At 41.2% G+C, this 144,179-nt stretch overlaps 1 protein-coding gene and 1 long non-coding RNA gene across 4 annotated transcripts; one reads left to right on the top strand and one right to left on the bottom strand.

The window, feature by feature from the left end:
- Nucleotides 1-4,938: 4,938 nt before the first annotated feature.
- Nucleotides 4,939-6,777, top strand: LOC105947696. Its single transcript, XR_001171145.2, has 2 exons — nt 4,939-6,085; nt 6,509-6,777. It is a non-coding gene; the product is annotated as an uncharacterized LOC105947696 (long non-coding RNA).
- Nucleotides 6,778-49,291: 42,514 nt separating this feature from the next.
- Nucleotides 49,292-131,700, bottom strand: mkx (mohawk homeobox). 3 transcript variants are annotated; one of them, XM_031904523.1, is made up of 7 exons: nt 131,422-131,700; nt 119,233-119,479; nt 112,194-112,356; nt 95,041-95,194; nt 88,849-89,184; nt 51,522-51,555; nt 49,292-50,179 (listed from the first exon to the last, which is right to left on the bottom strand). In XM_031904523.1, the coding sequence occupies exons 2-7, from the start codon at nt 119,409-119,411 to the stop codon at nt 49,993-49,995; spliced, it is 1,053 nt and encodes a 350-aa protein (XP_031760383.1). In that variant the 5' UTR covers nt 119,412-119,479; nt 131,422-131,700; the 3' UTR covers nt 49,292-49,992. The 3 variants fall into 3 exon arrangements, with proteins under 3 accessions (XP_031760383.1, XP_031760384.1, XP_031760385.1); XM_031904524.1 differs by lacking the exon at nt 131,422-131,700 and adding an exon at nt 131,329-131,413; XM_031904525.1 differs by having other exon boundaries at nt 50,088-50,174.
- Nucleotides 131,701-144,179: the final 12,479 nt, after the last annotated feature.

Genomic DNA, 144,179 nt, shown 5'->3' with positions numbered 1-144,179 from the left:
TTATTATTACAGAGAAAAGAGAATCATTTAACCATTAAATAAACCCAATAGGGCTGTTCTGCCCCCAATAAGGGGTAATTATATCTTAGTTGGGATCAAGTACAGGTACTGTTTTATTATTACAGAGAAAAGGGAATCATTTAACCATTAAATAAACCCAATAGGGCTGTTCTGCCCCCAATAAGGGGTAATTATATCTTAGTTGGGATCAAGTACAGGTACTGTTTTATTATTACAGAGAAAAGGGAATCATTTAACCATTAAATAAACCCAATAGGGCTGTTCTGCCCCCAATAAGGGGTAATTATATCTTAGTTGGGATCAAGTACAGGTACTGTTTTATTATTACAGAGAAAAGGGAATCATTTAACCATTAAATAAACCCAATAGGGCTGTTCTGCCCCCAATAAGGGGTAATTATATCTTAGTTGGGATCAAGTACAGGTACTGTTTTATTATTACAGAGAAAAGGGAATCATTTAACCATTAAATAAACCCAATAGGGCTGTTCTGCCCCCAATAAGGGGTAATTATATCTTAGTTGGGATCAAGTACAGGTACTGTTTTATTATTACAGAGAAAAGGGAATCATTTAACCATTAAATAAACCCAATAGGGCTGTTCTGCCCCCAATAAGGGGTAATTATATCTTAGTTGGGATCAAGTACAGGTACTGTTTTATTATTACAGAGAAAAAGGAATCATTTTTTATACATGAATTATTTGATTAAAATGGAGTCTATGGGAGACGGCCTTCCTGTAATTTAGAGCGTTCTGGATAATGGGTTTCCAGATAACAGTAACTGTAATAATTAACATTGTTAATAGCTGTATATACAGATATTCCAGCACACATCTCCAGCTCATTCCCAGCTAGACAGGCACCGTTGCTATTATACTTTCAGGATGAAAGAGAAATGGATCCAGTTATAGGTACAATTTCACATCTGAGAATGTATTCAATTATTTGCACTTTAAAATAGCAGGCTTTTGTACAACCCTGGGTGTTTTACGTATAAATATGACAGCTATTATGTCTTTCAAAGTTATATATACGCATTCCTACCGAGCATACCTTTTCATTTAACGCTGGTCACATTAAACATGCTCATCTTTCTAAAGAAACAGATGGCTGTGTTCAACTCTCTTCAGTCTGAAGAAATCTGTTTTACTGTTGGTTCTTTTTACATTTTGCGCCTTTTATCAGGAATTGCCATTAGTTTCAGGTTTAATGCTGCAATAACATTGTGGCTTCTCACCTGGGACCTTATTATTTCAAATGGTTTTTTAAAAAACTATATATGTAATTCTTCCCCTTGTGCCAACAATGTCTTTGACTGTAGAACATTATGAAAATCCCCAGCAGCCACAGGCTTACAGCCTTATGAATTGCTATAGTCTTTAACTCATTTGTGGGTCAGAGCCTCGCAAAGGAAAAGAATCAGTGTTTGTGTTTAATTCACCTTCAGGGACCTTATTTATTTAAGAAGATATAAATGCTTAATTTCAGGTCCGTTTTAATATTAATACGATATTCCATAGTTACAGGCCTGTGAATTTCCTTCCTGTTAATATAAGCAGCAAGAAATGCCAGCAAACTTGCAAATTGGTAAGGCCAAGTTAACTTTTAATGTGACGTAGTGACAGTGATATTCTGAGACAATTTGCAATTGGTTTTCACTTTTTATCATTTGTTTTTTTTAGTTATTTAGCTTTTTGTTTAGTAGCTGTCCAGTTTGGAAGTTCAGCAGCTGGTTGCTAGGGTCTTGTTTACCTTAGCAACCAGGCAGTGGTTTGAATGAAAGACCGGAATATAATTAGGACTGAATATAAAGATCAACAATAATAATTAACAATAACAAAAGTGTTCCCTCAGAGAGCAATAGGGTTTGGCTGCAGGGGTCTGGCCTGTAAAAATAATGCTTCATGCCACTTTTATTAGTAGTAAATAAATATAAAAATAAAGGAAGGCTGGTATTTTTTCCCAAAGGTGGCAACCCAAACCAGAGATGACTTAGTTGGCCAGCTTAAATATATGGCAATATACTGATAATGGGAGAGGATCTCTTGTCATATATGTATATGTATATATAAGACCTGTGATGTGCAGATTACTTTGGTGTTTATTTCTCCTCTTGGTGAACTGCACCCAGGCACATTTATCTTTTATATGCGAGTGCCGGCAATTTTTATGTGTTTTCTATACAGTATATACAAACTCATATTTTCTACTTTTGGTGCAAAAGCAACACGCTCCATTTTCTGCTTCAAAACATGTGTTAAAGGAACAGTTCAGTGTAAAAGTGAAACTGGGTAGAATTTGTGATATAGTTGATAGGCAAAAATGTAAGCTATAAAGGCTGGAATGAGTAGATGCCTAACATAATGGCCAGAACACTACTTCCTGCTTTCAGCTCTCTAATCTTTTAGTCGGTGACTTTACAGGGGCCACATGGGACGTAACTGTTCAGTTAGTTTGTGAGCACGTGGGTCAGATTCAAATGCAACTAACTGAACAGTTATGTCCCATATCGCCCCCCTCCAGTCACTGATTGGCTACTGACTGCTAACAGCCTGAAGGCAGGAAGTAGAGTTCAGGCCATCATGTTAGACATTCACTCACTCCAGCCTTTATAGATTAGCAGAAGAGCTGTGAGGGCCATGGGAGAGCCTCCTGTAGAGCAGTGATGGGTCCCATGTTCCCTCCTTCATTATTTTCCATGAGCATCATCACTGGAATTTTCCTAATGTGTTTCCACACAACATCAGGTAAAGAGAAGATGTTTTTTCTTTGAACCCCTGAAAGTTACTCCCGCATACTTGGAATCTTTTGCAAGCCTATAGAATGTCTGAATTGGGTTGTGTGTGCTGGGTTTACTTAGATGGGTTGAACTTGATGGACACTGGTCATTTTTCAACCCTATGTAACTATGTAACTATGAATGATGTGCAAGTTAAGGGGTGGTTAGGGAATGCCACAGTGGACACCTAGGTGCCTCCCATCATGAGTACAGAGCTGCTGAATGCAGGCAGTGTTGTTTATACAACGTATATATGGGCAGCCACAGGTCTATGTGCTCAGATACAGAGGGTAGGGACCTGGGGCAACTCATCAAGGGAGAAAGGCAGTGCACAAAGTGCAAAAAACTGGCAAATGTGCTCTTTATTTGCTCCTTGCACACAGCCTTTGTAGTCATAAACGACCCTTATTGTTGCATTAGTTTGCAAGCTACGTGAGTGCCTCCTAAGTACTTGGTTACAAAGCTTTCGAACTCTTTCATCCCTTATGGATGAAAAAAGGCTTGTTGGCAGTATATGGTTTGGTCTGTCTAAAACAATAGCACTCATGTGTCGCTACATGGGCTGTAACTTGATGTACAAGTTCCTCCTTGCATGGTAAGTTGGTTTGCTTAAGGGCCCTGGCACACGGGGAGATTAGTCGCCTGCGACCAGAGCCTTGAGAGGTGATTTAAATTTTCGCCGGTGGGATGGCATTTCGGGGAGATTAGTCGCCCGTGAACAGGGAGATTTGTCGCGGCGCTACTAATCTCCCCGTGTGCCAGAGCCCTAAGAGCAGCTTTACCAAATGTAGGGACCCATAGGGTTAAGTGCCCTATGGCTTCATATCCCTACTTTTGATATCTGTACTGTTATAGGGCAGAGCCCTCTGTACTCAGGTTACAGCTGAAACACTATCCCTCATAGGTTTAGTGCAGGTTGACCACTCCCCTTGGCAGACTATATAGTGTCTTGCACAAGGGAGTGGCTTCCTCTTTTGGCCGCATGCTGTGTTCTGGACAGATCCCAACTGAGCCTGGACCAGAACATAGGCCCAGAAGCCATTTGTACCCTTGGGGACCTCATACCCTAGTGATAAGTCGGGGACAGGGCCCCGTGAACGAGGTAAAGCCAGCACAGTCAGTTTATTAATAGCACCCTCTAGGAGTGGTGAGCATAGATAGCTTATTTAGTAAGGGCAGCATTAACCCCATCAAAGGAGACTGTAAGGGTTTAGTCTAACCCAGGCTTTGTATGCCTTGCTGTAGGGACCACAGTTAAGACGCAGGATTCAGGCAGTACCTTACCCTGAACCAGGGGTAGGGAACCTATGGCTCGGGAGCCAGATGTGGCTCTTTTGATGGCTGCATCTGGCTCTTTGCCAAATCTTTAATAAAAAAAATAACAGGGGGAGTGGCCTGTGCTCGACAGATAGAAGACGTGTTCTAAGCCTTAGAACACATCTTCTATCCGCCAAGCGCAGGCCACGCCCTCCTCCGCATCGCAGCCGGCATCCTTGGGACCCACCCTACATTGCCCCTGTGCTCGGCGGATAGAAAACGTGTTCTAAAACTTAGAACACGTCTTCTATCCGCCGAGCGCAGGCCACGCCCTCCTCTGCATTGCATCCGGCATCCTTCTGACCCACCCTACCTTGCCCCGCAGCATCCGCGGCCAAACATATTGTATGGCTCTCACGGAATTACATTTTGAAATATGTGGTGTTTATGGCTCTCTCAGCCAAAAAGGTTCCTGACCCCTGCCCTGAACCATAGTTGGCTGGAGGGGATCCGTTCCAGTAAAGGGCATCCATTCCTGGTATACAGCTAATACTCTGCATATCCTTTCAAGTGGGTTATACTGTTCCTTAAGGGTCACATCTGCTGTTATCCTCTGTGACCATTTACTGCTGTGAGTATATACCCTGCTGCACTACTACATTGTGCCTTTGTCCAATAAACTTGTACTATAGTTAACTATAAAGAATCCTCTGGCGTCCATCTTTTACTATTTGCACTACACACCTCAGCTAGTTGTAGTTCAACTACACCCTCGCTCCATCCTAATTCTCCCATATAGCGGAGGCTCACTCCTTTGTATTAAGTGTCGCATGTAACCCATGCTCTCCATCATACTACTAGTCTGGATTTGTCCTTAAATAGGCCAAATAGGTGTTACACATATTATAGTCTGTACAACTTTCTACAGGTTCTCTCAACTAGTGTATCCCATGCCATGAAATATCTAAGCACAACTAAACTTGCTCTTACTGCTCTATGTGTAGGATTTAATTCCTGTACTAAAATTAATATTATTTTAGTTTCTTTGTATAAAGCTTGAAAGAACTAATAAATTACTTTATTTGCAGGATTTTGTGTTGCTGACATAGGAAGGAAACCCACGCTAGGGATGGAGGAGAGGAGGAAACTTCATCTGAGGAAGATGAGAATGAAGAGACAGAGAAGTCATCTAATTAAACAGAACAGGCATTTTAGATGATGAGGGAGAGGAGGAGGGCACCGCATTTGATAAGGAAGAAGATTATATAGAAGCAATATCAGATGTGGAAGACCAATAAGTAGGGCCAACATAAAAAGGGCCAACCATAGCATTAACTAAATAAAACTGTAAACATTGCTACAGCGTCTGCGTGAGTTAAATCTAAATCTGTAGACCGTTATTGTATGAATAGTGATGAGCAAATCTGTCCCATTTCCGAAAATTGCCATGACTGTGACATTTGATGTGACCGGAGTTTTTTTTTTGACCCACCTACGTCACATGCATGCTGATAATGACATATCTCCCAACATTTGAAAAATGAAAAGAGGGACAAAAAAGCAAAAAAGTCAAGTTAATATAATCTAAACTTTGTAAATTGGGTTTTACACAGGTCTTGCACCTCTTTTCACTGTTGCTGATGCTGAGTCATTGTGTTTGGGCTATGAAGGAGTTTGATTGTTCATAACTGTCTTATTAGAGTTACAGAATTTTCTATTGCCTTTTTATACTAATCTTTCCTAGTTAATGGGACACAATTGTTTTAAATTTTTACTTTTATTTATTTTTTGTCAGTGCATTCACGTGCATCCGTACCCCAGAAAGGTGGCAAAAATGCTGGGAAAAAGAAAGAAAAAGAAATAGAAAATAAAATGCCATTAACAACAACAACTCATATCACTTCGACAGTGGCAACAACAGCAGTAAATGAAAGGGATTTTATCATCTTATACATCCTCCTAAAACTTCAAGGGAATATGAAGACTTTTATTATAGTGATATCTGTTGGAGTTTTCCTCCTTGCATGGTAAGTTGGTTTGCTTAAGGGCCCTGGCACACGGGGAGATTAGTCGCCTGCGACCAGAGCCTTGAGAGGAAACTTCCGCGATTTCAGGGAAATCGCAGCGCCGCGTATGCCATCCCACCGGTGATTTACATTTTCGCCGGTGGGATGGCATTTCGGGGAGATTAGTCGCCCGTGAACAGGGAGATTTGTCGCTGCGCTACTAATCTCCCCGCGTGCCAGAGCCCTAAGAGCGGCTTTACCATATTATAGTCTGTACAACTTTCTACAGGTTCTCCCAACTAGTGTATCCCATGCCATGAAATATCTAAGCACAACTAAACTTGCTCTTACTGCTCTATGTGTAGGATTTAATTCCTGTACTAAAATTAATATTATTTTAGTTGTATAAAGCTTGAAAGAACTAATAAATTACTTTATTTACAGGATTTTGTGTTGCTGACATAGGAAGGAAACCCACGCTAGGGATGGAGGAGAGGAGGAAACTTCATCTGAGGAAGATGAGAATGAAGAGACAGAGAAGTCATCTAATTAAACAGAACAGACATTTTAGATGATGAGGGAGAGGAGGAGGGCACCGCATTTGATAAGGAAGAAGATTATATAGAAGCAATATCAGATGTGGAAGACCAATAAGTAGGGCCGACATAAAAAGGGCCAACCATAGCATTAACTAAATAAAACTGTAAACATTGCTACAGCGTCTGCGTGAGTTAAATCTAAATCTGTAGACCGTTATTGTATGAATAGTGATGAGCAAATCTGTCCCATTTCCGAAAATTGCCATGACTGTGACATTTGATGTGACCGGAGTTTTTTTTTTTGACCCACCTACATCACATGCATGGTCATAATGTGCCAGCAAGGAGTCTCACTCATTATGTGCATGCACACTAATAAACATGGCCGCCCACCCGGGAGCTCCCTCCTATGCAGGCAGCCTGGCACTGGCACGGACTGTTTTTTTTTTTAAACTATTGTTTCCTCTAACCGGAGTGTGGCTCTACTAGCCTGCACCTCTGGTGGGGTAAGCAATTTTAGGGTAAAAGTTGCCCTGCAGTCATATAATAAAAAACACTGTGCAAAGTTTGGGGACTCTGGTTTTAATAGTGTAAGAATGGCAGCAATTTAAATTTCCCCACTCAAAGTCAATGAGTGACATCTGATTGGCAGTAGATGTCTCTGCCCACTTTTTGAACCACAGTTGCCCAGTGACTAACTCAGTTTGGGGACCCTGTGATAAATATTTAGAGAATGGAAGCAGCTTACATTTAAACTAATAAAATTCAGTTGATGAAATCTAATTGGCTATTGGTGGCTCCCCCCACTTTTTCTAAAGTCACCCCGTGACAAACTGTACAAAGACTGGGAACCCTGGTGTAAATAGTGTGAGAATGGCAGCATTAAATTTTAAATGACAAATTTCAATGGGTAAAATTGGATTGGCTGTTGATGGCTCCACCCACTTTTACAAACCTTGAATTGCAAACCACCAGTGACTAACTCTTCAAAATGTGGGGACCCTGGCATTAATGCTGTGAGAAATGCATGGTCCCCATACCACACAGTTAGTCACTGGTGGACTGCAGTTCAAGGTTAAAAGTAAAAAGTGGGCGGAGCCAATCAAATTTCCCCCATTGAAAGTTATTGTTTTAAATTTAAAATGCTGCCATTCTTACTTTATTTAGGCCAGGGTTCCTAAATTTTGCAGAGTTAGTCACCGGGTTTAAGGTTAGCAAAAGTGGGTGGAGCCACCAACCACCAATCAGATGTCACTCACTGACATTAATGTGGGGAAATTGCTGCCATTCAGACACTATTTAAACCAGGGTCCCCCAAACTTTGCACAGTGTTTTTTACTATATGGCCCAAGGTTAGAACAAACTGGGTGGAGCCAACATCAGCCAATCAGAATTAATTCACATGTTTCTCAAACCAACATGAAGTTTGTTTTCAAACTTCCCTTTCCAGTTTTCATTTAATCTGGTTTTCTATGGTGTGTGTGCCACCATTACGGGAGGGCCATATTAATCCTTGGCAGTAAGGAACTATTGCAGCCACTTGGAAGATGAAGAGAACGAAGCATTTTCTCCACCGATGAACCACAAAACTTCACATTCACCTTACAGCAACACAGATGTCACGAAACTCTTATACCTCTACGCAGGGTTCATTGAATTTTTTATATTAATTTTACAGTCCATATATTTGCAAAGCTCAATTGCGTTTCTTTGCTGGAAAAATAAAACCAGGGCTTTGGCACCACTGATTTAAAGTTCTTCAGAGCCAAATACATTTTTAAAAATATGTGTAAAATAGGAGCCAGGACTTTTTAGGCAGCGGGAAATTGGCTGGAGTTGCTGACACAGGCACCGCTGACCTACCACAAGGATTATGGTTGAAAATATTAAACACATTTTATTACTACTCAGCCATTGTCTGGGCTTTTTCTCAGCATTTTGCCTCTTTAGCTGAGTCCAGGTTACTTAGGCTGGAACACTGTATCACGGAGTCAGTTTTAATATATACATATTGTATATATACCTATCCAGCTCACGAGTTATGAAAAATGAAAATGAGATTCTGAAGTTTTCAATAAATTGTTTAAAGGGGAACTATTGCGAAAGTGAACATTTAATATGAGTTTCACCTCATGGAAATAAGAAACTTTTTATATATTATCCATTATAAAATTCTGGGCCATTTTTTGAAATAATAACATTTCTCTTCCCTTCCTTTCTCCCAGCAATCTATTTCTAAATGCAGGGTTTGTGCCAAAGTCAGGTTTTTGGACAGACTCTCATAAGAACACATAGATAGCATCCCAGGCTATAAATGAGTGTAGGGTCCTGTATGCTAGTCATACCTGGTGTTTGGCCAATCCCTTGTGAGCCCTACTAGTGGCTACACTGACAGACAATAAATGCACATTTTTATGTCTGGGATGATCCATAAACATGACATGCTATTTGCCTATGAGGTTAAATGGCACAACCACCAATCATGGAAGGCAAAGGAGAGATGACCTAGTAAACAATAATTTACTTGTATTATTATATCTGTTGTTTATAAAAAAAAAATCTAAATCTATAGCATTTTTTCAGTTCAAGCCCAATTTGAAGGTCCACCCTTTGACCAGGCCCCTACTTGAAGGTCCAACCTTTGGCCAGGGCCCAACTTGAAGGTCTAACTTTTGGCCAGGGCCTTCCTTGAAGGTCTAACCTTTGGCCAGGCCCCAACTTGAAGGTCTAACTTTTGGCCAGGCCCCAACTTGAAGGTCTAACCTTTGGCCAGGCCCCAACTTGAAGGTCTAACCTTTGGCCAGGGCCTCCCTTGAAGGTCTAACCTTTGGCCAGGCCCCCACTTGAAGGTGCAACCTTCATGGCCAGGCCAGGGCACTCATTAAAGGTCCAACATTTGGCCAGTGCCCCCTCTTTTAGGTCCAACCTGGCCAGGGCCTCCCTTAAAAGTCCAACCTTCAACCAAGGCCCCCACTTGAAGGTCCAGTCTTTGGTCAGGACTGGAAATTAGTATAGATAAGGAAAGATAGGAAAATATTGGTGTATTAGTCATATAAAGTTCAAAAAATATCTTGGACAAATGCATATTTACCCCAATGTTCACCATGCTGGGCTTATAAATACTACTGCCATATACAGGGCCTGTACAGAAAAAGGTATAAGCAAAGCAATTAGAATGTTGTGTCCAATTAGCACTCTAATTTGGATGCTTTAAAAAATAATTACAACTCCCTTTGAACTATAATGATGCCTTTATCTATTTTAGGACTGATATTTTATTTATCTTTTGGCGGCTGGTAATGACTTCTGCAGTCATGTAGCCAATGTAGTGTAGAGCAATGAGACACAATGCCATAGCGCATCCAGTACTGGATAAGTGGGGAGCAAGTTCATAACACTTCATAACTATATCCCTAATGAAAATTCAGTTACTACCTTTGTAGAGCAATAAACCTTCCCCTGGCACTGCTGTCGGCTGTACAATGATTTATATTATTTCCATATTCCAGCACTTTTGGCGTGTGAATTTTTACAAAATAATTACTGTATTATTATAACATTGTGTAATTAACTACAAGGAAAACACTAGTTCATGCCAGTTACTAAGGATTTTTACCTGTATCACCCAAAATATTTAATATGCAGTTACTAATATTTAATATGCAGTTACTAGAAATTGTGGAGGACATCATTATAATGTTCTGGAACACAATTAAAGACTATTTATATGTTCCAATACGCGTTTACCCACTGCTCTCTTAGTCCTACCCACATACAATTTTTTTGATATCCATTCATATTTTTACTATTTCACTGAGATAAAACTTATAGGGTTGTCTACAGTGCCCAGTGTAAATTCCTTGGGGGTCAAATTGTTTGGGGGCTACACACTTTAGCAGGAGCTGCTAATTTCTATTCTTCAGGCACAACAGCCAGAACAACATGAACTGCAGGGAGTAAAAATTAGCCACAGCTCATTGGCCAATGATGCATTGACAAATTACATTTTTAAAGATGTAGATCATCAGGATAGACCTGGAATTCATGCCCAGCCAAGGGTCGGGTCTGGGCCGCCGGGGCCCACTGGGTGTCCCGGAGGCCCAGACCCGACCCTTGGCGGTGCTCCCCTAGCCTACGGTGTTCTTCCCCCGGTGTGTTAAACTTAGGCGAGCCCAGGGGAGGACGTCGAGCGGGGTCCCATGTGGGGGGTTAGAGAGGCTCAGCCGGTGCCCCTGTGGGGGGTTAGGGGGTACAGTGGGGGTCCCTAGGGGGTGCAGGGGATGCGGCCAGCGGGGGCACCTATAGGACTCCTGGGTCAGCAGCCCCGGTGGGCCATGCACCCCCCCAGTCCGACCCTGTGCTCAGAGGGACAAACCTGACCAAGCTGTCTGACAAAATCTGGGCTGGTGCATTATAAATACTTCTTCCTGACTAATTTCTTCTTCCTTCAGATCCGGGTCAGAAAAGCAATGGAATGCAGATAGAGAATGCACCCTACTCCCAAATCCTGCTTCGGAGTTAGAGTAACCAGACTGGACAGTTGCCGGCCCACCATCACCCCACTTTGAATTGTTATTGTACGTATATAGTTTCTCTCTCCTTTGACCCTTAATGAGATACTGACACCGGAAATGTAACCTTTATTTCCATGCTATTTATAATTTTGTCTCAAATTTTTTGCCCAAATCTTTTACATTACCTATCTGATCCCCTGTGTTCTTTAATGAGGGGGCGGCCATATTTGTCCGTTAGCATTAGAAGCTATAACTGACAGGCTGAGAAGGGACAGTCAGGTTTGGGAGCTTCAAGTAACAATTACAGGTATGGGACCTGTTATCCAGAATGCTCGGGACCTGGGGCCTTCCAGATAGGGGATCTTTCTGTAATTTGGATCTCCAAGCCTTATGTTTACTAAAAAATAATTCAAACATCATTTGAACCCAATAGAATTGTTTTGCTTCCAATAAGGGGTAATTATATCTTAGTTGGGATCAAGTACAGGTACTGTTTTATTATTACAGAGAAAAGGGAATCATTTAACCATTAAATAAACCCAATAGGACTGTTCTGCCCCCAATAAGGGGTAATTATATCTTAGTTGGGATCAAGTACAGGTACTGTTTTATTATTACAGAGAAAAGGGAATCATTTAACCATTAAATAAACCCAATAGGGCTGTTCTGCCTCCAATAAGGGGTAATTATATCTTAGTTGGGATCAAGTACAGGTACTGTTTTATTATTACAGAGAAAAGGGAATCATTTAACCATGAAATAAACCCAATAGGGCTGTTCTGCCCCAATAAGGGGTAATTATATCTTAGTTGGGATCAAGTACAGGTACTGTTTTATTATTACAGAGAAAAGGGAATCATTTAACCATTAAATAAACCCAATAGGGCTGTTCTGCCCCCAATAAGGGGTAATTATATCTTAGTTGGGATCAAGTACAGGTACTGTTTTATTATTACAGAGAAAAGGAAATCATTTAAACATTAAATAAACCCAATAGGGCTGTTCTGCCCCCAATAAGGGGTAATTATATCTTAGTTGGGATCAAGTACAGGTACTGTTTTATTATTACAGAGAAAAGGGAATCATTTAACCATTAAATAAACCCAATAGGACTGTTCTGCCCCCAATAAGGGGTAATTATATCTTAGTTGGGATCAAGTACAGGTACTGTTTTATTATTACAGGGAAAAGGGAAATCAGTTTTAAAAATTAGAATTATTTAATTATAATGGAGTCTATGGGAGATGGCCTTTCCATAATTTGGAACTTTCTGGATAATGGGTTTTCGGATATGGGATCCCATACCTGTACTTACAAAAGCAGCCATATCAGCGAGAAACGATCAACATGACCTATAGGGAACGTTTAACATTAATATTTTGAAGAGTCATTTTTTGGTGTCAGCATCACTTTAAGCAACAATCTGACTGATCCAAGAGCCGACATTGTCAGTTCATTATTACCTAAAAACCCAGTTTTTCTCACAAGTCTAACTGTAACAATGTAGGCCTTTTATTCTATACTCTAAATGCCTGCATGTTATGCTCTTCCAGGATACAAGCCATTTCTATAAATAATGTCGGTATATTCAGCAATATCTGCTTTCCATAACCAGAATGTGTTTAACGGCAGCAATGTGTTTTCCTTCACTATAGAAGCAAATGGCCATATAGTGTGGAAGCACATCTGCACTTACCCTTTGATGACTAGACTCAGTAGAATTTTGGCCTCCATCCACAGCTGGAAAAAGCAGAAAGACACACCTCAATGGTATGGAGTGGAAATGTATAATCATTGTGCATGCCGGCTGATTGCAGCACCAGACTATTGTTTTCTGACAAGTGGAGCTGCTTTATTTCGGCAAAAAGTACATTTTGCACCATTTTTATCATCTTTCATCGCAATATTTTTACATTTCCATCTTTTTTATTTGTTACAAAAGAAACTAGATTTTCATCACAGACTATTAGAATTATTTCAAAGGAGAAGAAAAGCCTGCTGACAACCCAAACCCCTTCCTAAGTCTCCTTCCCCCCTCCGAACCGCACCCTGGGGATCTTACCAAGCACCCTCAATCACTTTTCCCCACTTTGAGTTATCTATTAGTATGATGTAGAGAGTAAAATTCAGAGATAATTTGCAGTTGGTTTTCATTTTTCTTTATTATTTGTGGATTTTTAATTCTCTTTGGTCCAGTTTGGAACCAGTTATCTGGTTACTAGGGTTCAATTTACCTTAGCAACCAGGGAGGAGTTTGAATAAAAGACAGATATATTTATAGGTGAGGACCTGAATAGAAAAATAAGTAATTAAAAGTAACAATAAAATGGTAGCCTCACAGAGCAATAGTTTTTCGGTGGGGGAGATGTGCATAACTTTTATACATGGTAGGCATATGTAGGGTTAACATGCCCTTTAAACACAGATACCAAGTTATACAGGTCACATGAGGGAAAATAGCCCCACCCAGAAGTTCCGGTGGGAGGAGATAGGAGGTTGTAGATAAGGCTCTAAAATTGTGTATCTGTGTTTCAACAAAATGAATAACATGTCTGGATTGAGTGCTGATGATGGGTATGTAGCCCACTTTAGCAGATTCTGTGGCACTACCTATTGGAGCACTATAATTGGCGCTACAGGAGTCCTGAGCCCCCGCTTACTATGGGGGTTTACAGGGATTTCTCCCCTAAATGGCGTGCCTCCACCCAGGGATGGTGTTGTGGAACTATAATCCACCCCCTGGGAACTTAACAGTCACTAGTACCTCTGCCTGGGATCCACACACAGCCCCCGGTACCTTGCCCCTCCCTGGGGTAGTTGCTTACCGGCAGGTAGGTGATCCTTGGTGCAGGAAAGAGTCAGATACACAGGTAATATGATGAATCAGATGAATCGGTTTATTAGGGCAGGACCTCTCCAGGAGTGGCACATATAATTTCATACAGCATGCAGGGCTTTATCTCCTTGCTACTCATTGAGAGCCTTTTCCTGTTGGGCAACTCACGGTACTCGCGCCAAGTGTCCCCTTCTAGGTGATCTCCCCGGTACTCACACCAGAAGGCACCCCTTCTTGAGGTCCTCCCCGGTACTCACGCTAGGCAGCCTCACCACAGGCAGCCCACTCCGGTACTCACGCCTAAGCCCCCTCAGATCCAGCTTCCTGGGCTAGCGGTGACCTTGTCCACCTACCTAGCCACTTGTGGCCCTGCACTCCAGCAGATGCAATGCTGGGAGGTCTTAACCTCACTACCACTCCTGGAGGGGCAATGTCCACCCATTCTAAACTCCTGGTGTCCTACATGTCACTCCTAGAGCGACCTATTACCAAACTTCTATTACTAAACTGTACCTGGGGTACTCCTTACTGGAGCAGTCCCCAAAATGTCTGACCCACAGCACATGGCTGCATCCCCTTATATGGGCCTATGCACCACCCTGTGGCCATAACCCGAACTACAGGTATACTCCCTGTTAACTGTTTAACAACCCAGTCATCCCAGTGTCCCTGTTACCCAGCACCACCCTGTGGCCTGTCCTAGGGGTTTCTGTCCTAAGGGCCCATTTTTGGTAAACCCCTACAGGTACACTGGGGACATTTAGCTGGATGTGTAAGTGTGTAAGTTATCTCCTGCTCTGCATTAAATGGGAGCCCTCTTAAACAATGTTAAAACCTGCATATCTATATAACATGTTGTTCCAGTTAGCTGATGTATTTTACACAATACTGTAATATAAATGACATGAAGACGCTCTCAGTAACAGGACGGAAGAACCTTGGCCCAAACACTTTCCTTTCATAAGCTGCAGATATAGACTTTTTTATATTTGTCATTTTGGGGGCTTTATGTGTGGGTAAGCTGATATGTGTCTGGAGAAAGGGTAATGGATACCTGAAATGAACTGCTAAAGAGGTGCTTTTAACTCTGGTTCCTCTGTCAAAGCCTAACCATCTGGATAGGAAGATCCAGGAACATTTGGAATGGGAAACACTGGGCCCAGAGATATCTGCGCATATTCATGTTGGGCCAAGCTCTTCCCTTAAATGTTCTGATGTTGAAGAAAGTTTAAATCCTTTTCATATAAAAATAGATGCATTGGGTAGCGCAGAGCTCAACGCATTTCCAACTGACCCTCTACTTTAATCTCTTGCTTTTTTATGTTATGTAAGGTCATTGGTAGGTCAAAAAGAAGGAAAGGCAGGTGCGACAAATAAAATATGCTTAAACGAGCAGTTTACCTTGAAATACACTTTTATGGCTTAATATAAAGAAGTAGCTCAAAGCACTAAATAGCAACAAAAACTGTCGTTTTTTTACCCAGAGTGCAGTGTTTTCCCTGTGTAATTGTACAAAAACTGTGTGGGCCATCATTGATATGGGTGTACCAGAGTGACGGTGTTGATAACGGAGACCATGCAATTCACTTGGAGTGTATAGATAGGTCAGTGTGGGTCTGTATGTGAGTGTATAGATAGGTCAGTATGGGTCTGTATGTGAGTGGATAGATAGGTCAGTATGGGTCTGTATGTGAGTGGATAGATAGGTCAGTATGGGTCTGTATGTGAGTGTATAGATAGGTCAGTATGGGTCTGTATGTGAGTGGATAGATAGGTCAGTGTGGGTCTGTATGTGAGTGTATAGATAGGTCAGTGTGGGTCTGTATGTGAGTGGATAGATAGGTCAGTATGGGTCTGTATGTGAGTGGATAGATAGGTCAGTATGGGTCTGTATGTGAGTGGATAGATAGGTCAGTATGGGTCTGTATGTGAGTGGATAGATAGGTCAGTATGGGTCTGTATGTGAGTGGATAGATAGGTCAGTATGGGTCTGTATGTGAGTGGATAGATAGGTCAGTATGGGTCTGTATGTGAGTGGATAGATAGGTCAGTATGGGTCTGTATGTGAGTGGATAGATAGGTCAGTATGGGTCTGTATGTGAGTGTATAGATAGGTCAGTATGGGTCTGTATGTGAGTGGATAGGTCAGTATGGGTCTGTATGTGAGTGGATAGATAGGTCAGTATGGGTCTGTATGTGAGTGTATAGATAGGTCAGTATGGGTCTGTATGTGAGTGTATAGATAGGTCAGTATGGGTCTGTATGTGAGTGGATAGGTCAGTATGGGTCTGTATGTGAGTGGATAGATAGGTCAGTATGGGTCTGTATGTGAGTGGATAGGTCAGTATGGGTCTGTATGTGAGTGGATAGGTCAGTATGGGTCTGTATGTGAGTGGGTAGATAGGTCAGTATGGGTCTGTATGGGAGTGGATAGATAGGTCAATGTGGGTCTGTATAGGAGTGTATAGATAGGTCAGTGTGGGTCTGTATGTGAGTGGATAGATAGGTCAGTATGGGTCTGTATGTGAGTGTATAGATAGGTCAGTGTGGGTCTGTATGTGAGTGGATAGATAGATCAGTATGGGTCTGTATGTGAGTGGATAGATAGATCAGTATGGGTCTGTATGTGAGTGTATAGATAGGTCAGTATGGGTCTGTATGTGAGTGTATAGATAGGTCAGTATGGGTCTGTATGTGAGTGGATAGATAGGTCAGTATGGGTCTGTATGTGAGTGGATAGATAGGTCAGTATGGGTCTGTATGTGAGTGGATAGATAGGTCAGTATGGGTCTGTATGTGAGTGGATAGATAGGTCAGTATGGGTCTGTATGTGAGTGGATAGATAGGTCAGTATGGGTCTGTATGTGAGTGGATAGGTCAGTATGGGTCTGTATGTGAGTGGATAGGTCAGTGTGGGTCTGTATGTGAGTGGATAGGTCAGTATGGGTCTGTATGTGAGTGGATAGATAGGTCAGTATGGGTCTGTATGTGAGTGGATAGATAGGTCAGTGTGGGTCTGTATGTGAGTGGATAGATAGGTCAGTATGGGTCTGTATGTGAGTGGATAGATAGGTCAGTGTGGGTCTGTATGTGAGTGGATAGATAGGTCAGTGTGGGTCTGTATGTGAGTGGATAGATAGGTCAGTATGGGTCTGTATGTGAGTGGATAGATAGGTCAGTGTGGGTCTGTATGTGAGTGGATAGATAGGTCAGTGTGGGTCTGTATGTGAGTGTATAGATAGGTCAGTATGGGTCTGTATGTGAGTGGATAGATAGGTCAGTGTGGGTCTGTATGTGAGTGGATAGATAGGTCAGTGTGGGTCTGTATGTGAGTGGATAGATAGGTCAGTGTGGGTCTGTATGTGAGTGGATAGATAGGTCAGTATGGGTCTGTATGTGAGTGGATAGGTCAGTATGGGTCTGTATGTGAGTGGATAGATAGGTCAGTATGGGTCTGTATGTGAGTGGATAGATAGGTCAGTGTGGGTCTGTATGTGAGTGGATAGATAGGTCAGTATGGGTCTGTATGTGAGTGGATAGATAGGTCAGTATGGGTCTGTATGTGAGTGGATAGATAGGTCAGTATGGGTCTGTATGTGAGTGGATAGATAGGTCAGTATGGGTCTGTATGTGAGTGGATAGATAGGTCAGTGTGGGTCTGTATGTGAGTGGATAGGTCAGTATGGGTCTGTATGTGGGTTTGTGGGTGCTGGGTTCACTTGGAAGGGTTGAACTTGATGGTCTCTGGTCATTTTTTAACCCTATGTAACTATAGCTATGTGCCAATTTGTGTGTCTAGTCCTGGGTTACACTGGTTTTTAAAGACAATTCTTAACTGGAATTTATTTTTAATTACGCTATATTAGAATTTGATAGTGGTTCCAATGACAAACTGGAAGAACAGCAGGAGAGGGCCTAAACAGAAAGTTAAATCATACACAATAATAATGGAAATACAAAGCCCTATATTTGGTTTAGTGTAACAGATAGTACGACCTGCATAGCTTGTAGGGTTAGGATTAGACAGAATAGGTGCAATAATATAATGTATGCACAGAAAAACAAAGTGTTTATCGTGGGGCTAATTCACATACACTTAGCGCTTAGTTAGGTGCAATAATCATAGCAGTGTGCCATTACAAACAGTTTTGCTTGAAAAGAACGGGTACAAATACATTTGTTTTCTATTTGCAGTTAAAGTGTCCCAGTAGCAGAACATTTCACTATTTTTCCCACTTAGTAAATAATGCGGTTCTTATTATTAAGCCATTTTGTAGATGAAGGAGTTGGGTTTGCTCATTCACATGCAAAAGCAGCTTTCCAGTTCCAAAACCAAAGTGAACTAAAACCATATTTCATTTTATTTCTTGCAGTGTTTATGCTAGAGGATAAAGTTGCTCCTGACAGTGCAGCTGATTTACTTACATTGCACAAGTCTGGTGCCCATAGCAACCAATCAGATGTTTGTTTTCATTCTCTGCTTTATAATAGTGTGATCAAAACCATACTTACAGTTGTTTCTCTTGTTTCGGGGTACAGTGCCAAATAGTGAATTTAAAAGGGACAAGGAAATTGTTTGAGTATTGGGCACATTAGCATTATGTTTGGGCTTAACTGGTTGTGACCAGGGTGTATCAGGAGTGATTTTGCAACACTGAGGTATGCAAAATCAATTTATTTCAGATGCTATGAAATAAATTCCGTGGAACCCATTAGATGATGTGTCATGTTCATGCACTGCATACTATTGGCCATATAAATAATTGTCATTAAAATTGCCATTACGGGCCAACACTTTGGTAAGTGGGAAATGGAAAAAGCAAGAACAGCCTTGTGATTCATTGGGTGGTATTAGTGTGCCAAGTGTAGAATTAGTGACATGAGAGATGTTGAAGTGGTAAAAGAGCTCAAATACTATGTCAATGAAGATCACTAGGCACATAAATCAGCTCAAGGAAACAAAAAGACCATTTGCTTACATGCTGTTGCATACTCATGCTCATGTATTGAACTATGGCTGCGCCATGCTTCAAAGTGGTCCAAAAGGCCCGGTTGTACCGGTATAGGAGACAAGCCTGATTAAGGTGCATGGCATTATGCAGACCCGTGGTGAATACTCTAATAGAAATGTATATAGCATTTGCCTAAAATATTGGGCAAAACACACTTAATAAAAATAGTGACTGCTGCCAATAATCTGCTTCTAAAATCTTCTCCTTCTAGTTTGCCAGAAATATGTTCATTATTACCCACATTTGGTTATCTTCCTGATCTGCTATCTCTGCTTCTAGAACTTTCTAAAGCCCATGTCCCCCATCATGCACTAGTCTCACTATTTTTGCTTCTACTGCCTGAAATAATTCTCAACTTCTTTTTGGCAGCTCCTTGTTTCTTTGGATGTGTTTCTTGAATGTACTCGGTTATATATAATAAATATATATTAATGACACAGGTAAGAAATGAAACCTGAAGGATGTAGGATGCTCTCGGCATAAGATCACCAGTAGATGCGATGCAGAATAACTGCTTTATCAATTATATTTACATCGCATTAAAACGCAGAGCAAAGGAGGCATCTAGCAACCCTAGATTTACTAAGGTGTAGGGTTTTTTTATGAATACATATTGGAGTCAGACAAGGAGGTGTGCTAACAATGTTCCAAGCAGCTAAAATTAAACTTTTTCCAGACATTGCTCCAAAAAAACTTAAGGGCTGATAATGCAGCGATTTTACCTTCCTTTGCCAAAGAGTTTAGGAGGCACTGTAACCTAATACCAAAATGGAAACTTAAATGCGTCACGGCATTTTGGGGATACGAAAAGTGGGCTTGGAATTAGTAGAAATAGTAGCAGGCGAAAGGTTTTTTATTGCTTAAATCTGTTGGTTATTCAAATTAAAATGTTAATATGGCACAGTTGGGAGGCAATTTATTGTACTCAGAGTTATAATCATGTGAGCCTGATATATGGGGAACAGATTTGTTCAAGCTATTAATTTCCAAATAGACTTTTGGCTACTTAATATAAATTGTTCTTAGCAGCAAGGGCTCATTACCCTCCTGTTCACAGAATGGTTTTCACAGCACTCGCAATATCTTCGGAGAAAAATGATTGTAAATCCCGTAAAAGCATATCTTGAAATCCAATTATACCTCAAGGCAAACTCCATCCTACCTGAGAACAACTGCACCTCTTCATATTAAGAAAGAAATTTTGCTGGTGGATTCTTCAATACAGATTTACAATACAAGGTTTACTTTCACTTGGATCATGGAAACCAGCAAGTTACCCCCCAATGTTAACTCGTTATGAGTCCCAGGTTAAAATAAATCCTTTGTCTATCTATCTTTCTATCATCTATCTATCTATTTATCATCTATCTATCTATCTATCTATCTGTCATCTATCTATCTGTCATCTATCTATCTATCTATCTATCTATCTATCTGTATCTGTCTCTCTAATCAGCTATTGCTTCCTATCTGTATCTGTCTGCCTGTCTTCTCACAAAAGTCTTACAATATAGAGATGTTGGGATTAGCGTATAAAAGTTGAAAAATAATTGTATAATACTAAAGCGACCCGATACCCATAGGACCCAATCAGCAGAATGAGCAGATAGCATATACTCGTTATAGATTAATGAAATAAACCCTCTTATTGGTTGATTGCAAAATAGTATGTTTTAGTGTGGCACCTGGGGTCTGGCTGGGCTTTGTACCTAGGCCAGATTGCAAATACGGTGCTAGATACAGAGCACACTGTCAGTGGGCACAGAGCAGACCCGTCCTAACTGGCTGCCATAAGGCAAGTTGTGGGTACAAAGCCTGGCTGTGACCTGTGCCCATCGAAGCTCATTAATTCTGAATGACACACAAGTTTGGGGGTGAAACAGGGGGTAACTATAAGCCTCCCAGTGTTCATTGGATGGATATAGCATTGCAAATGCAGGCAACACCGTATTCATCAGGGGTCTCTGCACCTTATAAAGTTCTGGGAAGGGTGCAGGTCTGGACTGGGATTCAATATAAGCCCTGGTATTTCAGTTACACAGAGGCCCAAACAGCCTCCCACCAGCCCAATAAATAGTGACTCTCTATGACATCTTACAGCAGCCCCAGAACCCACAGATTGCCAGTCTGGGCCTGTTGGACAAGGAGGCTTGTGGCTGCCTTTCTTGAGCCTCTGAGCACCTTGATGACTAATACCCCTAACATACCATAGGGCTGCATTTTCCCATACATTACCTTGCTACATTACGTATACTAAGTAAAATAGTTTGCAGATCATCTGGAACCTCTCTCCTTAATCTTCCACCATTCTGCGCTTGAAGCGGATTTTACTTGTACATTTAAGTTTTAATTCCCCAAGAACAGAAGAAGCCGTGCAGCCTCTCGAGGCCCTTCTGATGCTTTGTCAGGTCTGTGTGCAATCGAACGCGTTACATGAAACCCACATTACGTTTCCACTTAACACTTCCCAACACCATTATGGCACCTTCTGCCTTATTTCAATCCTGTTTGCATGTCGGGGCTAAAGTAAACCAAGCATTAACCCCATGACCCCAAAGCATATTATTATTGCTAAACTACTTATAGAAGTTGCATGATTAAACAAACAGCGCCTGTGTCATTCTTCCTTCATTTCGAACAGATGTTGATGGAAATGCTGCTTTGGCTCCATTTATTTCTTTATGTCCGAACTTACATCATGCTTCTGTTCCGTGCTCACCTCCATCGTGCCGGGGGTAATAAAGGAGAAAAATCAAGTGATTTCCACATGTGTAAACATCGTATAAGGTAAAATAAACATTTTTCTGTAACATTCCAGTCCATAACTATAACATCCAGCAGTTATTTCAGTATTGGTTTGACAAAAGCCTTTTAAAATTAACTGGCTGTAACAGCTTCAAGTAGTCAGCAAAAAACCATTTGAACAAATGTCTTCCATGAACAGCTTCGATGTGTTTCTTGGACCGGCGGATATAAACTGGGGGAAGCTAGCCAGAAAATCGTTCAGCTCCAACAAATAACCCCAGGTCTACCAACAGTAATTACCAATATTAGCCCGTCTGTTCCGTACAAGTGCTAATAAGTTTGGGGTATGACGTAAGCTCAAATCCAGTAACAGCTGGAGCGTGACAAGGCCACCATCGTTTGTGCTAATTAATACAGTTTTATGGCAACATTCCTTATGAACTAATAAACCATGGTCTAATTGCCTATGCTCATTAATAGAAGCATATACGCTAAAGAAACCCCAATTTACTTTATGTTAGAAGATCTTGAGGGAGACAGAGGAGGTGTTCTGGAGTGATCCCACATCATCAACTATAGTTTCTTTATATAACATCCCACCTGATTTTTTGTGGTCCCAGACCTAGCAGATCCTAACAAAATATATCACATAATATAGCCCATTTGTAAAACCCTGCTTTGTCTATATCAGTGATCCCCAACCAGTGGCTCAGGGGCAACAGGTTGCTCCCCAACCCCTTGGATGTTGCTCTCAGTGCCCCCAAACCAGGGAGTTATGTTGAATTCCTGACTTGGGGGCAAGTTTAGGTTGAATAAAAACAAGATTTCCTACCAAATAAAGCCCCTGTAAGCTGATAGTGTGCATAGAGGCCCCTAATAGCCCTTATTATTGTCCCTTGCTAGTGTTGCTCTCCAAGTCTTTTTATATTTGACTGTAGTTCATGAGTAAGAAAGGTTTACTGGTCTCATAAAATATACTTTTTGAGTAGTATGTGCCATTGGGGAATCTTAAATAAAAAACTGCCATTTCATGTACTAAGGGCCGCCCCTTGGGAACATATGATTCCCGGTGCACACAAACAAGCCAAGGCACACATACATGTTGGGTCACATCAGCCAATTAATGTACAGAGTTCTGCCTTTTGCTCCCACACTACTTCCTGTTACACTTGGAGCTGCATTATTTCCCGTCAGGTGATCTCTGAGGGCAGATTATTTAACTTAATAGCATATAAACAATCTGTTGGTTCAGTATTCATTCTGGGGTATAATTTTCCTTTAATGCAAACAGCCATAATTTAGAGAAGTCACTTTCTATGATGTTCCTCCAGTAGACTTGTTTATTAGCTAAGTGATCCTACGCTGCTCCTATAAAACCGATTCATGTCAGTTCAAATATAATACTCCTTCCTATACTTCTCCTCATCTTAATTATTCATCTGTTTGTTATTTGCTCGGTATTCCCATTTCCCGACTTGTTGTTATGTAACCAAAAGTTCACTGCTCGGTGTTGCTTTACAGACGATCCTATTCCCACATGTTGGCGTTTATTTTCCAGTTATTAGACTATAGGCAGCTGAAGCCCCTATCTCAGCCTCGCGCACGTTCCAAAGAAATAGATACCAGAAATATTTCATTTCACAAATTGTGTGGAATTCCCACTCCGGTTGCACAATAGGAAATTGTGGAAAGACGGTGATCACATCAGAATTTATTTTTTATTCGTTCTGACGTTGAGTCATTTTTTTTTTTGTCTGCGAGCTGAGGAAACATTTCAAGGGAAACAGTTGAACTATGGAAAGTACATTTTTGGGAAAGGTATAACATAATCAAAAACCTCAACAGAAAGTGGATGAAAATGAGAGAAATGTGCTGCCTTTAACTTAACTTTAGGTAAACCCAACATTTTGCTACAATGCATATAAGTTGGGCACATTTCCCCCACCCAAATGCATCATTTGTACTGTGTATATTCCCTCTGTTCACCAGCACCATCGCATTTTCCTAAAACAAACAGCAGCTTTCACCCAGCAGCCATTTTCCCTCTCATGCACCTTCAGTGACATTTACACCTGCAAACAGCACATGTGTGGTGTAAAGTTCATGCAATGAAGAATGCAGGCTTACACAGGCAGAACTTACTTTTATAAAAAGTTCTGCTTGTATTGTGCCCTATAACGGTTAAACTGAGCTCAGGACAAAAGGTTAGAAAAAAAACATGTTTCTCCAGCAAAGTGCCCAGCTAGAGCAGAGTTTCTATGGAAACCAGCAGTGCCATCTTTCATTGGCTGCTAGACTGGAGGATGTTTTTGATAAGTGTTTGGTGAGTTGAGAAGAACTGAGCATGCTCAGTAGCCAACAGCCAAAGTCTGATATTCTGAGACAATCTGCAACTGGTCTTCATTTTGGCACATAGTCACTATGCAATAAATCAGGGCAACCAATGACATTTTTGATTTTATAAATCATCTTGTAGCTATTAGAACAAAGCTAATGGAGGATTGGCTGGCATAGGTTACAAGCCAGTTGCACATTTTGCCAGTGTTAGTGCATGAGTCCAAATATCTCAAGTAGTGAGCAGTATTGGAATATACCAAGGCCAGTTTACAAGGGTAGATTTTAGACAAATAATTATTAGATCATTAGATGGTAAAAAAATCAGTTGCCATGTAATCTCATGGTCATTAGGTTTTTTTACAACTGAAGTTCTAAGCCAGCCATGCGTATCCATACCAAGGTACAAGTGGGCATGGGTGTGCAGAGCTAAACACTGGGGGTGCACAGGGGAGTAACAAGATACCACAAGTAGAGGGATTTTGCAGGATTATTCACTGTGCTGGTAGGTACACAATACCCTACAACAGTGCTGTCCAACTTCTGCGGTGCCGAGGGCCGGAATTTCTCTTGCATACATGGTGGAGTCAATTTTGGCCACTCCCCCATTTTAAACCACACCCATTTTATCACAATGGTCGCTGCAGAGATATCAACCATCATTCATATGTTAAAGAATTATATTATGTTATTAAGACACACCCTTAAATCCATATGCCTCCTCCTCCCCTGTGGATAGCACAGCAACCCCCAGCATATAATTACACACCTTAGGGATCATTTAATGGCCATTTCCAACTGCTAACAAACTCCCAGAACAAACCCCTGCCAGGTTCACCTCCCACAGGCAGCATTGGGTAGGCAGAGTATGGCACACACAGGCAGCATAGGGCAGGCAGAGTATGGCACACACAGGCAGCATAGGGTAGGCAGAGTATGGCACACACAGGCAGCACTCTGCCTGTCCTATGCTGCCTGTGTGTGCCATACTCTGCCTGTCCTATGCTGCCTGTGTGTGCCATACTCTGCCTGTCCTATGCTGCCTGTGGGTGCCATGCTTTGCCTGTTTGTGCCATACCCTCCCTGCCCTATGCTGCCTATACACAGGCAGCATAGGCCAGGCAGTACATACAATGAGGTGTGAAGAGGTGAACAATGGGAGTGATTACAGTCTGAGCCTGAGGTGTGAACACTGCAGGGGGTGAACAATGCAGAGATTAAAAGGTGTGAACAACACAGGGGATTACATGTTTAAACAATACAGAGGGATTACATCTTGAATCTGAGGTGTTAACCATGCAGGGGGCCAGTTAATCTCAGTACTGATACCATTTAAAGCTAACACAAAATTAAGGTATCAAAGCAGCCAGACAGGTGGGGGGCCACACAGAGGGAGGTTGAGGGCCACATGCGGCCCGCGGGCCGCCAGTTGGACAGCACTGCCCTACAATATTACTATAAGAAAACAACCAAACTGATTGATCTTTTTGCAAATCAGACCATGGCGGAAGTCCCTTGTGGGAATGCAGGCCCCTGGAAGGCAGCCCAGTGGGTCCTGCACCCCATAGTCCGTCCCTGAGGAACACCTGGCTGCTAATTCGCTGCCAACCTATATTGAACAATGCCAAGAGTCACTGGCTTTCCTTAACAGCCTATAAAAAGCAGCCGGCAAGCAGTGTAATAGGTGGTGCTAGCAGGTTTTTGGCTAAAATTTTTCAGTAAAGCACATTCCTTATATAGTTAGAGGGATAATGCAATTGTTCTTATGTGTCATTTAATGTTTTTTAATCCAAGATAAGGTCAAAAGTATCCTAATACCTTTGGAAGCAAAAGTATGCAGTATAAAATAACATGTCCTCAGTTGGAACACTCTCCCAAAGTCCCAAACTCTCTCCAGGAGATGTGTTAGCACTATTTATAGGGAGCGTGGGGTTCTCATGATCAGAGGCAACAAATCTAACGTCACTGTGAGCAATGCCAACCGCTGGCTGGAGAGGTGTAAGGGTGGCTGGAAATATGTCGTCTGGAGATATAAATGACATGAAAATTCTGGGTTTGACAGATGCCAGGAGAACACTACTTACCTGGATATATAGTTTGGTGGAGGAGGCCTACTGAGGACCCCTGGTTCCATTGAAATCAAACCTTAAGGCGACAATGAACAATTATATTTGTCACTATTCTGTAGTTCATTGTGGGAACAGTTTGGAGAAGGCTCATTTCTCTTTCAGCACCACAAATCCCCCATGCACAAAGCAAGGCCAAATTATACATATTGATATGGGTAAGTGCAAATGATCTCTTATTTGTCTGTGTAGATGATGTGTCATAGTCTCACTGCACAGATTTCCCTTTTGCTATCAGCCTACAGTGGGCCACAATCTGACTTTACTCCATATTATTTGAAGCAAATATATTGAGCCAATGATTGTTGTGTTTATTGAATATTTTTCTGTGCAGCCATGTATAGGGCTCACCCTTTCCACCCAAGATTAGTATCTCCCAGGAGACAGTAGCTGCATAACCCCTAGTCAGATTTTAGTTTGCTCTGGTACCTTATTGCCCTCTTTTTAGCATTGACTTTTGTCCAATTCAAGCAGCAAAAAACAATGTTATTGATATTTACTTTTTAAAGTGAGTGTATTACAGCTCAAAGACCAAAACAGCTAGTGAAAACTGCTTAGTGGTTTCTCGTGTTATGCGTAATCGCTTGCCTTGATTTCTGCTCGAAGTTGACATTTTACATCGTTAAAACACATGGTTTTATGTTTCACCACATGTACAATTGCGGAGTAATATGATAAAGATTTATGTATGGTCTGTCCGTTAGAATATAAATCTACTATGAGCTTGAATTGTAGCACAGTAAATATTGTACGCTTTATCCCTTAGCTAAACAATGAAAGGGATACTTCTACATCAATATGTTCATTTGGGCTGAGAAGAATAGAACAATATTATAGACTTGGTTCTGTAAAATATATAAACATTTCCCCCCCCTCTCCTGTATTTACATTGGATTGTAGCAACACCAAATGTATTCCTGGTACTCACATCACTCCGCTCCCTTTCTGGGGAAACCAGCAGTCCGGGTCCAGGCTTTCTGTGTGGCTAGTTAGCATCTAATTCTCTAGTCATTTTCTAAGTCTCATTTATTTATGCAGCCACAAGTGGCATTAAAGTGCTTCAGTTAGTGCTAATGCCCCATTTGTGACTTGTAAATGAGACTCATACAACCTCCTGGGCAGTTCACCCAATGTTCTGCTGTTGCAGAAGTGCTGCCAGTCTCTGCGCTCGGAGATTCCTCCTTTAATGTCTCTGTTCAGCACCTGCATTTCACTTTCTCCAAAGCCCAGTGGTGCCCCCTCCCATCCTCTACCTGGCCCATAACTGCACGTTATTCAGGCATACAAGTAAGGGAGTGATAGGGGACCTTAGATTGCAAACTCCACAGGGGCAGCGACTGATGTATAATCTCTGTGTTACAGACGATATTGGTGAAATATAAATAAAGCATCATGATAATTACATTTACACAAAGCTGCTGTCGTCTGTAAAGGGCAAAAAATTTAAATTCAAAATGGGTATGTTAGCTGAAGCACAGCAAATCAAACAAAAAAAAAAAAGTGGATATAGATGCAAAACTTACTTCTTCTTGCCACATCGGTCATTCCCTTGGTTGCTCCATTGCTCCAGGGAAAAGCCCACCATCATTCCCATAGCCTTTTCTAAGCACAGCAACACCAGAAGAGTTTCCTCTTCTCTTCGGGTATTTTCTCCCGACTGTAGGACGATCGGCAGAACTAGCCAGCAGGTGGCACTGTTTTTCACTTTTATTATATTAGCAGATAATATCTAGAAATCTAGAGAAAAATAATGAGTAGGAGTGCTAAGAAGAGTGCTCTGAGCAATTTCATTTGTTATAAGGGTTTGTGTTTTCTTTCAGCAACAAATTCAAAGAAAGAGACAGAAGAAAAGAAAGGGATCAAAACTCAAACAAGCTCAAGTAGTAGCAGGAACTTTAGGCAAGATACATATAAAATGTATGGATACAGTGTATTTCAGACTATGAAGACATAAAAATGTCTCCCAGATACAAAGGAACTTTGTCAGGTGCCAAATATTAGTGGAGATATTGTTGATTGCGGATGAGATCACCTTGTGTCTCAACCCTTTCTCCTTGTAGATTGTATGCATGTATATATGTATGTATATTTTTATTTATAAAGCGCTACTTATGTATGCAGCGCTGTACAGTAGAATAGATTAATACAAACAGGGGGTTAATAAGATAATAATAGATAAATACAAAGTATAACAATAAGTACAAAGTAAATACAAGATAAATACAGTTACAATAAGTTAAGAGTCAAAGACACAAGAGGATGGGGGTCCTTGCTTGGGCAGGGCCCTCTTCACCTCTTGTATCAGTTATTGATTGCTTTATATGTTACTCTGTATGTCCAATGTATGAAACCCACTTATTGTACAGCGCTGCGGAATATGTTGGCACTTTATAAATAAATGTTAATAATAATAATGAGATAAAATGGAGTTGTAGAATAAAGGTCAAAGCCGAGGCCAGAGGGGTGGGCAAGCCCTTGTATTTACCACAAAGACCATATGTGGAGATAGTGAGTTGCCTTATTTTGTAAAAGGGATATCCAGAATTAAAAAACTCTATTATTGTTCACCCTCCATACAATTTCAGATATAGCTGCCGCAATAAGGGTCTTCCATTAAATGACTATTGCTAAATAAGTAACCATTAAGGGCTTGTGTGTATCTATGAGTTCTGTAAAATGGCTTGCCTAAGTGAAAATTGGTTATTTCTTGGAGAAAGAATATCCTGGAAGGTGTAAAGGATTGGCAGCTTTAGGTTCATATGGGTTGAAAGAGTAAGCAGAATATATAGGACAAAGAACCTTGAGTGCCACAGTTCCTCCAACACATACGCAGGCAATTTGGAAAGAGTTTATGGAGTTTGTCAGGACTTTGGTACCAGAGCAAGTAGTTTATAGATTTCTGAACCTAAACCTTTCTGCGGGAGTCCCTGGCATGCTCGATATGGCAGGTATTCCTATCCCCGCACTTACACAGCCTGGGCCAACAGTTTATGCCTGACGGACACTAGGAATAAATAAATGAAGGTAAAAAAGATACACAACTTGCACAAGCATTGCACAAAACCAAAGGATACATAACTTGGACAAGCATTGCACAAAACAAAAGGATAATTTGCACAGGCATTGCACAAAACAATTCTGGTTTTCTTTCAAAATGTCCGGTTTTAGTTTTACAAGATGGCAGCTTCGTAGTGGCTCACTTTATATTACTCAAAACTGAAAAAAAAATAGTAAGGATGTCATATTAAATATGTATGACTACTAAAAAACAGTGGTGCTGTTATGTCTGTAATTGAATTTATGTGTTGTAAACGTGCCATTAGTAAACCAAGCTCTGAATTCCATCACAGCAAAACAATATTTCTGCTAGCATGTAACCTAACGAGCTTAATAGGAAACAATAGCATGTGTATGGAGGGGAATATAAGCAGTGACACACCATAAAACAGATTTATTCTGCCTCTCAGACAATGTGGCTGTGCAAAAACCAGAGAAAATGTGAGATCTCAGTAACAGGGATGGCTGAACACATCCAGTGAATGATCTGATAATAGCGAGAGATATTGGCCAGCGCAGAATGCTTTCTCATTTGTGGTCACAGCGTAAACAAACAAGAGCCAGAATGTAAATCTCCTTCAGCGAACCATGTTGTGATTTATTTGTACTCCTTCAACATCACATGTAATGGAAACCCTTGGAAGGAGGGACGTCTAACGTGGGTTCCTCCAGCTGTTGCTGATAGCGCGAAGGCTCTCAAGGGATGTAGAACATGTATATGTGCTGGGAGCTGTAGTTGGGAGACACGTTAGTGCTTCAGGTTGGACCAGTGTCATAATTCCATCTGTTTAAAGAGGCTGTGTACCTTATTTATAGGTAGTGTTTATATTCACGTATGTTTTCAGTAGATGCTTTTCTAATATATTATCATATTCTGATCACAGAACCAGTGGAACTGGGAGTCACTGTGCCATTAAATGCTGGGAGTCACTGTGCCATTTAATGCTGGGAGTCACTGTGCCATTTAATGCTGGGAGTCACTGTGCCATTTAATGCTGGGAGTCACTGTGCCATTTAATGCTGGGAGTCACTGTGCCATTTAATACTGGGAGTCACTGTGCCATTTAATGCTGGGAGTCACTGTGCCATTTAATATTGGGAGTCACTGTGCCATTTAATGCTGGGAGTCACTGTGCCATTTAATATTGGGAGTCACTGTGCCATTTAATGCTGGGAGTCACTGTGCCATTTAATACTGGGAGTCACTGTGCCATTTATTGCTGGGAGTCACTGTGCCATTTATTTCTGGGAGTCACTGTGCCATTTAATACTGGAAGTCACTGTGTCATTTATTTCTGGGAGTCACTATGCCATTTAATACTGGGAGTCACTGTGCCATATATTGCTGGGAGTCACTGTGCCATTAAATACTGGGACACACTGTGCTATTTAATATCGGGTGTGACTGTGACATTTAAAACTGGGAGTCATTGTACCAATGTATACTAGGAGTCACTGTGCCATTTAATGCTGGGAGTCACTGTGCTATTTAATTCTGGGAGTCACTGTGCCATATATTGCTGGGAGTCACTGTGCCATTAAATACTGGGAGACACTGTGCTATTTAATATCGGGTGTGACTGTGACATTTAAAACTGGGAATCATTGTACCAATGTATACTAGGAGTCACTATGCTATTTAATACTGGGAGTCACTGTGCCATTTAATACTGGGAGTCACTGTGTCATTTATTGCTGGGAGTCACTGTGCCATTTAATACTGGGAGTCACTATGCCATTTAATACTGGGAGTCACTATGCCATTTAATACTGGGAGTCACTGTGCCATTTATTGCTGGGAGTCACTGTGCCATTTATTTCTAGGAGTCACTGTGCCATTTAATACTGGGAGTCACTGTGTCATTTATTTCTGGGAGTCACTATGCCATTTAATACTGGGAGTCACTGTGCCATATATTGCTGGGAGTCACTGTGCCATTAAATACTGGGACACACTGTGCTATTTAATATCGGGTGTGACTGTGACATTTAAAACTGGGAGTCATTGTACCAATGTATACTAGGAGTCACTGTGCCATTTAATGCTGGGAGTCACTGTGCTATTTAATTCTGGGAGTCACTGTGCCATATATTGCTGGGAGTCACTGTGCCATTAAATACTGGGAGACACTGTGCTATTTAATATCGGGTGTGACTGTGACATTTAAAACTGGGAGTCATTGTACCAATGTATACTAGGAGTCACTATGCTATTTAATACTGGGAGTCACTGTGCCATTTAATACTGGGAGTCACTGTGTCATTTATTGCTGGGAGTCACTGTGCCATTTAATACTGGGAGTCACTATGCCATTTAATACTGGGAGTCACTATGCCATTTAATACTGGGAGTCACTGTGCCATTTATTGCTGGGAGTCACTGTGCCATTTATTTCTGGGAGTCACTGTGCCATTTAATACTGGGAGTCACTGTGTCATTTATTTCTGGGAGTCACTATGCCATTTAATACTGGGAGTCACTGTGCCATATATTGCTGGGAGTCACTGTGCCATTAAATACTGGGACACACTGTGCTATTTAATATCGGGTGTGACTGTGACATTTAAAACTGGGAGTCATTGTACCAATGTATACTAGGAGTCACTGTGCCATTTAATGCTGGGAGTCACTGTGCTATTTAATTCTGGGAGTCACTGTGCCATATATTGCTGGGAGTCACTGTGCCATTAAATACTGGGAGACACTGTGCTATTTAATATCGGGTGTGACTGTGACATTTAAAACTGGGAATCATTGTACCAATGTATACTAGGAGTCACTATGCTATTTAATACTGGGAGTCACTGTGCCATTTAATACTGGGAGTCACTGTGTCATTTATTGCTGGGAGTCACTGTGCCATTTAATACTGGGAGTCACTATGCCATTTAATACTGGGAGTCACTATGCCATTTAATACTGGGAGTCACTGTGCCATTTATTGCTGGGAGTCACTGTGCCATTTATTTCTAGGAGTCACTGTGCCATTTAATACTGGGAGTCACTGTGTCATTTATTTCTGGGAGTCACTATGCCATTTAATACTGGGAGTCACTGTGCCATATATTGCTGGGAGTCACTGTGCCATTAAATACTGGGACACACTGTGCTATTTAATATCGGGTGTGACTGTGACATTTAAAACTGGGAGTCATTGTACCAATGTATACTAGGAGTCACTGTGCCATTTAATGCTGGGAGTCACTGTGCTATTTAATTCTGGGAGTCACTGTGCCATATATTGCTGGGAGTCACTGTGCCATTAAATACTGGGAGACACTGTGCTATTTAATATCGGGTGTGACTGTGACATTTAAAACTGGGAGTCATTGTACCAATGTATACTAGGAGTCACTATGCTATTTAATACTGGGAGTCACTGTGCCATTTAATACTGGGAGTCACTGTGTCATTTATTGCTGGGAGTCACTGTGCCATTTAATACTGGGAGTCACTATGCCATTTAATACTGGGAGTCACTATGCCATTTAATACTGGGAGTCACTGTGCCATTTATTGCTGGGAGTCACTGTGCCATTTATTTCTGGGAGTCACTGTGCCATTTAATACTGGGAGTCACTGTGTCATTTATTTCTGGGAGTCACTATGCCATTTAATACTGGGAGTCACTGTGCCATATATTGCTGGGAGTCACTGTGCCATTAAATACTGGGAGACACTGTGCTATTTAATATCGGGTGTGACTGTGACAATTAAAACTGGGAGTCATTGTACCAATGTATACTAGGAGTTACCGTGCCATTTAATGCTGGGAGTCACTGTGCTATTTAATTCTGGGACTCGCTTTACTGTTGCTTATGATGAAATGGCTAACCTCGAAAAACAGTGTTTTCAGCATGTATTAAATGAGACTTGCCTTCAGCCTGCATCCTCCAAATCCCACAATTCCCTTTCACTATGGAAAGGAATATCCCAGAGCAATGCATTGGGGGTTTTGTATTTCCTGCATGCTGTCTGTAAGCTGTGCAGAAGTTGTTACAATTTGTAACATCAATGTTTTAGTCCCTCCTCCCCTGCCAGGATTTCAAATGATGCAGAAAGAGAAGAATTGTTTTGCAGCTGGATTTCAGCATATAAAATGGTATTTATTCATTCTTTTTGAAGGAACAGATTACAGTGATAGGTATATTAGGGGTTTCTGTGTTGTGTGGGGCTCTTTAATAAATTATAGTTTAGAAACTGGAATTCCCCTTTAATTAAAAGACCCTATAGCGTACTATTACCAGAGACATTTGGGGGCCTACTTATTAATGCGCAGTAGAAGTGGGGTCCTTACTTTTTTCCTAACAGAATGTTCTTTTAAAAATATGAGGAGCTATTTTTTTCAGTGAATAGAATCAAAATAAATAATAACTTTTTTTTGTGAATCATTAGCAAGGCCTAACCTGATTGGCTAAGATATATATGTACGATGCTGTCCAATAGCCGCACTGTTCGGGGAAATGTGCAACGGGACAACAGTTCAAAATGCCCCTTCACCTTCAGTGGCAGCACATTCCTATTCCTGCAGCCTTGCGTGGCCGAGCTGATGTACACAAGGCATCATACATACGCTGAGCGGTTTTAATACCTATAATCCACGCGTTACTCTTAGTTTGCGGAAACTGCGTGCATTTATTCGAAGCAGATGCGCCAAAGTGATGATCTGTGATATTCCCGAGTAGGGCTTTTATGAGAACCACACACAGCTGTGACTGATTTCAGAGTTGATAAATATGTACAGAATCTCTCCGATTCAAAGGAAAAGCTGCTTCTTGTGCCTAATTATATATGATTCAGCAACACGAGTAATGTAACGGAACCAAGAGCATCGGCCGCCATTGCTACGGGAACATAAATCTGTGCCATGTGCTCAGTTCCACCGTTACTTTGAATCCGGAGAAAAAAGGGAAATTGCCTTAAAAATAAAGTCTCTGTTTAATTCATGGCGGAAAACAAAAGGGCAGATTTACAGCAATTGTTTTTTTAGGTGGTTACAATGATTACTGTTGGCAAAAAAAGAAAGACTATTTTCGAGTTTAGTCATTTTTTCCAGCATTATTCAGCAAAAAGGTGTATTCTACCGATACATCAAAAACGTCGCTAAAGAAAAGAGAAGCTCATTTATTTAAGGGAAATATAAACCTTTAGTAAATTAAAGGTAACTCGTTATGGACAAATGGTTTCCCCCACATGAGGTTTGCACTAGTAGAGCCCTCGCTCCGGTTGGGGGAAACAATACTATTTTTAAAAAATGCCCCCAAACAGCGCCATGCTTAATGATGAGCGAATCTGTGCCGTTTCGCTACACCGGAAAATTTGCGAAACACGGAAAACGGTGTGCGTCAAAAAAAAATTGTTGCTCGTGACAATACGTTTGACACGCAACATTTCTTTTGATGACAGAGACAATTCTTTTGATGCGCGATAATACGTTTTTCCGAGCACGACGATACATTTTTATGAGCAAAAATGTTTGCCCGTGCGCCGAATTTTTCTGTGCCAAATTTTGTTGCCCATTTTGCAAAAAAATACGCCAATGCTGAAACGCAGAAATTCACCGCGAATCTATGCCTGGCAAATTTTTTGCCCATGACTAGCCATGTTTCCTGCAGGCACTGGGAAGTGCTGGCAGCCATGTTTCCTCACATGCATACGCTTACTGACGGAGCCTCTTGGCTTGCCCATTATTTGCTTGTGTGTGATGTTACATATTTGTGCATAACTGGAAATCTAGAACACTGAGCTTACTTACATACTTGCGTCCAAGGCTGCCCAACTGCACTAGTGACTCCTCCCTTATTAGTATTCCTTTCTCCAACCAGAGTGCAGGCCACACCTCCTGTGGGGGAAATGGTTTGGCCTGATAGGTCCTCTTTAAGGTTGGGGGTTAAAAGAATTCTGCCCAGCCTGAGAGTTCTGCCACATAGGCGGAGGGTGACTTTTTTGTTTGGGGAGGCTAAAGATGGCCCATACACAGACTGACCTACAGCTAATGTGAGACTTAGTGGATTTGCTGCTGGTGTAAAAAATTAACCTCCCAACTACCTCTTGCCGTTCCCACTGACTCCCAGGGATACTGTGCAAAAGTGCGGGTGGGGGTGCTTTTAACCCTAAAATGCTTAGGATGTAAAAGTATTCATATGTGCTCTTCTGTTGGGGGTTCTCTATACATTTGTGTTTGTGATCAGTTAGCTTCAAGGGGTAGTTCACCTTTAAATTAACTTTAACATGATCTAGACATTGATATTCTGAGACAATTTGCAATTGGTCATCTTTTATTTTTAATAGCTTTTCGGTTATTTAGCTTATTGTTCAGCAGCTCTCCATTTGGTATTTCAGCAGCTATCTGGTTGCTAGGGTCTTATTTACCAGGTAGTGGTTTAAACAAGAGATGGGAATATGAATAGTTAAGGGGCCTGCATGGAAAAATAAAACTGTAGCTTCACAGAGCAATACTTTTTGGTCAGTGACCCTCATTTGAAAGCTGGAAAGAGGCAGAAGCGAAAGGCAAATTATTCAAAAACTATAAAAAATTAACTAGGAAGACCAATTGCAAAGTTGCTAGGAATAGGCTATTCTATAACATACTACAAATTAACTTAAAAGTGAACCACCCCTTTAGATGTGTTTAAGTTAGCTTTATAGAGAGAGAGGCAGCAGGTACTGACATCCCAGACACGTTATATACAGTGAGACGCAGTCTTTATATACAAAACCAGCACATTATATGCAGTGAGACGCAGTCTCTATATACAAAACCAGCACATTATATGCAGTGAGACGCAGTCTCTATATACAAAACCAGCACATTATATGCAGCGAGACACAGTCTCTATATACAAAACCAGCACATTATATGCCATGAGGAGCAGTGGGTACTGATGGCAGATATTCAGGCCCTGGCACTATAACACTGGCACTGATACACAACATTGGCTCCACTGTAACTAACTAGGAATGAACAAAACAATGACAAAAGTAAAAGAACAATAGAAAGTGCAAAACACCATAACAAATATATAAAAGCACAATGAGCTTTGTCAGGGGGAAAAGTTAACTTACCCTCCATCTGTTAGGGTAGGGGATAGGGATATTATAGATGTCAGGTGACAAAAAACAATTTAATTTCAGCTAGTGGGTCAGACTTTAGAACATATACAGTATAGTTACTTGTGTATAGTACCTGTGTATAGTACCTGGGTATAGTGCCTGTGTATAGTGCCTGTGTATAGTGCCTGTGTATAGTACCTGTGTATAGTACCTGTGTATAGTACCTGGGTATAGTACCTGGGTATAGTACCTGGGTATAGTACCTGTGTATAGTGCCTGGGTATAGTACCTGGGTATAGTGCCTGTGTATAGTACCTGTGTATAGTGCCTGTGTATAGTACCTGTGTATAGTACCTGGGTATAGTACCTGTGTATAGTGCCTGGGTATAGTGCCTGGGTATAGTGCCTGGGTATAGTGCCTGTGTATAGTGCCTGTGTATAGTACCTGGGTATAGTACCTGTGTATAGTGCCTGTGTATAGTGCCTGTGTATAGTGCCTGGGTATAGTACCTGGGTATAGTGCCTGTGTATAGTGCCTGGGTATAGTGCCTGGGTATAGTGCCTGGGTATAGTGCCTGGGTATAGTGCCTGTGTATAGTGCCTGTGTATAGTGCCTGTGTATAGTACCTGGGTATAGTGCCTGTGTATAGTACCTGGGTATAGTGCCTGTGTATAGTGCCTGGGTATAGTGCCTGGGTATAGTGCCTGGGTATAGTGCCTGGGTATAGTACCTGGGTATAGTACCTGGGTATAGTGCCTGTGTATAGTGCCTGTGTATAGTGCCTGTGTATAGTACCTGGGTATAGTACCTGTGTATAGTGCCTGTGTATAGTGCCTGGGTATAGTGCCTGTGTATAGTACCTGGGTATAGTACCTGTGTATAGTACCTGTGTATAGTACCTGGGTATAGTACCTGGGTATAGTACCTGTGTATAGTGCCTGTGTATAGTACCTGTGTATAGTACCTGGGTATAGTACCCGTGTATAGTACCTGGGTATAGTGCCTGGGTATAGTACCTGTGTATAGTACCTGGGTATAGTACCTGGGTATAGTACCTGGGTATAGTGCCTGTGTATAGTGCCTGGGTATAGTGCCTGGGTATAGTACCTGGGTATAGTGCCTGTGGGATGAAAACTGCAGCAAAAGTTCAAAGTGCACTGGCTCCAGTTTGCAAAATCTCCTGATCCCTGTCTGTATCTGCGCCTTGATTGGTCAATTTTACTGCCTGTCAAGAAAGCTGTGCTCTGATTGGATCTTTCTACTTGTGGATTCTCTAATCAGAGCACAGCTTTCTTGACAGGCAGTAAAATTGACCAATCAAGGCGCAGGTGCAGACAGGGATCGGGAGATTTTGCACAGCTGATTTCTGCAGAACCCCGAGAAGATTTGCAGGGCAGTGCAGAAACTGAGCCAGTTTAAGGTGCCAAAGCAGGCTTAGCCTCCCCAAGCCTTATTGAAAATCCGCCTATGTTCTGCCATAGAAAACTATTCTACTCCTTTAACCTGGAGAAAAGTGAGGAAATCTCATTATAAGCCAATCATTAAAACTGTAACAATTATGGCAAAAAGAAAAGTGAATCTGTTTCACTTTACTGGAAATTTATTAAACTGCAAAGAAAATTTGCAAAACACACTGAGGTCATGTGACTTTTTTTGCACAAAATCCATTGAAGTCAGTGGGCAGTTTGCTTCTCAAAACATAGTGACCCACTGGGGAAAACATTTGCTCATCACTGGTGTTTTCCAAAATGTGAGGTAAAAGCAAAGACTTGGAGAGCAACACAAGCACCATAAAAGTTCATGGAGGAGCCAAATAAGGGCTGTGATTGGCTATTAGGGGCCTCTATGCAGCTTACAGGGGCTTTATTTGGTAGGAAATCTTGTTTTTATCCAACCTAAACTTGCCCCCAAGTCAGGAATTCAATAATAACTACCTGGTTTGGGGGCACTGAGAGCAACATCCAAGGGGTTGGGGAGCAACATGTTGCCCCTGAGCCACTGGTTGGGGATCACTGATCTAAACAAAACTGCCAGTGACTAGAATTGTTTAATGTTGGACCTTTGGTGATCTGGATGCACATGTACCTGGGTACAGTGGGAGGCAGGGGGGCAGCCATTGCTGGCTACATAGGGCCCAACTGGCAACAATGACATCCCTCGGACAGAAGGCTTACTGATGTCATGCCTGTCAGGAACCCTAACAATGCCCAGGTGACATTTGCGGCCTTTGCTGGTGGGTGACAAACCCCTGCCCATACCTGTACTGTATAGGATAAGTACAGAGTTCTGGATGTCCTTTTAATGACTTAAGCGTAAGTATAGACAAATTCAGGGACTGATGAAATCGTGACATCAGATGGCATGAAATAAACAAATTTAGTAAAAATCCTGTATTAAGTAACCCATTTGATGTTGTTGATGAATCGCGGTGCTTTGTCCAATATAAATGAATGCCATATGCCATAGGAATTCATTGGCAGAATCACTTCAAAGGACCTTATATCCATTGTCTATAAACAGCTGTTTCAAGCAAAAATATAATCCTGTAATCCAGGGATGGCAGCCATGTATCTGTGCATCTGTTTCTGAGCGGCGCCTCCTCCCTGCTCAGCGTTTGGCTAGGGCTCGGCTAGGGCTCGGCTAGGTCTCGGCTAGGGCTTGGCTAGGTGTAATACAGGGCTAGCAGACCTCACACTTGGAACACCGGCTTTTCTACTGCTCTCTATACACCTGAAACAAGTCAGAGCAGATTCAGACAGTTTGCTTGACTCTGTTACTATCCAGGTGCCACCAAGCAATTCCATAATGCTGTGCATTCCCAATGCAGGAACCTACCTATAATGTTTGCCATGTTTTCACTAGATATAAAGACTTTGCAGTATATTTACACACAGGGTCGGACTGGGGGGTGCAGAGCCCTGCAGGTGCCCCCGACGGCTTCATCCCCGCACCCCCTAGGGGCCCCCACTGTACCCCTTAACCCCCCGGCTGACGTCCTACCCTGAGTGAGTGTAAGTTTAATGGGTCGGGAGGAACACCGTCAGCCGGGGGAGCGCCGGCAAGGGTCAGGGCCCAGGGCCCGGGTTTTTTCCCAGTGTCCTGGCAGCCCAGTCCGACCCTGTTTACACACAGTCTGTTCATGATACATATTTCCTAACATGGCATCTACTTAACAAGATCTACTAACAGCTTCTCTTCCATTGCTGCCTGCGAATATGCCCATTTAGCTCCTTAAGGACCAGAACCCGAGTAGCATCTGAAAGATTTAGCGGTCCTTTACACATTTGCTGCCAAAGAACACTGAATTCATTTGACTTTGCAATTAATTTAAAGTGATACTGACAGCAAAATAATACCTCTGATTATATGATTCTACCTCCAAAAACACCTATTACTCATGCTGACCGTTTTCTCCAGAAAGTGCTTGTTTTTGAAATAAACTCTTCTTAACATCCTGGACACGACTGTCAGACAAGCCCGACTGTCTCTGTTAAGCCTGTCAGTCAAAGTAGGAGCAGGCTGACGTCAGGTCTCTGAAAGATCCTCCTCTTTTCCTTTTCCCTTAATTTGAGCAGCGTCAGCAATCATGTGACCCTGATGCGTGTGCTGCCGCAGTCAAAACAGGCATAGGAATGAACAAGAAGAGTTGGAGCGCTTGTTACTAAGCGCCGACGTGCGCGATGACGTCACCGATGACGTCATCGCGCACTGAAGCAAGAGAGGGCAACGCTGGACCGTCGCCGATTGGTTGAAAGGTGAGCGTTTTTTTGATTGCAGGGGTGGCGTTCCAGGAAGCCGGAAGGGAAGAAAGAAGATGGCGGCGTCGTGGGACTCACATTCAGAAGGTGGCGACAGAGGAGCAGCTGGACTGAGGGATTTTTTTTTTCAGCGTTTCAGAAGCTAACGTGAGTATATAACATGGCCAGAAAAAAAAAAAAAAATTTACACCATGTCAGAATCGCTTTAATGGCAGAACATTTTTATTTCTTTTTATAGAAATTGTAGAAAAACACGGACACATAAATCTCACTAATTAGCTCATTCATTTTATGAAATCCTGCCGAAAAACACACACACGAATACCAAATAAACATATTTATTGCCCGCCGGTTAAAAGTCAAGTCGAAGTAAAACAACTGCCGTCAGAACAGGTTTAAATTCGTTCCTTCCAATGCATTTACCAGATTAACGTGTATTAGATGCAGCCACAATGCTCTCTGCCAGCTCATCCAGATGAATTGAGGATATCATTTCACCGCTAGCGGTTAACTAAAATTGTGTAAATCTATCTCCACAAGCAGCAAAATGTTAGCACAATATAAAGTATATTCAACAGGTCATAAAGTGAGGTGGTTTCTAGATGGTCGGCCGGAGTGCTTCTGAAGACTGACACCATCATAAACCAAATCCCATTAGAGCTGCCCTCAACATGTTGATATTTATGATAAACCCGTAGATCCGAGCAGACTCTGAGTTATGGGAAGAAATTGGATTTTTTTTTTCTATTTGGCAAACTTGTAGATTTCTTTTTTTTTTTGCTGTTGAATTTTTATTTCACTCCATCTGTCATGAAAAATGAATAACATTTGTGGGAGGAGAGCTGAGATGGAAATGTCTTGTTTACCTGGCTGCAAGTAGGAAAGTGTAGCTGGGGCAATGTGTTGCTACTGCCCAGCATTATGATCTGCCAGTAATACTGAATGATGGAGCCTCTTCATCAATTGACCTTTTTATTTATTTTTTTAATTATAGGCTCAAGAGGAATCCCCTAGAACCCTGGGGCCAAACGATCGATTATAACGACGGGTATAGGCAAAGTCGGTTCGGGGACCGAATCAATGAGCTGATGCGGTCCCCGATCTGACTAGAATTTTTAACCTGCCCGATTGATTTCAGGTCAGATATCGGTCGGGCAGGCCCGTCGGTAGTGCCCATACACGGGCTGATTAGCTGCTGAGGTCAGTCTAAGGGACCAACCTTTAGTGGCTGAATTATCAATGTGTAAATTGTTTTTTTTTGCACTAAAACAACTAATATTCAATTTATGGTTCAAAAACTTGCAAAAATCCTGAAAACTTGAATGTAAAACTTTGGCAACTAAAGCTTGCGAGTATATGTAGAAGTCAATGGGGGTTGTCCTAGGCAAAGGTAAGCCATGGTTTCAATTAGAATTTCTGAGTTTTTTCAAGGTTGTAAACTGTAGGTGAGTTTTTTTCATTCAAATGAGTGTTCTATATTAATAAATCAGCAAGTATTCAAGTTTTTTTTATAATTAATTCGAATTAGAAGAAGTTTGGAACAAGCACGTGCCTATCACACGTAAAATTGCACGCAAGTTTGGGCCCACGTTCTCCTTCCAAAATGTTCTTGTCCTAAAATGTTTAAGCCTTGAGTTCCATGGAGCCTCTAAAGTTTGGAGATAGCAACTGCTATACTGTAGGTACGGTGGCGGCACCGCTCCCCTGCTGGCCAAAAGAGGAGTTCCAGGGAGCTGAATGGAGACTTTATGAGCTGTAGGAACATGAATGAAATAAGAATTTTAAAACATCACATAAAGGACATTGTATAACAACCGTGTATATATCAAACTTTCTTAACTGTATGTTTTGGTCCCAAGAGGAAAACAAAAATTCAAAAAATGGAGAAACAAATCACCTGTCCTGCTGATGTCAGTCTAGCTGGCAGTCCCACCAATGGCGGCTGGCAGCATTTAGAAGCACTTTATAGCCCTGCTCCCGCTGTGACAAAGCTAACTTTGATGCATCAAACCCATAATATTTTCTTTTGCATTCCATTCCTGGCATGCACAGGACACACACCGGTTCTAAAACTTTTTTCAAGCCAAAGCTCCCAGAGCAGTGTGTAACACATCAGGAATCTATATAAGTTGAGAAGAAATACATTTGTTTTGCAGAAATGAAAGTATCAGCTTGAATTCACACTTACAAATACAGGAGAGAGTTTGCAAATTATCCACAACCAAATATATTTATTATCTCTATGTTAAATGGGGACAGAATAAGAACATATTCTCAGTGTTCCAGCGCACCAGAAGACATTTAGAACCCCCCAGACCTTCTAGGCGCGTCTTTTTAATATCCTTATACTATAAAGGTATCATGGAAAATAGGACCAATACAATAGGTTCTTTATTTACTATGCTGGTGTCCCTTATTCCCTCCCTCCCAATGGAATTTGAGAAACAAGCTTTTTAGTATTCCATACCATTTGGCAATGGTGGGTAAGTGTTGGTGTAGTGCTTGTATGGATGCAATACCCCTGGCCTGTGGAAGGGTTCCCAATAGACTTGTATGTCTATGAGTATTTGGGTTTGGAAATAATCCTGTGGACTTGTGTCTGGACTGCATTCTGCATCTGGAGTTTATATTGGACTAATTTAATCAGGGAATCAATAACTCAAGATGATTACATTTTGGATGTTTTTAGTAGAGGCTTGTCTTTGTCTCTTTATTTCCATTTCATTTGTTTAATTGTTTGCAATAACTGGCTCATAGGAGAAGGTTCAGAACTGAAATGCTCAACATTAAATGGCAAACACCAAATTGCTCACATGTTGGTCATTGTTGGTTTCAGGCAGTTGTCCAGCTTGCTTCTCCTCCTGCTTGTAATGGTACTATGGGGGTAATGTAAACAATGGGAAATACAGAGCCTTTGGCTTAAATATCTCACTGATATCCTTGCACTATGAAACATAGCTGCAAAATAATGTGAAGCTTATTGCACATGTAGAAAATAATTAGCACACAAAGGTACTTAACACACACATACAGCACATCTACAATGTCCTTGGGTACCAGAATCTTATGAAGCATACACTAAAGAAAATAAAATCCATTATTCTGAATTACATATAATAGGCATTCTGTTGGTAGTGTGGATTGTAGATATGGCGGCTGGTACAACAGGGTTGAGCTATGTTCCATTTGGTGCAGCTTGCAGAGGTATGTAGATTAGGGAACACTATTTGCTTGGTTGAGCTTTATCCGTGCAGATAAGTTCTTTCTCACATAATTAGGAGACCCCAAGCCATCGGTCGCACGAAACATCGTCAGATCCGCCACACACCATTCAGGGCTGAATCAGCAAGTAAGGAGGTAGAAACAATAGGATTTCTACCTCCTTCTGCCGATTCAGCGCTGAAGGGAGATTTTGATCAAAATTTTCAAACTGGTCCGATCGGCGAGTCGACGGATATCAGCAGCTTCCTGCGATATCGGTCGACTTGCCGACATACCATACACGCGCCGAATATCGTACGAAACAAGGTTTTGTACGATATTATCAGTGCATGTATGGCCACCTTAAAGAACCCTAAGGATTTGGATAGACATATTCTACCTTAAATTGTATTAGTCCAAATGCCCATCAACACTGAGGATCCACGACTCAGAGAAGGATCCCATTGTTTCTGCTTGGGATCTCTGTATACGTCTTTGTTTGGATGTTGCGTCCTGCTTAGGGTAAATGTAATAGTATCTGTCTGAGCAGATATTTGGTCATAAAATGGGCCACTTCAGACCATCTGCTTGGCCAATAAATGTGTGATGACTGTGCTGGTGGTTATGAGCAAACAGCATTCTAGCTTTTGCCTAAGGCACATATTATTGCATGAACTTTGCCTTTCTGCATGTCCTGCCAAACAGGGCGCTTACACAGTTGTGCACAATTTGGGTAAAATGGCCACATGAGCATTTGCCAAAATGAAAGCTCAAATGAAGTTCTCATTATCCATTGCTATGATATAAACTATATATATATATATATATATAATATAAGAAGAAACTGTTATACTCTGCAGCCATATGAAGCATGTAACCAGACAAACTGCGCCAAGAGCTGAACTGTTACAGAAATCCCATTGGAAAAAGTGGGGAGAGCGGCTTTTCTTTTCAAACAATGAAAGTGCTCAAAGCCGGGTTTGCTTTTCTCCAACAGGACCATATGGGCTGGGATAACTGGAAACATGATACCCTAAATTTACTTTGTGCAAGAGTGCATTATCTAAAGAGCTTTAATTGTTCAAATGTATTCCTAATACTTCAACATAAGTGGAAATAAATCGCTGAATTGTATAGAAAAAAAATCTCCCAAAGCTCTGACTCAGTACAGCCTAATCAGATAATCAGTCCTCTTACTGGACCTACACTTGGACTGTATTCACTCTTAATATATTACAGTTACTGTTGATAGCTAGGAGGCGAGACAAGGACAAACCCTTATGTGTTTTGTGTCTGGCTTGGCACTCGTCTGTGCTGCTCTCTTCATTATACTGGCTACTTGCCTTTAGCGATTAGGAGTAGATATATAGCCAATTTGCCTCAAGTTTTTTTTAAAATCCATAATAAAATCAGTCAGGAATGACCCAATTTATAAAAAGATACTAATGGATAATTGTGGTCATTGTCTGATCAAGAACGATGTATATATATTGACATTTTTCTAGTGCCTAGAGCTATAAAGCCTACTATAAATCAAGAGTGGGGAATGCTAACTAGATTGGACAGTAAGGAGTGAGCCTAGAACTGTTTTGAAATGTGCTACAGCTTTGCATACCTACTTGGATCGCGTGCGGCCTCTGGGATTTACCAGGAATAGTTTCCACAACCACAGTATAAAACCCTTTGTGATATCATCCCCGTATCCATTCCAGTTTTCTGCATTAAAATATAAATGGCTCCAATTCAGTCCTTATAATTCCCGAGCACAGAAACCATTCGGCGGGACTCCTTGGTATGCTTTCAAAACATAATTTATTTTCACAAAATATTTTATGCTACAATAACTTATCATAGTACAAACAATGGTGAAGTATTCTCTTTCAGATTCAGACTCACATTTTGGTGACAAAAGCCATAGTGTTTATTAATTTTAAAGTGCTAGGAATCATTAATCCAGCGGCTATCTAAAGGGACCAGAGGGGAAAATTGTACCCATAACCCTAGTTCTCGAAATCCTTCCCAGCTAGAACATTATATACTCAATCAATATGGCACCATCACCAGATTGCACTTGTATGTCTATGAGAGAATGTGTGCACTCCTGAAAGCTGGAGGACTTAAAGTGCTAGCGACTGGGCCAAGAGGTGTCAGAATTATAGCCCTGGAGCTGCTGGGATCACCACCTCAAACAACTTCCATCAATCTACGACTGAGAGTGCTCTTAGCTGGGGTTGCCAACTGGCCGGTATTTCAGTGGCCTAGCTAGCAAAATTACCAGCCAGGGCTAGGGCCGGAGGTGCCCCCCCACTCACTCTATATCATACCCATTACCTCTTTCATCCTGTTTCCTTGCTGTCAGCATCACAGCTCCACCCCATTTGAATCATAGTCCCACCCCATTTTCATCATAGACCCGTCCCATCTCAGTCCCACCCCTGCCTCTACGCCAGTCGGTAAGGGGCCAACCAAAAGGTGGCAACCCTGGCTGTAGCTCATGATAACTGGGGCCACATATTTCTAGGCACTTTCTTGGAATGTACAGATGAATATGGACAGGAATCAAAAATATTGGATACTTCATCAGTTTATACAGTCAACCCCTTCCTTTTAAAGTCACTGAAATAGGAATGTAGGAAGAAAGAAAATATGAAATATATATATATACATATATATATATACAGAACATTTCCATATGAAATTATTTAACAGTGTTTGTAAAAGTATTGTGTCCGTATAAGAATAAACCAAGTCATGTGGATCTGCAACTCAAATAAAAGAATAATGTACAATATGGCCAATAAGGCACAGGAAATAATGCACTGCAGGCAGATAAACAGCCAATTGCCTACGGGTGCTAGGGTGATTACCATCCATGTGTTTCAGCCTGACTTTAACTTTCATGGCTACAGCATGCTAGGTTTTGATCGTTTTTGATTGTTTTGATCGCTGCTACAAGAATCATTGATCAAGCTGATCCGGTGGGCTGATCCGGTATGAACAACTGGCTCGTGGGCTCAATGGGCAAAGAGTGTACAAGGGGCCACAAACACACTAAAGCTGCCATTGTATTGTTCTAATTGATTGTGCAACTGAAATGGAGCTGCGGCTCCTCTTCACTCCTTCCATTGCCAATGCACAAGATTAAAATTTTAAATCTGCCCAGTTCATATACTGTAGACATCTGCCTGGGCCACCAATTACACACTGTTGGAAAAATCACATAATATTATTGCCCAGAATTGCAGTGTGTGCAGTTTATTGTGATGCTTCCATTGGCTGTCAGTGAGAAGCCACCCATTGGGGGCCCTTGGTGCACTGATCACTAGTGCTATAAGCAGCAATCCAATTACCTCATGTTCCACAGCCCTTAAGGGTAAAAACATTTTTTTAATCAATGAAAAACGAAATATCTTACAGGGAATGTAGAAGTAACTTCCATGTTAATAAACTGAATACTGACAAATCCTTCATTTTGGCAACAGTAACGCCTCACTCTATGATATCTGCAGCTAGAAAGGCAGCAAATAGCCTGAAAGGCCTTTCTGTGCAACGCTATCATTAGTGCATAATAACAACTTTATATCATGATAACCTCCGGGCTTACGCCAATGGAACATGTATTTTGTCACTGTCTATAAATGCCATTTGAGCACGCTCCGCACCAACCTTTTCATTAAGAAACTGCCTGACAGTTACTGGGCCCTTTTAATATTAATGTCAAACCTTTTCAAACTCTACTTTTTTACCTTATTGTTTTAATTATCAGTTCAGCAAAGAGAATTAAATGAAGAAATGGCAAAATAAAATGTAGAAATGTAAATGTGACTCTGGGGACATGTTATTATTGCTGCTGCCAAACTGTTATTGGGGCTATAACTTGGGCATCAAAGGGTTTTTATGTTTTGAAGGTGCAAAATATGCCTTTGCCTTTGCGTAGAACTTTACTACATGACTGTACACAACGCACACTTCAGTCTGATTTAACTCACTTCCCATTCAGTTTTGCTCCCAAACAAAATCCTTCTTTGTGTGACTTGTACTTTGTATGGGCTCTGTATGGACACCTGTGCTGAAGATGGGGATGAGGAAGATTAATAACAAGTGGGCAGTGGGGGGGACAAGGGCCCTGACTAGGGGTAGGTAGGCAGAAGAGCTACATGTTTAGCACCTACCCTGTTGCACCCTAGACACGTCCCTCTTCTGCCTACCCCTAGATCTGGTCCTGGATTAGCTCTGGGTGGGGCGTTATTACTCCAGGTCGAATCCCGATGATGACATTTCCCTAGTTTTTCCATCAAATGTGCAATACAATCCAAAAATCCCAGTTTGCCAAAGCTAAAATTAGGCATGCTTAGTGGGAGGCACAATGCTAGGCACCCTGCTTTATAGTTTATAGGGACCCCTACTACACAATGTACTGCTCAACCAGCCTTGAAGCTGCATCACCTTATCCATACAACCAACCTCACCACAGAATTCTAAACACATTTTCCAACTAGCCTGATCCTTCCACTTACCTTACATACTGTCTCTATGTGCAATTTCATTCTTCATGTTACAATGTCTGATTATCTGACTTGGCTCAGAGCTATCAGACCAGACACAATAACTACCACTAGTTCAGTACATTACAAACTTCACCTCTACTATACTTTAAGGTTTATCCAATTGAAATCCACCAACAGACTTTCTGTACGTTGTGTTAAAAATGAATGCAACGATCATCCTTTTTTTCAGTAAAGCTTTTGATTGGTTAAACCCTAGGGCTTAAAGGCATTTAATGGCTTAGAGAATAGGCTTCAGCATTTCCCATTCTGTTGTATAAATTGCATATATATCATATATATATAATGGCACTAAAGGTACAAAGTGCAGGCACCATGTGTGCAAGGGAGCCCTGGAATGAATACCTGCCGGAGAAGCTTGATTTTCAGGCTTCCTTTAGTCTGCTGTATCTGTATATACCACTCAGTTACAAAAACTGCCTGTTTGGGCGATGAGGAATTTCTGTTATGAAACACCAGGGTTTATGTGCTATGGGGTCTGATAATAGTGACTACATTATATGGCCAAAAGTATGTGGAAACTTGCCTGTCCAACAACTCATTCCAAACCTAAGGAAATTCAAATGAATCTATTTACACATATAACAGTATTTACCCTCTAGTCTTGTGAGAAAGCTTACCGCTAGTTGCTGGAACATTGTTGGGGGAATTACAGCCATTCATACATACGAGGTTGGGCAGTGATGTTGGGGATTAGGCCTGGCTTGCAGCTGGTGTTCCAGTTCAACTCACAGATGTTCAGGCAAGTTTTTCCACTCCCGTCTCAGCAAACTCACCCTCTATGGACCTTGCTTTGTGCATGGGGGGCATTATTGTACTGAGAAATGAAAAGGGCCACCCCCAAACTGTTTTCAAGGAAGAAGCCATGGAATGGCCAAGAATGTGATTATATAATGTACAACTGTCTGGAAAATGAAAGACACTGGCATAATTCAGGGACACAGCTAATAAATACATGTTGCAGGGCTGCCCTATTGCATTTTTATCAAACTGCAATCAGTTCAGCCCTGCTGGCTGGATTTTCTAGACATGTCTCTGCATTCTCAATTGACCTTAGGGTAGGCTCTGAAGATTTCTCTGCGAGGGGGCCTGGCACAGACTAGTTACACCACTAAATAGCCAATTGCTATAAATATAAGTAGTGATGGGTGAAATGTTTCGCCAGGCATGGATTTGTGGTGAATTTCTGCGTTTCGCCATTGGCGGATTGTTTTGCAAAACAGATGAAAAAATTTGCTGCGGAAAAATTCCACGCACGTCCAAAAATTGTCACCGGCGTCATAAAAGAATAGCCGCGCGACTAAATAATAGCCGCGGGCGAGAAAATAATAGCTCTGCGACAAAATAACAGCCGCGGGTGACAAAAGAATAGCCGTGCGACGAAATAATAGCCGCGGGTGACAAAATAATAGCCACGGGTGACAAAAGAATAGCCACGGGCGACAATTTTTTTTGCCGCACAACATTTTCGCAGTTTCGCAAATTTTTTGCAGTTTCACTGATCTTTTGAAAGATTCACTAATTTTTCAGCGAAGCGGAACAGATTCGCTCATCACTAAGTATAAGTACTGTCCACATACGTTTGCCCATGCAGTGTATACACTGTACCAGGCTCAGCCTGTGTTACAGGGAGCTACAGAACCTGTGATATTTGTCAGGGTGGATCACGATCAGTTTCTGAATAAAGAACAATAAAATAGACTTTCCAAGGTAACTGAAAAACAAAAACTGAAACGTCAAAAATACTGTATGATATACAGATATACTCTCTGTGATATTTCATGCACTTTCCCAATCAGCCACAAATATCAACTTGTTGGCAGCACAGGTAGTTTTAAACCTCGATTAAATATAAAAAGCATTATGGCGTTCATAAATTAAGGCACAAGAACTTGATCTCATGCCCACGTTGTAGCTTATTTCTTTTAGGCAAGGCACAAATGGCAAAAGCGATTCTTACTTATCAGCGGAATATTTAGGCTGACGGATAAAATAAGTTATGTATTCCTCCCGGTTTAAAAAAAACAAAACAAAAAAACGAGTAAGGCATGAGAATGTACAGTACATGTCCGGCAGGGCCTGGCATCCAAGACTTTTCTGATTTAGATGTTTAGCAACCAGAATAGTAATTGTTCTCAGATCCGTGGGGCAAACTCCGGCGCTGGGTAAGTCTGAGAAGCCCCAGGTTAGTATTTGTGAAGCAGCGCCACTTTAACAGTCTTCACTTCCGATATATGCGAGGATTTCTGAATGATGCAGCTCGTCGTTCCCTGCAGTTTATCTTTCCCTTGCGCAAGGTTCGTTAAGGCCATGGCTGCGTTGATCTCTCTCCAGTACGTTTCATCTTTGCTGGCCCCTTCTTTATTAACTGCACTAGATTAAATGAAAAGGACAAATCTCCGTTAGATTGTTTATCTCATACCAGCACTTTGTGCTAACCTAGAGGGGTACGGGGGGAAGCGGCGCAGCCATTCATGGGCCGATTATCGCCCACGGCAAAAAATGACGCACATCATGGCGCAAGTCATTTTCGCCATTTTGCTAATCTTTTCAAAGATTCTTTAATTTTTCGGCAAAGTGAAACAGGACAGATTCGCCCATCACTATTAATTGCCTAAGAGAATCCAAATATCATAGCGAGAAGGGATACTGGTAATGTTATCATGCTTCCAGTATATATAAGTTGTTTGATTAAATCATTGGTTTCATTTCAGTTATTACAGTATATTTTCCTATAAATCTTAAGCTACAGTCACTATTGTGCTTACAAGTTATGTTCAGGAGTTTAACTTTTTATGTTCACCAGGACTGGGCCGAGAAGTATTGGTGCCCAAGGTGAACACTTCCGCCAGCACCACCCAACCCCTTATAGTACCCAATGGTGTCTCCACATAATCTGCTCCCCCATCACTACTGCCCCCCAGCTGTCGCACCTATGCTGCCTACCCCTAGATCTGGCTCTGATGTTCCTGCCTTATATTATGTCTAAGCTGCTAGTTCTCTGTCACAATGGTCTATAATTCTACTCGAAACGCAGATTTACTGGTATAGGACAGTATATATGGTATAGTAGGTATTTTACAAATTACCCAGAATTATTAAGTGTGTAAAAATGAAATGGTAAGATTTTAAAAAATGGAAGAAATATAACAAGAGGTGATACATTTGTAAGGACCTGAAATAAGTTTTATTTCAGAGTGTAAGTAGTTGGACAATGTTTAGTTTGGCCAGCAGATGGTAACAACCCCAAGGTGGCCTGTAGGGACCACTTCTGCACCCCTTAGTGCTCTTGCACTTCTGTCCAACGCAGGGTTGGACTGGGGGGTGAAGGGCCCACCGGGGCGCCCACCCCAGGGGCCCTGAAGGTGTCCCCTAACCCCCCCCACAGGGGACCTCCACCCAACGTCCTACCCTGAGCGTGTCAATTTAATGCGTCAGGGGAGGAGCGACCGGGCAGGGGGAACGCTGCAAGACTTGGGTCTGGGCCGCCGGGCCCACTAAAGCCGGGGCCCACTTATGGCTCTAGTCACATGTGGCGTACACTGCCAGGAAAACACCACTGTACCATAACCTTAACGACTGCCCTGATAAATACTGCTATTTAGGCAAAGACCTATCCTGCAGCGAATATATTTAAAAAAAAAGTTATTAAAGAGATTTTGTCCAGGTGAAGCCACACGGAGCGGCGCTGTGTAGACAGAAGGCACTTACTCACCTTTGGCATTTATTTGCTGCAGACTCCAACGTATCTGAAATGGAAAAAACAGGGACATCACTAAATGATTTACATTCATACTCAGTTACTGTGGCAACATTTCTGCCTGTGGAATTCTGACAAAAAATTTGAGCTTTTCCATTTTAAGGCTGGGTTATTACAGGAAAATATGTTGGTTTTTCTGCTCTGTACATGGGAAACTAGTTTATCTAATGAATTATACTTATATATAGGCAAAGGATGGCAATCTGGTAAATGTTCAGTGGCCCCTTTACAAGTCTTTATCAGGAAGTTGTAGAACTATATCCCACATAATACTCCAGGATCATCAAAGGTTAAAGCAAGCTCTGTTGAGATGGATTCGCAAAGTGCTACCGACACATTCATATAATGGGGAATATTAAATAAAGAAGAACTGGATGATTCTTTTTAAATATTCCTCTGTAATTACCTGCAATGCTATATTCACGCTATGTAGAGTACAGGTACCACAAACAAAGGCCAGTGATATAAAGCTCTATAACAGGGGTCGGGAACCTTTTTGGCTGAGAGAGCCATAAACACCACATATTTTAAAAAGTAATTCTGTGAGAGCCATACAATATGTTTGGCTGCGGATGCTGCGGGGCAAGGTAGGGTGGGTCCCAAGGATGGCGGATGCAGAGGAGGGCGTGGCCTGCGCTTGGCGGATAGAAGACGTGTTCTAAGGCTTAGAACACGTCTTCTATCCACTGAGAGCAGGTCACACACCCCATTATTTTTTTTATTAAAGATTTGCCAGCGAGCCAGATGCAGCCATCAAAAGAGCCACATCTGGCTCCCGAGCCATAGGTTCCCTACCCCTGCTCTATAAGATAATAACAGGCTGGTATATTCAGAGCTTATTCGGTAGCACATTATGGAGAATGCCAGTGCGAGCGGCTTCTTTAATGTCTCAATAGAACAATCAGTTGCTTGTTGACAGAATCAGACATTAATTCTCCTGTATCATATATTAATACACAGGGCAGCACAGAGGCTGATAGGGCTCATTTCCCATTGTCATTGCTGAAGTTACAAAAGAGAGTGAGGAGGGGGGGGGGGGGGTAACCAGAAACCAGACCCCCCCCTACTTGTCACCATGAAAACTGCATCCTCTTGGACCCTGAGGGGCAGCAGACAGAAGTACATTCCTAGCTCCGTGCTTCTTCTACCAACCCCTAGTTCCGGCCCTGGTTATCATACAAATTAATAACACACACATATAAAATATACTGCTTTCCCAGTAAACACCAGGTTTCTGTACTTCAGACCATGGCAATGAATGTGCTGAAAGCTCCCCACACTGAGATGTGTGTGTGTAACTGTTTGAGTGGATTCATTCTCTGTCTGGGACCCGTTAATCCCCCTCCCCACCTCCAGCTGCCTTGGCAAGTAGGGAGCCACCGAGCCGACCGGGAGATACAACCTCTCAATATGGTGGGTCGTTGTGCGTAAATACCCCGGGGAGGAATTTTACACGGCTGTAAACATCATTGCCAAATTTTTCCATGGTTTCATAAATCCACCTCTATGTACGTGTCGGAAACACCGATGACTGAGTGCTGCTGTTCAGGTTATGATTTATAGGAATTACACGGTGTTATATGCTGAACAGCCTTATTAATTTTTCTGGCACCTGGAGGACATGCATACCTTGAGGAATACGTAAAATATAAGCTGTGTGCGTTATCCTGCCGCAGTGCCTTCCCATAGCTAGGGAGGGAAAGCGCTCAGCAAACCATGAGAGCTCTGAAATGCTCTCCTCAACTGAGCTATTAATGGGTATCATGTCATCTTATTAACCAGCCTATCGCTTTTTCCCATCTGAGCCTTATTGCATATAATAGCAGGGATGTACAAATTCACAATTTTGTATCTGGACTAAAATATGAATAAAGTTGGATTACTGGAATAAAGGACGCGACAGGCTGAAAGAACATTTATTGCAGGTTTTGGTGCAAGAAAAGACTCAATCTTTTTGAATCTACATTTGTCATTATTAATGTATAACTGCTTCTCGTTCCTTACCATAATTTTATATTTTTACTTACCATAATTTAGATCACCATACTTTGTTTGCTAAATGTCAGTTAAACATTAAATAAACCCAATAGGATTGTTTTGCATCCAATAAGGGGTAATTATATCTTAGTTGGGATCAAGTACAGGTACTGTTTTATTATTACAGAGAAAAGGGAATCATTTAACCATTAAATAAACCCAATAGGACTGTTCTGCCCCCAATAAGGGGTAATTATATCTTAGTTGGGATCAAGTACAGGTACTGTTTTATTATTACAGAGAAAAGGGAATCATTTAACCATTAAATAAACCCAATAGGGCTGTTCTGCCCCAATAAGGGGTAATTATATCTTAGTTTGGATCAAGTACAGGTACTGTTTTATTATTACAGAGAAAAGGGAATCATTTAACCATTAAATAAACCCAATAGGACTGTTCTGCCCCCAATAAGGGGTAATTATATCTTAGTTGGGATCAAGTACAGGTACTGTTTTATTATTACAGAGAAAAGGGAATCATTTAACCATTAAATAAACCCAATAGGGCTGTTCTGCCCCCAATAAGGGGTAATTATATCTTAGTTGGGATCAAGTACAGGTACTGTTTTATTATTACAGAGAAAAGGGAATCATTTAACCATTAAATAAACCCAATAGGACTGTTCTGCCCCCAATAAGGGGTAATTATATCTTAGTTGGGATCAAGTACAGGTACTGTTTTATTATTACAGAGAAAAGGGAATCATTTAACCATTAAATAAACCCAATAGGGCTGTTCTGCCTCCAATAAGGGATAATTATATCTTAGTTGGGATCAAGTACAGGTACTGTTTTATTATTACAGAGAAAAGGGAATCATTTAACCATTAAATAAACCCAATAGGACTGTTCTGCCCCCAATAAGGGGTAATTATATCTTAGTTGGGATCAAGTACAGGTACTGTTTTATTATTACAGAGAAAAATTAAATCAGTTTAAAAAAAATCGAATTATTTTCTTAAATAAAAAAATAAGTAAACTCTGTACAGCCCCAGAATAACACACCTTTCTCCCTGCACCCAGATTTATTTTGTTTCTCTATTACATCCAGTTCAACTACAGCTCTTTTACTGACTTCCTTGTCTAGCATGGAGCTCCGCCCTCTTTTGCTTTCTGAGCACTGCTTTTCTCTCCAACTATGATGACCTCAAAGAGGTGCTTAATCAATTGGAGAAGAGGCAGTGAGCATGCCCAGTAGGCATCTCTTCGAGTTCATCATAGTCAGAGAGAGAGAAGGAGGGCTCAGAAAGCGAAAGGGAGCAAAGCTTCTCACTAGACAAGGAAGTCAGTAAAAGAGTTGAAGTTGAACTGTAATAGAGAAACAAAATAAATCTGCATCCAGGGAGAAAGGTATGTTATTCTGGGGGCTGTTTAGAGTAATTTTAGGGGATTTTAAAATAAATGGCTTACTTTTCCTTTAAAATGGACTCTATGGGAGATGGTTTATCAGTAGTTTGGAGCTTTCTGGTGATTACAAGTAATCGCCAGATAAACATCTGCTTTATGCACGTCTGGTTCTTTATTTTGTTAGATTCTGAGAGGTAGCCTGAGTATTAGAACTAATAAATATTCTTTTTGTCTCTGTTTCCCTTGACATGTAAATGTTTGCGCTGAAGGAACGTATCAATCAATCAGATATATTTGCATAAGTCAAGCGCCTGGATCGGCACACTAGCAATCCTGTGCTAAGGGCTAATAAAGAACACATGTAGCAGCATCAAATCAAAGCAAGGAGTGAGAAATCGACTCGGCCACAAAATGATGCAGACAAAATGCGCCCGAGGGCCAATCACCGACGCAGTGCAGCGAAGGCACAAGACCGCAATACTGGCATCTCTGGGAATTAATAGACCTAGACATTATCCCTTCAGAACATACTTTCTGAGCACGAGATGGCCGGCATAGAACTAATTCTGCAATAATATTTGGTCAGTCAAGAAGGCAAATACAGCAGCTGTTGATAGCCTATTTATGATAGGAGGAACTTTCTTGGAAAGTATTGATTTTAAACAGAAGGAACGGCTGCCATAGCAAAAATAAATAAATAATAAGCTAAGGAAACTGATAAAAACATTTATTTGGCACCAAAGTCTGAAATGAATTTAAATAAGTTACTAAAAATGATTCAAAATGTGATTCGGCAGCAGTTATTTTTCCAAAGAGGTTAGAGGAGAACTCCACCCCAATAGGGTCGGACTGGGGGGTGCAGGGCCACTGGGGCTACTGCCCTAAGGGCCCCATACCCCCCAAGGTGCCTCTGCCCACCGTGTCCCCTACAGGGGCCCCCGCCGCACACCCCTAACCGTTTTCCTCCCCCTGAATGCACATATGTGAAATGCGTCAGGGGAGGACATCGGTGGACAGGAGAGCCGGCAACAGCGTCAGGTCTGGACCGCTGGGACCCACCGGGTATTTTCCTGGTGTCCTGACGGCCCAGTCCGACCCTGCACCCCAAAGCTGTCTGCGCCCTTAAAACAAAACTTTCCCACACACAGCCATCAAAACATTTCATTGGTTTTAAACATGATTTGTAAATGTAATGGCTATTGAAGGCAGCAACTCTATGGGTGTTTGTATTCCCTGCACTCCTGGCTCTGACTCCTGAAACAATGTAGCAGAAGCCGGCAGATAAGCAGAACAGGGGAGGAAATAATTGCTGCTTTATTGTCTGAAGAACCAAAAGGGACAAACTCTCTATTAATTTCTATATACATTTAAAAAGTTTTTTTTTTTCAAAAACTTTCTTAGGGGCTGTTCTCTTGGCACAGAGACTGAGGTGGCCCAGGTATCTTCCCAAGGTTTTGAGGGCCCTAAAATGATTTTGCTGTGATGGCTAGAAATGGTTAATACTAACAAAGTGCATGGTGGACACTTTACATATAGAAATTGAATTGTTGTAATTGTTTCCACCATTCTAAATATTCTATAAAATCCCCCCATAGGGAATAAGTGTATTTGTTTGCAAATGATAAGACCTTCAAATGAAAGCCTGTAAACAGGTTGCGGTTATGATAGTAGTGTTCTACTAAACAGGCTTTTCTTGCTTAATTGTAAGTGAAAGGAAATATGTAGAATAAAAGGAAATATCTGTACCCAGATCATAATGCGTCCCACAGCCCTAAACTGGCTTACTGCTGCATATTTGTTCCTTGTGCCTCTATTGTTGCTGCAAGAGAGAAAAATCCCTTCAAGAACATAAAATTAAGACAATGTGTCCCTTACATGCTCGCAGCTTCACAAAACCAGCGAAACACATTCGTCAGCAACACTAGTTAAACCAGAAACTTTCTCTTTCATTGGAAGCAGATTGTGCCGTGGCGCAGCCATCTCCAAGGTCAGCGGCTATTGGCAGGGCTCTAACACCCTGTGCTTCAGCTTGTGTTCCTTCTTATGTTTGTTTAGACAGAACTTGACAAAATCTGCCTCTAATTATATACTGCCGTCATGTGTGAACATATGAATTTGTATTACACCAGCCGACAACTCAAACTTCTAGGGTGGGTTCTCAAGGAATTTTTAATTAATTGATGACACCCAAATGGTTATAGGCAATTCTGTCCTCTGCGGCTCTTTAGTAGCAGCCCCTGGCAATGCAGGAAGGGGAAAAATGTAAAGAACTAGCAGACCCTATATTAACTATTTTAATTGTATTTCCCCGCTCCCACTCCAGAACTACATTGTTTTTGCTTTAAAAAAAGTGATTTAACTCCTTTACTAGAGGCAGAAAATGCAGAAATCAGCAGTGCCATCTTGGATGCATGGTTTCCATTAGAGAAGTGTTACAAAGTCACTATAGCGCTTATTTAAGTTTGGACTTTTCTTGTCATTTGAAATGACATATTGTGGTATTGATAAGGCATCCTAACAAGTAACATACCCTCGCATAGGAAATTCCAACAATATTTTGTGTAAATTCAGTCCAAGGACAAGACTTCAAAGCCAACGTCTCAGCCAAGGATCTTCAGCAAGCTACTGATAAATCTCCTTCTCCCAAGCAGATAAGATAAATGCTGGAAATTGAACTCCCACAGCACGATCCGCTATGGTACTGGGACTGTCATCCAAAGAAAACAGAGTGTTCCGATGTTACAAAGAACAAAGCAACCCCACTGTGACCCTGAACAAAAGAATGAGACTTTAAACTGTTATTTTATGAAAGGCAAAGAAACAGCCTTCCTTGGAATATACCCAAATAACCTAAAGGTAATGTCACAGGTAACTTCCATGATGTGATAAGAAAGAATAGTGGTTATTTGCACAAGTGAGGTGCTGCTATCATTTTGGTGTCTGTGTGGAGCCTTCTGGATGCAGGTAAGGAAAGCTCATGTGGCTTGCCCTTGGGGCACAGTGCAATTAGTGGCTTAATAAATAATCTCGGAAAGGGTAGTCCTAATTCTAACCCTTTAGCAATTTGGTAAATACTTTTTAGTTTCATTTCTGGCATTGATTTAATATGTTACAGCCCATTTATATATAATAAACATAGTAATTATAGATATGGAATGGTCTAGCAGAAACTTCATTGGCTCTCTATGCACCATCATCTGCTTCTTTCATAAGGTTCCAACCTAGTGGGTGTTTTTACCAGCCTGGCAAAAATGTTGCTTTATGCCAATGTTATTAATAGGGAAAACACATAAATATATATAGGATATATTTTATAGGAAGTATTTTTTCCCAGATAAGGTGGCAACCCTACTCTTCAGTTGTTTAGCAGCTTTGCACAAGAACATACAGTATGAGCACCTATAAATGCTGCCATCATATTATGAAATTCTCGCCCAGTTATTTTTCTCTGTGGCCACAAATAAGCAGAGAACACTAACATCATGGGCAGTGGTGAGTCTGTGATCTGCAGGAATCCCGATCTGCCCCACGTTGGGGTAAACCCATGGGTCCTACAGGATTCACAGTAACTGAATAGGGTACTCAGTTTTCCAGAATAAACACTAAATAGAGCTCACTTCACTAAATCACACAGTTTGACTTTGCATTTTGAGTCAATGCGTGTGTCGAAATGCGTCGTCGACTGCTGTGACCGCTATTGCTACTGCCAAGTAGACAGAAGCAGAAAAATGCACGAAGGTCATGAATAGTAAAGAATTTTCTACTGGGCAGAAAGTTGCTTTTACTGAAATGCTGGGCTGAAGAAAATATATATTCATTTGGGTAATGAGGCGGCCAAATCTAAACTCGCAGCTCCAAAATTCTTCTTTCTGGACTGTAGGCTGTGCCGGCGTACGTAGCGTTCTTGCTTGTGTGCAAGTCCCAGGTTGTGTTTCTCATTCTGTTCATCACACACCGTTGTTAATAACAGCAAAGTTGTTCTACTACAGTATTTCAAATAATCGTTCCTTAATTTGTTGCAGTTGGACAAAGAGACATTTTTTTGGAAAACATCTAGGCCAATCTGTGAGTCTTTTTTTTTTTTTCATCCATGCCAATCTTAAACTTGAAATTGGTACAACCATCCCACCTACAATTACACATCTTTTCTACATCTGGCCTGCTGGCATTTTACTTTGGCAGAATGGATAAATTCAGCAAAACTGAAAATAGTTCTTTGTGCGCTACAGACACTCAGTTATAATTCAGTTTTATTTTCTTCAGCATTTCTCTTCTGGGGATATAGAAACCAGCCATAACGGCACAGTTCACTACATTTAAGGGTTATCCATTATTAACTGCAAGTCATTAGCAAAGTTCGACCTGGCAGAATTCTTCAGCCAATCCTTGGAACAGACAGGGTTGTTTTTACAGTTTCCTCTCACAGACTGTATTTTTATTGCTAAATGCATCTCGTTAATAGAACTAGTACATCATTTGTAATTATGGTCTATACTTCCATTTATTTTCCCTTACGGTGAAACTATGATGTTGCCCAATTAGGTTACAGGCTACTGGTACCTACTCTCCAGTTCTAGAAAACATTGTGCCGGGTCAGAAATCCTGCTTTACCTGAATTTGGGGACCCCTTCTAATTTCTTCTTGGCTTCTAATTTCTTTTGTGTGCACGTTAAAAAACTGGTGTTTTCACATGAAATTCTTTGTACGCACCACAATGTATTGAGTTTGCTATTCTCAAAATTTTTTGTGCGCGTGCACGAGCGCACAGCTCAGAGGGAACATTGCCCTCTATATAGTACCTTGGCAGGAAACAGTCCTTAATTGCCCCCAATATCACAATTTCCAGCATCAGGGTGAAGGTGTCCACAGCCTAGAACTCAGACTAGAGAACAAAATGGGAGCTTTTTAAATGAAGAGTGGCTACTGGCACCTTCACGCCAGTTCTACAAAACATTTTGCCGGTTTACAAATCTATCTATATAAATTTAGGGGCCCTGATGACCCAGTCTTGGCATGCATCAGTCCCTTGCTTGCTTATAGACAACAACAAGAGCCCCTCTGCACTCATTACCAATATATATAGGACATAAGACATTCTGTGCATTAAGCTGCCAAGCAATGCCCTCCCCTTTAGGCAAAACAGGGATTGTTTGTCCATATATTGTAATATATTCAAGCTGGCCAACTACATCACAGCCATCCCCGGTCTGGCCTGTCCTACACTCACTTATCTGATTCATAAAGAATTCTACTGCTTCATTATACATTTACAAAGCAACTAAGTTTTACCTACAACTAATTTTCTTTCATCCATTTGGGGGTTTTAACCTTGAAAGCAAGTTGCAGGTAAAACACAGTCCCTTTGTAAATGTATAATGAAGCAGTAGAATTCTTAATGAATCAGATGAAAGTGAGTGTAGGACTGGCCAGACCGGGGATGACTATGATTTAGTTGACCATCTTGAATATATTGCAATATATGGACAAACAATCGCTCTTTTGCTTAAAGGGGAGGGCATTGGTTAGTAGCTTTATGCACAGAATGTCCTATAAACAGTATATTGATAAGGGGAGAGCTCAGAGGATCTCTTGTCTCTGTCTATATGTATTTTGTGGTCACACCCTCATTGCACCCCGTGGTGAGCACAACTTTCCCTTTGTTTGCTCCCAATCTGACCATTTATAGAATGAAAGTGCAGGTGTCCGCAGCCTGGAACTTACCCTAAACTCTGAAGAACAATATGGGTGCTCTTTAAATAAAGAGTTAAGAGGGAGTCAGCTATCATTCATGGACATTCGTTGTCTGAATATTTGCTATTTTTAAATATTACAGGAGCTGGAACACTGCACTGGGTGGGGCAAGTACAGCTGGAGCTGCTATGTACTGTGCATCTGGCACACATGGCACAGCCTTCATTATGGTGGGGGACAAGCCATGAAGGCACAGTCTTGAGTGCCAGTTGTGGTAGATGCTGCTGTTGCTGATATTTATAGAGACCACCTCTGCAAACCAAAGCAACATTTCCTGGGGTGTCAAGTTGCTAGGCAACCCCTGTGACTTACCTGGGGCCTGGGACTGGTGCTCCTCTAGTAATGCCTTGCAAGGCCTGGGACTGGTGCTCCTCTAGTAATGCCTTGCAAGGCCTGGGACTGGTGCTTCTCTAGTAATGCCTTGCAAGGCCTGGGACTGGTGCTCCTCTAGTAATGCCTTGTAAGGCCTGGGACTGATGCTTCTCAAGTAATGCCTTGCAAGGCCTGGGACTGGTGCTTCTCTAGTAATGTCTTGCAAGGCCTGGGACTGGTGCTTCTCTAGTAATTTCTTGCAAGGCCTGGGACTGGTGCTCCTCTAGTAATGCCTTGCAAGGCCTGGGACTGGTGCTCCTCTAGTAATGCCTTGCAAGGCCTGGGACTGGTGCTCCTCTAGTAATGCCTTGCAAGGCCTGGGACTGGTGCTCCTCTAGTAATGCCTTGCAAGGCCTGGGACTGGTGCTCCTCTAGTAATGCCTTACAAGGCCTGGGACTGGTGCTCCTCTAGTAATGCCTTGCAAGGCCTGGGACTGGTGCTCCTCTAGTAATGCCTTGCAAGGCCTGGGACTGGTGCTCCTCTAGTAATGCCTTGCAAGGCCTGGGACTGGTGCTCCTCTAGTAATGCCTTGCAAGGCCTGGGACTGGTGCTCCTCTAGTAATGCCTTACAAGGCCTGGGACTGGTGCTCCTCTAGTAATGTCTTACAAGGCCTGGGACTGGTGCTCCTCTAGTAATGCCTTGCAAGGCCTGGGACTGGTGCTCCTCTAGTAATGCCTTGCAAGGCCTGGGACTGGTGCTCCTCTAGTAATGCCTTGCAAGGCCTGGGACTGGTGCTCCTCTAGTAATGCCTTGCAAGGCCTGGGACTGGTGCTCCTCTAGAAATGCTTTGCAAGGCCTGGGACTGGAGCTCCTCTAGTAATGCCTTGCAAGGCCTGGGACTGGTGCTCCTCTAGTAATGCCTTGCAATGCCTGGGACTGGTGCTCCTCTAGTAATGCTTTGCAAGGCCTGGGACTGGTGCTCCTCTAGTAATGCCTTGCAAGGCCTGGGACTGGTGCTCCTCTAGTAATGCCTTGCAATGCCTGGGACTGGTGCTCCTCTAGTAATGCTTTGCAAGGCCTGGGACTGGTGCTTCTCTAGTAATGCCTTGCAAGGCCTGGGACTGGTGCTCCTCTAGTAATGCTTTGCAAGGCCTGGGACTGGTGCTCCTCTAGTAATGCCTTACAAGGCCTGGGACTGGTGCTCCTCTAGTAATGCCTTGCAAGGCCTGGGACTGGTGCTCCTCTAGTAATGCCTTGCAAGGCCTGGGACTGGTGCTTCTCTAGTAATGCCTTGCAAGGCCTGGGACTGGTGCTTCTCTAGTAATGCCTTGCAAGGCCTGGGACTGGTGCTTCTCTAGTAATGCCTTGCAAGGCCTGGGACTGGTGCTCCTCTAGTAATGCCTTGCAAGGCCTGGGACTGGTGCTCCTCTCGTAATGCCTTGCAAGGCCTGGGACTGGTGCTTCTCTAGTAATGCCTTGCAAGGCCTGGGACTGGTGCTCCTCTAGTAATGCCTTGCAAGGCCTGGGACTGGTGCTCCTCTAGTAATGCCTTGCAAGGCCTGGGACTGGTGCTTCTCTAGTAATGCCTTGCAAGACCTGGGACTGGTGCTTCTCTAGTAATGCCTTGCAAGGCCTGGGACTGGTGCTCCTCTAGTAATGCCTTGCAAGGCCTGGAACTGGTGCTCCTCTAGTAATGCCTTGCAAGGCCTGGGACTGGTGCTCCTCTAGTAATGCCTTGCAAGGCCAGCAGGGGCACAGTACAGAAACATAAAAAAATGACTAAATGCCAATGCAAGAAATTACTGATAAAACATGGCGGCACAGAGTTCTGTACCAGTCCCAAGTTATTGGAGTAACTGGGTGACACCTAATAATTTGGCATCCCACATTATTTTTATCATTGTGCTTTAAATTCTCCGCCGCCTAAATAAATGGTAGGCAAGCCTCACTTACATATGTGTCATATTTTCCTCTAAATGAGCATGGGCCCAGCCATATCTGCTCACTATTGGCCGAGCAGCCCTGCAGTTCCCAGTACATTCCTTGATGAATAGAAACATTGATGCAACAAGCAAATCCAAGTTTTAATTCATCAGAAATAAAAACAGCCTCTCCAGATTCCCAATAAAAACATCCACTGGCACTGCTTTGTGGTAACTGGCAATGCAATGTTTTTTAGCACTGCGATTGCTTTGTTCAGGAACAAGTCATTTGCCTCTTTAGAATAATAAAAGGAGGCAATAAATCAGTTTTCCAGTAGAAGGTCTGTGTCTCGCGGCGCTGGCCGTCCCTCTCACACAGTGTAACGATCTATATATAGAAGTGGAAGTGAGGATACTCTCCATACATGGAGCCTGAGCGTTTTTTTAAAAAATATTTATTCTGGAATTCTTTAGGGAGATGAAAGGAAAAAATGTAAGCGACATCGCAATTATAAACCCTTTCAAGAATGGTGTAAAGCTCACCGAATAATCCCACGTCCATTAGGCTTCATGTTATAATGAATTTCCTTTAATGAACCTGTCATATATATTGTAGCACAATCTTAATTTCTTTTCCACTGCTTATAAACCCGGCGGCAGGTGTATTCTGCTGCCCTGAATAATTAGAGCAAGAAAGACTATGTAAATCCCCTTGCACCGTAATAAATTCCTCTATTTAACCACTTTTATACATGCGAGTGGGACTATTATAACACCGGCTTGCCATAGACACACATATATATATTCATTATACATATATATAGCTGGGGGTGCCATTTCAACTGTAGGCAGTGAACTATGCCAAGTAAAACTGCTGCATGTCATAGGGTTTTTTTAACATAGAAAAAGCCTTATATTTTCTTTATAAAAAATTTATTGCAAAAATTCACAAAATTGTGCAGTTAATTATGAAAATCAAAAGAACCAGAAAATAAATTCCCCCCTGCATATTCTCTAGTAATTCTAGGCTATAATGTAAGTCCTAACTTGAGCTGTGTCCTGACTACAATATACTTCTAACTAGGGCATACTCTTGACTAGAGCCTTCTACTCATTAGATGATGAGAACTACCTACTTGCTAGAACCTTCATCTCAGTAAAGCCTACTTCTGACTAAAGTATTCTCCTGACTAGAGCATACTCATAACTAGAAACTTCATCTCAGTAAAGCCTACTCCTGACTAAAGTATTCTCCTGACTAGAGCATACTCATAACTAGAACCTTCATCTCAGTAAAGCCTACTCCTGACTAAAGTATTCTCCTGACTAGAGCATACTCATAACTAGAAACTTCATCTCAGTAAAGCCTACTCCTGACTAAAGTATTCTCCTGACTAGAGCATACTCATAACTAGAACCTTCATCTCAGTAAAGCCTACTTCTGACTATAGTATTCTCCTGACTAGAGCATACTCATAACTAGAACCTTCATCTCAGTAAAGCCTACTCCTGACTATAGTATTCTCCTGACTAGAGCATATTCATAACTAGAACCTTCATCTCAGTAAAGCCTACTTCTGACTAAAGTATTCTCCTGACTAGAGCATACTCATAACTAGAACCTTCATCTCAGTAAAGCCTACTCCTGACTATAGTATTCTCCTGACTAGAGCATACTCATAACTAGAACCTTCATCTCAGTAAAGTCTACTTCTGACTAAAGTATTCTCCTGACTAGAGCATAATCATAACTAGAACCTTCATCTCAGTAAAGCCTACTTCTGACTAAAGTATTCTCCTGACTAGAGCATACTCATAACTAGAACCTTCATATCAGTAAAGCCTACTTCTGACTAAAGTATTCTCCTGACTAGAGCATACTCATAACTAGACCCTTCATCTCAGTAAAGCCTACTCCTGACTAAAGTATTCTCCTGACTAGAGCATACTCATAACTAGAACCTTCATATCAGTAAAGCCTACTTCTGACTAAAGTATTCTCCTGACTAGAGCATACTCATAACTAGAACCTTCATCTAAGTAAAGCCTACTTCTGACTAAAGTATTCTCCTGACTAGAGCATACTCATAACTAGAACCTTCATCTAAGTAAAGCCTACTCCTGACTAAAGTATTCTCCTGACTAGAGCATACTCATAACTAGAACCTTCATCTCAGTAAAGCCTACTCCTGACTAAAGTATTCTCCTGACTAGAGCATATTCATAACTAGAACCTTCATCTCAGTAAAGCCTACTCCTGACTAAAGTATTCTCCTGACTCGAACATACTCATAACTCGAACCTTCATAAGGCTGAATCCTTCTTCTGACTACCTCATGTTCTTGACTAGATCATGTTCCTTTTGAAGACTACAGTAAACACCTGTCTAGAGCTTCTGCTAAATAGATCCTTCTCCTGACTAAAGTTTTCCACTGATTAAAACATACCTCCGATTACAGCCTTCTCCTTACTATAGCAAACTGATGAGAGGAGCCTTCTTCTGACTTTAGCCTTCTTCCAATTAGGGACTTCTCCTGAATAAAACCTTGTCATGAATAGAGTCTTATTCTCACTAGAACCTTCTCCTGACTGGTTTTATCCATACTAGAGGATTGAGAAGGCACATATATATCTGTGCTGACCTGCTGCTCATGATAAGTGCTTCCATAAGTGGGGGGCAACAGGCACTAATTGCTACAAAACGGTCAGGCTTCATTCAAAGGGAATAGGTTTGGGTGAACTGGGGCATCATTCAGGCATACAGAGTCCCAAAACTTCATGATTTCATGATCATCATGTAATTTTAAATGAAACCAGAGTGCGCAGGCTCTGCATAAAGCTACAAAGTAATTTGAACTGTAGTGCACCGTATAACCAACACAGAAATCAGCAGTAAGTCACCTGACACGTAGGTTTTGGGCCAGCCCCCCCCACCCATGGGTGCTAGACTGATACAAAAGATGCTGCCAAGTTTAGTTAAAATAGTAGATGAGTTGCAGGTATGTATGTGTATCAGTACCTAAACATTTATATAGAAAGGGGAGTGAGTGATAGAAATGTAATGTACAAGTCCAGTCTGAGTCTGATGAAGGCACGATGGATGGGTTTATGTTGAACTGCCGATGCATGTTTCAGCTTTCATCTGTTCATTAGTCTGAAACTGCCCCACAAATTCACACTGATACAAGGGGTGCCATTCAGACTAGATAACAGTGAATATTGTGTTCACAGGATCAAGGAGAAAGAAATGTCGATATATTGCAAAAGAATGACCTTTTTGTGAAAGTGAAAACACATTTGAGCTAAACAGACCAGTGTGTTGCCTCTGACACTATAAAGCCATCTGAAAGCAGTTACACAGCAAGCGCATTACTTTCTCCCATGTGTGTCTGATGGGCAGGGTTGCCTTTAATGGTTGGACAATGTTCAAACCAGGAATGTAGGGACTGAGTTATTTTTATAGCTAACCACTGCTTCCTACAAGGCTTGTTCAGTTGGAATACGTTATAAATGACTGTATGTACACAACAAACATGTGCTCACCTATATATTACATGACTGTAAATGAGATCTTAGTAAGATAAATGAACCTGTCATCCAGTGAATGTTTCACATCTCAGGTGGTTATACAGTAAAATCTAACAGTTATGGTACAGCCATTCCTTTATAGAGGTCACTGGGGGGAGCAAAGAACACTAAGGGGTGCAAAACAGCGCCTCTTGTTGATCATTCTGGGAGAACTTGCACCCCCCATGGAAGCTGCATTCTCTGGCCTGACAAATCTGGCGCTCAGTGAGGATTGCAGTGTCAGGCAGCTCCGACTTCGCTCATGGGGCTAGGGGGTGGGACAGGAGAACGCCTACATGCCTCCTTCTGCCCGATCCTCTTGAATGAACTACTGCCTCTTAAATAGAGCAGGGTGCAGTCTTTTGCATCTTCACCGGCCTTGGACACAATTGCACTGAAAAATCTCTAGGTCCAGATGACGTCAAAATGATGCCTGCATCCCCTGCATCAGTGCTCTCATGTGGCAGGAATGATGCACCACTGCATTCATAAGTGCAACTATAAGGAGGTGCAACTATAAGGAAGTGCAACTATAAGGATGGGAAAGAGTGGCTTTGGATGCCAGTACCTTCAACAAATAGCGTCAATTCTACCAACAGAGATGGGAACAGCTATGGTTGCAGTCATATACAGTATAAGCCTAGTGTCAATTCTCCCAACAGAGATGTTGCAGTCATATATGAGCCCTATTGCCTGAGAAGCAGAGGGAGAAAAGGGATTCCACTTACTGCCACCTAAAGCACATTACAGGGTCTTTTTCGGGGTTAGCATGGGTATAAGTATTAAAGGGCAAGGAAAGGAACTAAGTCTCTTCATTCCTGTGGCTGCAGTAAGAAGTGACCCCCCCTAATCTTCTGACAGTTCCTGGTAACCTGGAGACTATTAAAGTAATTCTATAAGTTTAAGTCTAAAGCATACTTGTTATCAAGGAGACAGAAAGACTTCAGTATGTACCAGACGCTTGCCTGCTGGGTATTGTGGCTTGTATTGTACAAATCAATAACACAAGGAAACTCGTGCGCTCATCCTTATTCTATGCCAAAAGAGTTATCATTCTCAACTGGATAGCCCCAAACGACCAGTCCAGTCACAGCAGATTAACTTAATCAGTCCAAAGCTTCCACCCTTAATATGTCTGTACCTAGGTGACCAAAGGCTGCCCGCGGGTAACCAAATGCAGCGAGTCTGGCTGGGGCAGGGCAGGGGAATCAGGCTCATCATTACAGACCTAAACTATTTCATGACAATAATTAAGTTATACAATAATGAACTTTCTATAAATTTTTCAAATAGTCAACTATTTTTTAAAGTTTTTACAAAATCTCCAACCTGATATTTAAAATGTGAGTCTAGATTTGTAGGTTTCTTTTTAGACCCTGTCCTATTTGACTTCCAGTCATTAGGACACAGACTGTGTGCTGGGTGGCCATAGCAGCAGAAAAATACTAAGACAATTTGTAATTGGTCTATATTTGTTATTATTTGTGTTTTCTTAATTATTTCATTATTTGTTTGGCAGCTCTCCAGTTTGGAATTTCAGCAGTTATCTAGTAGTTAGGGTCCAAATTACCTTAGCAACCAGGGCGTGGTTTGAATGAGAGGCAGCAATATGATTACAAGAGGACCCAAATAGAAAGATAAGTACTAAAAAGTAACAATAACAATAGTTTTTTTTTTGGCTGGGGTCAGTGACTCCCATTTGAAAGCTGGAAAGTGTCAAAAGAAGAATATAAAAAATTCAAAATTAAGAACGAAGACTAATTGAAAATTTGCTTAGAATTCTATAACAAAATAAAATATTCTGGCTGGTGTGGGTCCTGTGCAGTATTTACACAAATCTATGGAAGTGGAATGAGAACAGCAGATTTCTATAACTCAACCGATCGTACAAAAATAGTTTTTCTCTCTCTCTGTGAAAATTTGGCAAATGAATTTGATTTCTTGGAAAGAGAGCGTCTGCCACGTTTCAAACCGATCTGTGCAGATAGCTTTCCCATACAATGGGAGGGTGGCTGCCATTATACATTTCAGCAGAATAACTCTGTATAAGTACCACTGATACACTGGCAATAATATCCCACGGCCGACGCTAGGCAAGTGAAATACACCTTATCATTAAACTCCTTATCCAGAACGCTCTGAATTAGAGGAAGGCCATCTCCCATAGACTTCATTTTAATTAAATAATTAAAATTTAAAAAAATGATTTCATTTTCTGTGTAATTATAAAACAATACCTGTACTTGATCCCAACTAAGATATAATTACCCCTTATTGGGGCAGAACAGCCCTATTGGGTTTATTTAATGGTTAAATGATTCCCTTTTCTCTGTAATAATAAAACAGTACCTGTACTTGATCCCAACTAAGATATAATTACCCCTTATTGGAGGCAGAACAGTCCTATTGGGTTTATTTAATGTTTAAATTAATTAAACATTATACTTAAGATATGGGTCCTGAGTATTCTGTATAATAGACCCCATATCTGTACATCATACCATAACAAGGAAAACACATGCCTGTTAAATTGCATCCGATTGTATAATAACTTTCTGTGATATTAAATAGAAAAAATATTGTAAATACCCATGACTCCAAAGTGAAGTGGATGCTTTTGATATACGTAATTATATTTTGTTACTGAGTTCCATCACCCATACTTTTTTCCTGCCACAAACAACTCAGTCCTGCTGTGAGTGACAAACAGCAATTGGTTGTTGGTGGTTGGTTGGTGGCTGGTTTGAGGGAATGCCTGAAAATGATTTGGTCAAGTTCCATCGTCAGTCTATGATATAGGGAGAATAACATTATTTCTGTTCAGTGTTACTGGTACCTGCGTTTCACAAATTTTTCGCAAATTTCTGCCCAGTTTCACTATTTTTTGGGGCAAAACGGGACAGATTCGCTCATCACTATTAAAAGGTCTATTCATTGGAAAGCCTAAACTAACCTGTTATTGGAAGGTTAGAACCTTCCAATTTGAATCCCATGTTGAACCCCATGTTGAACCCCATGCAGTACGGCTGCTTTTTGTTGCTAGTTCTTCCATCCCATAGCAACAGACATTAATAGAACCTTTGACTAGAGGGCAAAAAAAGCTCTTAGACATTTGTTTGTAAATCTTCCTTGATAATTGCGTTTGCAAATAAGCAAAGCATATGAAAAGAGAGTATTTTGGCACGTGTAATGGAATTATCTTATTGCTCTCACTTAAACAAAATCCCAAAGGGGCTCAGTTAACGAAAAACGCTAGTTTTCCACTGGAAAGAGAGAGAACGGTGTAGCTTGGCGTGCCCAATGCTTAAGCACACAGTAAAACATCCTATACTTTCCAGTCACGTGTTCCGAGGCCAACATTTATTAGCTATTCTTCTGCCAAGTTCCACTATTGCCATAACTATAGAACATTTTTCTTAAAGCAAATCATATTTCGCTTTTTTAGGCTGAAAAACTGCTGCTTTTTACCATTCAGAAAAAAAAAACGTATTCAGTGGAGTGTCATAATAAGTTAAATATCCATGGCGGGCTATTTAGCACCAAGCAGTACTCTTTACACTTTGAAATTTTAGCATTTGGTTCCTCGGTGTCATGGCCAACGTGAATGCGTAACAGCGCCGCGCAGCTCGGCGGGATGGGGGCATTCAGGGGATCCCAGATTACCCAGCCTGCTAATTGAAATGAAATCTAGCGCATTTTATGGACTGATTTAGTGTTCCCTGTTCTTGTAACACGGGCATTACATGGGTACTGTTACAGTAACATTAGCTGGCGAGTTGGGATTCAATGTCTGCAATTTTTATTCATTATAGGTCTTTAAAATACAGGTTAATTTCTGAATTTAGAGCACAACTTGTTAATGTAATTGCACCATAAGGATAAAATTGTTCACAGTATAGCATGACTAAAGGGGACTTTAACCTTAAAATTAATAGCTAGCATGATGTAGATGTAATTTTCAGTTGGTCTTTTTAATGATTTACCTTTAATTTGGGTTCTTCTCCTATCCACTATGGGTATTACACTATTCACTAAATGCCATGTCAGCTTATTTAATATGGTTAGGATGCTGTACCCCTTCATAATGAGCCCATATTTTAAAGGAGTTGGTCATCTTTAATTAACTTTTACTATTGTAGAGAGGGATATTCTGAGACAATTGGCAATTGGTCTTCATTTTTTTATTACTTACGGTTTTTAAATATTTAGCTTTTTGTTCAGCAGCTCTTCAGCAGTTTGGAATTTTAGTAGCTATCTGGTTGCTAGGGTCTATAATACCCAAGCAACCAGGCAGTGGTTTGAATGAGAAACTGGAATATGAATAGAAGAGGGCTGAATAGAATGATAAGTACAGGTATCGGACCCCTTATCTGGAAACCCGTTATCCAGAAAGCTCCGAATTACGGAATGCCCGTCTCCCATAGAGTCCATTTTAATCAAATAATTCAGAATTTTAAAACTGATTTCCTTTTTCTATGTAGAAATAAAACAGAATCTTGTAATTGATTCCAACTAAGATATAAATAATCCTTATTGGATGCAAAACAATCCTATTGGGTTTAATTAATGTTTTATTGATTTTTTAGTAGACTTAAGGTATGGAGATCCAAATTACGGAAAGACCCCTTATCCGGAATACCCTTGGTCCCGAGCATTCTGGATAATGGGTCCTATACCTGTAATAAAAAGTAACAATAACAATAAAACTGTAGCCTCACAGAGCAATAGTTTGGCTGCCGGGGTCAGTGACCCCCATTTGAAAGCTGGAAAGAGGCAGAAGAGGAAGGCATATAATTCAAAAACTATTGAAAATTAAAAAAAAGCTGAAAAGTTGCTAATAACTGGCCATTCTACTAAGGGTCAACTACGCCTTTAAAACCTATACCTATGCCAGAAACACCATACATGAATTCAAATCACCAACAGACAGATCATTGAATGCATAAGTTATATATTAGATGTATTTATTTGTCATTTATTGTTTGGAGTGTCCATTTACCTATTATTTTCTTTATTGCCCCAAAACTTAAAAAAACAATACACGTTATATTATTAAAAAAGGATTTTCAGACAAGATCTTGGCCCTGGCAGTAAAAAAAAGCAAATACCTAATTATTTGTAGACTGTAAGCTCTTTTGGGCAGGGCCCTCTTCACCTCTTGTATCGGTTATTGATTGCTTTATATGTTACTCTGTATGTCCAATGTATGAAACCCACTTATTGTACAGAGCTGCGGGATATGTTGGCGCTTTATAAATAAATGTTAATAATAATATTAGTGCTCATTGCGGCTGCAGTCACAGTTGCAGTCAGTGTCGGACTGGGACCCCAGGGGCCCACCAGGAAACCTTGGACCATGGGCCCACTCTCCAAACTATTATTCCTCCTTCGCTCATTTGATCTCTTTATTATCCTAGTCTCTTTGTTCTCATACAGGAATAGGGAATGACTATGAAGCAGGCCCCCGGGAGTTTTCCTGGTATCCAGATGGACCAGTCCAACTCCAGCAAATATTTAAAAAATATAGGGTCCCCACTCATTTCTTTAGTGCTCATACATTTTATCTTCTTTTGTCAGGTTTTTGCCCTGGGTCCCCCGTCCAGGCTGTGTGCGAGCATACAGAATTATTTCCATTCCTATCATTTAGCAGGTCATGCGCCCAGTGATATCAGGTGACCACCCCGTGGTCATTAGGCCACACCTACATCCTGGATTCTTGTAAATGGACTTTCAGTCTGAAAGCAAGTTTTTTAGGATTAAATAAGAAGGTTATATGAACAAGAATCTGGACAACAGAGCAGTCACTGTACAATGTACATTTATTCTATTACAACTGCTTCTAAAACAAATATTTAATATTCCTTTAAATCTTCTGCATTTCCCACACCCAGCCCTGTTCATAAAATGACACACCATCCGAGCGTCTATAGGCATTAGGGCTTGAGAAACTGCGTCATATTTAGCATCCACCAGGGGACAACAAACATGCAGTTTCATTGTATAACAAGGCAGCCGTGCTCCCCGGGCCCAGACAGGGCGTGCAGCTAGGATTTCACAATAGCGCGCAGAAGAGAAATGAAAATAAACACACGTATTCTATTGAGGAAAGGGCAAACAAGGGATACGAGACGGTAAACAGAAACACTTAACCACAATCATGTAAAATCAGAATTTCAGCTTTCGTTTTGCTTTCTTACTCTACAACTGAACCACATTTCGGAGAAATTCTAGAGACGTCATTGTTTCCCAATATCATTTCTCTGTTTTAGCTGCTGGATAAGAGCAATGACCAGGCCCTGCCATTTACGTCTCCCAAAGGCTTTACTTTATAAAAATGAGTTGGTTTGAGCAGTCAGTAAGTATGTATATATTTTACATACTGTAACTAACCCCTACAAGGGACAACCATGTAACAGATAATGTATGTCAAGAAAGAAAGGTCCCTGCCCCTCAGGGTCTACAGATAGATAGGGTGTGTGGGAGTATAGACACAAATAACCAGTAAGCGCTGCTGATGGTTTAAAGTGCACCTATCACGCTAAAACTGCTTCCCCGCCACAGGTGTGGGCTAATAGAGACTGCACTCCGGTTGGGGGAAACTAGGCTGGGAATGCTGGGCACCTCTGGCTTACTAATACCCACAATCCAACAGCAAAAAAAGGAGGAGGGGGAAGAAACCGAACCCTTCTGAGCTGTGACGTAATGTTTATCTAATTGAAGCGTAGAGCCGTAGACTTTGCTTGGAAGCACTGACTCTCCCATAAAGCTCAACAGAAGGGTTGTGTTTCTGCTGCCTGAACTATTCCCATGAAGCTGCTTTCAGAGTAGGGTTGCCATCTGTCCAGTTTTGGCCGGATAGCCAGGTTTTTGGAAGAGCTGTCTGGGTCAAAACTTCCTGCCCAGTTTTCCAAACTAGAAAAACCAGGCAGGACTGAGAGTGACGCAGCGATGGGCCGATCACCGCATCATAGCCCTGCCCAGTAATGTCACTTCCCCGCCTCTTCCATACCCCGTTGTGAAAAAGATGGCAACCCTATTTCAGAGTTAGAACAGCATTGACACCAACACAAGGGAGAACCCCAGGGGCACCATGGACAGAGATGTAGCCCAATAGAAAGATATCATATATGAATGTAATGAATGAATAGTAATGAATTCAAATACAAATGGCAAAACTGCATGGAAGTAGTTTTTATTTATTTTCACCCCAAAATTCCAGCATAACTGCCAGGGGTTAATAATTAGCACCTGCACTGGTAGAAGTTGTGGTGCCATTAATACAGTACTTCAATGAACCTGCAGCCAGAAGCAGCATTAGAGTTTTCTGGATAAGGGATTTCAACATTAAAACCCAATAGGGCTGTTCTGCCCCCAATAAGGGGTAATTATATCTTAGTTGGGATCAAGTACAGGTACTGTTTTATTATTACAGAGAAAAAGGGAATCATTTAACCATTAAATAAACCCAATAGGGCTGTTCTGCCCCCAATAAGGGGTAATTATATCTTAGTTGGGATCAAGTACAGGTACTGTTTTATTATTACAGAGAAAAGGGAATCATTTAACCATTAAATAAACCCAATAGGGCTGTTCTGCCCCCAATAAGGGGTAATTATATCTTAGTTGGGATCAAGTACAGGTACTGTTTTATTATTACAGAGAAAAGGGAATCATTTAACCATTAAATAAACCCAATAGGACTGTTCTGCCCCCAATAAGGGGTAATTATATCTTAGTTGGGATCAAGTACAGGTACTGTTTTATTATTACAGAGAAAAGGGAATCATTTAACCATTAAATAAACCCAATAGGGCTGTTCTGCCCCCAATAAGGGGTAATTATATCTTAGTTGGGATCAAGTACAGGTACTGTTTTATTATTACAGAGAAAAGGGAATCATTTAACCATTAAATAAACCCAATAGGACTGTTCTGCCCCCAATAAGGGGTAATTATATCTTAGTTGGGATCAAGTACAGGTACTGTTTTATTATTACAGAGAAAAGGGAATCATTTAACCATTAAATAAACCCAATAGGGCTGTTCTGCCCCCAATAAGGGGTAATTATATCTTAGTTGGGATCAAGTACAGGTACTGTTTTATTATTACAGAGAAAAGGGAATCATTTAACCATTAAATAAACCCAATAGGGCTGTTCTGCCCCCAATAAGGGGTAATTATATCTTAGTTGGGATCAAGTACAGGTACTGTTTTATTATTACAGAGAAAAGGGAATCATTTAACCATTAAATAAACCCAGTAGGGCTGTTCTGCCCCCAATAAGGGGTAATTATATCTTAGTTGGGATCAAGTACAAGGTACTGTTTTATTATTACAGAGAAAAGGGAATCATTTAACCATGAAATAAACCCAATAGGGCTGTTCTGCCCCCAATAAGGGGTAATTATATCTTAGTTGGGATCAAGTACAGGTACTGTTTTATTATTACAGAGAAAAGGGAATCATTTTTAAAAATTAGAATTTTTTGCTTATAATGGAGTCTATGGGCGATAGCCTTTCTGTAATTCGGAACTTTCTGCTTAATGGGTTTTCAGATCCCCTACCTGTACATTATTAGCCCCAAAACAGATATTATATACATAGAATACCAATAAAATTAATCCCTTTGCCATGTGTTTCGCCCCCTCTTCTTGTTGTGTCCATATTTGGGCTGTACATTTGCTAAACTACGGAGAGATCACTGTCCCAGTCTCTGATAGCGAGCCTGTCAGATTTCTATCCCGAATCACTGCTCCGGCTGTTTGACTAGAGTTTATTTATGGTTTTTATATTCATTATTTATATTGATTTATGGTTTATCTAGAGTCACATAAGAAGCAAGTTTGTCTGCTCATTATACAGCTGTAGGTCAAGCTGAATGGGACACAGTGTTGGGAGAGCAGGGCTGTCATGTATCAGGTAAATATCAGTCCAACCACATGTTTTACAGAATGATAAGTTCTTGTACTTAATTTGGATAGTAGCACATTACTGAAAAAAGAGGGGAGACAGCAAAAATAAACATCTAGAATTAATGGTAATGAGAACTAATATATAAAAATAAATAGGGTAAAAAAACACAGGGCTGAAAATGAAATTGGCGACACGGACTGATTTTACGTGCAGCTCTAGTTCTAATGGGAACAGAACAGAAATGATTTTGAATACAGCGCTGCGTCTCCAGTCGCTACTCCATAGTACAGGGGCAATCAGGGCAGAATGATTGTCCTTTCAAGTTAAAATATGTGACGGAAAAGCTAGAAAATGTATGGTGAAAGGTGATTCCCAGGGGCCTTCTGCTCATTTACACAGACAGAAGATAACAGATATATTAGGTGTCCCCGGAATGTTCCGTGCACCTGTTCAAACATTAACGACATAACGGAGGATTTACACATTTTCACAAGACAGTTGTGGGCCATATATACAGTATATATGTAATATATGTGATATGTGTGTACTGGGCCAGTCCAGCCACTGAGTTATGTTGGATTCGTCTGACAAGTTAGCAAGTTCTGTTTGGCCAAAAAGAAGAATTCCCTTGAGCCCCTGTAACAATACCGCAGACAGCACTCCGTTATTCTGAACAGTTTAAGCAGAGCAGCTGACAATAGTTATTAAAGGGCAAGAAAACCCTGGAAAATATGGGAGGCCCATTTAGCAACATTCTCATTTTCATGGTTTTAGATGAAACTAATTTTTCTCTAAAACTACAAATGCCAAGAGATTTATTAAAGCAGCCTTTTTTTTTAAAAAAAAAAAAAGCATGAACAGAAAAAACACGAAAGATACAGTATTTTATTTTGTTGTACAAATTAAAGCATCAAAAAACCCTCTAAAAGCATGAAGCAAATAAAGATCAGCCAATAAAAAGGACAGCTACCATTGGCTTGTACATGACTTCAACAGCTTTAAGAGGGAGGACTTCTACTTTCGAATTTATCTCAGTTGTGACATGATAAAAAAAAGATGTATTTTGGTGCTAAAAAATACAAATCATAAGAAAAAAACAAACAAACTTTAGTAAATGCCCCCCTTAGTGTAATTACATGAGGGTGCTGAACCAATTCCAAGAGCCAGAAGGTCCATGACTAGTGATGGGCGAAATGTTTCGCCAGGCATGGATCCGCGGCAAATTTCCGTGTTTTGCCATTGCCGGATTGTTTCGCGAAACAGATGAAAAAATTCGCTGTCCAAAAATTATAGCCGTGCGATAAAATAATAGCCGCGCGACAAAATAATAGCCGCGGGCGACAAAATAATAGCCGCACGACAAAATAATAGCCGCGGACGACAAAATGATAGCCGCGCGACAAAATAATAGCCGCGGGCGACGAAACAATAGCCGTGCGACAAAATAATAGCCGCGCGACAAAATAATAGCCACGGCCCGATCTTTTGAAAGATTCGCAAATTTTCCGGCGAAGCGAAACGGAACAGATTCGCTCATCACTATCCATGACTATAAAGTTCCAGCCTTCAGTTCCAGCAGAACTTCCATCAGAGTGCTGGCTGATTAAACTGATTAAGACTAAAAAAAAGGACCCTGTGCATTACTTGCTCTTTAATTACATGTAGTTACATTAAAACATAACAGTGGAGTAAAAGTGGGTGAGCCAAGGTGGCCAGGAGAGGTTCTCTTCCTTCATTTGTCATTTCCCTGAATCAGGTGGGATGCATGTTCTTCATGTGGCTAATGGTTATGTATTCACGCCTACACAGCTTGTTTGGGCCCATACATTTTGGCACCCACTGGATAGTTTGGGCAAACTGGCCATGCTTACCCAGCTTTAGTGCTCTGTATCAGAAGTCCCTTGTCAGTATTGTGGGTTGTGCCTATTGTGGCATATGGGGCTAGCTCACTGGGGCACAAGGAAACCTTGTAATTTACACCTGCCTTGATCTGGGTATGTTGTATTGGGACCTCTTTGCAAGGCTGTGCAATTGCATACCCATGCCCCCCATGTAATGCTCCATACCTAGCAGGTCCACAATCCATGGATCTTTGGGCTTTCTAAGTTTGATACAAAAATGCAAAAATGTGCAGTGGACAGATTATGCTGGAACATATTTTGCATTGTGGGTAAAAAAAAAATGTGATTAGTGCCTCATTTTAGAACTTGGTTGTAACTGAACCCTATAGTGTATTTGTGAAATGCTATAAAGAATTACTGAGAGTAAGAGAGTTTAGGGTGGGTGGGGGGACCGGCGAACCTAATGCCAAAAATGCAACAATGAAAGACATAAAAATCCGAGGAAACTGACACCCACATAAGAACAGTACACGCCGCGGCTTTAAGGAGGTGTTTGATGGAAAATAAGATTTCTAAATGAATGTTCGATTCCCTATAATGATTCCTGAAGGCCTCTCTGTACACAAAGTCAAAGCTTGCTTTCATTTGCTACTCACATTCCTGAAGTTGATTTTATTAGGAAAACAAAGTAAGAGCTTTTGAATAGCTTTAAAAGTGTGCCAGTCCTGGCATTTCTAAAAACAATAGAGCGCAGTCGGCTTCTGGGAGTAATAAGGACTGAAGAGCATGAAACGGCTCCTATTAGCTTGCTCTCATTAGCACACACAGACATTTGTTGGCACAATCTGCCAGCTGAGTAGGCTATGGGTGGATTCAGCTAATCATTTCCTTCATCGTTCTATACATTCAGAGGCTTTAAAAGCAAAATAGACAATTTTAACCAGTTATCGAAACTCATGGAAACCATGGAAAGACCACAAAAAATACCATTGATTTACCAAAAGATAGGTTGAGATCTAGCAGTAGATCCTCAGCTGGTGGCCAGTAGATCACAACTGCCCACTACTGTCCACAGACACTTCCATCAGATCACCCTTCTGGGTACTTTGCATAATTAGGAGTCTGCATACGAAATGCAATCATTGATAAACCAGCCCACAGGAGCTTTCTATCTCTTTAAAGCAATGAAGTTACATTTCTAATGGTAGTGTAAAGCATGAGGTAGGCCCTGATTCTACAGTTTAACTAAAAGTAGTCAAGTCTGAAGAAAGGGTAAAATCTGGGCATTGGCTTTATAACTACTTTTTGTGCTTGCTTGAGGGAGTGTATTATTCCATGGTACTCCTGTGACTGTCTCTATTTTATGTCTGGGAAACCCACATTGCAGGATGAATTGCACTTTTTGCACAATTTGCATTAACTTTTTTCTAGACTTCAATTAGTAGATTTATAAAAGCTATTGTAATTAATTTAACACAACAGCGCCACACGCTGCTGGCTTCAGTCAGCTGAAAATGAATTTCCTGAGAAGAGGAACTTCGTATAATGCTTAAGTTAGAGAGAATAGAAGAGTCTTCTAGTATCTCTCTAGTCACTTCTTAGGTTTACATTTATTAAACTAACGTCAGGTCCAACCTGCAAACTCCACCAGCTGTATATATTATCAACAGCAAAACTGTCTAACAACTCTCAAGTAGTGATGAGCGAATCTGTCCTGTTGCGCTTCACCTAAAAATTAGCGAAACGACAGCAAAAATCGCGTAATGTTGAAAAATGCACGAAACGTGTTTTTATTTGTTGCCCGCATCTTTTTTTGTCACCCATGCCCATTTTTACGTGACTGCGCCCTTTTTTGACACACCCGTGACCACGCACTTTTTGACGCGGCTGCAACTTTTTTTGACGCACAATGAATTTTTCATCTGCAAATTTTCTCTGAAGTTTTGCCAAACTATTCCCCAATGGTGAAATGTGGAAATTCACTGCTAATCTATGCCTGGCGAAAAAATTCGCTCATCACTACTGGTAAGCAATATAACTTTCCTTCTGTACTTTTAAAAACATTGAGAGGCCCTGTGATTCTGGAACCCAGAACAAAAGCCCTCTCTCTACTACCATGAAAAGGGTCTTCTAAATGTCAGGGAAGGTCCAAAGTATGGAAGCCATACACATTGCTTCACTGGAATCTATCTCTTTAAATGAAACATAGTTGTAGAACATTGACTGCCATCCAAACCAACGTTCCAGCCCAAGTGTGGTGCCTGAAGCTACAGTAGATATAGAGTGTCTTTCCTAAGGTCCCAAGCACACACAAGTGAATGGTGCCAGGGTTCAGTGAGTGTACAGGAACAGGGAACATTGAAAGAGTTCAACTGCAGTTTACTTTCTATAAACCTTTCTGTTTCTGCTGATTTTATTCCAGGGTTTGTTCTGCCTCCACCCATTGTCGGATTTATTTCTTCCCCCCCCCCCCCCCCTTTTCTTTTTTTTTTTTTTTTACTTTAGTCACTCTCACAAATGCAAATGCAGTACATCCACTTCTGCACCCATTTCCAAACCACACCATCCATTCCACCCGAAGAGCTGAGCCAAAGACAATCCTTGTCTGGAACAAAAAGCTTTCCCAGAAGCGCCTAGAATTTATGTTTTCATTTAACCGTTCTATAGTAATTTAATCAACTTCTCCATCTGATGCTTTGTAGCAGGTGGGGAACGCTTGTTTATGGGCTTCTGTCAAGAGAACAAATGTAACCAAGAAAAGTCAACACACAAACGTAGACATTTTTGCATCCTTTGTAGCTGTTCCCACTGCCTGTGCTAAATACTGAGTTTTAGGAACCTGTGCCACATTCTGTTTTTATGGAAGCTTTACAAATAGAACAGTAAGTGCCTTTGTATCTACTCTCTAGTTAATGACTGAAACTATGTCAACCAAAAAACAAGCTAGAACGTTGTGTGACTAACAGGTAACTAAATAAATTGGCTTATATTTGGGTAAAGCAAAACAGTTCCTTTTTTACAAGTTTGAAATTAGACTTTGTGATAACTAATACATTTAATGTGTATTGATCACAATGTCATGATAGATTTGTAGGTGCCCCAAACCTTAACATGACAGTGTATTTTATGTTTTACATATTAATACTCAAACTGATCTTCATGTTTACAATTTCATGGACAATCCAAGTGACCTTGTTTTTGCAAGACCTTTGGGATGGACTGTACTGTAGCTAGATATAACTGAACATGGTCAGGTGAACTGGGATGTGCCCAAATATGTTTCTTCTTCTGGACAAGCTAAAGCACAGTTCTTTCCAGGGTTAAGGTGCCCATACACCTTCAGATCCGCTCACTTGGCGATGTTGCATCCAGGCCAATTTGATCGTTTGGCCCCAGGGAATTGAATTATAATGACGGGTATAGGCAAAGTCGGTCCGGGGACCGCATCAATGAGCCGATGCGGTCCCCGATCCAACTAGATTTTTTTAACCTGCCCGATCAATATCTGCCCGATTTCAGGCCTGATATCGGTCGGGCAGTCCCGCCGGTAGTGCCCATACACGGGCCGATTAGCTGCTGAATCGGTCTAAGGGACGGATATCAGCAGCTAGAATTGGCCCGTGTATGGTGACCTTTAGACTGGATTGTCAAAATATCGAAGGATTTACCGGTTGCCCCTGTTACATTCAGTGCTGTCTACAACTAATTGTTGTAAGATGTGAGCATCTCTAGTGGGCCCTAGGAGGTCCAGCAATGAAAAAAAAATGAGGCAACATGAGTAAGGAAGGTACAAGGCTTATAGAAACTTTTATTTTAGAAAAAGGAAGGCGCCTAGGAGGCCCAGTCCTACAGAGTGGTCTCTCGGACCCTATTTGCACCCTGAGGTGGTCTATTGGATGCCGCCCCCCCCTTCCATCTCCGCACTTAAATTTTTCATGTCGGAGGGGGCCAAGGAGGGGCCACATCAATATGGAATTAAAAATTGGAATTATGCCTCTCATCTACTTTTTGACACCTTTGGTAAATTCAGGGGCGTTGCCATCTGAGGTGAGTATCTTGCAAGTAACTGGAAGCTGCACCACTGGGGGTGCAGAAATGTTTTGCCAAAATAGAAAACATTTTCTGGGTTTCTCTGATTTATTTATTTATTCTATGATATATTTTCCCCATAAATACAAAGTTAAAATTTGAAAGATCGTCACTCAATAAATTCTTTGCATCTCGGTGGCCTGTATTGTCCCTTTCGCTTTATTTAAAACCATTAATGTAAAGGCTAAAAATATTCTCATTGTTTTTTGCTATAAGTTCTAGCTCTCAGGAATAATACTACATGACCCTAATGATAGATCTCTTGAACAAAAGGAATCTTGAAACTGACTCAACGCCCATTGGTTATTTATCAAGCTTGGTGGAAGGGAAAATCTCAGACTGTATGTCACTGACTATCAATCATTATAATGCCGGATGGAGTCATGGAACTGTGAGTAAATCTGACACTTGGGCCTGAATGTATCATCGCATCCCATACAAACTTGTCTTCCCTAAGTCAACGTTTAGAAAGAGACAAAGGCTGCAGGTGTACCATTGGACTGCTGTATTACCGACCTGCCAAGCTGAGTTTATCTAGATTTATAAATGCTCTTCCTTGCAATGGGATTTACATTTCTGCAAAGACTGCCTGTAATAACGGATAGGAGTCACGGCCGGAGAAGCTGAACTCCAGCTGACTCGGGGCACTGGCGATGCAAGTTTATCAAATGACTGCAGAGAGGTTTAAAGGATATTTTCGTGCATCTGTGGGTAAGTTGTAGATTAGTCAAGCAACGGTATTCTTAAAACTGACACTGATCTTGTCCAAAAGCTGATCCTGTGGCTGGCAGAAGGCAGTAAAAGAAATACATTTCAGCCATTCTTGAGAACCTCCCTTTGACTGAGCTAAACAGATAAAAAGCTATCATCTAATATCTAACATAGAAACACTACCAATTCCATATTATTGTCTAACACCTTATTACAGGCAAGATCAATGTGGACAGACAAGCTAAACCTTACACACCTGACCACATTTAATTTAATTAGAACTGAAACTGAATTTAGTTTCATGATATAAACCAGAACATACATTTTTTCTTGCTTTCTATACTCATTAATTGGGGTAGAAAAACCCACAAATACAGGTGGATAATTGGGGTAGAAGAGCCCACAAGTACAGGTGAATAATTGGGGTAGAAGAGCCTACAAGTACAGGTGAATAATTGGGGTAGAAGAGCTCACAAGTACAGGTGAATAATTGGGGTAGAAGAGCTCACAAGTACAGGTGAATAATTGGGGTAGAAGAGCCTACAAGTACAGGTGAATAATTGGGGTAGAAGAGCTCACAAGTACAGGTGAATAATTGGGGTAGAAGAGCTCACAAGTACAGGTGAATAATTGGGGTAGAAGAGCTCACAAGTACAGGTGAATAATTGGGGTAGAAGAGCCTACAAGTACAGGTGAATAATTGGGGTAGAAGAACCCGACAAGTACAGGTGAATAATTGGGGTAGAAGGGCTCACAAGTACAGGTGAATCATTGGGGTAGAAGAGTCACAAGTACAGGTGAATAATTGGGGTAGAAGAGCCTACAAGTACAGGTGAATAATTGGGGTAGAAGAACCCGACAAGTACAGGTGAATAATTGGGGTAGAAGAGCCTACAAGTACAGGTGAATAATTGGGTGTAGAAGAGCCTACAAGTACAGGTGAATAATTGGGGGTAGAAGAGCCTACAAGTACAGGTGAATAATTGGGTGTAGAAGAGCCTACAAGTACAGGTGAATAATTGGGTGTAGAAGAGCTCACAAGTACAGGTGAATAATTGGGTGTAGAAGAGCCTACAAGTACAGGTGAATAATTGGGGTAAAGGAGCTCACAAGTACAGGTGAATAATTGGGTGTAGAAGAGCTCACAAGTACAGGTGAATAATTGGGGTAGAAGAGCTCACAAGTACAGGTGAATAATTGGGGTAGAAGAGCTCACAAGTACAGGTGAATAATTGGGGTAGAAGAGCTCACAAGTACAGGTGAATAATTGGGTGTAGAAGAGCCTACAAGTACAGGTGAATAATTGGGTGTAGAAGAGCCTACAAGTACAGGTGAATAATTGGGGTAAAGGAGCTCACAAGTACAGGTGAATAATTGGGTGTAGAAGAGCTCACAAGTACAGGTGAATAATTGGGGTAGAAGAGCTCACAAGTACAGGTGAATAATTGGGGTAGAAGAGCTCACAAGTACAGGTGAATAATTGGGGTAGAAGAGCTCACAAGTACAGGTGAATAATTGGGGTAGAAGAGCTCACAAGTACAGGTGAATAATTGGGGTAGAAGAGCTCACAAGTACAGGTGAATAACTGGGGTAGAAGAGCTCACAAGTACAGGTGAATAATTGGGGTAGAAGAGCTCACAAGTACAGGTGAATAATTGGGGTAGAAGAGCTCACAAATACAGGTGAATAATTGGGGTAGAAGAGCCTACAAGTACAGGTGGATGCTGGCTGATACTTTCAATATACTTGTGCAAGATAAATACTTTGCTTCCAGTTATGTCACTGTACAGAACAAAATATTGTCTGAACCAGAAAGTATTTTCTCTAACAAACAGCTTTAAAGCCAGGCCGCATTACTGATATTACTGCATATTTTGTCAAATTACCTGTTTTGGCATTTTACGAATGACATTTGCCCAAGGAAAAAAAAAAGTTGTGTTCTACTTGTCTGGAATCTGACCACGGACGGCATTTACAAAATGTTAATCTTGAAAAAAAAAATCTATTTCTGACCCTGCTTGTAATAAGAACACACAGATATTATTCCAAGGAAAGGCTGAAATAAGACAACGATCCAGAAAGAACTGCTATTTTATAGCCTCTGCATGCCTGTGTGTACTGTGTGCCAGGGAATAACAAAAATGGAATCCTTCTCTGCCCACAGCATAACTAACATAATAAAATGGGTAACTACAGCTGGGAAGTGAGGGAAAAGAAAGTCGTAAAATTGCAATTGATATATAATCTAAAAGGAAACTTTACTTTGGAAGCAAGGCTTCATTAATCTGTTTCTAAGTAAAAGACAAACAATCTGAAGTTACAGCAGAACTGAGTGATGTCACAAATAATCGCCAACGACAGCCCCTCTGTTGCTAGCGAGGGTTTTTCTGGGCAAAGGAAAATAAATATCGCAATCCCCAAACCTCTTGTTTTTGTTTTCATTCCTTTGAATTGTTGGAGGATCTTGTTTCAAGCGTTTCCTTTTTGAACCTAATGAGTTGTTCGTTTTCAAGTGCCCTTTGTGTTTCCGGTCGTCTGTGGCAACAGTCCTATATTCATATCTCAGATTAGGGTAGAAAGTGCAGATGGTGCAGAAACCATCTACCTTCCTAACATTGAGCCTGCTCTCATCCAGTTTGTTGTATCAACCCTTTGCCTTTTTATCTACTGGAAATATTAAGATGTGAATCATGAATTATTATCCTCTTGTTTTCGCTGTGTTCTGTGCAGCTGCTACTGGATACAGGGCTCAACGACGTGGTGGCAAAGTGCAGAAGACAGGTGCACATTTCCACCCCAGAGTCGCAACTCTTTCTGCTCCTAGAATAAAGCCTATATAGATGTTTGTAGTGCTGTCTGTGCTTGCCATAGATACAAACGGGATTGGTGGGACATGGCCAGCAAGCTAGGTAGTAGGGGGGCCTCTATGTAAGCCTGCTTGTGGCAAGAATTGAGTACAGGGCTCCCTTGAATTTCATGATGCTTGTAGCTTTTGCACTTGCCTCAACCTTGATGAAGGTTTGCCCTCAGGACAAGACTCAGCGGTCTATCTACACCTCAAAGAAAAAGGTCACTCTTTTGAGGACAGTAACGTGCATATTTTGGACCGAGAGGACAGATGGTTTGAAAGAGGTGTGAAAGAGGCCATTTATGCCAACCTGGAAAAACCATCCCTGAACAGAGGAGGGGGCCTGAGACACCGCTTGTCACCAACATACAATGGCGCGTTGACATCCTTACCCCGGCAGTTTCACAACAGTTCACACTTCCAGTCATGTACTTTGAAGGATTAACACCTGCATCAATGAGAATCTTGGTACCATTGTGATTGGATCATACCTTCTTACACCTGTCAGTTTCAGCTAACACCTAACTGAACAAGTTCAATGGAACCATTGTGATTGGATGTCTGTGACTCTACTACCATCAAGAGTTTAAATACCGGGGAATTCCCTAGCAGTCATTTGAACTGAAGAAGCCACTCGGATGAGTGGTGAAACGTTTTCAAGAAAAACTCAGAAAAGTCCAGTTGTTTTAGACTTAATTCTACTAGATACTGTATATCATGACCTGGATGAATGAGAATCTTCATAGACATCTTGATGAATTAGTTTCCCATTTCAGCTGTGCATAAGACTCCATTATTTGACAAATATCTGGCTACAGCCTTACTGTAGTGTGGTTCCCAAACTGCAGTGATGGCCACCCTATGGAGCCTCAGAGGTCCAGCCTGATCCTCATTTAGAGACAGATTTGGACAGAATGCATATTTGCTCCCCCAAATATTACTGGAAGCCCACCTGGGAGGTCAGAGAGATTTAGGATCTTCAACTTGCTTACATATTCCTGAAACTATGACTGAGCAGGCTGCAGCAATGTCTTCATGTGTTTGTAATTTTGCTATGAACAAAGGGGGGCCCTGGGCAAATATTGGGCCTCAAAGCAGGGCTTGAACCCAGTAAGTTTGAAGTATACTAGCAGGAGCAAAATCAACTTTACTCACAGCTGTTATAGAGAAAATACCATAAAACTATGAAAGTTATTTCCATCTATTAGGAAAAATTCTGAAGGACCATACTATATTTTTAAGTAAAGTTGTCAACACATATTAGTTGCTGACTCCCTCAGACTGAATCAATAGCTCATTTATCTATGGGGATAAAACTATGGCTGGACCAACTAATATCTAGCAGGTGTTGATCAGATAGGCAGGTATAAAAGCCCCATCAGGTGAAGGTCATTGATACGATCCTCTCACAATGGGTCTGCATAGGCCCCTGTTTTGACCCATTTTCTGGCACAGGCACAAATGGCTGTAAATATATACAAATTAAGAACTTTTGATTTATGTTATTAGTAAATGTAATTGAAGCACTTCAGGGGGTGTTATTCCAGGGAAGTATATCTATTTGCCTATAAAATATTACCTCAATTGTAATCATTATAGCTTGAGAAAATACCCCCAGGTTGCTCTTGAGCTCTACAGACTTCCTTGTGAGACATCATATTAAAAAAAATATTGGTCTGGTCCAATAAGATGTATAACAAATAAGTGGCCTAACAACTGGAAGAGATACCTCCCTTTTCATCTCTTCTTTTTTGTAGCTGTTGTTGTGTAAGCCCCATTGTCCCTACTTCTGTTGAGTGAACTGAAGAACTTGCACCTCCTCTAGCAGAGCAAAATTCTGATTGCCATTTAAAATAATGAATAAAATGGGTTTAACTGAGGACAAGTGAACTTTGTGTTAAAAGGGGGGGAAAATGAATATTGGAACCCCAATCCCTCCATCAGTGCCTCACTCTGAATTGTTTGGAATGGCCCCTCAACAAAGGCGAAGTGCCTCCACCCTACCAGCATGACTTGGAGCTTAGGCTAAATGTTATGGTTAGTAATGGGAAGGCTCTGTGCAGGTCTCTGCTTGTTCTCATCTCCACCGGTGATAATGATCTTAGAAACAGCAATTGTATAGATGCTGTTCACTCTGAAACGTATCAATATTTTCACACATGTTTTTGTGAGCTCACTGTCCAGACTTGGGTAACGAGTCCCAGATGGTTTTGTTTGCAATATAATTTAACATTGGACTCACTTGATGTGTTAAAAACTGTCACCACACCTAAAGAGTATTATGTGTAAGCTCAGAATGAGCAGCAATAAAGCTTTAATGATTTCACCGCTGAGAAGCACTGTGCCATATTTCTGCCACGGCTTATCTGGGCAAAAATACAGCTCATTTATTGCAAATAATAATGTTCTGCAATGAAGCAGAAATATTGAAGTCAGACGTTAGCAACAGGACTCCCTGTTAGCCTAAGCTCACTGTATATTCTGTAGGTATTGGGTCACTGAAAAACCATAAGGATAATTTTCTCATCGTTACTATAAAGTAGCAGACATATAAAGAAGTAGCTTGTCCAGGAGATGATGGAGAACTTATATTAAACAAGTGCTATGGTTCTTACACTAACACAGGCTCCCAAAGCTACATGAATGTAGCATTATATGCACCAATAGAGAGCTGAAATCATCTAAACTTTACTGATGACTGTCCTGTCCATGGCTCTGAATCATAAGCTACATGGAGTGGCTTGATTGCATGTAAACTTCCCTGCCCCATGGCACCATAATGCACTTCAATGAGGTTTGGGATCCCTGGAAAACTAGGAATGTTCCCCAAATATATGTAAGCAACACTTGAAACTCGTATCCCCTGAAATCTAAAGGATAACTCCCTTTAAAAAGGTGCCCACCTCCCCTGAATGGTGCAAGTCCATACATCTCTTCCCTTGTGTCTCCATACGTTCCTGGCCGACTCCTTCGTTCCTCGCAGAGTAATCGCTTGGTTGCGCCCCCCACTACAACTGCTGTTTCCCACCTTAAACCTTTCTGCCTTGCTGCCCCTTACATTGGGAATGCCCTCCCGGATTTCCTCCGGAGAGAATCCTCCCTCAGTCTTTTTAAAACTAAACTTAAAGACTCCCTCTTGGAGCACTCACCCAGCCCCTGATCTGGGAACTAGCACTTATATTGTAGTGTCACTGTCACCCACTGTGACCTACAGCACTTATATTTGCCTATTTGTGTCTGTAAGTTACCCTCCCATCTAGATTGTAAGCTCTACGGGGCAGGGACCTCCATCCTCTTGTGTCCTTGACTCTTAACTTATTGCAACTGTATCTTGTATTTATTGTTATACCTTGTATTTATCTATTATCTTAATAACCCCCTGTTTGTATTAATGTATTCTACTGTACAGCACTAAGTACATAAGTAGCGCTTTATAAATAAAGATATACATACATACATAAAATAAGGTTACCATTTCCTCTCTGTCCTCTACCGCTCCTTTTTTTTCTTTAGAGCAGGTAACAAATTTGATATGTATTGACTTCTCATTAATGTGTGTATTACTCATGTTATTATATAATACTGTCAGGAGGTCACTACAGAGGAAGCAGGAGTGCAGAGGGGGGGTCCGCTAAGGCCCTAATGATAAATTTTAACATTTATTCGTAGAACAGGTCAACTTATCAATGTTTTGGAATTTGCTTTGGGACCCAGTAGCATCTAGTTACACCACTGAATACCGTGTTAAGTCCAGGGGTGTAACTTACTTTTCCTGCCCCCCCCCCCCGCAGGCTCCCCTGCCTCCCACACTCATTCTGTGTACAAATATTCTTAAATACAGTGTGTATTGGCTTTGCTAAAATTTATAGTCATCAAGTCCATCTCTTTTCCTTCACTATAAAACCATGCAAGAAGTTGCCTTTACTAAACAGGATTTTCTTACCTGTTCGGTAGACGAAGTTGCCTTCTGTTTCTGAAGATGAGGGGGATACGAGCTCTTCTTCAAACTCATTGGAACTAAATGACCCTGAGTGGTTCCTCTGCCTTGTTTTTTCTCTCATTGCTGCATTACTGGCCATGACGTGTCGCAAAGAGTCATTGAGATAGCGGTGCAGCAAGCTGCTCTTGTATTTTGGAGGGGAAACATAATCTTCACTGGCACTTGACTCCGCTCTTACACCTGATTTGATGACCGAGCTTTCTTTGGTAATCACAGTATGGTGAATAGGCTTGTCATAGGCTTCTTCATTATGGTGGCTTCTTGGGGCATTTTCCCCATCTAACAGAGAAAAAAGATATATCAGTGGATATAGGTCAGCCAACAGTTAGGGTGCCGTAGAGCAGGGGCCCCAACCTTTCTTACATGACTTGGAGAGCAACACAAGCACCATAAAAGTTCATGGAGGTGCCAAATAAGGGCTAAGATTGGCTATTAGGGGCCTCTATGCACACTATCAGCTTACAGGGGCTTTATTTGGTAGGAAATCTTGTTTTTATTCAACCTAAACTTGCCCCCAAGTCAGGAATTCAAAAATAACTACCTGGTTTGGGGGCACTGAGAGCAACAGCCAAGGGGTTGGGGAGCAACATGTTGTGCTAAAGTAGACGGACCAAAGCTAAATTCTAATTAAATGCTATGGGTCTTTGTGTAAGTAATATAGTCATTTACATAGATGATATATGTATATATACTGTATATAAATATGTACAGAGGTACAATGGCTTGAATTAAACTGCTGCAGTTTCTTTTTCTTTCAGACAAGGAGAAGCTTTGCTTGAAGATGAAAAGCCTCCATTAAAGTAGATATTATCTGCCTTCTGTGCGCAACTGCTCTCTGTATATCTATATATAATTCATTCTTTCATTATTCTGCAGTCCGTCTGGGCAGCTTCCAAGAAAAATCCAAAGCACATTACAAATAAATATAGGCTGCCTGTGTGTGACCCACAATCAACCTGAACTCTTCCAAGAACTAAGCATCTTTGTATTTTTTTCGAAGCCATGTAATTCCTTTGAACAGGCACGTGAACATCTAGAAATACACATGGCAGGGGCTGGATAGACAGCATGCAGTGTTATTCAGTGTGCTTACAATAATTCTGCTGCTCTGCCAAAATAAAGATCTAATGCAACTCCACTTCAATCAAAAGAGCGAGCAGATCAGACAAAGGACGTCTCCGGCTCGGGAGTGTTGGTTGCAGCTGCAGCACATACAAACCTATCACTGATTTGGGGGAAATGCACAAAGACATCAAAGATATCAAAGAGCTTCAGTTATAGGTATTTTAGAACTTTTTTTTTACAGCATTTCAGCAACAATTCCAACAAATGTTCCTGAGGAACATATACAAACATAGGATCTGTTATCTGGAGACCTGTTATCCAGAAGGGTCCAAATTACAGGAAGGCCATTTTAGTTAAATTATTTTAATTAAATAATTCAAATACATAAATATGATTTCCCCTTTTTCTGTAATAATAAAACAGTACCTTGTACTTGATCCCAACTAAGATATAATTACCCCTTATTGGGGGCAGAACAGCCCTATTGGGTTTATTTAATGGTTAAATGATTCCCTTTTCTCTGTAATAATAAAACAGTACCTGTACTTGATCCCAACTAAGATATAATTACCCCTTATTGGGGGCAGAACAGCCCTATTGGGTTTATTTAATGGTTAAATGATTCCCTTTTCTCTGTAATAATAAAACAGTACCTGTACTTGATCCCAACTAAGATATAATTACCCCTTATTGGGGGCAGAACAGCCCTATTGGGTTTATTTAATGGTTAAATGATTCCCTTTTCTCTGTAATAATAAAACAGTACCTTGTACTTGATGGTAATGAAGCTGCATAAATCCATATTAGAGAAAAACAATCCTATTGGGTTTATTTAATCTTTAAATGATTTTTAAGTAGACTTAAGTTATGGAAAGTCATATTCCTAAAGACCCCTTATCTGGATATCTCAGGTTCCAAGCATTCTGCATAATGGGTCGCACACCTGTAATAACTGAAACTACAACACCCCCTGCTGTTCTTTATGCTGGCTGTCCGGCCATCAAAATGAAGTTACTGAGCAGAGTAGCATCTACTACTGCTTCTCTGCTCATTTTTATGAGTTAGCTGACAATATGTAACAGAACTAAAGAGAAAAGCAACAGGACCAGGGTAAGTGTGGGGGGTGCAGGGCCCACCAGGGCAACTGCCATAGGGCCCTGCACCCCCACAGGGGCCCCCACCACCCGACCGTCATCCTCCTCTGAACGCACATAAGTGTAACATGTCAGGGGAGGGACACTGGCGACAGGGGAAGTGGTGACAGGGATCGGGTCTGTTGGTGCCCACTGGGTTTTTCCCCGGCGGCCCAGTCCAACCCTGAACAGGAAACAATTCTCTTCCCAGAAACTTAATTTTCTGACAGCAGACTGACCAAAGAGAAAAGCAGGGGGTTTGACTGTTTTAAATGTATTAGAAATGGTAATATCTCTTGAAAATCCAGGAAAAAAAATAAAGTAAATGATAAAAGTGCTCACCCTGTAAAGGCTATGGCACGGGGGGGGGGGGGGGGGGGTGGTTCCTGTTGCTGCCATCTGTACATCTACACCTGTCATTGCTAATACTGATACTAGTGAATGAAAAGCACATTACTGGATGCATACAGAACAGCGTAGTCCTCAAACAACATGCTCAAATAAAGCATGGTGGGACAGGAGAACACCTCCATGTCAGTAAGATGGGCACTTTCCATTTACAGGTATGGGACCTTTTATCCAGAATACTCATTTTCCAGACAAGGGATCTTTCTAATTTGGATCTCCATACCTTAAGGGGCCCATTTACTTACTCACGAACGGGCCAAATGCGTCCGATTGCGTTTTTTTCGTAATGATCTGTATTTTGCGATTTTTTCGGAAAATTATCGCAACTTTTTCGTTACCAATACGATTTTTGCGGAAAAACGCGGGTTTTTCGTAGCTATTCCGAAAGTTGCGATTTTTTTCGTAGCGTTAAAACTTGCGCAAAAAGTTGCGATTTTTTCGTAGTGTTAAAACTTGCTCAAAACGTCGCGCCTTTTTAGTTTTAACGCTACGAAAAAAGCGCAACTTTTCGCGCAAGTTTTAACGCTACGAAAAAATCGCAACTTTCGGAGTGGCTACGAAAAACTCGCGTTTTTTCGCGCAAATCGTATTGGTAACCAAAAAGTCGCGATAATTTCCGAAAAGTCGTAAAGGCGCCGAAAAAATCGCAAAAAATACGAAAAAGTCGCAAAATGTTCGTTTTCCAATAGGAATTTTTCCAATTCGGATTCGAATTCGTGGGTTAGTAAATCAGCCCCTAAGTCTACTAAAAATCATTTAAACATTGAATAAACCCAATAAGATTGTTTTGCCTTAAGTACAAAGTAATGGATTATTATTTCAGAGAAAAAGGATATCATTTTTAAAAATATGAATTATTTGGTTAAAATAAAGCATGGGCATCCCGTAATTCAGAGCTTTCTGGATAACAGGTTTCCGGGTAACAGATCCCATACCTGTACTATCATTACAAGCAATGGAAGGCATAGAGGAGCACTTTGTCTCTAGCTGTTCTGCCGGATGGTGGAAAAAGAAAATCCCTGTGTGCAAAAGTCCTGAATCAGATTTCTTCCTTATGAAGTCTATAGAGGCATCTGCTGCAAAGAATGTAGTTTATCTAGTGGGACAGTCAAGGATGCTCATAGGGCTGGTTCAGTGGATTTTAGTAGTGATGAGCGAATCTGTCCCGTTTCGCTTTGCCAAAAAATTTGCGAATCTTTCAAAAGATTCGCAAAACGGTGAGAAATGTTGCACGCCAATAAAATTGTCGCCCGCGACAATTTTTTTGTCGCCTGCAGCTATTCTTTTGTCTCGAGGCTATTCTTTTGTCGCCCGCGGCTATTCTTTTGTCACCCGCGACTATTCTTTTGTCGTGCGGCTATTCTTTTGCCGCCCGCGGCTATTCTTTTGTCACCCGCTGCTATTCTTTTGTTGCGCGGCTATTCTTTTGTCGTGCGGCTATTCTTTTGTCGCCTGCGGCTATTCTTTTGTCACCCGCGGCTATTCTTTTGTCATGCGGCTATTCTTTTGTCGTGCGGCTATTCTTTTGTCGCGCGGCTATTCTTTAGTCACCCGCAGCTATTCTTTTGTCGCACGGCTATTCTTTTGATGCGGGCAACAATTTTTGAACGCGCGGCGAATTTTTCCGCACCAAATTTTTTCATCCATTTCGCGAAATAATCCGCCAATGGCGAAACGCAGAAATTTGACGCGAATCCATGCCTGCCGAAACTAGATTTTAGCAGAGACTTTTCTCAGATGTTAGTCTTCCCTGCATGCTCAGTATAGTAACACACACTATTAGCAAATAGTATTCAAGCTACAGATTGGGTAAAAGTATATGAACAACCATGACAAAAAATCTAAATGTTACACTGCAAGAGCCAGCTGGGACAAATATATAGGCCCCCTATGGCTGTGAGATTTATGAACACACAGAGCCGAATCCCACTGCTGCTCCATTCTGCCCATATCCATTCGCACCGCTGCGCCACGGTCACGTTTCAAGCAAACCTCTGGGGCAGACTGGTTTAAATTATTTAATCGCTTCAGACATAACTTGGGTTTTTATTAAATTCCACCCAAAGGCTTGAACTCTCTTGTTACACCTTTCCCGATGAAAGACATAAAGTAAACATAAAATAAACATAATGTATGTTATGGTAGCAGCAGGGTTAGGTCGGCCTGTCTGGCAATGCTTCCAACATACATAAGGGACAATATAACAGGTCACTTGTCTCGTCGGTTGTGAGGTTAGAAATTGGAGAAGAGGAACAGAGATTGCACTGAGCATTTTTGTAACGCTCAATTCCTTAGAAATGAGAAAATATAATTAATGAATGCTAATAAAAAAGAGTTTCTACGTTTCTAATGTGTGATAGTTTGTGTGCAAGTGAATGACACCACAGTAAGGGATCAGACACCATGGTGAACGGCTTGTACTGCTCCCATAAATTATACCTAACTGTAAAATGTTATTTTTGTAGGGATCATTCAAATGAATAAGACTTGAGTGTTGCCCTTAATAACCCCATGAGACCTTGGCCCACAAAGGCTGAGAAACCTTGCTTTAGAGCATATATATATATACTCTAAAGCATACAATGAAAAAGAGCCCGCACTTGCTTAATACTTTGAGTGCACGTTTAACTGGTTTATATTTAATCAAAAAATGAACCAGCACTCCAGTTCTGTGCTCCAGTGAAGCAAAATAAAGCTAAAAGCACACTAGAGAACAGAACTGGAGTGTTGGTTCATTTTTTAATTTTATATATATATATATATATATATATATATATATATATATATATATATGTATTGTACACAGTCCGTCAGCTACTGTTAAACTACAACTCAGTTCCTTCTCAAACATGGTTGAAAAAGTACACAGCTTAAACCTGGCCCACATTTTGCCTGCCAACTGGACTACTCCACATTTTGCCTGCCAACTCCTGACCAAGTCAGCAAGCTACTGGCCCAATGGGGTCAAACAATGGCCTTCCCAATCTACATCTAATAAGGGCTCGCTCAAATATCAAAGAAAGAAAAGCTTTGACATTCAGCAGGGTGTACATCATATGGGACTGTGGATGGATTCCATACACAGGAGGCCAGATAATGTCTACCACTTAGGTGGCTGTTTTGGGAAAATATCTGTTCGACTGGAGATCTACCTAATAATGAAATATTTCCATGTATTAACAATTTTATTCTTCAAATATGTCTGTGTATAGAGCCAAACTAACAATATAATCGACATACTGCATGTTTCAACTAGAACACAACTACCTCTTGTGTGTGGAAGTTGGTCTGACCTACGTGTATCTGCGTGCCAGAAGTCTTAGCAACCCCCATATTCAACACAGGCACAAAACAATCCATGCAGTCTGCCATGCATATGTTGCTATAACTATAGATTTGGCTGGCAATGGGAAATGGTTGTACCTCTATACAGTGCCCTACAGTCTGATATCTCTCTCTAAACCAACACAGAACTTATGTGAGGAACTAGCTAATACTCATTCAAGATATCAAGTACTGGGTAACAAACCTTCAGAACAGGAGTCTTCACTGCTCACACTTAACCGCTCAGCATTCCCTTGGACATATTTATTATACAATTTTATCCGTAAAGCCCAGCTCAGGTCTGGTTGTCTCACAGTATTTTTTAGGCGACGTCTTGCATTTGCAAACCAGTTTGAGACCTAAGAAATATAAGAAAAAAAACAAATAATTGTTATATTTTCTGTTATAAAAGATGGCAACTTGTCAAAGTTTAATTTACAGAGAAAAGTTTTAATTTATATTGTTTAACACTATGTAGATTCCACAATTAGGGTTGCCACTTGGCTAGTATTTGACTGGCCTAGCCAGCTTGAGCTGAGGACTGTAACTTCACATCTTTTGCTCCCCTCCCTAAAGCATCCTGAACACTAAACCTTCCTTCCATTTCCTATCCCCTGATGTCATCGCCCTCATCGGCCCAACCATTTCCCACACTCTTCGGCCCACCCATTTCCCCGCCCTTATTGCCCCACCCATTTCCCCGCCCTTATTGCCCCACCCATTTCCCGCCCTCATTGCCCCACCCATTTCCCGCCCTCATTGCCCCACCCATTTCCCACCCTCATTGCCCCACCCATTTCCCACCCTCATTGCCCCACCCATTTCCTGTCCTCATCGGGCCACCCATTTCCCGCCCTCATCGGCCCACCCAGGGCCGGATTTCCAAATTGGCCGCCCCCCCTAGCTGTCCAACTGGGCCAACTGAGATAGAGATATGGTAAGAAAGTTTAAAGGAAATGTCAACTCTAGAAACAGAATAATGTAAAATTTCTCTTTTATGCATGTTTGCAATTTACATTTTTTCTAACTTATAGTAAAGTTTTTAAAGGGACAATATAATTGCCAGTGCATAATGCACAGTGCCATCTGCTGTTCATTCTGGCCAACTAGATGCAGTCAGCAGAAAATTAACTTGGTAAGAAATTGAGTGTTTTGGGATTTGGCTCTGCTTAGATATAGAAATGAGTGAGCAGAGAAGAGTCACCTGATGTTTCTCTGATCAGTTCTAATTAAGCCAAATCACAAGATGTTTCTTTCATTAATTTAATTTTTGTCTGACAGCAGCCAATCGGCTGAAATGAGCAGCACACATCTCTGTAGTTCCAAAGTCATCATATTATAAGCTGAAAAATGTGTTTATATCTGAGAAATCTTTTATTAATTTGTATTGAGGGCTTACACTGCCTTTATGCAGAGCCAGCAATGGAAACTACACCAATTAAGCTGGTATGAAGCATTTTATACAACTGGAGGTTCACATAAAGGTGCTGTACAGTAAGGGAAGTGTTATGAGAGTACACATTTAAGAGATGGGCTTAGGGGAATTTAGGTAAAATCATATTTCACTTAAGAGGACGGGTAACGCCGTTCTGCAGAAAGGCGCATTATTCAGCGGCTCCTTCCCCAGAATTTCCACACTTGAGCATTCGGGTTTCCGAGAGTTACAACTGATGACATTTGCCACAGACTACTGTTTGTTCAACAAATATTAAATAATGGCCGGCTGTATCCAGACCTACAAGGGTAACTACATGGCAATTAGCAGGATGTAGCTTAAAGGAAAACTATACCCTCCAACAATGTAGGTCTCTATAAAAATATACTGTATTGCACAAAATAGCTCATATGTAAAGCCCTGCTCCATATAAATACATAATTTTCATATAAATATACTTTTATAGCAGTATGTGTTATTGGGTAATCCTAAATAGTATATTGTCATTTAAAGTACTGTAGGCCTTCCCCTGGGATCATAGGATTCACAGTGCACACAAACAAGCCAAGGCACACATACATGCTAGGCCCCATCAGCCAATGAATGGACAGAGTTCTGCCTTTTGCTCCCACACTACTTCCTGTTACAGTCAGAGCTGCATTATTTCCTGTCAGCTGATCTCTGAGGGAGCACACAGCCCATCACAAAATGGCGGCTCAAGGGAAAAGATATAAAAGGGCAATATTTACTGATATATATATTCCAGTTTGGAAAGATTCTTTAATAGGCCACTTATTAAGATTCCTCTAAAGGGGCAGTATTCTCCCCCCCATCCCCTTGAAACATGATTGCAATTAATAGGGCTTGGGTTGAGCATACTTTCTGCCTATTTTTTTCATCAATGGTTTTAGTTGTTTCTTAAGCAACAGAAGGTGAACAGGGAAACTGAAATTACTCCATGTTCAGTCTCTGCTCTCCCCCCTCCCCGCATAATGGGCTCCTCCTAAAAACACAGGGTAAAGAGAGAAGGTTGTATACTGATAATCTACCTTAAAACCACCAAACACGAGGGAACTTTAATCATCCAGTTTGCTCTATTAACGCAAGATTGGGACTCTTATCTTGATAAATATGCAGCCCCTTATTTCCTAGCCAAGAAAGTCTACTGTAAAAGTTATAAGTCCAAGTAAAACAAAATACATATAGAACCAAACAAATCTTTTATCTTAGATGAAAAAATATACTTTTACTGTATGATGGCATCAAGGTGATAGGGAGCTAGGGTTACTAACTACCACCTCAGGCCGCTGTCAGTGTAGAATCTATATTTCAGGCCTGGGTTAACATCAATGAGACAAGCTTGATTTCAACAGAAAAGAGTGAAAAGTTTCCTAAGGGTCACCTTACAAATGCTCTTTGCTTGCCTGACAAGTCATTTGCTAAACAGGCAGAACAAAGAGTGCTTCCTCCTATTTTTTACTCTTCCTAAATTCTACCCTTTTTAATGCTATTCCCTCATCAACCCCCTTACCTTTTTTCTGTGCTCCCCCATCTACTATCTTTTATTCTTTCTACTACTTTTCACTTTCTCCAACCTCACATTTTCTCTGTTGCTGTACCTTCAGCCATCGTCTTCTGTATTGCTCATACTTCCCCCTTTTCCTTTCTAGAATATACTCCCTTCATTATCCCTGTCTATTACACCTCAGTTATTCTTTTTGGATCGGCCCTAATAAGCTTACTGAAAACTGCATGCAGATCCTTGCCCTGACCACTCAGTCCTAGTTCAATTTTCAGACTTATTTCTTTGATTCTACTCTTTGTGACAATTTGCTGGAAAGCATCCAGGTTTTCAATGCATAGAGCCTTTCCTTACCCACCTAGCTCTCCTTCTCCCTGGCTATTCAGCCTGCTTTATTCTTTTGGTTCTTATCCTAGTGGTACGACTTGGGAAAGGATGTGTAGGATTCCTAGGCCCTGAGCATTTCCTAGGCTTATTTGCCCTCTCTGCAGATTGGTATTCAGACTTACTTTTCCTTTTGTTACTTCTCTTTGTGGAGCTTTGTTGGACAGTGTTGGGTCTTGTATAGATAAAAAAAGGGGAGGGCAGATGGGAGAAAGTGTTTGGGAGGAGACAGGGAGGAGATTTCAGAGGAGATGCTAGCACTAGGACAAAATTTATGTCAGTATTTAGACGTTCCCCTTGTTGGACTGTTGTTGGCAACCCAACAGGGAGTCCTTCCGGAGTCATAGTTTGGCAGCTTTTAGCATGTCACATTTTGACTATCTGGCCTAAAATTACTCTAGCAGCAATAATAAACTGTAAGTTACCCAAGCATTTAGTTAAGAAAAATGATGTTCTTTACATAGATATTATTGTGAAGCTTTGTTGTAAAAGAGCGACTTGTTTTACGTATACAAACATACAAAATCAAATCACAAAAAGCGGTACTTGTCCCTGGATGTCCTATGGGCACAACCGGCTAGTGATTAATAGAATACAGAGCGCATTCAGGGTGCCACCTCATTAGCACATTCATATTTATTCAGAGAGAGTAATATGAGTTTGTAGCTCATTCCCTGAACAAGTCTCTATGCTGTCACCAAGCCAGAATACTATTTTTACATTACAGAGTCGGCATCCCGGCTAACAAAAGTGCGCTTTAATGCATGCCAGTCTCTTGGCTGGAATGTCTGCAAGAAGCTACTTTATCAAGTTCCTTAATATTCAGCGAGTTATAACTACCTAAATACACGCAGATACCTTTACATGAATGGAAAATGGGGATAGGGAGCCAGGAATTTACACAGCAATTTGACTGTGTTATCAAACAACTCTAGGTTCTCCCGAGACTGGCTGTCTAAGAAGAGAAGCAGGCGAAATGGAATGTGCACTGTACAACACAAATGAAAGGAAAAGTTAGATGGTTATTTGTTAGACATGGGATAGAGCTGAGGGTGCAACTTAATGGAATATTAAAAAAATTAAAGTAACTTCCATGTAAATGCTCAGAAACGTACTCCCATATGAAATAGAAAGCACTAAGTTTGCCTGGAAGCAGTAACCCATAGCAACTAGTGATGAGCGAATCTCTCTCTTTCAAAAGATTTGCAAGATGGTGAAAAATTTGCAAAACGACAAAGATGTCGTGCACCTAAAAATAACAATTTTTTTTGATGTGTGGCCATTTTTTTGACACAGGTGACTATTTTCTGGCGCACGCCATATTTTCTATTTCTAATTTTGTTGCCCATTTTGTGAAATAATCCTCCAATGGCAAAATGTGGAAATTCACTGCAAATCTATACCTGGCGAATTATTTTGCCCATCATTAATAGCAACCAATAAGATGTTTGCCTTTAAACAGTCCACCAAAAAATTCTACCTGCGGATTGGTCACTATGGGTTACTGCTCCTGGGCAAACTTAGTGCCTTTTATTACGTAACTCTGTTAGTGTGCAGGGTTGAACTTCAGTTGACTGACGGCTAAAGGATAGATATGCAGCCTTGGGGGAACAATACTTAATACTTTTGTTTTGGTGTTATGGCGTAATAAAAGATATGAGGGTTGATTCACTAAAGGTCGATAAGCATGTTTTTTTGTCTGTGCGAAAATGAACACCTACTTGGGGCAGGCGGTAATTATAGAAAAGTACAGTTAATGAGCTTTTGGCAACACAATATGGACTTTGCAGTGGGATTTATTCAAGTCTGTGTGGGCCCTAGAGTGATGCAGCCGCCAGTTTGCAGGGAAATGGTCATTTTCAGAACAGTAATTTTCCGAAAGTAATGGCGTGTATGGCTAATATGGCATGCTTTTTTTCGCACGCGGTGACAATTTGTGCGCACTGCGTTAATTAGCGCACGTTGCGTCAAATACCGCACGAAAATAGTCTTCGCGAATCAAATAACGCAAACAGCATCACGTCTAAATTAACCCAAGTATCCTTTTAGTAAATCGTGCATCAAGTCGCGAAAATTTTTTTAATGTATGCTATAAATAGCGCTCGTTTTATCGCACTTTAGTGAATCAACCCTATGGTTTAATGAAATAAAAGATTTAAAGACATTGGTCTAGTATCCCACGGCAACCAACAAGCAGCGTTTACTGGTCAGCTGTTTCAAAACAAACATCCGTTTCGTTGCTCGATGCTCTAGGAGTCATGGGATTGAGTTTGACTACACCACTAATGTAATGTAATAAAAAGGGCTGTGTATGATCCATTTCTAGCATCCTAAAGCCACCAATCACCATTTATTGTGGAAAGCAGAGGGTCTATAAGTCCCAGAATCCATCCAAGGCATAGTAATAAAAAAATATATATAAGACCTTTCATGTTCCAAGCGTCACAGAGTTTGACCTCTTTATGGTACAGGTAAATAGTCATTATCCGGAAACCGGTTAAACTACGTATTATGGGAAGGCCATCTCCCATAGACCCCCCAATTTTAAAACATATTTCTTTTTTCTCTGTAATAATAAAACAGTACCTGTACTTGATCCCAACTAAGATATAATTACCCCTTATTGGGGCAGAACAGTCCTATTGGGTTTATTTAATGGTTAAATGATTCCCTTTTCTCTGTAATAATAAAACTGTACCTGTACTTGATCCCAACTAAGATATAATTACCCCTTATTGGGGGCAGAACAGCCCTATTGGGTTTATTTAATGGTTAAATGATTCCCTTTTCTCTGTAATAATAAAACTGTACCTGTACTTGATCCCAACTAAGATATAATTACCCCTTATTGGGGGCAGAACAGCCCTATTGGGTTTATTTAATGGTTAAATGGAGATCCAAATCATGGAAAGACCCCTTATCCGGAAAACCTTAGGCCCAAAGCATTCTGGATAACAGGTCCTATACCTGTACGCTATGAAGTCTTTTAGGCCCCACAATACGTTGTTATTAATGAATAGGTGGTGGCAACCTTCAGCACTCAAGTGCAGAACAGGAGATGGATCAATTTAGTAGGTGTTTGGAATTAAGGGGAAATTGCAGCTCCAAGAAGCCAAACAAATAGAATTGATATTTCCCTCTGTACAGAAAATAAGTAATGCATGATGGACAATTTGGTAGGAGACTGCTGCTCTAACTCTGTTAAATGGGTATTAAAGAAAATATTTCTGTTGCTTTAATGTTCTTGGCTCCCTCTAAAACAAGTCAGATGTAACTATGTTCTGCAACTCAAAACTATTTCCAGTCACATTGGACTTGTCACTTGCAGAAAATGTTGCTTTATATAAAGCTGGCGTTGCTGGAAAAGTACAGAAGGCTCTGTGTCAACATTTTAGTGTCAAAGTCATTGGTTTACGGCCCCTGTATTTTGATATAACAACTTACGTGGACTGTACAAGCAAGCATGCCTCTTTCATTCTGCCTTCCAAGCGCTCCGTCCTATTAATCATCATGACATGCCCTTTAGGAGAGAAGACCAGAAGAACTGCTTTGGAAAAGGTCCATTTTTTAATGCACCAAGGTGCCTAAAATGTCACTGTGCACTTTAGCTGATATATGGGACACTCCAATTCATGAGATTTGCAATGACACAACAATAACACAGATGAATTTAAGGGCAAAGCAGACAACCCACTTGTGAATAGGCTCAGATGTAGCGGAGCAAGAAGATGTTGGAGGAGATGAATTATGTTGGACATGGAAGGTTTGTATTTCCACAGCTTTGAAATAAGCATGAATGGCTTGAAACTGGCGCTGGCTGCCCTCCACCTAACAAACAATCCTACGCTCCAGAGGCTGTTCTTTCCAACATATAGGATCTCACCCAAGGTGAGAAATATTTGTCTGATGTTTTTATGGACATTACAGCAGCTCTGTCCAACTGATGGCCCACAAGCAGGATGCTGAGCTCCAAGCCAAATTTATAACCTTCAGTCTGTCCACTGGCCCCACAGACACCACTTGTTAAATATAATCTGTCCCACAGGCTTGACTTTCATTTGCAAGCCCATAACAGTATTTCAGAATATCTATTATACAAGAATGTGTAATATTATTTGCATATCTACATGAAATGCAGGGTTGGACTTTTTTGTAATGAACTTTTTGAGCAAGTGCCTGACCCATGCCCCTAGCCCCAACTCAGCCTGAGTGTAAAAAAAAAAGTACTATTCTTAAGATATACTGAAACTATTCTGAATTGTCAGCTATGCCGTCCATAAGACCTGATATCCTAGGGTTTGCTCTTTTTTATAGAAAAAAACCCATAATTTTCAGTGGTATAGTGGCCCAAGAATAGCTACCTGACAAGTCTTTAGGAGAAAGGACCCTTGGAGCAAAGCGGAGAGCAGCCTGAATTGTTCATGGTGACTCAGTCCTAGAAATTCAAGGTCTGTAGCCCCCAAAATTGGACAGTTTCAAATGAAAAATGTCATCTACAGAATATCAGGTCATGGGGATGGCACAGCAGAAATTTCAAAATAATGTGAAAATGATCTTATTTGCTTCTGATTGAGGAATATTATTCTAAAGTGTAAATTAACCAAAGAGTGCTGGAGATGTACTGAAACATCACCCTCTCCCACGTAACTGGAGAAACCACATTATCAATCAATAAAAGGCCAGAACTTGATCAGTACCAAGGTACAGGCTACCCACATATTTATCCCTTTTGTACATAGCTGCGGTCGGCTGACTGTTGTGAGCAGAGGAGAAAGAGAATGGAACATGATGGAAGGGCAGAGACTACAAACACATTAACTGAATAAATCAAAGGCAATCAATAAGCAAGTTGATTTTTTGGAGAACATAGGAGTCCCTCAGTGCAAATATGTAGTAGCCTTGTGGCATGTCGGCATGCATAGTGGTGTCATATGGCCAACAAGGCCTGTGTGTAGGGAGGCAGATATGGGTATGGGAAGAAAGAAGAAATCTTTCTTTTTCAGAGTCCTTGGGATCTAGTGTTTCTTCTGCAATTTGAAGCTCTGTCCATAAAATCTATTGTACAAGGTAATACATTGGAACATTAATAGAACATATATGTTTATGTTGGGTAAGTTACAATTACTAAGCATTGTCCTATTGTTACAGAGGCTCAATGAACCAAGCAGGAATCAATATTTGGCAATGAGTAGCGATAGTATCAGGTTGGAGACCATTCTGGACCACGTGGCTCTGGAAAAGAAATCCCATACCTATATTTTCAATGACTACAAATCTTCAGCCCACTGAAAAGCAGAATGCAAGATGATAGTTGCATATTGAGATTCATTTTCAATAGGTTGTGGTACAAGCTACCCTATTCTCACATTGGACTTCTCCATTTAAGGTGTAACCATTCAGCTCATCTCCTTCAGACAAAGCACACAAGCAGAATGTGTGTCCATCTCACTGTATGAGCAGATGTTTCACCATTCCTCCACTTTGCTTATTAGGAGTAATAGCAGCTGGAGACCAACCTATCACTGCAAGCCTTCCAGGACATCATATGGGTTGGTTATGTTAAGCTGGCCATAAACATAACAATTGTTCTTTACTTAACGACCTATTGCAGAGTGATCTGACAAAATTGCCAAATTATCATAAGGTTGGTGTGCACAGAACATCTGTACATCTGGCGATGTTTCTTCCAACATCCATCAGAAATTTGATCAGGTTTTGAAATTTGTCTTTGAATGATGAAATTTGTCCATTGACGGGAAGGACAGATTTCAATCACTTAACAATTTGGAAACCGCACATGTGTGGGGTGGTGCTTCGATGACAAAATGATTACAGAGATTGCAGTTACTGACTGTTCATTCTTTGGTACAAACTTTCATTTCAATAAATTACAGCAGTAAATATATAATTACAAAGATATAAGTTAAATATTTTTATCTTTGTACATGTTGTACAACCAAATGTTTTGCAATGAAAGCTTTGTGCCGAATGAAGGATACACAAAGAAATGTTCAGATTGAAAAGAGTTTATACAAAAGCATATACATAACATCCTTCTGGTCCGGCCTTCAACTAGACAATATCAATTGAAATGGTTGTTTTCGTTGAAGGACAAACCGTACTTTTAAAAATCGTTTCACGATAAGCTTGACAAATCTACATGTGTATTGCTACCTTTAGGATTTTTTATACAGAACCCCTAACACGGACAACCTAATACAGGGGGTTGGGTAGCAAAGGACCAGCTTTCTTCCTCTCAGGGATGTCATCCAGTTTGACATTAATCCTTAAATCCAAATTTTATTTTTTGCCTGAAGACCTATGTGAGAACCCCATAAATCATCTTCCCAACACAAAATAGATCTGGTAGGAGGTGTAGATGCTTGGTGTACTCTCTATCATTCCTTTCCCCAGATGACATAAATGACTTGGGAGGCAGGGAGCTTGATGCCCACATTGGATAACATGACACAATCATCCATTTAAAGAAATACTGTCATGGGAAATCATGTTTTCTTCAAATTAACAATAGAGCTTCTCCAGCAGAATCTTGCATTGTAATCGGTTTTTTGAAAGTGCAAACAGATTTTTTTTATAATTAATTTTGAAATGTCACATGGGGCTAGCCATATTCTTCATTTACCAGGGTGTCACAGCCATGTGACCTGTGCTCTGATAAACTTCAGTCACACTTTACTGCTGAGCTGCAAGTTGGAGTGATATCCCCCCCCCCCAACCTCCCAGCAGCCGATCAGTAGAACAATGGGAAGGGAGCAAGATAGCAGCTCCCAGTAGGTATCAGAATAGCACTAAATAGTAAGAAATCCAAGTCCGGCTTGGGACTCCTCCAGTTACATGGAAGTAGGAGAAATAACAGCAGTTTTAATGTATAGCGCTGGCTCCTTCTGAAAGCTCAGACTCAGGCACAATGCACTGAGATGGCACCTACACACCAATATTACAGCTAAAAAATACATTTGTTGGTTCAAGAATAACATTTTAAATGGCAGAGTGAATTATTTGGTATGTAAACCGTAATTTAGAAATAAAAAGTACCCCATAAAAATCATGACAGAATCCCAACAGAAGTTCCTCATTAAATAAATCCATATATATTATTAACATTCTCTGCACCATGAACTCTCTATCATACGAGCAATACAGATGCAATGTGCATGGTAGGTGGGGACTGAGTACCGTGAGGTTAATGGACAAACCAGCAGAACATGTCCGTGGCCCAGCAGGTATGGTGTCTAGCACCAGATTAACACATCATAGGATGGAAGGTTGAGTGAAGGTTGCTGTCCCGTCTGTACGTGCATGTTTTAACTGCTGCTACGTTCTCTCTCATTTTCATTCAATATGCTGCAAAGCCATTTACTGGAAAGGTCACGTATTAAGGATTACTTACGTGACAGCGCTGGGATTTAATATGTCTACATGTGGTGAAAAAATAACATGTTTTGCCAGTGACTTGAATTATAAGTACCTTGCAATGAAACACTGTGAAGTAACACAATACACATAATCCATAAAACTGTATTTCCAAGTTTTCCACTGCAAAAATGATTTTACATAGCAATCCATATAAGGCGAGGCATAAAATATACATCATAGCAGGCTGTTTTCAGCTGTAACTAATATGCTGTTTAAAATGTCAGGTTGTAATTGGGCCCTGGGGCAGGCTGACCTGAGTCACCAGGCAAATGGATTTATTTCATTTCAGCATTGTTGTGGGACACTAGTCTGCAAAATGTGTGCAATACAGAAATGGTCTTATATTACTAGTGCCAAATGCAAAGCAGTCCTACTGGTAGAATTCACAGTACTTGCCGACATTTAAAAATGACAGATCAGGACATTTTATGGCCTTTCGATCTAAAGTAGCCATTAGTCACCAGACATGCCTCAGATCTTCCTGGATCCCTGCCCACTTTTATAGTTACATAGTAAGTTAGTTTGAAAAAAGACATACGTCCATCACGTTCAACCATAATGCCTATATATAACCTGCCTAACTGCTAGTTGATCCAGAGGAAGGCAAAAAACCCCATCTGAAGCCTCTCTAATTTGCCACAGAGGGGAAAAAATTCCTTCCTGACTCCAAGATGGCAATCCCTGGATCAACTTGTACTAAGAGCTATCTCCCATACCCCTGTATTCCCTCACTTGTACTGAGAGCTATCCCCCCTACCCCTGTATTCCCTCACTTGTACTGAGAGCTATCTCCCCTACCCCTGTATTCCCTCACTTGTACTAAGAGCTATCTCCCCTACCCCTGTATTCCCTCACTTGTACTGAGAGCTATCTCCCATACCCCTGTATTCCCTCACTTGTACTGAGAGATATCTCCCCTACCCCTGTATTCCCTCACTTGTACTGAGAGCTATCTCCCCTACCCCTGTATTCCCTCACTTGTACTGAGAGCTATCCCCCCTACCCCTGTATTCCCTCACTTGTACTAAGAGCTATCTCCCCTACCCCTGTATTCCCTCACTTGTACTGAGAGCTATCTCCCATACCCCTGTATTCCCTCACTTGTACTGAGAGCTATCTCCCATACCCCTGTATTCCCTCACTTGTACTGAGAGCTATCTCCCCTACCCCTGTATTCCCTCACTTGTACTGAGAGCTATCTCCCATAACCCTGTATTCCCTCACTTGTACTGAGAGCTATCTCCCCTACCCCTGTATTCCCTCACTTGTACTGAGAGCTATCTCCCATACCCCTGTATTCCCTCACTTGTACTGAGAGCTATCTCCCCTACCCCTGTATTCCCTCACTTGTACTAAGAGCTATCTCCCCTACCCCTGTATTCCCTCACTTGTACTGAGAGCTATCTCCCCTACCCCTGTATTCCCTCACTTGTACTGAGAGCTATCTCCCCTACCCCTGTATTCCCTCACTTGTACTGAGAGCTATCTCCCATAACCCTGTATTCCCTCACTTGTACTGAGAGCTATCTCCCCTACCCCTGTATTCCCTCACTTGTACTGAGAGCTATCTCCCATACCCCTGTATTCCCTCACTTGTACTGAGAGCTATCTCCCCTACCCCTGTATTCCCTCACTTGTACTGAGAGCTATCTCCCATACCCCTGTATTCCCTCACTTGTACTGAGAGCTATCTCCCATAACCCTGTATTCCCTCACTTGTACTAAGAGCTATCTCCCCTACCCCTGTATTCCCTCACTTGTACTAAGAGCTATCTCCCATAACCTGCAAGCCCTACTACTTTTGGGGTAAAAGAATTGAGGCTGATCAGGAAAACTGGGAGGAATATCTTATACGTATACTGACTTGTACGACTTTTTTTATAAATTCATAATGCAGAGGTCAGTGGTTCCAAAGCTGAGGTGCTGTCCTCCTTGAGGGGGCCTGGAGAAGTGACAGGGGGTGCTCCACCTAAAGGCTACTTAGTATTCTATTTGTGCTCCTGGATACACCTGAAACCCCAGCTTGAAGGCTGATTTGGCGAGATCAGTGTTGAGTACTTTCTGCTGTCCTAGATATCCTTAGAACTGTGATTGAGTGGCTTATACACCAATTTTCCCCTATATCTCCCTTTATCTCTAATCTTGGTATCTGCTATGTGGGACTTTGACATAAGGCTGGACATTCATTGGAGAACAGTGGTAAGGGTAGGAAAATCTGGCCTTGCTCAACTGTGCTGAGCAGTGATCATTACAGAACTGGTAGGAGATATGAGATGCTTTACCTCGTCATTGCCATGTGGTGGAATGCACAGAACCACGTATAAATGAAAGATGATTACATTAACAATAAAAGACCTTCCTCTATGGAAGTATTTAAAAAGTCTTCTTCTAACCCAACAAGAACCACTGACTTCCTACAGACTTTGCAGAGGATCAGTCTAAGGTTTTGGATGACTTGTAGGTACATCCTATCTAGCCCTGGTTGGTCACCTGTGGTCTCTGAGAGGAAAAAGGATGATACAACAGACCAAACAATAACGAAAATCGTAAGGGAGATTGTCATCAATGAGATCAGAAAACAGAAGGTGAATAAAAATACTTGTGACTAGTGTAATATAATGTCACTTTGATATGTCATTTCTCTACTCATATTTCATCATTTTGTTTTTCTTTGGAAGTGTTTTTTTAAAAAAAATCCCTATCTAGCCCTGGGGCTGTGTATGTGTCAGTGTTGTCTGAATGATCTATTGTGTTAGTCAGTGACAATATACATATAGTATTATTCTTTTACAACACACATTACTTGCTCTGAGTTGTGTAAGTGGGGTGCTGTATACAAAGGAAACATATTACAGATATAGGATCTATTATTCACAATGCTTAGGACCTGGGAATTTCCAAATAAGGGATCTTTCCATAATTCGGATCTCTATACATTAGGTCTGATAAAAATAATTTAGGGTCCCATTCCTGTATTTAGAATATTTATCCTGCCAGTAATGATATGCTCTAAATATTTAAACAATCAACACTCCCAACTCCTACTGATACCAAGCACATACAGTATAAGGGTGAAGACACACGGAGCTACTAGTAGCAGCTACTTGTCACAGCTACAAAAACAATAAAAAAAAAAGACAATGCTGATCATTTACTGATAATTGTCTCTATGTGTGTTTTAACAGAGGCAATTCTCAGTATTGTCTATGGCAGGGTATTTTCTGGATTTTAGTAGCTGTAAAAAAGTAGCTGCTACTAGTAGCTCAGTGTGTCTTCACCCTAAATGCATATGGAAGATGTTTGGGATGCACCAAATTCAGTTGTGCATCTGCATATCATTTTACTAAGAAGCATAGAAAGAGAACAATGAAGATTTAGGGAGGAAAAGAGATTAATGGATATATTACTAGGTAAAGTCTTCCATTGGTAGCCTCCCCATACAGACATTTCACCTATATCCCCCGTTGAGAACTAATGCAGGTCAGTACAAGTGTATTTGGGATCTCTCTCTACAGGACGCACACACACACAAATACACACACAGACATACACACACACATACACACACACACACACACACACACACACACACACACATACACACACACACACACACACACACACACACACACACACACACACACAGACATACACACACACACACACACACACACACACACACACACACACACACACACACACACACACATACACACACACACACACACACACATACACACACACACACACAGACATACATACACACACACACACACACATACACACACACACACACACACACACACACACATACACACACACACACACACAGAGACATACACACACACACACACACACATACACACACACACAGACATACACACACACACACACATACACACACACAGACATACACACACACACACACACACATACACACACACAGACATACACACACACATACACACACACATACACACACACACACACAGACATACACACATACATACACACACACATACACACACACACACACAGACATACACACATACACACACATACATACACACACACAAACACACACACACACATACACACACACAGACATACACACAGACATACACACACACATACACACACACACACACAGACATACACACATACACACACATACATACACACACACAAACACACACACATACACACACACACAGAAACCCCAGAACAAATCAATCAGCCTGTGCCAGTCAATATGCTTCGTATTACTCAGTAAAGCACAATGTATTGTATTTTTATATTTAGGCCTATGTCTTCAAATGAACTAAATTGTACACAATGCCTTTCCACAATGAACAAGACCAATAACACAAAACTGATGGCTGAATTATATTTTCATAGATGTTTCCTTTAGCGCTGATAGAATCTGACACATATCATAGCACATTAATGCTCTTTTTTTATTGGTTTGCTATGTCGGCCTCTTTAAGCAAAGCACCACCAGTAACATATATTTTTGGATTCAAACATATGGAACATGTCTACCCATCTGTGAACATAAGGCGCTCGCAGACAACCCCAGCTTGTATTATGACAAGCACCGACACATGCCTTTCATATAGAAAGCGCACAGCATGAAAGTGAGATTCTATGGGGTTGGGAGGGCAGCGGTAAAAGGCGCTTTAGCGAGGAAAATGAGATTTATCAGATCGAATGTTTAATAAAGAGAATCAGACATTATTATACATTAAGCGGATCCAGGTGTGCCCTCCTTATGCAATACCACTTTACACACGCCGGAGAGAGTGAGAGAAGAATAACAAATGTTTTTTATAGAAATTTTTCAGAAGCTAACCATTTCACCTCATCAGGTCCGTCAGCGGCCTTACGCCAAGAACAGACTGAAGCCGAGGATGAATGATACCAGACGCGCGGGATTACACAATACAGGGTGTAACCTGCCTTTTGTCCTCGATGTTACGCTGCACACCTTATATTATCATGGATTGTCAAGTGCAAATAAATTTCAGAGCCTCTTGGCAGGAAACAACATATGGGAGTATTTTGGGGAGAAGGGTGGCGGGGAGCAGCCATGGCGCTGTGTTTTGTCGCAGTTGCAAGGCTGAAGCAGGGCATTATTCATCTTAGAATAATAAATGACTGTTACACAGGTATGGAAAATATTTTTTCTGGCATATCTTCCTTTTTTCTTGAAAACCCAGAGAGTTCTCAGAGCAATTTGACAGAAGAATTTTCCACCTTTGTCTATCAAACTGGCTCCATACTACCTTCCTGCTTTTGTCCATGGTAGGGGACTATGATATAAAGTTTCACATTAATAAGACCGCGTTCAGCAGAAAGGAACCATTGGTCCCATTTATAAAGTTCAACTCATTGCACAGATGCTGCATAATGGGCTAAAATTGTGCAGCCGTCATGAACAAGCATTTGTCTACCCAATTTGTACTTTTGCCTCAAAAGCTCATGCACTTTATTCCAGTGAAATTCTAGGTAAGGGCAGGGCATCTTCCCCTGAATGTACATGGGGTTAGCACAGTCATGGTATACTCAACAGCATAAGTATTAGTATTAATGGTAGAGTCAGCACTTGTCAACACATGCCAGGAAACAAAGATTAATGAGAAAAGAGTATTTATAGTGTACATACTGCCCCCAGTTAGTATTATGGTTGCTGGTAGTAACCACTATCCATCAGACAAAGACAAGAGCCCTCTGTACTCGGCCATTATTAATATTAAGAGTATATTAAGAGTGCAGACTCTTGTCTTTTTATGAATTTTGTGGTCACAGCCTCATTGCACCCCTGCTAAAAAGGTATAAAATTCAGTGGTGAGCACAACTTTCCCTTTTTTTTCTATAGACAATTGATTATCAGTAGAAACCCAGTGGCCCATTTACTAACGTTAGTTTTCACAAATCATTTTTTAGTGCTAAAAATCATGTATTTTACTAATTAGTCAAAGACAGGAATTTTTTTGTAACTTTTCAAGCGCAAAAACCACGAAAAACACTAATAAAAAAATAAAGCATCTAAAAGCTGCTGAGGTCATGTAGAAGTCAATAGGTTTCAAATTGTAACAATCTTTATTTTATTTATGGTTTTAGAGATTTTTGTGTTTTTTTTTTTTGTAAGTGTACAAAAATTCTTACGAAAACAAGGATTAAGTATTCTTATTTGTATTCATTCATATGCTTTTTATATTTGGATCTTTTAATCAATAAGTCAACATACGTGACTTATTGTACAGCGCTGCAGAATATTTGGTGCTTCATAAATACATATTAATAATAAGAATCATAATAATTATAACCTGACAAATACACAGAACCCCTCCAACTTCGCTATTTCCTATTACAGCTGCTCCATAAATATGTGACTGTTGCTGAGCTCACACTTTGTGCTACAGGTCCATGTACTAGATGAAGACTACATTTTGCAAAGACCATTATAAAACAACTTTGTCCTTCTCCCACCAAGCAGACAAACAAATGACTAAACAAATGGGTGCCCTGTGGCTACAGAACCTACTCATTAAGCTGTAAAAAGCCATAATATATTTACCTGTACCAGAGTCATCTGAGACCCAAGGGCCAGCAGGATTTTCTCGGTCTTGGTCGGGTAGGGGTTATCTCTGTGCTTGTAGAGCCACTGCTTGAGTGGCCGAGCCATATCTTGCAAAGCTTGACGCTTGTGCCTAACTTTACCACTGGCACCTCTGGAGCTTCTGCAAAAGAAATAACCATGTTAAATCATTATCCACATTGAAGACTTAATTCATTAAGCTTAGTTTTACTGTGTTTACTCTGTATTCATTTATGAACCAAGTTTACAGCATTATAAAGTATATGGCATCGACATCCTAAACTGCAAATTCTAGTACAGAGAGAGAATTTGTATGCCAGCGGATTATCCTTGTAAGCTAGCCACCCATTGATACATGCTAGCCCCACACTTGTACATCTGCTTCTTTGATTTACTTGTTGAATGACTGTATCTTCCATCAGTTTGGCAACCTAGGCAGAGGACCCAACAAACTCATAATTACCCTAATTCAGTAGATCAACCAATAGGCTCCTAAGCAGGCTGCTGAGGGTGCATAAAATTGGAATTGGAAAATGACACAAATACTGCCAAATGCATTAACTGGCCAATCATAATTTGAAATGTCCTTAATTAGAATCCATGTTCTACCAAAGTGATTTCAATCCATTTTTCAGATCACACAAGAGCGTCGGCTCTGTTTGGTTAAATGGACACTTCAAGCCTTGTATGCGGCTGCCTTACCCTCATCATGGAGTCACTTCACCCAATTGGCTTTCCATTGGCCAAGGGAACATTCCTACCTTTTTGTTTTCTTGTAAACAAATTGAAAAGACTTCACATTATTTCTACCTCCGCTACAACAAAAGGACGGTTTCTTAGCGAGGAAAACAAAATCCCACTGTAAAACTGAAAATCATTTCAAACCCACGGGTAACGTTTGAAATTTACTGCTTTTGCCTGGGAAAGGCGTGTTTTGTACAACAAGAGGGAAACATTCCGAGCAGAGTATAAACAGTCCCGTGCAGAATTAAATATATTCATTTCTCTCCTAATGCATTTGGATTTGATGAACAATGGTATTTTTTACTTTTCCAGATGTGACAGAAATTCCAATTTCAGCTGGCCAGATTTAATACAATAAGGCCTTGGCTGGCGGTTAATAATTTATGTCCATATGACAGGCCGTCGCACACCTCATTGAGCTATAATTTGGCCAGGCGGAGGCTGCCATTTGCACATTTAACCACACAATGCGGAGGGAAAAGGGGACTTGGGATTTTAGTGCTATTTCAAATCAGCAGGAAAAGGAAAAGTGTGTTGGTGGGAATGGTGGGGCGTATTGTGTAATACACTATTTAATTATTACACTCGGGAAATCATTGTAAAGGAGAAGTTGATGGACCAGTGCTAAGTCTCCTGTATTCCCACCCAGATTTTGTCCTTAGGTTTTCTTCCTGTCCCCAATCCGTATAGAGGGGCGGAGAGCATATAATGCAAATGTCAGCCCCCGGGATTGATTACACAGGATACAACGACGTGGTGCTGGGAGGTGATTGTGGGACTGAAGAAGATCTGGAAATAGAAGAACCTTTAAAAAGAAGAAAAAAATATATATATATATATATATATATAATTATTCCCCCATTATAAAATCAATTCCTTCTGGCTAATTCCACATCTAGAAATTGGGTAGGATCCATAAAGGTTGTTATAATAATGTAATAAATACCCTTATATTAACCACTGGTTTCATTTTACTACTTGAATTTCTGTTCATTAGTTGTATTCATCCCATTGTTAATTTTAATGTGATTTTCTCTCCTTCAGACCTTGCCGAAAATCCTTATTTCATGTAAAAAAAAAAAAAAAATTTTGCTTTCCTGGGAAAATATCGCAAACAAAATGAATTGAAACTTTCCTGTTAATGAAATTGTTGAACTGGTATACAAGTTATTTGTAAACTCCTGCTCTGGCCTTTTTGATGATTTATAAAAGGACAATTTAATTTTCCACAAAATGTATCAAAATGGATATGAATGGTCCCATAGCACATTTATGTACTAATGCTACGCTGACATTATTCCATGTCACAGGTTTCTTCATGTAACACAGAATTAAGGCAATGGGATGTGGTTCCAAGATGCTAAAAGTCTTTCACATGGTACAGGCTCTCTCGTCCCAGGAACCCCATTGGTGTACAATGGCCTCTTATGATAGCTAAGCCAATAATATACTGTATGATGATCTTCTAAAGGGATGGTAGGGGAAAGATTTTTGGCAGATAATCCATTATAGCGGGGGGAGAGTTTGCTCTATTTATCCATATGTTAGTTGATCCATTACATGGGGCTAACAAGGTAGAAAAGGTGTGTTGGCCTATTATATGGGACACTAAAAGGTGCGCTGGTCTATTTACATGAATGGGAGAGACCTTGTGCTAATAGATTACAGAGGCTGCTGGGGGAGGGAGGGGCTGTATATGCATTATGGGGGGGGGGTGCAGTTCAGGGTGTGAAAAGTACGCAAGTATTCCATATCATGCAATCTATTGCTGGCAAGTCTAGAGTTAATGCAATGCACAGATCTCATTTTATGCAATCTATTGCTGGCAAGTCTAGAGTTAATGCAATGCACAGATCTCATTTTATGCAATCTATTGCTGGCAAGTCTAGAGTTAATGCAATGCACAGATCTCATTTCATGCAATCGATTACTGGCAAGTTTAGAGTTAATCCAATGCACAGATTCCATTTCATGCAATCTATTGCTGGCAAGTCTAGAGTTAATGCAATGCACAGATTCCATTTCATGCAATCGATTACTGGCAAGTTTAGAGTTAATCCAATGCACAGATTCCATTTCATGCAATTGCTGGCAAGTTTAGATCAAACGCAGAGATTCAACCGACTACAAGATTGCTGGAATGTCTCGAGTGCAGTCTCCAAATTTCAGACTATAAATCCTCTTACTGGGCATTAGGGCGCTGTTACACTGAGTACTGGTACTGATATGTACTTTTCCAGCCCAGTTAACCCTTTAGAAGAGTTAAGATCTGCTTCCTTGCCCCCCTTCCCGGTCAGACTATCTGCACAATAACGACTCACTTTGAGCATTTTACACAGTTTAAGCCCAATTCGGGGCCTTATATGACTGAATGGCATCACTGCTGGACGCCTGCAGGGGGCGCATGATATTATACAGCACATATACATACTAATTACCCTGTGGGTACTCTCATTTCATGCCTTTTGGTTTCTTTCTATCATCACTTACATGAGGAGAGGAGCAGACAATTGCACACAGATTGCTGTAACATGTATCCCTTTAAGTACACGCATTACTCCAGTAGGTGTCAGTGTAGGGCAGCCTGAGCCCATCACGCTCCGCTTGCCTTGGACAACACTCTTTTTAGGTTGAGCACCAGTGTGATTCTGGCTAAAACACCAGATAATGATGTTCCACTAGATATTAATGACTGCTTGATAAATCTGCTAACAGTTGGCTGCTGCTTGTTTAGCACTAGTGGTTTCTTGAAGAAAACATATACCAGATGCATTCAAGGAAAACATTTATTTTCTAGCAGCCAATTCATAAGGGACTTATATATGATGCCTGGAGACAAATGACTTCCCCTTTAAAGAGAGTGGAAGGAGCAGCCCCTGGGCACCCCATGCAAGGCACCCATGAGCAGCCGATCCCTGCACATCTGTACAAACATCCAGACTACAAGATAATAATGCAGCCTGAAAATCACCTTCCCTAATGCAACACACTTGTACCTGTCTAAGAGCCCCTGCTTGATAGAAACGGCGGGGTGTATTTTCCATAGAGAAGGCAATTATTGTCATAGGTCACTGTTTTTCTTTTTCCGCAAATAATGGGAAACAGACCGATCGAGTCCTCATCAACACGGCTATGAGCTCTACTGTTTTCCTTATAATCAGAAACATTCTGCGTACGCAGGCCCTTATGGAACCCATATATTAATAGCCGCCCATCAAAAATAAAAAGGGATGAGTTTCCCTTTACAGATTACCCTGGGGTCCCACCGCCCCTGCCTTACAAGTCATTAAATCATCATCACACATCATCAAGTCATTCCTTTTTATACTTGACCCTTAATTATTGAACATTAATCTATTAAGGCTTTGATGATTATTTGCTAATACTGGGCCTATGGCAAAAGGGATAGATTTGGGGTCATTTTAATATGTATTAACAAGTGGCAACATTCCCAGACTTGCACCCTTCTGCCTTCTATAGGGTTAAAAAGTCTATAAATGAATAAAATGAACTCTAGTACAATATAAACAAAAGAGTAAAAAATGAAAAAACAACAAAAAAACACAGTTTCCCGTTAATATTTTCCTTGTGGTTTGTGTATGGGGATAAAGCCACAGATGCTTCCAGCCTGCATGTCCCTAACTAACCAACATACACATTTAATTATCCTAACACATATATTGATACAATATGCTGCCCAGGAATGTCCCATGATCATAATATACAGGGGTGAGAGGCGCTCAGTTACAGGTAGAATGATTGCGTTAACACAGCTCTTGGCATATTCACCTCCCAGTACATTTACAGACCTGCATTACGGATTCTAGTGTAGTTCAGCATATGCCCCATATACACAGAATAAATCCTTTTGCTAATTAGTATAATTCAGGGCAGAACAACTGGAGGCCTGCCAGGCTAGAAGTGGCCCTCCAAGGGATATTTATGGCCCCTAGCCTGCCTGTTGCCTCCAAAGGCTTTCCTGTAGGACATCATTTTAATATAATCCAGCCCATACATATGTCATCCATCAGATTACTGGCTCACTATTGACAGCGCTGGTTTGTTTAACCAACTGACAAGTATTTTTATTTTATGTACTTGCGGTGAGTCCATTTGAGAGCGAGGGGGGTGCTTTTGCCTCTCTTGACCTGATCATTGCTCCCTGTATAAACTTTCACTTTGTGGCTCTTCTATAATTCCTGCCATTGTTAAATGTCACTGAAGAATAAAGGCCTGGTAATTTCAGTACTGAAGGGGTTAATAAAGGTGCAGCTTAATAAACATATATATCTTAAATATTTTATTTTATCTTTATAGGAAGGAATATCTGCAAAGACCCCTGAACCCTGTGCTTTTCCTCATCAGCACTAACAGAATAAAGCTCAGAGTCGGCCTGCCGAACCCCTATCTGATATCCACATAAATATATTATAACACTCCATGTACTGACGGGTCTGTCTCTCAATCTCCAGAACCACCAATAACATGGGTTTAGAGGGGAGGTTTGAAAACCCTCTGGAACTGATAGAAGCTTGGATCTAACCAGAAATGGCTCCACAATTATTATTAAGTAAATTACTTACAAATTTATATGGGAGATGTAGTTTATACTACCCCCCCCCCCATGGGGTACAATAATTATCTATAAACATTTTTCAGGAAAATCAGACAGGAACATTCCACCTTTACTATAAGTGTCCCACCTGCTACTTATATCTATTGGTACAACCCAAATCATTACATGCCCCCATAGCCACATGCCTGTGTGTGACAACTCACCGTTTTGCAGACTGTTGTGCCGTCACATTAGACAGGTGTCTGTAACTAAACTGCTCAAAAGCCATTGGCCGGCCAGCCTGGTGCAACTGGCAAGAACAGCAAAGGGCAAGTTCACTCATGTGCAATTCTGTTATAGACAGAACCTTCGATCCCAAAGTAACCCCCCATGACCTAGGCCAACTCATTTTTACCTCTGTCTCACTTAACAAACATTACACTGAAGCCTTAAAGTTTTGTGTAAAATCCATGTTGAAATACATACGGCACTGTTTAGCAACTCCATAACAGTCACTTGGCAGCTCTACTACCTGAGGGGACAAGGCAGAGTCCCTAAGATAAGAAAGCGTAACAAGGCAAACAACACAACAGCCATTTAGCTACTAATGCAGGGAAACCGTAGAGCTAAAGCCATCTTCAAGCTGGTGGTATCTCCAGGGTTCCCTCTGCAGGCCGTGTCAATATGTGCACCAGACGTCATATTAAGGCAGAGTGCCTAACATTATGCAATACCCTCTCTGGATGTGACTGTATCTAATTCATCAAATCAAACACCCACATTTGCATTCGTTCTGGCGCATCTCTAGATTCAACTGTGGCAACTGCAACACTGCGCTGAGTCATAATGATGCTGGAATTGTCGGCAAAATGGTAAATTGCAGATAAAAACAACGGTGAATTGCATCTGTAATTGCGCTTTGCAAATCACCCTTGCAGCAGCAAATAAGCCCTATAGGGTCCCAGCTACATTGTTGACGTCTAAGACCTCCCTTTTTGTGCAAAACACACAATACACCAGTAAAACACTGTATACTATAGAGCAGGACACTCTTACTGGAGGCCAGATGTTTCCCTCCAACAGATCCTAACAGCCCCCAGACTGCTCAAGTGCTCCACAGACCTCAGATGACATTAAAAACATATGGAGCTTATTTATTATAGTGTGTTAGCCAACATCACCGGTGATGTTACCCATAGCAACCAATCAGCAATTAGGTGTAGTCACCTACACGTTAGAAAGCAATACTTCAGATGATAATTTGGGTCCCTTAGACCAATTCAGCAACTTATCTGCTTGTGTATGGGGACCCCCGACCAGGTGTTGATTGGGCAGATTTGATTTTCCTGTTGGATCGGGAACCACCACGGCTCATTGATGCAGTCCTTGGCCTGACAACCCCTATACCCGTTGTTGTAATCCGATCATTTAACCCGATATCACCCACCTTGGGCATATCAGGAAACGATCCGCAGACCTTGTAGATTTTTAAATTGTATGGCCACCTTTACACACTATAATAAATATGCCGCGTAGTGTAGTGAATAGCTGGCCCACAATATGGGAATAGTTGGACAGCACTGATATACAGTATAACAATAAAGTACCAGAACAGCACACATCAATCAGAGAACATGAAATTATATGTGGACAGTAATACTGTATAAACCCAAAGCAAAATGCACATAACTACCGATATAGCTCCATGCAAGCACTTACCCGGGGCGCCGGTGCCTGAGACTAGCATTGTCCTTAATGGAAATTCCATCCTGTAGCCCCACATCAGCATTTGGACTCTCCATTACTCCTAGGTAGGGTCGGACTCCCCTCTCCCGATCATTAGGCGATTCCTCAAAGAGGACTTGGCCACTCAGCTTGTTGAAGACGATTGCATTCATGGCTGCAGTTCTCACACGTCTCCACTCAGCCTCCTCAAAGAAGTGAGCGCAGGTACAGCCCTTTGCTCCTGCAGGGAAGAAGGAAGGAGCTATTAGTATGCATGTTAAACCAACAAGCATCAGCTTTGTAAAAAAAAAAAAATCTCATTTGGTACAGGTATGGGATCTGTTATCTGAAAATCCTTTATCCAGACAGCTCTGAATGATGGGAAGGCTGTCTCCCATAGACTCTATTTTAATCAGATAATTCAGATTTTTAAAAATAATTTCCTTTTTCTTTATAATAAAAAACAGTACCTTGTACTTGATTCCAACTAAGATATAATTACCCCTTATTGGGGGCAGAACAGCCCTATTGGGTTTATTTAATGGTTAAATGATTCCCTTTTCTCTGTAATAATAAAACAGTACCTGTACTTGATCCCAACTAAGATATAATTACCCCTTATTGGGGGCAGAACAGCCCTATTGGGTTTATTTAATGGTTAAATGATTCCCTTTTCTCTGTAATAATAAAACAGTACCTGTACTTGATCCCAACTAAGATATAATTACCCCTTATTGGGGGCAGAACAGCCCTATTGGGTTTATTTAATGGTTAAATGATTCCCTTTTCTCTGTAATAATAAAACAGTACCTGTACTTGATCCCAACTAAGATATAATTACCCCTTATTGGGGGCAGAACAGCCCTATTGGGTTTATTTAATGGTTAAATGATTCCCTTTTCTCTGTAATAATAAAACAGTACCTGTACTTGATCCCAACTAAGATATAATTACCCCTTATTGGGGGCAGAACAGTCCTATTGGGTTTATTTAATGGTTAAATGATTCCCTTTTCTCTGTAATAATAAAACAGTGCCTGTACTTGATCCCAACTAAGATATAATTACCCCTTATTGGGGGCAGAACAATTCTATTGGGTTTATTTAATGGTTAAATGATTCCCTTTTCTCTGTAATAATAAAACAGTACCTGTACTTGATCCCAACTAAGATATAATTACCCCTTATTGGGGGCAGAACAGTCCTATTGGGTTTATTTAATAGTTAAATGATTCCCTTTTCTCTGTAATAATAAAACAGTACCTGTACTTGATCCCAACTAAGATATAATTACCCCTTATTGGGGGCAGAACAGCCCTATTGGGTTTATTTAATGGATAAATGATTCCCTTTTCTCTGTAATAATAAAACAGTACCTTGTACTTGATCCCAACTAAGATATAATTAAAACAGCAAAACAGTGCTATTGGGTTTATTAAATGTTTAAATGATTTTTAGCAGACATAAAGTATGGAGAAAAACCCAGGTCCCGATCATTCTGGATAACTTATACCTATAAAACATGCAATAAATAAACCCAATTCCATTTTAATCAAAATAAAAATTAGCTTGACTGCCTTCTTCTGACACACACAGTTTCATTAAAAACAATTAAATAAAAAGATTGGACGTCTAAGGCAAAGAAATTCAGTGATATTTAATTGACCTCCCAAGGTTCCATGTGTTACAGGCATTCTGTATAATACATATTTGTCTCTTTATGAGATACTGCGAGAACAACCATGATTCCCAGGAGCCTCTTTCTACACTGTATGTTCCACTGTGCCCCAATGGGTATATGTACAGGAGAAAAACATGTGCGACAATTACTTTTATAGCTTTCTGACACATACTTTTGCTGCACTGTGATACCCAGAATCTCAATGTAATATAATTTATACATTAATTAAAAGTAGCCCACATCGCTGACAGGTTCCCTCTGCTTCATATACAAAAGAACTATTCTTTTTGTTTGCTGAAATTCGCCACACAGCCCCAAAAAATACATACAATACATGCCCATAAAAAATGACATACAGATGCCTAAATTAAAATGTCCATTTCTATATATCATGAATATGTCTATGTAAAGCTGCTCTGAATTAAAATGAAATACTTTTCAAGCAGCGGATATTGGATGGAATTCGAAATTGTATTCTCCTAGTAATACTGCATGCTGCTTGTTTATTAAATAGGATAATTAAAAATAAATAAAAAGAAGATAATGAATGTTAAAGAATTTACACATACGGCTCTCTGTTTTGTATCTACAAGCTGTCTCTTCTCTGTAAGAAGCTGTGCCGATTGTGGGAAGCGTTACACATAATATAATAATAATATCCACAGAAGACTGTAAACGCTTGTTAGGAGATGGATATCTTTATAATGAGAAATACAACAGTCGGCTGCTTAATATAAACTTTTGAATGATAAGGGAGCAGATAAGGAGCGCTGAATGCTTTAGTGTTTGCTAGTGCAGAAATATTTCCCTGTGTGATACATTCTGTAAGTTCTTTTTGTGCCATTTATAAATCCATGTTACTGAACCAAATGACCTGTATAAATCAAAACACTTGCACATGATGTTTTGCCCCCAAGTCACAGTCACAAGGAGACAGCCAAGTCCAACTGCAACATGCTGTTTCACAGCTTCCATACATTTGGTCTACAATTAGTTAATTCCCCATGGGAAGGACATGAAGACTTATGCTATGGGGCAAGAAAGTCTATTTAACATATTAAAAGGAGCATGGTTAAAATAGCACAACACAGAAATTTTATTCAGGTTAAATCTTTATTCTCCCTGGAGTTACAATTTGATTTTAATTTCATTTATTTAAGTCCTAAGGGGGCTTCTGTTTCGTAATGTCTTGCGGTTAAACGTAAGGGGGTTTGTTTAGAAACTGAGAAGAGTTTGTGACGGTGAAGACTCATTCTCTTTTATGCTTGTACATTTCCACCCCCCTTCTGAAAGAAATGGTGTGTTGGAAAGTAAAGAATATTTTATGGGTGAAACATTTTATTATTAATTTAATTAAAAGGTTGTTCTTAGTATGTTATAAGATCTAAAGGCAAAAAGGAATCAAACAGCTCCAGGCAGCATTTGAAAACTGCAGTGAATTTAATGGCAGTGTCAGCACACTAAATGTTTCCTATACTCTTCTGTACTATACTCTGGCTGGGACATTATTATACTCTCCTGTACTATACTCTGGCTGGGACATTATTATACTCTCCTGTACTATACTCTGGCTGGGACATTATTATACTCTCCTGTACTATACTCTGGCTGGGACATTATTATACTCTCCTGTACTATACTCTGGCTGGAACATTATTATACTCTCCTGTGCTATACTCTGGCTGGGACATTATTATACTCTCCTGTACTATACTCTGGCTGGGACATTATTATACTCTCCTGTACTATACTCTGGCTGGGACATTATTATACTCTCCTGTACTATACTCTGGCTGGGACATTATTATACTCTCCTGTACTATACTCTGGCTGGGACATTATTATACTCTCCTGTACTATACTCTGGCTGGGACATTATTATACTCTCCTGTACTATACTCTGGCTGGGACATTATTATACTCTCCTGTACTATACTCTGGCTGGAACATTATTATACTCTCCTGTGCTATACTCTGGCTGGGACATTATTATACTCTCCTGTACTATACTCTGGCTGGGACATTATTATACTCTCCTGTACTATACTCTGGCTGGGACATTATTATACTCTCCTGTGCTATACTCTGGCTGGGACATTATTATACTCTCCTGTACTATACTCTGGCTGGGACATTATTATACTCTCCTGTACTATACTCTGGCTGGGACATTATTATACTCTCCTGTACTATACTCTGGCTGGAACATTATTATACTCTCCTGTACTATACTCTGGCTGGGACATTATTATACTCTCCTGTACTATACTCTGGCTGGGACATTATTATACTCTCCTGTACTATACTCTGGCTGGGACATTATTATACTCTCCTGTACTATACTCTGGCTGGGACATTATTATACTCTCCTGTACTATACTCTGGCTGGGACATTATTATACTCTCCTGTACTATACTCTGGCTGGGACATTATTATACTCTCCTGTACTATACTCTGGCTGGGACATTATTATACTCTCCTGTACTATACTCTGGCTGGGACATTATTATACTCTCCTGTACTATACCCTGTCTGGGACCTTGTTATACACTCCTGTACTATACCCTGTCTGGGACCTTGTTATACTCTCCTGTACTATACCCTGTCTGGGACCTTGTTATACTCTCCTGTACTATACTCTGGCTGGGACATTATTATACTCTCCTGTACTATACTCTGGCTGGGACATTATTATACTCTCCTGTACTATACTCTGGCTGGGACATTATTATACTCTCCTGTACTATACTCTGGCTGGGACATTATTATACTCTCCTGTACTATACTCTGGCTGGGACAGTATTATACTCTCCTGTACTATACTCTGGCTGGGACATTATTATACTCTCCTGTACTATACTCTGGCTGGGACATTATTATACTCTCCTGTACTATACTCTGGCTGGGACATTATTATACTCTCCTGTACTATACTCTGGCTGGGACATTATTATACTCTCCTGTACTATACTCTGGCTGGGACCTTGTTATACACTCCTGTACTATACCCTGTCTGGGACCTTGTTATACACTCCTGTACTATACCCTGTCTGGGACCTTGTTATACACTCCTGTACTATACCCTGTCTGGGACCTTGTTATACACTCCTGTACTATACCCTGCCTGGGACCTTGTTATACATTCCTGTACTATACCCTGTCTGGGACCTTGTTATACTCTCCTGTACTATACCCTGTCTGGGACCTTGTTATACACTCCTGTACTATACCCTGTCTGGGACCTTGTTATACACTCCTGTACTATACCCTGTCTGGGACCTTGTTATACTCTCCTGTACTATACTCTGGCTGGGACATTATTATAATCTCCTGTACTATACCCTGTCTGGGACCTTGTTATACTCTCCTGTACTATACCCTGTCTGGGACCTTGTTATACTCTCCTGTACTATACTCTGGCTGTGACCTTGTTATACTCTCCTGTACTATACCCTGGCTGGGAAATTATTATACTCTCCTGTTCTATACTCTGGCTGGGACATTATTATACTCTCCTGTACTATACTCTGGCTGGGACATTATTATACTCTCCTGTACTATACTCTGGCTGGGACATTATTATACTCTCCTGTACTATACTCTGGCTGGGACATTATTATACTATTCATATTACATTATACTGTACATATTATTATTCTCTCCTGTGACATACAATTACTGCTCCATTTACTCAGTAACACTTCATCTTCATTATTCTGCATGTACAGAACAGGACACCATGCTGTACTACTGTGCATCTCTATTACCAGTCTGGGGGTGCTTTGTGTCAGGGAAGCTTTCTGAAACTCATAACAATGTGCTAGCAACTGCACCATGTCTGTGCCATAAAGCCAGTTTTCTGTTCTCTATAAAAGCTGAATATAAACAGGGTTGGAAAAAGAACATTCTGCTGTTGAAAGACATTTTACATTGTTTAACTTGTTATACAAAATATGAATAACAATAAAACCTTTTAGATAAAATCACTTCAGTCCAGCAACAACAAAAAGATTTAATGAGTCCAATGTGAAATTGGGGGTAAGTTACACAAGAAACATGGGTAAAACAGCACATTATTAAATACAGAAATATAAGAAGGAGGGAAATGTATATTTAGATGGAAAGTAGAGCAACATTTCCAATTTGGTATCAGTAAACAGACGCCAAGTTCACTTTTTCCCCTGAAAGATGCAGTATACAGTAATACTGTAAAGAATATGCTGCTACATAATTTCAAGAATAATTATTTTTAGAGCAGCAACATGTTCCACGGCTCTTTCCAGTCTTTGTTTCACCATCAGTCTGTGCATCAATAGAGCTTACAATCTAATTTCCCTTTCACAGCCAATTACACACACACAAACTACAGTCAGTTTCATCTGATGCAAGTTTGGGCCACAGGAGAAATGCCAATCAAGGCTGCCAGATATCCCCTCCTTGTTTTGCTTTTTATTTATCAGGAAAACCTATTCTGAGCATCACAGGTAAGAGATCTGAGAGCAGTGTACCCCATTGTGCCAAGTAAGTGCAATGATTAGGGCTTGAGCTAAAGATGCTAAGATCTGTTATTTGTAAAACAGGAAAAAAGGGGAGATTGAAACTACATGTTTGTTCCTTGTGCAGTAGATAATTTCCCGTTGAACAGATAACCTCTCTACATAATGGATGCCTGGTGTCATAACAGTCACAACAAAGGATGAAAGGAGGGGGTTGTATACAGGACCAAACTTGGAGCAGCTTCAGTTTCCAATAACATAAACCATAGACTTTTCCTGATGAAAACAATAGGCAAAAAGTATGTTCAGCACAAGCCCTATTAATTACACTCATGTTATACAAGGGGATATCCTGTCTTAATCTACTAAAAAAAATTAATTATTACAAAAACTGGAATGTTTTGCCACCAAAATGCATTTATGCAGCTTAGTTTCCATTAAGTAGAAGGGATTTTTTTTTATTAGTACAAAGAAAAAGAGGTTCAATAAAAGAAATAAGAATTGCTGGTTTAAATAGGACTCTATAATAACTGGCATTCTTGTGTTTCTGAGATTTCTGGATAACAGGTTTGTGGATAATAGAGCATGTTTCGTAAAGTAAACTGTAGCCAGCATGTGATTTCACCCCCAGTTCTGTTCATGTCCAGACAGCATGATAAACTGAGTGCTTACACCTCACAGAGGGAATGGGACATACACTGCTATGGCCGTGTCTATATTATAACTATAAATTGCCTGCTGAGTTGGTTCTGGTACCTGCAAAGGGTTACTACCCAGAGGAAGCAGTACATGCCAGCCATGCGTGGCAGCCTAAAAACAAGCCCTGATGTTCTACAGGACTGGGACTGACTCTGTATTGTGCAAGCCCTTCCCAGAAGTACCACAAATCTGAATCCATCCAAGATACAATATTTCAATATGTTGCATACAAGTAGGGAGAACGCAAGACCCTGGCATTATAACAGATATAACATATCCCAAATGTGCTGAGTGCAAATTAGAGCGAGAATGACTCGGGTACACGGGGCAAGCATAGAGAACTGCACATTTTGTCTTTAACCCCCCAACCCGCTCTTCATTTTCATGTTTTAGAAAGTCTATTCCATATTTCTTGCACAAAAGGGGGATTCAAAGCACCTGCAGCCCCCCCACACACACTTGTCTTAGGAACATACACCCTCTGTGATTGGCTACCTAGTATTCCCTGTGGACTGGGCAGCTTTATTCACTCCATTTGGCTGCTATAAAATGTAAAAGAATATTCCTATTTTATTTTTTTTAAGTCAGCAGAAATTTAGAGATGACAAATATTGTGGTTCTCTAGTCCTCCGACCAGAGTCCATTTACAGGAGAGACATATATTTGTGTTACCCCTCTACGAGATATGTTCTTTAGAAACTAAAATAAGGTCAGCGAACCATTATAATAATAATAATAATTATTATCATTATTATTATTATTAACACAAAAATAGAAAGTACTGACAAATAGTGCAACACTGTACAATAAAGATGTGTGTATACAGATTTGCATCCAAAAAGAAGAGGATCCTGCTCAAAAGAGCTTACAATCTAAATCCAAATGTAGAAGGGGGTATGAGACACAAGGTGCCCCATTTCTGAAATGAGAATAAAAAGCCAAGCTCCAAGCTCCTACCTACTGCACTCACACTGCAGAGCTTTGTTGGCCCACCAAAGGGTGTGAGTCCTTCTAGGAGTTACATAACAACTGCTTGGCACTTCACATGTTAAACTGCAGCTTCCATAAACCCAGAAGAGTTGAACTACAACTCCCAGAAGAGTCATACCTCAACATCTGAGGGAGATACAAGACACTACAGACAGACCCCCTTTGAAGTTGATATAAACCCAAACATAAAGATCATTATGAATGTTCCCTGATTTGTAAGGTATTTCTAAATGTAATTGCTATTATAGGCAGAATTCTCTTAACCCTTTCCACTCCTGACTCCAACTTGTGAAACTCTGTAACTTCTGAAGTCAGCTTCAGCTAAGACGGTTCTGGTAATCAGCTGGCTTCTGCTGCATTGTTTCTAAAGTCAGAGCCGCCAGGGCAGAAAACAGACAGGGGACAAAGTCGCTGCTTTCAATTGCAAATACTTTTACAAATAATAATAAAGTATTGGAAATGTGTAAAGAATGGACGTGAAGGGAAGATTTATGTCATTTATGTTTTATGTTTTTGGGTTGATATTCCCTTCTAATAAGGGGTAAAACTAAATGAAATGATGATAACTGCTCAGCAGCACCTAGGCACAAAGAAGGGGGCTGTTATCGACCCCTGTGCACTCATCCGTGAGAGATTTCAATGTTATGCTTGTCTGGCTGTATCAGAAGCAGATTTCACATACTGTAAGTAAGCGGGACATCTCCTGTGTGTACTCAGTAACCCAAACCCAGTGTGGAATCTGCTCTGCCCTATCCTCCAGCCCCGGCTGCCGCTCTGAATGACAGCACATTCAGTAGCAAGTCTGTGACTATCGCAAGAGCCCGGAATGATCTGTATCCAGAGATTTCTCCATTAATTGATCCCTGATGTGACGGAGCTGAGGGTTCGACTGCTTTGTGCAACTCCAGCAGCCTGCAACTTGCCCCGCACCGGGGGACACAGGGAGCCTGCGATTTCTTTGATCTGTACTCGCTGCTTGGGAAGAACATAACACTATTCCCAGTGTAACGGGCATTGATACATTACAGTGACCCTCCTTCATCCATTGCCGTCAACAACCTGCTGCTACAACGTCAGCCCCGGATCCCAGTGTGGTTTTACTATGTTTAGACTGAAGCGGAGCAGCATTTAAGGGCGGCCACCATAAATATTTGCAGGGATGTAATTCAGACTGTATTTGTCTGTTCTACATAAAATATGAACAGCTGTGTGAACTCCCCAGGCTCTCCTACCTTATACTATAATAACATGACCCGTCTTACTTTCCAGCTATCCATTTAACTGCCCAAAGCCTGGGCTCACTCTCTCTCTCTCTCTCTCTCTATATATATATTTATATAGCTTCCAATACACAACATATCATTAAGTGCAAAACAGATCCAAAATCACACACATGGCACAACCATGTATAAGTAGCTTTCCTTTTCTGCAGACTTTATCCTAGCATGCACACATAGCAGCAGCACTTGTAGTATTACTGGGATAGGGACTGTGGGATAGCAGGTATAGTAGGGAGAGATGGTGCCTATAGTAGCAGTGGGGGGATAATAGCCTCTGGGAAGGGACTGTGGCTGTGGGATAGCAGGTATAGTAGGGAGAGATGGTGCCTATAGTAGCAGTGGGGGGATAATTGCCTCTGGGAAGGGACTGTGGCTGTGGGATAACAGGTATAGTAGGGAGAGATGGAGCCTATAGTAGCAGTGGGATAATAGTCTCTGTGAAGGGACTGTGGCTGTGGGATAGCAGGTATAGTAGGGAGAGATGGTGCCTATAGTAACAGTGGGGGGATAATAGCCTCTGGGAAGGGACTGGGGCTGTGGGATAGCAGGTATAGTAGGGAGAGATGGTGCCTATAGTAGCAGTGGGATAATAGCCTCTGGGAAGGGACTGGGGCTGTGGGATAGCAGGTATAGTAGGGAGAGATGGTGCCTATAGTAGCAGTGGGGGGATAATAGCCTCTGGAAAGGGACTGGGGCTGTGGGATAGCAGGTATAGTAGGGAGAGATGGTGCCTATAGTAGCAGTGGGGGGATAATAGCCTCTGGGAAGGGACTGGGGCTGTGGGATAGCAGGTATAGTAGGGAGAGATGGTGCCTATAGTAGCAGTGGGGGGATAATAGCCTCTGGAAAGGGACTGTGGCTGTGGGATAGCAGGTATAGTAGGGAGAGATGGTGCCTATAGTAGCAGTGGGATAATAGCCTCTGGGAAGGGACTGGGACTGTGGGATAGCAGGTATAGTAGGGAGAGATGGTGCCTATAGTAGCAGTGGGATAATAGCCTCTGGGAAGGGACTGGGACTGTGGGATAGCAGGTATAGTAGGGAGAGATGGTGCCTATAGTAGCAGTGGGGGGATAATAGCCTCTGGAAAGGGACTGTGGCTGTGGGATAGCAGGTATAGTAGGGAGAGATGGTGCCTATAGTAGCAGTGGGATAATAGCCTCTGGGAAGGGACTGGGACTGTGGGATAGCAGGTATAGTAGGGAGAGATGGTGCCTATAGTAGCAGTGGGGGGATAATAGCCTCTGGGAAGGGACTGGGACTGTGGGATAGCAGGTATAGTAGGGAGAGATGGTGCCTATAGTAGCAGTGGGGGGATAATAGCCTCTGGGAAGGGACTGGGGCTGTGGGATAGCAGGTATAGTAGGGAGAGATGGTGCCTATAGTAGCAGTGGGGGGATAATAGCCTCTGGGAAGGGACTGGGGCTGTGGGATAGCAGGTATAGTAGGGAGAGATGGTGCCTATAGTAGCAGTGGGGGGATAATAGCCTCTGGGAAGGGACTGGGGCTGTGGGATAGCAGGTATAGTAGGGAGAGATGGTGCCTATAGTAGCAGTGGGGGGATAATAGCCTCTGGGAAGGGATTGGGGCTGTGGGATAGCAGGTATAGTAGGGAGAGATGGTGCCTATAGTAGCAGTGGGATAATAGCCTCTGGGAAGGGACTGGGACTGGGGGATAGCAGGTATAGTAGGGGGAGATGGTGCCTACAGTAGCAGTGGGAAGGGATAGTAGAATTGTACAAATAGCAGGATAAGATTTCAAAGTACTTTCTATCCATGTCACTAAAATTAGGCCTTTAAGCTGCTGGTGAATTACAACTCCCAGTACCTTTGACAGCATTTAGTTATTGGCAGTACTTGCAGATGTAGTACAACAAGAGCTGAAAGGCCATTATCATTATTTTTTATAGCGAATATTAGGCCCTGCAATGCTTTTGCCAGGCCCTGACACCAGTACATATAGCCCTGGTCTATCCATTTATCTTACTGTTTTAACATTAGTCCCTTTTTAAAAAAAAAAAAAAAAAATGAAATAAATACAATATTTCATAAGACATAAATTCCAGGACCCCGCCAGCTTCGGTTTTTCGCCCCAATGATTGATTGCATGTTGAGTAACAAGCCGACTCTACATATAACACGTGTGTGTTATAATATTTGCATGGCATTACATTTGGATGGCATTAAGATACACAAAGTGTCAGTTTAGAGGGTTCGGTAATGAATGGCTCGACTGTCGGCCCATTTGCTTGTACATTATGACATATATTAATAGCAATGTTCCAAATCTGCTGGAGAACACAGCAAATTCCAGGCATGTTTCATTTGCTACACAGCGGATCCATTCAGCACTCTCTATTTAATATGTATAAAGTGGGCTATTTTATCTCCCCTATGCATATATTCCAGCCTGTAAATAAAACATATTTAACTCCTGCCTTCGTATCTTGTCCAGGCGGATTCCAAGGCATCACACAGTAGCCAATGTGCCCTGATCAGTTCAACAGGAGCCAATATGAATAAATAATACATAATGTATAGGTCTCTAGCACAACACTGCCTGCTGGAAATGCCATAGAGCCATCTAGTAGATGGGAATGAAGAAAAAGACAAAATCCACCAAGTTCCTTTGCTCTAAATTACATGAAAAGTTATTTAATTCCTGTGAATTTCAGCCCTAAAGGGTATATAAATCCAAAAGTAATGTTTTGCTTAATGAAAGAAAAGGTAATACAAAGCCACTTTCCAATACAGAGTCATTAAATGTTCAATTGGAAAGCAGTCCCTTTCTGCACTGTTGGTTCTGACTGTTGAAACAATGTAGCAGAAGGCAGCTCTTCTCCAGCTAATCAGCTGCTACATTCTTTCAAAAGTCCGAACCAACATTGCAAGGGACAGCCAGACACTACAGTTACACTAAACAAATAACTTATAGCAGAACTTACAGAGTTTGGAAAGTCAGGTTGTAATTTTGGGTTTACATGCCCTTTAACATGGCAGATAAGGGCAGGTGATGAGGGGTTAATATGACATCGCACCTGGTGATGGCGGGTCTGGTCCTTCCCGATCAGCCAGTGAAACCCAGAACAGCTCCACAGTCCCCACCAGACACGGTCATTGGGTGCAAAGAAGTGTTGGGTCCGGCTCAGCCTGCGGGCCACTATAGGGCACCCTGCGCCTGGGTCAGTGCCCTTGGGTGCCAGATAATCCAGGTCCCCCCGCTACTGCCATCCCCGCTGCCGCTGCTGCTGCTGCTTCCCGCACATGTTTCCTCCGCTCCCTGCGCTCCAGCAGCAACAACCACACGAACCGCTGCCGCCTCTCCTCTGTTCTATTTAGGGCTGCAGGGCAGCGGGGCCCCGCAATGCGCATACACCATGCGTCTCATGTTTCCCAGCTGCGCGGCGCAGCCTGCGAACATCGTGTGCAGACAGAATGCAGGTTCCGGGGCGGCCGGCAGGGGGGGCTGCGGGCTGGAGAGGCAGAGTTATGTTCGCTAGCTCTTATTGCTCAGTCTGGGCACAGTCACAGCAGGTAACGTTCCCTTGTCACAGACACAACAACAGAGGCCGGTTTGCCCTCAGCCCGACTGTGGCTAACTCTAATATTGTATCTGTGTCGCTGCTTCTCTCCCACATCAGCCCGACTGCAACTATCTCTTATGTTGTATCTGTCTCACAGCTTCTCTCCCACATCAGCCCGACTGCAACTATCTCTAATATTGTATCTGTCTAACAGCTTCTCTCCCACATCAGCCCGACTGCAACTATCTCTAATATTGTATCTGTCTCACAGCTTCTCTCCCACATCAGCCCGACTGCAACTATCTCTAATATTGTATCTGTCTAACAGCTTCTCTCCCACATCAGCCCGACTGCAACTATCTCTAATATTGTATCTAACAGCTTCTCGCCCACATCAGCCCCACTGCAACTATCTTTTATGTTGTATCTGTCTCACAGCTTCTCTCCCACATCAGCCCGACTGCAACTATCTCTAATATTGTATCTGTCTAACAGCTTCTCTCCCACATCAGCCCGACTGCAACTATCTCTAATATTGTATCTGTCTCACAGCTTCTCTCCCACATCAGCCCGACTGCAACTATCTCTAATATTGTATCTATGTCGCTGCTTCTCTCCCACATCAGCCCCACTGCTACTATCATCTCTAATATTGTATCTGTTTAGATTGTAAGCTCTTTTGGGCAGGGCTCTTTACCTCTTGTATCGGTTACTGATTGCTTTATATGTTACTCTGTATGCCCAATGTATGAAACCCACTTATTGTACAGCGCTGCGGAATATGTTGGCACTTTATAAATAAATGTTATTAATAATATCAGCTTCTCTCCCACATCAGTCCGACTGCTACTATCTCCAATATTCTATCTATGTCGCTGCTTCTCTCCCACATCAGTTCGACTGCAACTATCTCTAATATTCTATCTATGTCGCTGCTTCTCTTCCACATCAGTCCGACTGCTGCTATCTCTAAATGATATGTCTCACAGCTTCTCTCCCACCAAGGCTAGCGGGACTATATATTTATTGTAGAATTATGGCTGGGCTCGGTGCTGTACCCTTGTCCGGGGGAGATAATCCCGGTATTGCGCCAATAATCTCTCGAATAGGGTACAACTAGGAATTTACATACGCGAACGCAGAAACTGTATATAAATCAATTATCTTGTTACATACTCAGCCTGCGAGTCCAATTACGCACCCAGATCTCCCTATACAGAGAGTCCCTGCACTTGTGTCACAGAGCGACTTCGTCGCAGCACCTGCAATCCTGCCGATAAGTATGTGAAGCATACCCCGACAAGGCGCGCAGTGGCGCAAAGTAATGAACAGCGATTAGCGCAGTGTCTGAGCTGCTCCCGTTAACCCTAGAGAAGTGACGGGACCTAAAGCTGCTTCTCTGTCCCCCGATAGTTGCACTAAAGCACAGCGCAATGTATTTGGGGGCTACAGAGAGTTACAGACTTTCTCCAAAGTGTTTCACTTACGGAGAAATCCCCGCTGGCATCACTTAATGGTTCTGTTGCTTGTCTGCTCATTAACCCTCTCACTGCTGTGACCTGCGCGTCCAGTAACTGTCTGTCTGTTGTCTCTCAATTATCCATGTAACATCTGCCTGTCTGTGTATCTATCATATTATATCTAGTATTGTAATCTGTCTACTGTCTGTCTGTCCGTACTCTCAGTTAGCCACTACCTGTCTATATCTATTTTTGATCCATTTATCTGTTTGTTACTCACTCACTCATTTTATCAGTTTAATTATGACTTATTTTTTATGTCTTTCTCTGTATATTTCTATATCTATTAACTATCATTTATGTGTCTGCCTATCATGTCTGTCTATCAGTCTTCTATCTCATGTCTCTGTATAGCTACAGTATGCAACTAATCTATATCATTCTACACCAAAAAACCCACAAATCCCATGATGCTCAGCCAGTCATGTGGCAGAAAGCCAGGGAGCATGTATTTCCTACACAGAATGGCACATTACTCATAGTAGCGACCTAGTAACTGGCTGGCATTCCTGATACTTATCCCATACCGTAACCACTGACTGATGACTCTGTGCCAGCTTAGGGGCCCCATGTTTTAAAATAAAGAATAGAGAGAGAATGAGAATACTGGGTGGTTAACTCTTTCACTGCTGCTGAGCTTCTCACAAAACAGCGATTATTGAAAAAAAAATAAATCCATTCAAATAAAAGGCTTTTTGAATAAAAAGGTCAAGGGAAGTGAAACTATAACTCTCACCCTCGTATCACACTAATTTCTCCCCACAATGCTCTGTAGCCAAAGAGGGTATAAGTGTAATTTAATTATAGTAAGGAAAATAGACAACCCTTTCTTAGGTTACTATTACTGTATCTTATATATACCAGATCAATTCACTCCAAATTACCACATAATTATTATTTAACTGCAATGTTCATACACTCAAAACCGTGAATTTAAAATCCTTTAAAAAAGTGTCAACTGTGCTTCAGGTTAGCTTGCTGACACTTTTTTAAGGATTTTGAATTCACGGTTTTAGTGTATGAACATTGCAGTTAAATAATAATTATGTGGTAATTTGGAGTGAATTGATCTGGTATATATAAGATACAGTAATAGTAACCGAAGAAAGGGTTGTCTATTTTCAAATAAAAGACTTTTGAAACAAGAAATACATTCTGTTTGTGTATATCCATTGTGTATACAGCACTGGGCACAGAAGATTTCTATCTATCTATCTATCTATCTATCTATCTATCTATCTATCTATCTATCAATCATTTTATCTATCTATCATCTATCAATCTATCTATCTATCATCTATCTATCTATCTATCTATCTATCTATCTATCTATCTATCTATCTCTCTCTCTATCTATCTATCTATCTATCTATCTATCTATCTATCTATCTATCAATCATCTAGCTGTTATCTATCTATCTATCTATCTATCTATTTATCATCTATCTATCTATCTATCTATCTATCTATCTATCTATCTATCTATCTATCTATCTGTCTATCATATATCTATCTATCTATCCGTCTATCATTTATCTATCTATCTATTTATCTATCTATCTATCTATCAATCATCTAGCTGTTATCTATCTATCTATCATCTATCTATCTATCTATCTGTCATCATCATCTAGCTGTTATCTATCTATCTATTATCTATCTATCTATCTATCTATCTATCTATCTATCTGTCATCTATCTATCCATCTATCATTATATCTATCTATCATCTAGCTGTTATCTATCTATCATCTATCTATCTATCTATCTATCTATCTATCTATCTATCTATCTATCATCTATCTATCTATCTATCTATCATCTATCTATCTATCTATCTATCTATCTATCTATCTATCTATCATCATCTAGCTGTTATCTATCTATTATCTATCTATCTATCTATCTATCATCTATCATCATCTAGCTGTCATCTATCTATCTATCTATCTATCTATCTATCTATCTATCATCTAGCTGTCATCTATCTATCTATTTATCTATCTATCTATCTATCTATCTATCTATCTATCATCTAGCTGTCATCTATCTATCTATTTATCTATCTATCTATCTATCATCTATCTTTCTTTCTTACTTACTTTCTTTCTATCATCTCTCCATCTCTCTGTGGCTGTGGGATAGCAGGTATAGTAGGGAGAGATGGTGCCTATAGTAGCAGTGGGGGGGTAATAGCCTCTGGGAAGGGACTGTGGCTGTGGGATAGCAGGTATAGTAGGGAGAGATGGTGCCTATAGTAGCAGTGGGGGGATAATAGCCTCTGGGAAGGGACTGTGGCTGTGGGATAGCAGGTATAGTAGGGAGAGATGGTGCCTATAGTAGCAGTGGGATAATAGCCTCTGGGAAGGGACTGTGGCTGTGGGATAGCAGGTATAGTAGGGAGAGATGGTGCCTATAGTAGCAGTGGGGGGATAATAGCCTCTGGGAAGGGACTGGGGCTGTGGGATATCAGGTATAGTAGGGAGAGATGGTGCCTATAGTAGCAGTGGGGGGATAATAGCCTCTGGGAAGGGACTGTGGCTGTGGGATAGCAGGTATAGTAGGGAGAGATGGTGCCTATAGTAGCAGTGGGATAATAGCCTCTGGGAAGGGACTGTGGCTGTGGGATAGCAGGTATAGTAGGGAGAGATGGTGCCTATAGTAGCAGTGGGATAATAGCCTCTGGGAAGGGACTGTGGCTGTGGGATAGCAGGTATAGTAGGGAGAGATGGTGCCTATAGTAGCAGTGGGGGGATAATAGCCTCTGGGAAGGGACTGTGGCTGTGGGATAGCAGGTATAGTAGGGAGAGATGGTGCCTATAGTAGCAGTGGGGGGATAATAGCCCCTGGGAAGGGACTGGGGCTGTGGGATAGCAGGTAAAGTAGGGAGAGATGGTGCCTATAGTAGCAGTGGGGGGATAATAGCCTCTGGGAAGGGACTGGGGCTGTGGGATAGCAGGTATAGTAGGGAGAGATGGTGCCTATAGTAGCAGTGGGATAATAGCCTCTGGGAAGGGACTGGGGCTGTGGGATAGCAGGTATAGTAGGGAGAGATGGTGCCTATAGTAGCAGTGGGGGGATAATAGCCTCTGGGAAGGGACTGGGGCTGTGGGATAGCAGGTATAGTAGGGAGAGATGGTGCCTATAGTAGCAGTGGGATAATAGCCTCTGGGAAGGGACTGGGGCTGTGGGATAGCAGGTATAGTAGGGAGAGATGGTGCCTATAGTAGCAGTGGGATAGTTACGATGTGCATAAAAGTGTATACAGAATGGTTCAATATGTAGACACTGATATTTATGGATACAAGTCTTTCATACAAACCAGTGGAATACATACATACTTACAAACCATCTTGCTTGGAGTCATACCTCCAGAATTAATTCACTTCAGAATTTATACATATTTCCAAATTGTCTTCTTCCAGAATAAATCTGCATTAATGTAACAGCATAGTCTTGTATGTGACATTGCAGCAACGGAAAGCGCAAAGGCTGAAGGAATATTTAGGCTGCAGGGTATTTATAGGATTTGTAGTGCAAGGGTGAAGCTGCATGTAAATAAACAACACATATTGGATCAGAGGAATAAAGGATGGAAGGAATCCAGCAGCAGAGAAGAATGTGCGGCTCTATATATACAAATCCACTGTACAGAATTGGCACTGGGTGTTTCTGTGTAGGTCACTTATGCACATTTAAAAGAAATAATATCAGTGTCAGCTTCTTGGGGCTACTTCTATTAAATAGGCCATTTAACTCTTTCTCTGCTGCAGTATTGTATGACAAAAACTAAAGAAAAATCTGGAACTATAGACTCTGCGTGAGCATTTTCAAGCAAGAATGGCCTGAACAGAAAATGCATATAATCTTGACGGGAGGCAAAAAGTGAACCAAACAAGAATTTGGATAACAACGGTATAGTGGGAGCTGAAGACTCAGGTAACTAATTAATCTAAAAATATGACATTTTTTATAGCAATGGCATTTAAAACAATTTCAAGGAACTATATCCTTACAGAGATATATATACATTTAGCCAATATAGCGAGTGAAGGAAGGGCTTAATACACAGGGAATAATTTACTCCCTATTGCAAAATATAAGGATATTTGAAGTCACCAAATGAAGGTGTGAGGCTGAAGGCTTCTATACAGGAAATAGAACTGCAAGGTGACATGTGATTTAAATAACATCCCTATCACTGAGCACCCTTTATCCTCATATATCATTGTGTATTACCAGGTCACCAATCGGGGGAAGGCAGTCGTCCTGGGACCAGTGGATTAAGAGTTGGGGAAGTCAAACTTTAACCCATCCAATCTCTATGTGGCTCAACTGGGACATTAACTTCTGTGACAAACAAGCAGTATCAGGCCATACTCTCACCAACCATATTCTCTCAATTCTTCTCAAAATGTCCCTGTGCCCCTGTGTCATGGAGAAAAAAATTAGAGACAGACCATATTGTTTGTGACTGCCATCTTGGGCTGCCTCTCTTCCGGTTGCCCACTGAGCATATCTTTATCTGTATGGCCAGCTTTAAGGACAAGGCAGTTATACGTGCAGAAGTTGGCAATAGCACATAAATAGCAGTATGTATCACACTACAGTAAAATAGGTACAAAAAAAATGTATGTGTTTTAAAATAATCAAAATATAATGTACTGTTGCCCTGCACTGGCAAAACAGGTAGAGTATGTTTGCTTCAGGAACAATACTATAACTTATATAAATGAGCTGCTGTGCAGTAATAGGGCAGCCATTCCAGCTGGAAAACACTTTCATTGTTTGGTGTTACAGTTCCTTCAAAGGAAATCTATACCTCTATAAATATATATTGAATAAAACAGCTCATATGTAAAACCCTGCTTCATCTAAATAAACCATTTTTATAAAAAATATACTTTTTTATTAGTATATGCCATTGAGTAATCCCAAGTAGAAAATTGCCATTTTAAGTACTAAGGGCCACAGCCTGGGATCATAGGATTCACACAAACAAGCCAAGGCACACATACATGCTAGGCCCCATCAGCCAATTAATGGACAGAGTTCTGCCTTTTGCTCCCACACTACTTCCTGTTACAGTCAGAGCTGCATTATTTCCTGTCAGCTGATCTCTGAGGGAGCACACAGCCCATCACTAAATGGCGGCTCAAGGGAAAGATATATATATATATATATATATAGTGAGAGATGCAAGCAGTAACTGTTTGGTGTATTTTGCACCTGTGTTAAAGGTGGGATACAAGTAGTACCAGAAAAAAATGTCTGCTTAGGAAAAGTCGGATAAATGAGGAGTAAATGGAGGGAGAGTAGAATGGGTCCTCCATTCCGTACTCCATTTCGTATTTTCAGTTGGCATGTTTTTCTAAGCACTTTTGCAATTCACAGATTTTGCTTCAAGTTACTGATGGAGGACGGCATCTCCTAATGCCTCTCTGCTCAGATCTATCACAGTGAGGGGCAAAGAGCATAGAAGCCCCAAGACATCCTTCTTGCGTCAGTAATGTAAGCTTCTGCCCAGTAGACCTAAAAGAACAGTAAGGGGGTGCTTCTGTAGCAAATTCATGATATCAGCAATATAAAACTGATAACATCATGAGAAAAATAATTAGTGCAAATTGGGAAAGTGTTGAGATGCATGACGTTGTTGGGGTGGGTATATATCCCCTTTAATATATTCTTTCAAGATATTCTTAAACTAAAAAATGTAACCTGTTTATATATATATATATTGTCTATTTACTTGTTCCTTTTCAACAGATAGTAAGGGCACAGCTTATAGCACACAACTTTCTTTCCCTGCATACCTTCCTTCTTTTATGAGCGGCAGCTGCAAAGGAAGATTATTCCCACTCAGCCAATAAGAGACCGCACATGGATTTGAAATATCGTAAGTTCTGCGAAGGAGAGGTGAGAATTTTTATATACACAGTAGGACCGATGGGCTGGGATGCTGGGGATTCCCACTGCTAATCACTATTACAGAGACATCGCTGTTTCCCAGAAACTTGTATAGAGCTTAGCTAATGGGCATCCATGGAGAGGAGGCTCGGGCTTTGCTCTATGCACCAAGTGATAACATGTAGGGTGAGAGCTGCAGACATGTTGGACACCCTGATGAATGCATATAAAGCCCGGAGTTGGTCTGTGGCTGATTGTAGGCTGATGTGTGGCTGATTAATGTAAACCCTCAAAACATATAAATGTAAATTTGCTCAGATTGCACTTCTAAGCACTTTTGCAATTTACCTTCATTTTCTTTTCTGGTTTTCAAGATATTAGCTTTTTTCAAATTGTTATATAATTAATTTGATACAACAGCGCCACCTGCTGGTGTTCTCAGCAAACCTACTGGAGTAGACTCTAAAGGGCCCATTTACAAATCATCTTTTTTTTTTTAATTTGGATTTTTAGTTCTAAATGTCCCAGGAAAAAGTTGCGATTTTTTCCAGATTTACTCTGCATCCAAAGAGTTAAAAATCTGAATCAATTCAAAAGCTAAAACTTGCAGAGATCATGCAGAGGTTTGGGATTTTTGATGCTGGTTTTTGTGTGATAATTTGATAAAATTGATGTTTTGGTGCGACAACTCAAAAAATTAAAGTTTTTGCAGTGACAATTCTAAAAAGTTGCAGTTTTTCTCGCACAGACTTTTCATATTGGATTTTTTTAGTAAATGTCAGACATTTGGTCGAATTTTAAAATGACAAAAAATGGGAAATGATTGAGTTTTAGTAAATCTGCCCCTTAGTGAAGGGATAAAAAAGGCCTTAAATATTGCCCTGCTTAGAGCTGATAGATGACTCTTCTCTGCTCACTAACTTCATTTTCTATGCAGAGCAACATCTCGAGGCCTTTCTTTTATCTGAAATGCCCAGCAGGTGTATTACATTCATTCTGTCATCTTCATTTATACTCAGGATCGGACTGGGGGGTGAAGGGCCCACCGGGGCTCCCGACCCAGGGGCCCTGCAGGTGCCCCCGCCGGCCGTGTCCCATAATTCCCCCCCCCCGCAGGGGTCCCCCTAACCGCCCTTGCAGGGCCCCCCACCCGATGTCCTCCCCTGAGCGTGTGTAATTAAATGCATTGGGAGGAGTGGTCAGGCAGGGGGAGCGCCGGCAAGGGTTGGGTCGGCCCAGTCCGGCCCTGCTTATAACGCTAATGTAAGCCTAAAGACAAATGGAGTGCTGTGTTCTCCAGAAAACTCCCTGCTCACCATACATATTAACATGCGACTCTTGCTCTCTAGGATGAGCTCTTGTGGAGTTAATGGAGAATGGGTGTTGCTAAACTATAACTCTGAGCTTTATTAAATGAATTGGGCGCTAGTGACTCTTAACAAAAATTATAACTTTTTATTTACAGGAATGTAGAACAACCTCTCGGAGGCCAGTCACAAATGGCCCAAGACAATTATTCAGCAATTACTCACAAATACACCTTATAGCACTTCTTGCTCAGATCAGGTATCAATGACAGATTGTGGATTTAGGCTCACTTGAAAATGCCACGCCCTGAGCCCAGGCCCTCCAAGTGGAACCTCAGCATGAATACCTCTACCCCTAGGTCTGAACAACTGAGTCCCTACTCTGGTGGGTAACACCCAAGATGATTCCTTCTACTTTACTCACAGGAGTATCAGGCTACTCACTAGCTACCATGACCCTAACTCTCACACCTAGACCGAGTCATTACAGAACTATCCACACACTATCTTCTCCCTACTGGTCCTTCCTCTGCTTAGGCTCTGGTACCATCCACCCCCTCCAGCAGTTGGGATCCCAAGAGGCCAAACACATATTGGCTTTCCCCTTTAAAGACCAGGCCACTGACATCTCCCGGCCAGTTACTGCACATACTTAAACCTGGATAGGGAACACCACCCCCCTCCCACAATTATTTAAAACCTTAGGGGACTGCTTGCAATAAGGGGTAACAAAACCTTGAGCAGCCCTGGACTGGGATTTAAAACAGGCCCTGGCATTTCAAGCACACAGAGGCCCAAACAGCCCCCCACCAGCCAAATAAATAGTGAGTGTCTATGGCATCTTATAGCAGCCCCTCTGGCATTTGCCAGAACCCACAAATTGCCAGTCCGGGCCTAACCTTGAGTCTTAAAAACAAGAAATCAATAAGGTAAACTGCAAAAGTGCTTAGAAGAGGGCTCTGAGCAACTGTACACTCATTTGCCTTGAGAGTTAACATTCCCTTTACAGGACTGTATCATTTCATCCCCCATAGCTGATACCCACACATCATTGTATCGGCTTTCCTTCTGCATGTTGGTATTTATATCTACTTGTTGCTTCTGATGACTTGATTGAATAAAAGCCACACAAAGCCAATATACTGTGGGAGAAGCTTTGTAGCTGCAAGTTAACCTGCCATGACAGAGAGAGCGGTGGGACCTGGGCTCTGTCACCAACTTGCCACCAGCAGCATTGCTTTATGTCATTCTGCACGTGGGTCTCAGTGGAAGTGGCCCGAGACATTTAAACATAGTATTGTCGTTACATTCTACTCAACACAACTGCCGCCTGGTAAAATTTAATAAGTCAAAGGTGTGCTTTGAAGAGTAAAGGTTTGGGGGACTGTATGTCTGGCTACGTAACTGTATTCTGCAGTGTTAATTGCTTTATAATGTTTTCGTTAAAACAAAGAGAAATGTTGTGCGCCGAGACCGGGTTCCCAAGAATATCAGTCAGTGCCCTGCTCGCTATTTGCGTAGGTTTCATGCCAACCTGCGGAATGTCTCTCTGCAAGATGCATTTTTTTCTACTTTTCGGGATACTTTGAAAGCGGAGCCCACCGTGGGGCCCTCGTAGCAGATTTGTGAGGGCTTCGTGTGGTTCAGTGACTGCTAAATGAAAAGTGTTCAAGGGATGGAAAACAATCTGGACCCAAGGTGCCTATAAACTTGCCAAGTCCAGAATGAAAAACAGGGTTTCACAATGAATGAGTCAGCCACTGATATACCTACAGCAGCTTGGGACACTTTGTGGATTCATAGCAATGTGTATTTGGTAAATGCATTATTATTTCATAGTTTGACATGGAGGCTTTCTATAAACATGAGCCTACATTCTTCTGCCTTTCCTTCAGATGAATACATGGCCTACTCCCTTGGTACTTGGTTCCACAGTAGCCACTAGATGGTCATCACATACCTTGCACATAAGGATACTACAATACTTACAATAAAGCTTTGAGGAACATTTTCTGAATGTCTGTGCTTAAAGGAGAAGGAAAGGCTAATAAAGAGTTAATCTCAAGCTGCAGGCATACCTTCAGTTCTCTCAATAGTACCCTTAAGTCTCCCCATATTTCACCTGTTCAGATGGAAGAAAAAACGCTGAGCTGTGTAAAGAAAGTTCCCATAATGCCTCGCTCCTGCACCAAGACCAGTGTACATGCTCAATTTATAAGACTATGAGTCAGCTTCCTGCTGATTGGCTCAGATCCACATTCCTAAGGGGGGGAGTGAGTTCTTAGCATTCTTGAGGGAGGGGGGAGCAGGAGAGAAGAGAGAGCAGAGAGCTGCGTGTCTCTGGCAGATGAAAACAGACAACAGAGTATTGTCTACAAACATTACATTCCCCTTCTTGGGTGTATTATTTTGATTTGTGGAGGTCCATACAGTAAGACGTAGACATAATCGTGATTAAATGGAATGAAGTTACAGTCTCTGTGGAACTGTAACAGAACCTGTATTGAGCTCTTGGGTTGGTAGATGTTGAGGAGATAGCATTGCTCAAAGTAGACCTCACACTGATAATGTCTGGGTACCCCTAGAATATGTTTTTTTGCTTACAGAAAAAGCTTTTAGCACATAGACTGTGCCAAGGCAAAGTTTGTGTTGTTTTCTAAGGTAATGTGCCCTGTTTTGATGTTCTCTGCTGGGTTTGGCCCCGAAACCTGGAAATTTAAAGCCTTCTGCCTCTCTATCTCTTCTGCCCTCTTTATCCTCTAGAAGCAAGTTAAAGGTATTGTTTTTTTTCTATTGGAGGTTACCTACTCCATTCTGTGTTCCAGTTTCTGCTAATTGTTCCCATCTGCTCTGTATTAAGTTAATTCCTAGAGGCTTCCCAGCAGGGACTGCCGATATATATACCCTATATATACCCTACTCGCCACCCTTGCCAGCTCGTAGTATCTGATCTCTAATAAAGACGTGGGCCTTTTAATGACCTTGTTTGAATTCTACCTGCCCTGACCATTGTCTGGACTTGGACCTGAGCTTTCTAACTCTTTGCCTGCCTGTTGCCCTGTGTGTACCAGTGCCTACCATTTGCCTAGACAACAAAAATCCTTTGCAGGCTTGCGCTCTACCAGACCACCGACCCAGGAGAAATCTTTATTGGAACATTTTTTTAAAAAGTATATAAATGCTTGATGCGTTTCATGTCCTGCACTCATTCCTACAGTATATTTATAATTAAGATAATTTCTAAAATAAAGATCATTTCCAACACCTTCTTGTTTGTAGATATTATGAAGCATTAAGAATTTGTATCGCCAAAACCTTGGCCTATTTCTGTTACAGTAGAAAACATATACAGTCAGGAACCATGCCCAGCTGTGACTTACATTCTCTTGTGGCACAAGGGGTACAGTCTTTAGGGCAAATATCCAATCATATAGATAATCTGAAATGGCTTGTTTTGCCCTCAGGAATGCTGTCGGACAAGTTGTTTTTTTGAGTCATTTTCTGTGAAAGAACAGAAAGGAATTTAGCTGCAGCTCTG

Source organism: Xenopus tropicalis, chromosome 6, assembly GCF_000004195.4.
Source record: "Xenopus tropicalis strain Nigerian chromosome 6, UCB_Xtro_10.0, whole genome shotgun sequence".
Taxonomy (NCBI): Eukaryota; Metazoa; Chordata; class Amphibia; order Anura; family Pipidae; genus Xenopus; species Xenopus tropicalis.
Note: the sequence above shows the minus strand (reverse complement) of the source record. Positions and strands in the feature narration are given on the sequence as shown.

Bases quoted from the DNA above. Each gene is read 5' to 3' on its own strand.
- mkx (XM_031904523.1), bottom strand. From the start codon at position 119,411: ATGAATGCAATCGTCTTCAACAAGCTGAGTGGCCAAGTCCTCTTTGAG. The intron at 89,185-95,040 runs GTTTGTTACCCA...TTTCTCTGTTAG, and splicing joins TGAAGACTCCTGTTCTGAAG to ATGGGGAAAATGCCCCAAGA. The intron at 50,180-51,521 runs GTGAGTAAGTGC...CATTTAATCTAG, and splicing joins GCAGCAAATAAATGCCAAAG to TGCAGTTAATAAAGAAGGGG.